Source organism: Clarias gariepinus, chromosome 12, assembly GCF_024256425.1.
Source record: "Clarias gariepinus isolate MV-2021 ecotype Netherlands chromosome 12, CGAR_prim_01v2, whole genome shotgun sequence".
NCBI lineage: Eukaryota > Metazoa > Chordata > Actinopteri > Siluriformes > Clariidae > Clarias > Clarias gariepinus.
Window position 1 is genome coordinate 11,145,642 of NC_071111.1, and position 127,566 is coordinate 11,273,207.

General features: G+C 38.2%; 4 protein-coding genes across 4 annotated transcripts; all 4 read right to left on the minus strand.

The window, feature by feature from the left end:
* Nucleotides 1-903: 903 nt before the first annotated feature.
* On the minus strand, nucleotides 904-7,798 carry asb13a.1 (ankyrin repeat and SOCS box containing 13a, tandem duplicate 1). Its single transcript, XM_053508703.1, has 6 exons — nucleotides 7,722-7,798; nucleotides 3,952-4,139; nucleotides 3,696-3,852; nucleotides 3,371-3,505; nucleotides 2,028-2,219; nucleotides 904-1,903 (listed from the first exon to the last, which is right to left on the minus strand). The coding sequence occupies exons 1-6, from the start codon at nucleotides 7,759-7,761 to the stop codon at nucleotides 1,776-1,778; spliced, it is 840 nt and encodes a 279-aa protein (XP_053364678.1). The 5' UTR covers nucleotides 7,762-7,798; the 3' UTR covers nucleotides 904-1,775.
* A 5,221-nt stretch (nucleotides 7,799-13,019) lies between these two features.
* gdi2 (GDP dissociation inhibitor 2) lies at nucleotides 13,020-30,382 on the minus strand. The gene is made up of 11 exons (XM_053508554.1): nucleotides 30,225-30,382; nucleotides 23,771-23,878; nucleotides 20,875-20,974; nucleotides 20,491-20,625; nucleotides 19,073-19,271; nucleotides 18,831-18,962; nucleotides 18,628-18,727; nucleotides 16,148-16,319; nucleotides 15,915-16,059; nucleotides 15,750-15,804; nucleotides 13,020-14,629 (listed from the first exon to the last, which is right to left on the minus strand). Exons 1-11 carry the CDS (start codon nucleotides 30,267-30,269, stop codon nucleotides 14,474-14,476), a joined length of 1,347 nt encoding a protein of 448 aa, XP_053364529.1. The 5' UTR covers nucleotides 30,270-30,382; the 3' UTR covers nucleotides 13,020-14,473.
* Nucleotides 30,383-33,681: 3,299 nt separating this feature from the next.
* Nucleotides 33,682-41,855, minus strand: ankrd16 (ankyrin repeat domain 16). The gene is made up of 7 exons (XM_053508099.1): nucleotides 41,373-41,855; nucleotides 39,299-39,519; nucleotides 37,954-37,996; nucleotides 35,614-35,722; nucleotides 35,353-35,514; nucleotides 35,143-35,221; nucleotides 33,682-34,018 (listed from the first exon to the last, which is right to left on the minus strand). The coding sequence occupies exons 1-7, from the start codon at nucleotides 41,708-41,710 to the stop codon at nucleotides 33,855-33,857; spliced, it is 1,116 nt and encodes a 371-aa protein (XP_053364074.1). The 5' UTR covers nucleotides 41,711-41,855; the 3' UTR covers nucleotides 33,682-33,854.
* Nucleotides 41,856-46,502: 4,647 nt separating this feature from the next.
* pcloa (piccolo presynaptic cytomatrix protein a) lies at nucleotides 46,503-112,224 on the minus strand. The gene is made up of 27 exons (XM_053509084.1): nucleotides 112,088-112,224; nucleotides 108,293-108,989; nucleotides 104,733-105,788; nucleotides 88,460-88,789; nucleotides 81,722-85,985; nucleotides 79,873-81,419; nucleotides 77,070-79,122; nucleotides 75,385-75,453; nucleotides 73,938-74,014; nucleotides 73,599-73,674; nucleotides 71,764-71,910; nucleotides 66,438-66,546; nucleotides 66,287-66,351; nucleotides 64,714-64,913; nucleotides 64,564-64,614; nucleotides 64,323-64,453; nucleotides 62,786-62,812; nucleotides 62,333-62,426; nucleotides 59,394-59,465; nucleotides 59,048-59,279; nucleotides 58,001-58,189; nucleotides 56,545-56,706; nucleotides 53,666-53,807; nucleotides 53,381-53,436; nucleotides 50,994-51,128; nucleotides 49,684-49,829; nucleotides 46,503-48,484 (listed from the first exon to the last, which is right to left on the minus strand). The coding sequence occupies exons 1-27, from the start codon at nucleotides 112,222-112,224 to the stop codon at nucleotides 48,341-48,343; spliced, it is 12,408 nt and encodes a 4,135-aa protein (XP_053365059.1). The 3' UTR covers nucleotides 46,503-48,340.
* Between the last annotated feature and the right edge of the window lie 15,342 nt (nucleotides 112,225-127,566).

Genomic DNA, 127,566 nt, shown 5'->3' on the forward strand with positions numbered 1-127,566 from the left:
TAATGTATCTTACATGTACCACCATAAAATGACACATTTACTGGTAGATAACGCCTATTGTGTAGATCCATGTACATTCTCTGTATATAAAATGTGTATCAAATCGTAAAACATTTGCAAAACCTGGACAATTCATTTTTTGATGATTTCTATAAAACAGGGCATAACACACCCCTGGTTATTTATTTATTTTCAAGATAAGGTGATGTGAAGTAACCCCTATTTTTTTGAGTAACATATATACATGCAGACCTTGGGTTCTGGGGGGTCGAAAAGGCGTACCCCCAAAAAAATGGTTTTTCAGAAATATCTCCATAACCACAGCAGACAGCCAAATTCTGATTGCAGAATCTGACATATATATATATATATATATATATATATGACATATAGCAAGTGAGTTATCAAGGTAAAGAGGATTTCAAAAAGAGGCGTGGCACGTCTCGAAGCACTTTGAGGCCAAAAATTAAGATGGCTGCCATTTTTTAACGAGTGGGAGTTGGGACAAAAAAATTGGGGGTTTTTATTTTCATGGCAGTACCAACAATTGGTGAAAAAATCAGCAAAATCTGTGATCATGTGATGGAACCCACTGGTTGATTTGAGATGGAATCACCCATATATACACCACACATGAAGGGTCTCAGGATGCTTTACTGTTGGCATGACACAGGACTGATGGTAGCGTTATATATATATATATATATATATATAAAAAAATGTTTTAACAATAATTTATGTATTTCTGTGTTGAACCATAGCACATTATATCACATTAAAAGACAGAAATTGTAGTTAATGCAAACAGTCAAAGTATTTTTATTTAATATATAATAGTTTCTTTTAATGCAAACTTTAACAACTGTATATATTTACTTATTACACACATACACCTTATCATAAACACTAGAAATGTTAAATGCTTTACAAAAAACAAAAAACTTAACCCTTTTACTTTCAACCTGCATCACCACTATGTAAAGGTTTCACCAGTTCATTAAATTTTTTGTAATTAAAGTTCAAGTTAAAAAAAAAAAAAAGTTGTCTGGTTATTACTAATTTTCTGTCCATAAATCCTTTACTTGAGTAAAAGTGCAAATAGTACTCACCTCCAAAAATACTTAAGTATCCTTTAAGTCAGAGAAAAAGACTCGTGATTTCAAACACCTGCTACATGATTAAGGGTTTCATGGACGAAAGGCAAATCAGGTAATTACACACAATAGTCAGCAGGTGGCGCAGACAGGTTTCTGCTTAAAATACAACAGGCCACTGTGGTTGTAAAGGCATGCAGAAATGGATTGGAAAGTAGGAGATAGTACAGAAATTTGTATTATGTAAAAGTTATTGGTTAATACAATTTGAAATTTTCAAAGCATAAATGTGAATTCATTCATTTTCATGCTGTTTATTTTATGTAGTGTCACGGGAGCCTGAATCCTCTCAGAGAAAATAGGGCACAAGGCAGGGGACACCTTGACACATGGGGCATAAGCGTGTCTCTCACACACACACACACACTCATTCGGAAACCTGGCAATTTGGAATTTGCACCTATAGTGCCTGTCCTTGGACTGCAGGGGAACGATTTATATTCTGGATTTAAAGTATTCTGCACAATAAATAAAATGTTTATGCATAACATCAAACAGTCTGATTTATGCACCACAGGGAAATTGAAAATATCACTTGTAGTATATTATAGGGCAACCAGCAGCTCTCCATAATCTCCATTATTTTCACAGCAACACAATATATTTAGATAGCGTGCTGTATTATTTGTAACAGAGGTAGCTGATGATCCGTTGTGAGATGTCGAGTTTAGTGATGACCTGCAATGCTCTCGTGCCCAGAACATGCCTGAGTGCGATCCGACTCAGCTGCTGGAGAGACAGAGGACAACCTGCGGGGTACACACACGACCACAACAACAGTCCAGTGTTTTTTTTTTGTTTTTTTAAGTAATCTCTATTCACATCTGTAATTGGCATAATTAATTTTTTTTTTTTAATTTAATGTATTCTCACTCTCATAGTACTCTAGACAGATGTGAGATGGAGATCCAGGGGTGGTGTAGTTTATTGGTTTGCGTCCCATGTTGTCCCTGACATTAACATCTCCACCAAACTCCACCAGTAGTTCAATCAGGTCAATTAGACCCACTCTTGCTGCGTGGTGCAGAGCCGTCTCGTGGAACTTTGCAGCATTCACGCGGGCACCTTTAAAAATGTGTAATTTAAGGATTTTCTGTTAGAAAGGAATGTAAAGCAGGATTTAATATAGTTTATAAATCAGAAAAATACAGAATGATGATGTCATTGCTGTTACACCTCTACATGAGTTAAAGGATAAAACATAAGCTATGATTCAATATATATATTCAATATATTCAATATATATAGAATATCACTATATATAGAATATCACTATTCTTAATATAACCTTATAACAACATGCCTTATAACAACAACATTTTTCCTCTAATCGCAGTTGTAAGTTAGTTCTTGTTCATACTTCACATAAAATCTAGAAAAATAATTCCTTCACCTTTTCTGTCATGATGTCTCTCCTATGGCAGAAAACCAAAGCACTGGAGACTCCTTCCATAAATGTAAAATAAACATCTCTTTAAAGAAAACTTGTACCAACAGTCGACCGTTCATATATGAACAGTTAATCAGCTGTTTATTATTATCATAGATTTAGAGGTGGGAAGTAACTGAGTAAATTGAGTAAATGAGTATGTGTACTTTCCTTGAGGATATGTTTACTTTTACTCCGCTCAAAAGTACCGCAAGTATATTTACTTTTACTTAACTACATTTCTGAATGCCATTGTGTTACCTAACCACAAATTCGCCAAGTAATTGCATGACTTGCCTTTCCTTCGAGACACGCCTAATAACATAACAGGTGTTTGAAATCAGAAGCAGAGCCGGTTACAGACAAAGACAGCAGACAGGGAGGGAGGGATGACCGAGAGAAAGATTTTACTATGAAAAAGGCTAATACAAGCCTTGCAGTTTTGATACTTGAAAGTGGGTAATCCTTTCTAAAACTTTACTCAAGTACAGAAGTTGATAGAGGATTTTTACTTATACTTGAGTAATATTTGTTCATGGAAACCCTACTTTTACAGAATGTCTGTACTTTGCCCACATCTGGTTACTACAGAAACAATAAAATACAGAACAGCTGCATTAATATACACTAAATCTTATAGCCAGAATGCCTTTCAGAGCAGCTATTATAGAATATTAAGGCTCACCCTTACTTGATTAATCAGCATAAAGAATTTAAAATAAGTATGATAAATAATACCACATTCACCAAAGAGTCAGCAAGCAGTCCTCACCTTTTTACTTTTTACCTGCATTGAGCAGCTGTAATGCACACTCCAGATGTGCTTTAGCGCAGGCGGCGTGCAGCGGTGTCCCAAAGTGAATGTCGAAAGCCTCCAGGTGGGCTCCTTTTGATATGACCAACTTTACAACTTCTTGGTCACCTGCACCCACAAATCAAACATCTTTACAGTATATATTATAGTAGCGGGTTATAACTTTAGGTTCAGATCTCACCAATACACTGGTTAAAGCAGTGATTAAACACTCATCTAAATGGGTTAGGCGAAGGGCTAGCACTACACAATTAATCTCAATCCAATCAGCCCTCTCTTCTCCCTGTGCAAGTCTTACCACGTATGCAGGCTTCATGCAGAGGAGAGGCAGTGAGGGCTGTGAGGGAGGGGTTCACTGAAGCACCATGCTCCAGAAGCAGTCTCGCACTCTCCACGCTGCCTGCTGCACACGCGTGGCACAGAGGGGTGCTACCATGAATGCTCCGTACATCCACCTTGAATAAAACACACACAGGGACAGTGTTTTTAGTAAAGTTTAGTGAGAGAAAAAAATCATAACATGTTCACCTAAGACAGACGAGACACAACCTCACCTGTGCACCCGCAGTAAGAAGGACTCGAACACACTCTGGGTGATCCTGGATGCAAGCGTCATGCAGCGGAGTCATGTTATCTACTGTGGCTGAATTGACTGAAGCACCATTATCAACCAGAAGCTGGAGCTTCTCGACCTGTCCCAAGGACGCAGCCTCGTGCACTGGTGTCCGCTCAGACCAAAAACCTATAAGAAATTTTCAGGAGACGTCATAATACTTAAATGAATTTATTGCAAGTGGGTATCTTCGTATTCGAACTAACTAAGTGTAAGAAACAGTATAGATATATATATCGTCTCAGCGATGGAGACAAGACATAATTCTTACATCAGCCAGATAATTTTGTAATGTGACCAGCTGAGCCACAATAAAACAATAAAAAAAAAACATGCATTCAATGTGCCACATGTATAAATTATTGTTTAAATGTTTGCATTTAAACACTGCTCATCATGTTAATGTATTGACACCCACAAAGCTCCATAAAGATTCAAGACAGCTTAAAAGACTAACTGAACAATGAGAATGAAGCCTGAAGGCCGAATATTATTACAATATTACAAAAACAGCCCTCTGATTATACACTGCCATTTCTTTTGTCATAAGTAAATAATGAGTTTTATTGGTTTTCATTTGAGGACATAACCTCTGTTGTCCAACTAGGAACCATGGAGGCCAGTGGTAACCATTGTATTTATTTACATTTTTATGACCATGGTACTGTAGATATGTCAACATTCACATACGCTGTCAAACACTACGGGCAATTTGGGAACACCAATTAGCTTAATCTGCATGTCTTTGGAGTGTTAGAGGAACGCGGAGTACCCAAAGGAAACCCACCAAGCATGGGGGGAACATACAAACTCCATGCACACAGACCCCAAGGGGGAATCAAACCCTAACCCTGGAGGTACAAGGCGATAGTGCTAACCAATAAGCCACTGTGCCACCATTTTAGCGAGATAGATAGACAGAACCTCAAGCATTTCTGTACGTTGCTCTGGATAAGGGTATTTACTAAATATTGTAATCAAATAAAGTTTAAAGTTTACAGTAGATTAGAGTAGTACTTTAGTCAAATGTTATGCACTGAAGTTAACCAAGTCGAACTTAACCATAGTCAGTTGTCTTCTGTGAAAATTTCATAACACATTTTTCAGAATTTAAGGTGGTTTTCATTAACGACAAATTTCTTGAGTTAATGGTCACACAAATAATTTACGAATAAATCTATCTGTATCTAACTAAATAGATACAGATAAAATAAAGAGATGGACTTGCCATTGTAAATAAAGAGATGGACTTGCCATTGTGTTTCTTTACAATAGATTTTCTGGTACAGCGCTCTCATTATGGTCATCATTATCATCCATATCTTGAAGCTGCAGAGCAGCCCACTGGTATGATGATCTTTTTATAAAATACTGTGTAAGTTTTATGGCAGATGTCCCTCTGTGTTCTTTTTGGTCCGAAGGTGCTTTCGCCTTGGGACTCTTCTATTTCAAATCTTTCTTTTTTACTGTTGAATCATGAACACTGACCTTAACTGACCCCCTGCAGTTCTTCAGGTGTTGTTCTGGGTTCTTTTATAAGCCCCTGGATAAGTCGTCGTTCTGCTTTTGGAGTAAAGAAATTGGTTATTGATGAACCAAAAATTTGAATATTGGTTCACCATTGTCTTCTTCTTTGTCTTTCGTCTGTTCCCTTTTAGGGGTCGCCACAGCGAATCATCTGCCTCATCATCCAACCCTATTCTCTGCATCCTCTTCTCTTACATCAACTAACTTCATGTCCTCTCTCACTACATCCATAAATCTCCTATTTGGTCTTCCTCTAGACCTCCTGCCTGGCAGTTCCAGCCTCAGCATCCTTCTACTGATATATTCACAATCTCTCCTCTGAACATGTCCAAACCACCTCAACCTGGCCTCTCCGACTTTATCTCCAAAACATCTAACATGGGTTGTCCCTCTGATGAACCTATTCTCAATCCTATCCATCCTTGTCACTCCCAAAGAGAACCTCAACATCTTCAGCTCTGCCTCCTGTCTTTTCTTCAGTGCCACTGTCTCTAAGCCGTAGAGCATTGCTGGTCTCACCAAATTTACATTTGTGCCCTTATCCAGAGCTTCTTACATTTTTATCTTATTCTATATCTAAGCAGCTCGCAAGCCCAACAGGGACAACTTTGTGGTTGCAGGATTTACATTTTACATTACATTTAGGCATTTGGCAGACACTCTTATCCAGAGCGACTTACATTTTTATCTCATTACACATCTGAGCAGTTGAGGGTTAAGGGCCTTGCTTAAGGGCCCAACAGTGGCAACTTGGTGGTTGTGGGCTTTGAACCTGGGACCTTCCAAACCGCAGTCCAATGCCTTAACCACTGAGCTAAAGCTGTTCGCAACCCCTCCTGAGATTGTTCTTTAGATCGCAGCATGCTGCAAGGTCATTTAGTGTGTTTCACTTTGTCAGACAGGTTCTATTTAAGTGATTTCTTGATTGAACAGGTCTAGCAGTAATCAGGCCTGGGTGTGGAAGGTGTAATTTAACTTGGCTTTCCAAAAAATGTGGTTAATTACAATTATTATTGAAAGTATTTATCATTATTAATCATTAACTATTTCATCAGGGTAATTACATTTTTATCTTTTATATCTGCCCAGGCAGGTTTTTTTCCCTTAATAAATAAAAAATAATTATTATTTAAAAACTGCATTTTGCATTCACTTGGGTTATTTTTGTCTAATATTAAATCTTTAAATCTTTTATTTTTTTCTTTAAAGCCATGCATATATTCTCCTGTAATGTTATTTATTTATTAATTTTTAAGTTATATATGGAAATACTGAATAATTTTGTACATAATTATGCAGACATGATAAACATATATAACAAAATTGGTAGAGCATATAATATGTTGCCTAAGACTTTTGCTACACAGTACTGTGTGTGTATATATATAAATATATATATATATATATATGAGTATGTATCTATGTATGTATCTATGTATGGGAAAAAGTATTTGACCCCTTCCTGAATTTTATTTTTGGCATATTTGTCACACTTAAATGACTGAGATCATCAAACTAATTTGAATTTTAGTTTGATGATCTTCCTCTATTTTATTTACTAAATATTGTCCTTTCTCTTTCTTTCTCTGTGTCGAGGCTTTATGCTCAGTCATAAACAACGAACTTGTTTTTACACACAATCTTAATAAAGGGAACAGCCACCATCATGTTTTTTTATTTAACTTATTCACATATTTATTTTTATATTTAATGTGTACACTTTACATTTTCTAAAGACAATTTTACTGACCTATTTACCAAAACACAAATTTTATTGCTCAATGTGCCTAGCACAAATAAAGGAATGTAAAAGTCTCTCCCTCTCATGATATATACAGTACATACACTCATTGCTGTGAAAAAAAGTATTTGCCCCCTTCCTGAAGTTTATTTTTTGCATATTTGTCACACTTAAATGACTCATAAAAAGATCATAGATCATAAGATCATAAAACTAATTTTAACATTTTTTAAATTCTAATTTATATATATATATATATATATATTATAGAATAGATTTTTTTATATACAAAGTAGAGGAGGTCAGCACAGCTGCTGTAATGAAATATTTAATATTTTATGCAGGGCAGATAAACATAAAATGAAATAAGAAGTAAATAATTTGCAGTAAATGATTTGAGCAAACAAGGAAATTAATCGTTTTGACATTCACACCTCACTCACCGATTTCTCCGAAACACGTCCTCACTGGCGGTGAAGCCATGTTTATATCAGTGTGTTATTATTATTACTGAGGCTGACAGCAGCTGTGGTACAGTCCATCACCAGCTGAGTGGAACAGTCCGTACCTCAGCTAGCAATGTGCTAATAGCAGACCTCCTTTTTTTTTCACACACGCAGCTGTGTTTATGATTTAACCTTTATCATTAGACAGATAAAAAAGTATACTATATTTATGAAACTGGAGATTATAATTCAGGACAGACTTGTTAGTAATAATGAGAGTTGTATTTTCTCAATAAACTGACCCGCCAGCTTCTTTATGCGCTCTTACTGTACAGTATTACTGATTTTTTTGGTTATATCATAATAAAAGTCTGCTGCAACTCAATGTGTGAATATTAAATGCACAGTTTTTCTGTATTTGTTTTAGATTTTAAAATGTAGACACTGTCAGGAAAAAGGGTCTTTCATATGTAGAGTATATATTTCACTAAGTCACCACCTGGATTTAACTAAGCTAATAGCTAGGAGTGTTTCTTAACAATTAGCTTAGCATAATTACCGCAGTAATTGACCTGGATCATCTGATAACAGGTTATCTAACTCCAACTAAAGCTTAAACTTTAGCTTAAATAGCCATGTCAGAAGACATATCCTGCGGTGAAGGCAAAGAAGTTGCTTTCCCCGCATCAAGCAAAGAAAACAACTAAGAAAAAATTGCTAAAACTACTACTGTACATTATGTAAAATTGGGACCTGCCTATTAAAACCTGGAAGGTCAAAAAGTCATACACTCTAATAATTCTTTGGACCACCTTTTTAATCCATGTAATAAGCGTATACAATGTCACATCAGTTATTTTCATTCGGAGTCGGAATACTTTCTCTCCGAGGTCCTGTATTATGATGGAGGAGTTGCATAATTGTGAAAATGATGTCTCATGAACCACTATTTCACAATTTATCCCCAATAAAATCACTGATTTAAAAAAAAAAAAAAATCTTGGAATATGTCCATGCCATGAGGAAAGAAAAAAAATCATGGGAAAACCTGTATGTTTAAGTCATTCAGGTCGTCAGCCTACCTCATTTTTTGGACACAATGTCGCTGAACCTAGACCTGACCAACTGAAACTGCCTCCAGGGGCGTGTACGGTAGTCAATAGGCTTAATAATCACTCTGTAGTAAAGCTGGACCTATCAGACCACCTGACTGTTTTCCAAACCTCCACTATCCATTCTTTAATGATATACAGCTGTTTAGTCGCAATTCCTTGAAATCTCTTCATATTGTATATGTGGATATGCTCTTACTTTCACTATTAAATACAACTGTGAACTACTGTATAATGTTGTTTTAACATTTAATTGCACCAAGCCTCTCATTCAGGATGTACACTCACCTAAAGGATTATTAGGAACACCTGTTCAATTTCTCATTAATGCAATTGTCTAATCAACCAATCACATGGCAGTTGCTTCAATGCATTTAGGGGTGTGGTCCTGGTCAAGACAATCTCCAGAACTCCAAACTGAATGTCAGAATGGGAAAGAAAGGTGATTTAAGCAATTTTGAGCGTGGCATGGTTGTTGGTGCCAGACGGGCCGGTCTGAGTATTTCACAATCTGCTCAGTTACTGGGATTTTCACGCACAACCATTTCTAGGGTTTACAAAGAATGGTGTGAAAAGGGAAAAATATCCAGTATGTGGCAGTCCTGTGGGCGAAAATGCCTTGTTGATGCTAGAGGTCAGAGGAGAATGGGCCGACTGATTCAAGCTGATAGAAGAGCAACTTTGACAACACGCACAACCTTGCGGATGGGCTACAACAGCAGAAGACCCCACCGGGTACCACTCATCTCCATTACAAATAGGAAAAAGAGGCTACAATTTGCCCAAGTTCACCAAAATCGACAGTTGAAGACTGGAAAAATGTTGCCTGGTCTGATGAGTCTCGATTTCTGTTGAGACATTCAAATGGTAGAGTCAGAATTTGGCGTAAACAAAATGAGAACATGGATCCTTCATGCCTTGTTACCACTGTGCAGGCTGGTGGTGGTGTAATGGTGTGGGGGATGTTTTCTTGGCACACTTTAGGCCCCTTAGTGTCAATTGGGCATCGTTTAAATGCCACGGGCTACCTGAGCACTGTTTCTGACCATGTCCATCCCTTTATGACCACCATGTACCCATCCTCTGATGGCTACTTTCAGCAGGATAATGCACCATGTCACAAAGCTCGAATCATTTCAAATTGGTTTCTTGAACATGACAATGAGTTCACTGTACTAAAATGGCCCCCACAGTCACCAGATCTCAACCCAATAGAGCATCTTTGGGATGTGGTGGAACGGGATTGTCGTGCCCTGCATGTGCATCCCACAAATCTCCATCAACTGCAAGATGCTATCCTATCAATATGGGCCAACATTTCTAAAGAATGCCTTCAGCACCTTGTTGAAACAATGCCACGTAGAATTAAGGCAGTTCTGAAGGCGAAAGGGGGTCAAACACCGTATTAGTATGGTGTTCCTAATAATCCTTTAGGTGAGTGTATAATGTTTTAACATTTGATCTTCCATTACTCATTGAGGATGTCTTTCTGACCACATTTCTTCTTTGAAGATGATGGTTCAACACTATTCTTCCAGGTTTTAATGTGTTTACAGTCCGTAACCAAGTTTTATTAGTTTCAGCAATCTTCTTAGTTGTTTTCTAAAAAGAAAATGTAACATCTTTGCTACAACCACAGGATACGTCTTCAACAATGTTGTTTAAGAAATGAAAAACTATTACTACATAAATTAGAGTTACACAAGGAAGGCTCTCACCCAGTAGCTTAGTTAAAATCCAGGCGTTGATTTTGTATTTATTTTTTGGCTAGGATTTGTATATGAGGGTAAAGAGCCCGTAAACATAGGAAAGTGTCCTTCACAAACTAATGTAATGAAATATGAATAATGTATAAACCACAGAAAAGCACTTTTGCCTGTACCAGCCAACAATATTTATCTTAATTTGATTTAAGTTAATCATCAAAGTACTTAATAGGTATTCTAAATTCATCTATACAGGCAACAAATGCTTAAAACATTTTCCCATGAGTCATGTATTATAGACAACATTTTAGTTCATATTCCCACGACAGAGTTACTAAAACAAACAAATTGAGCTATATTAAGACATGGTGTGGCAAGATTAGAGTGGAAAAACCTGATTGCCCTGCCTTGACCTCAATGCACATTTTTGGGATGAACTGGAACACCCTTAGTGCCTGCTCTCACAAATGCCTTTGTGGCTGAATGATTAGACATCATAGCCTCATTCCAAAATCTAGTGGATGGTTTACTCAGAAGAGTGGAGGTTACACCACCACCAAAGGGGAATAAATCTGTAACTTAAGGGCATATAGTGTACTTTATTGTCCGGGATGAGATTTGAATGGTTGATTTTATATATATATATATATATATACATATATACATATACACACAGTGGTGTGAAAAACTATTTGCCCCCTTCCTGATTTCTTATTCTTTTACATGTTTGTCACACTTAAATGTTTCTGCTCATCAAAAACCGTTAACTATTAGTCAAAGATAACATAATTGAACACAAAATGCAGTTTTTAAATGAAGGTTTACGTTATTAAGAAAGAAAAAAAAAACCTCAATCTACATGGCCCTGTGGGAAAAAGTGATTGCCCCCCTTGTTAAAAAAATAACTTAACTGTGGTTTATCACACCTGAGTTCAATTTCTGTAGTCACCCCCAGGCCTGATTACTGCCACACCTGTTTCAATCAAGAAATCACTTAAATAGGAGCTACCTGACACAGAGAAGTAGACCAAAAGCACCTCAAAAGCTAAACATCATTTCAAGATCCAAAGAAATTCAGGAACAAATGAGAAAAGTAATTGAGATCTATCAGTCTGGTAAAAGTTATAAAGCCATTTCTAAAGCTTTTGGACTCCAGCGAACCACAGTGAGAGCCATTATCCACAAATGGCAAAAACATGGAACAGTGGTAAAATTTCCCAGGAGTGGCCGGCCGACCAAAATTACCCCAAGAGCGCAGAGACAACTCATCCGAGAGGCCACAAAAGACCCCAGGACAACATCTAAAGAACTGCAGGCCTCACTTGCCTCAATTAAGGTCAGTGTTCACGAGTCCACCATAAGAAAGAGACTGGGCAAAAACGGCCTGCATGGCAGATTTCCAAGGCGCAAACCACTTTTAAGCAAAAAGAACATTAAGGCTCGTCTCAATTTTGCTAAAACATCTCAATGATTGCCAAGACTTTGGGGAAAATACCTTGTGGACCGACGAGACAAAAGTTGAACTTTTTGGAAGGTGCGTGTCCCGTTACATCTGGCGTAAAAGTAACACAGCATTTCAGAAAAAGAACATCATACCAACAGTAAAATATGGTGGTGAGAGTGTGATGGTCAGGAGTTGTTTTCTGCTTCAGGACCTGGAAGGCTTGCTGTGATAGATGGAACCATGAATTCTACTGTCTACCAAAAAATCCTGAAGAAGAATGTCCGGCCATCTGTTCGTCAACTCAAGCTGAAGCGATCTTGGGTGCTGCAGCAGGACAATGACCCAAAACACACCAGCAAATCCACCTCTGAATGGCTGAAGAAAAACAAAATGAAGACTTTGAGGGGCCTATTCAAAGTCCCGACCTGAATCCTATTGAGATCTTGTGGCATGACCTTAAAAAGGCGGTTCATGCTAGAAAACCCTCAAATAAAGCTGAATTACAACAATTCTGCAAAGATGAGTGGGCCAAAATTCCTCCAGAGCGCTGTAAAAGACTCGTTGCAAGTTATCGCAAATGCTTGATTGCAGTTATTGCTGCTAAGGGTGGCCCAACCAGTTATTAGGTTCAGGGGGCAATTACTTTTTCACACAGGGCCATGTAGGTTTGGATTTTTTTCCCCCTAAATAATAAAAACCATCATTTAAAAACTGCATTTTGTGTTTACTTGTGTTATCTTTGACTAATAGTTAAATGTGTTTGATGATCAGAAACATTTTGTGTGACAAACATGCAAAAGAATAAGAAATCAGGAAGGGGGCAAATAGTTTTTCACACCACTGTGTATATATATATATATATATATATATATATTTTAGATTCAGTATTGAAATGATGTAAATTTTTTAATACTGACAAGGTTTAAACAGTATTATGATTCCCTCGGATGATACAAGACTGAACTGTAATGTTGATTTTTAGACTTGTAATGATTTTTTTTGTAATGCGTCCCATTCTGAAGAAAAACACAAATCACGGTTTCATTGGTTTTTACTTGACGTTTTTACTTTAGCAGTACAGAAATTATTTGAGCCCCATCTGCTCAGCACAGTTCTTCCGTTCATTAAAACACTGACGACATTTTGCACAGGGCCCCTGCCATGTCAATACTGCAGTAGACATTTGGTCCTTTCTAAAGCGAGAGATATAAAGGAGAACTAGGCCACGTTTTGTGTGTTTTCAAGAGCTTCTTCTCTCGGCTGCTAAAATAAGAGCACAGTGTTCGAGCAGCTTCATAGACTAATGTTAAAGAAAAGTCTGACATTTTCACCAAAAGAACATTTTGTGTACACTTTAGTGTTTTAAAAATTACCTTCAAAAGGCTTCTACGAGTTGTAGAAATAAATGACTCAGATATACTGCTTTTTAAAGCTCCAACAAAGAGCAAATGTTACCTCTTCTAAAAACCCTCTTGGCACTACTTAATTGCTCATTTTCAACCTGGAGGCAGTTACAGACCCTAGAGGCTTTTTGAAGGTAATAATTGCCACACAAAATAAAATGTGCAAAAAATGTGTCACGTTCAGAAAGTACAGAGCTATTCAATAAGTATCTTTTCTATTAACATATGACAAACGCATGACTGGTGGCCCAAGAATCACACACTGCCTCTCAACAGAGATGTAAAGTCAAAAGCTGCACCCCCCCAAACTCCTGTCCCTATTATCAGTTATGCCAACCACTTCATTTGTATTATGCGAATATACATAACCCTCATTCGTATAAATGTTTATATAATCATTGACAGGTTAAGCACTACTAAAGAAAGATATATACGAATTTTGTGTTCTAGACACACTCCTTACATTTGCAAAGCAAGGTTTGGACATATTGCTAGCTACAACTAGCTAGTACAAGCACCAATCTGTAAGAAAATACAATAAATGTCATGTAGTTGGCATTAAAAGCTATTAATTGCAGCTTAAAATCAAGCAAACTTTTGACACCTCTGTTTGAGAGGCCATCTGTAAGGTTTTGTACATAGTCATAATAAAAAAATACTTCTGCTTTTTTGTTTTTAATTCACTGTGTGACTTGTGCCTTTACATCACTTGAGTACATCTGGTGATTTGGCATCTTCGGACTAAATGCCCTTCCTGTGTGAATGATCAGACAGGGTGAAAACACAATGATGGCAACTGAATTACAGGACGTCAACCAACAATCAGTGCAATATGTCTCATAACCTGATTATACAAAGCAGACCACCTGACCCATCTCCCCCTTTAAATGCTAAATCTGTAACTGTATACATGAAATTCCTTTATGGAAAGAAAACAGGAAAAAGAAAAAAAAAAAAAAAAAAACTTCTCATTTGTGATAATCAGCTAGCCCATTTTGGTTATCTTTTTTTATTTTCTTTTTTTCCTTAAAGATTATCATCTTCTGAATATCTGATATTCAACAATGTTAAGAGCTCAGTTAAATTACTGGTCGCCCCCATCGCCAAAGATGTCATTCTTCTTGCGCTCCATCTCGGCAAAGTCAAAGTCTGTGCCAGTCATTCGCTTGTAGATGTCCTTGATGTCATCGCAGGTGGTCTCGAAGTGGGTCGTGGCATCGTAGGAGCGAGAGATGAAGATCTGGGATTCAAGAAAGGTCATACAGAGCTCATTAAAGGTCCCGTATTTTACTATTTCTATAACAGGTTGCAGCAGGTAATTGAACTACTACCAAACTCTGCACCTGGCAGAGCCGAGCATAGCTGGGTAATAAGCCTCGGGAAAGCGTTTTCTTATGAGGTCACATCAGGGAGAAAATCTTGTTGGCTTGTTTTAACCTCCGGCAAAACAAAAATGGCTAAAGAATGTTTTTTTCCCCCCAATTGATATGAAGAGGTGAAGTGGGGGGGGAAACAAAACTGTGACAGCAGATCTAGGACTGTGGGTTCCAAATACAAACCAGTTTAACTTCTGTAACAGAGCCTGTCCTGTGGCTTGTCCAAACATAGGCATTTATGCAATGCATTAATTTTTTTATTTTTTATTTTATTTTTATTTTTTTTAAACTCAGGGCAGCTCATACGAATAGATAGAGATAGGCTACATGACAATACAGTGGATATTACGCGCATAATTCATTCCGGAAGCGGGCTTATATTTCAAAACTCTTGTAAACCAAATTAAATTTTTCGAAAAGAAATAATGGAAACTCAAACTATTTGTTCCACAGCCCAAAAAAATAAATACATAAAAATAATTAATACAAAATATAAAGTAAAAATAAAAAATTAACCTGCACTTTTAACTTAAAAAAAAAAGTAAAAGTAAAAATAAATCCTGAAAGATAAGTGTTATGTTTGTGCACACAGGCACTGTGTGCACGCGTGTGTGAATTTAATGTAAGGAGCCCCTACCCCTCTCCCCCTTCTCATCCTACACAGTTACCCTTCCTTCACTCTTTTCCCAGGATGCGCGCACACAATGCAAACGCAGTTTTATCGGAAAAATAAACAAAAAATCTGCTCATTTACGTGTCCAATCAAGTAATTTCAATGTTAAACATTAAAAGATAACTGCTGCTGCCATTCAGTTATGTAGGTTGCTCGTTCCATCTTTTCTAGAAAAGGAACTTTATGTAACTGAATGTTTATCAATTTAAGTCAAATGCCCCTGCTCTATTGTATGCTCCAGACTTTTAACAAAGACTAAATCGCCATACAGTAATTAACTACAAGGCCACACCAACAACCAACATACTAACCTGACTATCATTTCCCAAGTCGGTTGGAGCATAGAGATCACCGATGCTCACAAATCTGTGGAAGATCAAACGGGAGAAACAAAAACAATGAGCATATTCCCTCCATATCATATTGTAATTTCAGGATATTATAACACACAAGTAAAAAAAAAACATAACACCTACTTTTGCTCAATAGGCTCAAGCAGGTCCAAAGCTGGTTTAATTTCCTTCTCAGGGTCATTAGTCTCCACAGTGGTGCTGGCGATGGCTATGTATTTACCCTGCGCTGCCACGTTGTGTGCATACGAGATCATGCACACATAGATATCTAAAAAGAAAAAAGCAAAACACTGTCATAATTCGATTCTCAAAACGAAACTACTGAGTGCATGAACTGCACTTCCTGTGTGTCTCACCGTGCTTCCTGTTGACCTGGTTCTGAGGGATGATGATCTGGCAAGAGTTGGAGTCTGAGGTGTTCTTAATCGGGTGGCTTAAGATGCAGATGACTCTGATCACCTTGCCGACGACCTTGGCCCGATCCATAATGTAGCTGGGGTCGCAAATCAGCTGTTTACAGCGAGCAATCTGAACATGCAAAAATGAATTAAACATGTACATCATCTTTATGGCAAGTATTTTTGAGTGATATAGCATAGATAATACATTGTTAAAAATCGTTCATCTTGCACACGACAAATAAAAGTTGTCAGACACAAAACAAATGCTACACACTGGCAACAAGTCAATGATCATGTGGATATGCATGAGCATTAGGGATGGAAATCACCAGGAACCAGCCCATACGATATCACAATTAGATTTTGTATTGTGATTCTATTAGCATCACGATTTTTGTAAAGGTGCTGATCGAATAAAATTTTTTTTAGATTTTCTTACAATAGTTGACAAATAAAGCAAATGATTTGCAAACACATATGAACAAGCAAAGCAACCATATTAAGTTTTTTTTTTTCCCACTGACAGTGTGTCAGAGAAATGCTCTCTAATTCAGGACCAATCCGATTAACCACATGAATGTGGTATGGCAGCAGTGCAATCTCTGAACAAAAGAGCCTTCAGCGTGTAGTTAAAAAAAAAAAAATAAATCACCCAACACGCATTGCTGTTCAGCATTGTTCAGCTTTAAACCATCAAGGACATCTCTTTCAAATGTTGCCTATAAAGGGTAAAGGGGCATCATCAGGGACATCTCACACCCTAACCCATCTAAAAAGCACTCCCGGGGCCTTCACTATTACACAGATGAGCAAGGAAACAGCTTTCCCATCTCAAGAGTCAATCTGCAGAAACCCTCAGTGATCCTACAGCTCTCAAATTGATGTTTGTGAAATCTATGGACGATAGTCGGAGTGCAAATACGTATATGTTCGCAAGTTTATCTCTTTTCCGTCCTTTTTTTGTATTTATGATTTACTGTACAGTACTGTCTTGGATTATATCAACCGTCTGCACTGATTTCATGCCTTATAATGTCACTTTTGAAAGCCATGCCTACTTTACCTCACTGTCTCACATCCTGCACTACACACTCAATGCTACTTTCGTCACTGGTTAGATACTAATTGCATTCTGTTTGGCATTGTACTGAATTTTATCTGAACTTCCAACAGCACTGGTCAATGAAAGTCCACATAAAATGAACAGAGAGTGAGACCAGTGACGACTTGTCTACTAAGCTGAATAAGGGGTTGTATAAACAAATTGTGCAGATGTTTACTAGACACAGTGAAAAACACAGACAAGGCAGATGGTGAAGAAGGTTCAAATTCTGTTGGTTAACGATTATAATGTAAGACTATGCTGGAAATCAACTTATTCATTTTCTTTTGCTGTACTGGAATCCCATCACTTTTATTTCACATTGTATATAGTGTAGATGTATAAAAGTTTTTTTTTTTTTTTACTCCTGCACCCAACTGCTTCACTTAATAAAATGCCTCCTGTGGTTATTTTAAATCATCTTTAAAGCTGCATAAGTAAGATTTAAATCAAATCCTTGCACTGTGCAATAGTAACCATCAAGATAATCGCTATTACTACTTATTATTTATGGCAGCTGATTGATTTGGTTTAACTACCGGGTTTTATAAACATGGGAAAACTTCCCACAAGCTGCTGTAGATGAAGCTCCTACATTAAGGCTACTGCTACAAGTCAGGGAGATGCGCGTTTCCTCCCCACAGCCCGCATCTTTTCAAATTGCTCTCTCAAACACCATTGGGGGCAGAGTAACACACTGGCGCTATCCGCTCCTTCCGCTTGCACGAGCTCACAGACACCCCTGATTGGCTGTAGATGTGAGCGCGCCAAGTTCCTCTCAATCCACGCCGCTAAGAGAGCTCGGCCAATCAGCTCTCTCTAGGCCCCCTGGCTGCGAGAGACCACAACAGCACCTTGGAATTGAACTAGAGATTAAAATCAATTTCAATTTAATAATTTTTTAATTATAAAGCGATTTTAACAGTGGTCATTGTCACAATGCAGCTTTCCAGAATAAAAGAAATTTACAGAAATGAGTTTTGAAAAAAGTGTGAGGAAAGGTGTAAATCATATCTATGAGCAATCTGAGGGCGATTGTGGCAAGGAAAAACTCCCTGAGATGACAATAGGGAGAACCCTTGAGATGAGGAACCAGACTCAACAGGGAACCCATCCTCATTTGACTTTGAATCAAGTTTTTGAGTTAAGCTGCCAGTTTATCTAAATGAAAATATTGTAAGACTGACTGTATAACACTTTTAATTAATACACAGTATTTGAATGTTGCACTGAGTAATTTATTCTCTCTATTCACCGTGTAGCCTAAAAAAACACACTGAAACCTGGAAATGTCATTTGCAGCCCTTGCTAACTAAATGAATGAATTGCTCACCTCTCCCTCAGATTTAACACCCACTATTTTGCCATTCTCTACAATGATCTCTTCAATTGGCTTGTTGAGCATGTAGGTTCCTCCATAAATGGCACTTAATCTGTAAAACACAACCACCTTAAACATGTACAGCAGGGTCAAAAAATACTTATGTTAAAGCATTATACTAATATTCCTGTGTGAATGACAGAAGAAAGGCTGACCTGGCAAAGCCCTGAGGCAGTTCTCCCAGACCATACAGTGGGTAAAGGTAGGGGCTCTTCCCATATCTCGCCAAGGACTCGCTGTACAATTTAATCCTATTTATTGAGTCTAGGCAAGGCTGATCCAGATAACTAGAGAGGTAAAGAGGAACAGAGAATTATCAAACACACACACACAAAAAAAAAAAAAAAAAAAAAAATGCCCAGCTTCCTGTTATCCACGGATTGCAAAGACAACTCACTCGTCTGTGCGGTAGAGTGCAATGGCATGACCTGTGAAGTCAATGACATCCTGGCCCAAGTCAAACTTCTTGTAAACCTCACGCATGGTGGTCTTGTTGGGATCCACACCCTCCATAGTTTTGGGATCGTTCTCATCGAAGTTGGCTATGAAAACCAGGAACTTCCTGAAGCGTCTCTTCTCAAACAGTCCCATCAGGCCTAGAGGAAAGTAGTGTAGAGAAATGAGTGAGACTGAAAAGTAGAGCAACACCTGTCTATTAGCAGTGTAGGAGGAACTGCAGTGCACAATATGATTATAACCACAATGCACCATCCCATGCTCCAAAATAAGGAAGTAACACCAAAATTTAAAAGTTTCAGTAATCAGATTCAAGAAATCCCTGCATTTATCTAGAAAACATTTGAATGTGTAAAGCAGAATTCAAGTAACAGATTTTCTGCTTCGATAATGCTTCAGAATAAACCAATATCAAATTTGATTCTTGTTAGGGTTTTCGGATATACAATATATTTTAAGAAATGTGCATGTTTCTTAAATTATGTGCAAGTCCTTTAAAACATCATAAGATTCCTTAAACTACTAATATTTGACACTAAATGATTTTAAGTTACATTAAGTGTACATTTTACTACAAAGTGGACTGTAAAATTACAGATGCTGAGTATGAAGACGGCGATCTCACATCCTATAACTCACTCGATGTTCGCTCTACATTCCCCAAAACTGAAGTAAATAATGTAACCAGCTAAAGTCATAGCTTTGCTTCGATCCCCTTATGATCTGTTTTTATCATAATTTTTAATTATCCAATCTTATCGCTAGCTTTGTGTCTATGAAACCATAAATACCACAGAGGTGTTGCATGACCTAATGCGCCCAGCAGAGGAACAAATAAATGGGCTTTTCTCATTCTCTGATGATTCAGTGCAGTAGAAAGATGTTTGACCCGTTCTCATATTGTGGAAATAATCTGCTTGCTTTTTGTCTGTTCTGCATCCACACTCTTTTTGTTTTATCTCAAATGAAATTTGCTCATTATGTTTATATAGTTAGATCATAACCTTAATTGTGTGAGCGCCAAAGACAAATTCCAGAGACATAAGTGTCAGTGTGTCGGCATGGCAACATCCTGTCATGTGACTGCATTCACTCAAAACTCTTTGACTGGATGCATCACCATTGTACAGCAATGCCTTTAAATCTTCTTCACCACACCTGCGCCACACACGACGTAAATCTAGCTGTAGTTTTTGTGTCTGGTCCTAAACATTGTGCATTTTAAATAAATGCAAACAAGCCTAGTCCTAACCTCAGGTTTTTTTGCCATTGTGACAGTTCATATTTTTTTAATTGTTCGTGTACCATCAACAAACGGGATTCTGTCACCAATATCATAAAACTACAGATCTCACTTACTGGAGGCCAGAGCCTCAGTCTCGGTGGAGGGCACTTTGTAGATGCTGCCCTTCTTGTAGACGAAGCTGCCCTCGATCACTTTGAAGTCCAGGTAACGCGTCACCTGTGTGATCAGCAGCATGCGCACAAGCTGACCTAAAAACACACAGACACAAAACAGAATGACTTACACCATGACATTATAAAAAAAAAAAAAAAATAAATAAAAAAAAATACGTGATTACAAAACATTCCCGCCAGCACTTGGATATTAGTATGATCCCGTCTCTGAGGTGTGAATGATCAGTGAGCTGGCAGAAGTGTTATATTACAACCGATTGCTAGGCAACAGTCTCAGCAGAGTTACTGAAACAGCTTGCAGCGTTTGACACAGATTTTTCTTACCGTTTGCCATGAGGAACTTCGGGATGAGGTCCACGTTCCAGTCACGACCTTTTCCCATCGTTTCGGGAGGAGCACCGGGCAAGCTGAAGCGCTTATACAGCTAATAAAAGGAGAAGAGCATTTATAAAACACTGCTTCAGTTTACATAATCAAATTGTGAAGCGAGTAAGAACTGCAGCATGAAATCAGAGCATGTTGTTGGAGTAAAAAATAATCAACTACACGGTGGTGCAATGTGGACCAATGCAAAATGGTGGCTAGGAACGATTGCTCCCACTCCTCTGGCACAATTGCATATATATATATATATATATATATATATATACATACACACACACACAGTGAGGTCAATAAGTATTTGATCACCCTGTGATTTCGCAAGTTTTTTTTACTTAGAAATCATGGAGGGGTCTATAATTTTCAGCATAGGTGCATTTTCACTGTGAGAGACAGAATCTTAAAAGAAAAATCCGGAAATCACATTGTTTGGTTTTTAAACAATTTATTTGTGAATTACTGTGTCAAATAAGTATTTGATCACTTGATTATCAGCCAGATTTCTAACCCTTAAAGACCTGTTATTTTGCTTTTAAATATTCCAGCTACACTCTGCTCATAATTCTAAATTAGCAGCACCGGTTTAAGTTTGTTAGCTGTCATGAAGACACCTGTGCACCCCACAATCAGCCAAAGTCTAAGTAGCTACATGGGCAAAACCAAAGAGCTGTCAAAAGACACAAGAGACAAAATTGTAGACCTTCACAAAGCTGAAAAGGGCTACGGGGCAATTGCCAAGCAGCTTGGTGAAAAAAGAACAACAGTTGGAGCAATTGTCAGAAAATGAAAGAGGCTAATGATGACTGTCAATGTCCCTCGGACTGCGGCCCCACAGCAGATCTCTCCTCGTGGGGAATCAGCCCAGAACTACACGAGAGGAGCTGGTCAATGCCGTGAAGAGAGCTGGGACCATCGTTTTCAAGGCTACTATCTTAATAATACACTAAGACGTCATGCTTTAAAATCTTGCATCGCACGGAAGGTTCCCCTGCTTAAGTCAACCCATGTCCAGGACCATCTGAAGTTTGCCAGAGACCACCTGGATGATCCAGAGGAGTCATGGGAATGTATGCATGTATATATACATACATACACACTCACCTAAAGGATTATTAGGAACACCATACTAATACGGTGTTTGACCCCCTTTCGCCTTTAGAACTGCCTTAATTCTATGTGGCATTGATTCAACAAGGTGCTGAAAGAATTCTTTTGCAATGTTGGCCCATAATGATAGGACAGCATCTTGCAGTTGATGGAGATTTATGGGATGCACACAATGCCCAATTGGCAATAAGGGGACTAAAGTGTGCCAAGAAAACATCCCCCACACCATTACACCAGCACCACCAGCCTGCACAGTGGTAACAAGGCATGATGGATCCATGTTCTCATTCTGTTTACGCCAAATTCTGACTCTACCTTTTGAATGTCTCAACAGAAATCGAGACTCATTAGACCAGGCAACATTTTTCCAGTCTTCAACTGTCGAATTTTGGTGAGCTCGTGCAAATTGTAGCCTCTTTTTCCTATTTGTAGTGGAGATGAGTGGTACCCGGTGGGGTCTTCTGCTGTTGTAGCCCATCCGCCTCAAGGTTGTGCGTGTTGTGGCTTCACAAATGCTTTGCTGCATACCTCGGTTGTAACGAGTGGTTATTTCAGTCAAAGTTGCTCTTCTATCAGCTTGAATCAGTCGGCCCATTCTCCTCTGACCTCTAGCATCAACAAGGCATTTTCACCCACAGGACCGCCGCATACTGGATGTTTTTCCCTTTTTACACCATTCTTTGTAAACCCTAAAAATGGTGCCATGCCACGCTCAAAATTGCTTAAATCACCTTTCTTTCCCATTCTGACATTCAGTTTGGAGTTCAGAAGATTGTCTTAACCAGGACCACACCCCTAAATTCATTGAAGCAACTGCCATGTGATTGGTTGATTAGATAATTGCATTAATGAGAAATTGAACAGGTGTTTCTAACAATCCTTTAGGTGAGTATATATATATATATATATATGAGTATCCTTTACAGCTGGTAGCCGCATGCCCCTACCATTAAACATAAGAAAAGAAGAAGAGAACAAGGAAGCCAACATTTGCACAATGCCTCAGATTTCAGAAAATGTCAAGGGCAATGCTCTCATGTTTCTTCCTATTTTATCAGCTATGGCTGTGCAGGTCAGAGGATGAGATCGGCGCAGGCTACATGCACACATAGATTTCGGGCGGCACTGATGATGTCAGGCTTTCATGTTTGATAAGATCTGGGCATGTTCCAAAGCAAAAGCTTGGAACGTTTGTGTCCTCACTGATCAAAATGAACCAGACTTTGGGGTCAGGTGTTTTATGAAACGATCCTTGGGTCCGAATGTTAAAATCCCCTAAATAAGGGCCTGCCGTTAAGGTATTCCTTGTATGCCCCAGCAGTATGTCAACAACAACATTTATTTATACACTGTATGCATATATAGCTATTATGGAACACCTATAAGACAAATTAGTTCCTGTTATCACAAAACTATTAAAAAATATCTCTCCCTTAAAGCCTCTATTTTCTCTCCCAAAGTTATAAAGACTTTGGCTAAATCGTTTCTCTGAAAACAACTGGAAATCATCAATCAACAACTGGAATAACACTTTTCCTTCATATCGCGAGACGTTCTTTGATCTCTGATTAAAATTTTTAAAAGAAAAAGCAAATGGCAAAAATCGGTATTTTGCAGTCAAGCACAATATCATCAGAAACAGGGGATAAAATTAAATCCAGACAGTTTTTCGGGATGCTGCGTTGCTTAATTGTATGACTTCTTAAATGAAAATCACTGATAAAAGACTTACATCCTCCAAAGGGGTGATGGATGCGCTATCTCCCCCGTAGTAAGAGTTTCTGTCCATGTGCAGGACCTTCTTTCCCTTCACAGACATGATCCCGGACAGGATGCATTCCTGTGAGTAACACAAAACCCAGGCACAGCATGTTTACACACACAAACTCTTGTAAACAGAAAGATCAGCATATTCTTTAAAAGCAGGCATTCTTTACTCCTGAACAGGTATTAGTGTATGTTGACGATGAGCTGTGACCAGGCTGCTACAGATAATGTATGAAAACTGTGCGAGTTCTTAACCTGTCTTGTGTGACCTTGCAGGAGATGATGAACCAAACATGGTAGATCCTATTAAACCTTTTGCACTGGCATTCAGGCATGTGCACACTTTCACGCACGCACGCAGCATAATGTCTGCACAGGGCATCCTTAAACAGATCTCAGGGTCTTAAATTTCAGCTGGGAAATCTGAGAAAGAAACACAAGGTCTATTGCACAGCAGTTCTTGTACTGGTACGATGCGTAAGCTGGGACTTATAGAGTTTTATATTAACTATTATAAGATCTTTTTTTTTCTAAATACAGTGTGTTTAAACTTTGTACCATTACCACGCCTGAGTATTTTCAGATTTAAGAATTCCTGGTACAAATTAAAAGTTAATATAAAATAATCTGTGTGGGCCAGAGCCTGTGAATTTTTTTATTTTTTTAAATAATTCATACAATTTGTTCTTATGACCTACAGCACTTCAAGTACTGAGCATAAACAGAAGATATCAAACAAGCACACCATACTTGCTCAGTCTATAATGCGATTAACTTTAGTTATAGAGATCATGTGATGAAGTGGACTTTACACAGAGCTTGCGTTATGTCCCATCCACAACTCGGAGCTTGCGTTATGTCCCATCCACAACTCGGAGCTTGCGTTATGTCCCATCCACCACCCGGAGCTTGCGTTATGTCCCATCCACCACCCGGAGCTTGCGTTATGTCCCATCCACAACTCGGAGCTTGCGTTATGTCATATCCACAATTTGGAGCTTGCGTTATGTCCCATCCACAACTCGGCATGCTAAACTATGCCATACCTGCTTTCTAACATTTATTAAGCTGTTTTCTGATAAACTGCTGACATGCAAACAAAAGCCAGAAAAAGGAAGTGAGCCATCTGAATCGCGCTTAGCACTCAGAGTGCTGAAGTTTTACACATGCTAAAACATTGTTTTCTAAATGTGAAGTGGCTAAATTCGATAATTTCTTCTAAAAACAGAAAAGCACTGCTGCGTGCCATCAGAGAAAAAGCAGGCAAAAGTTTCACTCTTGAACAGTAATGCGTGTTGTTCTTGGGTTCACTCCCTACCAGAATATCCCAAGCGCTATCCTATGACTACAGGCCCACAACTGAACATTTGAAAAACAGCCACACCCTTGAACACACCACCAGCCTCCACTGCCACAAGCCCTCGTTTGTAACCACTCTCTCCATTTTATGCTCTCACTTCCTACAAATGCAATGCAGCCGCAATGAAAAAGCTTCACATTGAAAACAAATGCCGGGTTATTGTTTCAGTTCAGACTGGTAAAGGCCAAAGCGGTGTCTAACTTTAGTCTATGTTGAGCGTTTGCACTTTGAAAAAAATGACATGCACTTGTGCACTTTACTTTCAAGATAATAAACAAATTATGTCGAAGGAATCCCAGCTACGCTATGTATTGAAAATATATGGATATGTAGATATTTTTTAAAGCCACAGATTTTTTTTCCCAGTTATAAACATCCCTCTTTATTTTTATTAAAATGGAGTTTTTTGAACATTAGCTAAAAAAAACAACCCTAAAAGCATTGTATATAATTAAGTTTACATATAAACCCTGACAATGGTGGATTGTTATAGCCACCACTAGGTGCAAAACAGAAGCATGCAGGTATTTAAAAATGTTTTTGTTTGTTTTCTAACACGACTTTGAAGTACTATGTTTCAGCATGTTATTTTTGTTTAGTGAAAATATAATTTAAGATATTATTACATGCAATCGGTTATGTAATATGCAATTTAAGACACACTCCAGATCAAAGTCATTGATAAGATACATGCAACTTAAAGCTATGTCTTTCAACTGATCCTATCTTTGTGCGAGTTAAGATTTTCCCCTAAAAGTCCAGTCAAGCCAAGTGTACACGCATTTAAACAGAGCCTGGGTTATAATCAGAGAGCCTAAATAAAAAAAGAATTTTTTAAAAGGCTTTGATCCTAAAGTGGTACAACATTTACTGTAATTTGTTTTTAATTATATCTAATTCTGGGTCTGGAAAATAAGGTTCCAGGTGTTAATAAGGATAATAAAGTTCCAGGATGTTTAGTGATGCTGAAGTCTCCTTCTGAAAAATGCCAAATAAACAGTTCCCCATGAGCTCCATCAACAATTAAACACTTGAAAAATATCTGTTTATATCGAGTGTGTCTTATAGAAGTGTCCAAGTTGTTACTATAGATATTACAGATGGTAATCATCAGGAACCACCTGATTACCTAGATTTGAATTAAGATTTTATAAAAATCGCAATTTTATCAATTTCCTGAGTCAATTTTTTTCTTTAGATTTTGTTACAGTTCTAAGTAAACTTCACGAATAATTTGCTTGTACCACACAGGATGCTGTGCTGCCTGCCAACGGGTAAAAATTACCTGATTTTTTACCTCCTTAAAGTCAAACATATATACATAAAAAAATCTTTAAAAGAATAAAAAGAATAAAAATTGCTTCTGGTCGCTGTGATAGAGATTCTAATAAAGCATAATGAACTAAAGGTATTCAAACAGTGACGAACAAAAGAAACAAATCAAAATCTGGTCACATCATAATCCTAGACCTGGATATGTCGTGTGTACAAAAACAGAAAAGTTCTGCATTCGGCAGTCAGAAGTTTTAGATAAGTTAAATGTTAACAAAATGACAGTAAAAAAAATAATAAAACTCAGCTGACTGCATGCAACACACAGAGAGTGAGTCAGTCACGTGAAAGAGTGATGCTGTGTCAGGTAAACTGACATTTCGACTCCTTTTTGATGTTGCTGGGCCACTGGCTGCCTGCTGAGACTCAGATACTCGCCTGTCAGTCAATCCCAAATGTCAGCACGCTGTCATGGCGTCTCGATTTAGCAATACTGCTGTTTTTTTGCTCTGTTCGTTTTTTGTTAATTTCTTTCTGAGCAGCACAACTCTCAGAGTTTTCTTTTCAGCAACGCCCCCTTAGTTCATCCCACTCATTGAAGTTATAGACAACTGGCATTCTGTTCTGCACTGTGATGTGACAAATAAGTGATTCCACGTTACTCATTAATAAATTAATATGACAGCGCAGTCGGAGTTTTGTTAGAGAAGAGAGAAAGAACAGGGAGGATACAAAAAAAGGACTAACTACACTAAAACTTTGGGCTAGCACAAAATGCTTAGAATGAAAATAAATATAACAAAAATAATAATGACAGCAGTACAAAATGCTCCTGTAATTAAGAAGGCACAAATTTAGGTGGCAAACTTTATTTAGTAAACTCTAATAAAATATATAATTCATTTGTGATGAGTAAATAATCTGGCTCAATGCCTGCGAACAACAAATTCTCTTTTGCAGAACTAATAACAGATCACACTTTCATTTCCTCGCCATTACACTGCCGTGTCTATTTCTGAGTACTACTGAGACTTTTACACAGAGCACCTACAGCAAACGCTTCACCCTCTGATTCCCAACTTCCTCTTTCCTGTTCAGTTGTGCTAAACGTATAAGGCATGCTGGCATTTTAATGTTTCCTGACTACCATGCAGGTTTTTTTTTTTTTTTTTTACCTCAAAATCCTAGATCGCACGACTGTAACATGAAACCAACGAACGAGACGTCTACTTTATCACATCTGCATGACAAGACTTTTCCTGCAGTTATTACATAAAATTGTAAAACAATTTTAGTTTGTCGGATGGCTTGATCACAAGCACGAGATGCTGAGCCTATGTGATGCAAAGGATGATAACAGTCTAAAGCGCTGGATTGTTATCAGATCAAATTTGACACATTTCTTAGAGGAGACACAATATGAAGCCAGCAGAGCTTTACAAGCAGAAGAGATGTATTTAAAGATATATTTGTGCAGTTTGGGTAATTATTTGCCTCACGTCATTCTTACTGTACTAGTGATACTATATAGATATTAAATAGGGCTGCAGAATATTAATTAAAGTAACTTACATTTTTTTCCCTCTCTCTCATTATACAACTGAGCAGTTAAGGGCCTTGCTCAGGGGCCCAACAGTAGCAACTTAGTTGTGGTGCTGTGGTTTAACCCTGAAACCTTCTGATCAGTCCTCTGATGCCTTAACTACATAAAAAGCATCCTTTGACAAATATTTTTTATGTAATTAATTAAGCACCTATTTTAAATTAGGCATCAACCATTTGCCAAAAAAAAGGATGCAACTTCAACAATATCATATCATATATATATGAGGACAGTGTAGAGGTGGTGGAGCAGTGTGGTCTCTGTGAACTTTCACATGGATTGCTGTCTTTCTCATGTGTTTGCAGGTTCCCCAGATTTCCTCTATGTTTTCTGGTTTCCCAACTTACAGACACACTGGTAGATGAAAGACAATGAATTCATGGTGTATTCCTAACTCACACCCAGTGTTCCCAGAATACCTAACTTATCCTTAGTAAAGGACGATTTCAACCTATATAAGTAGTCTTTAATAAACCAAGTTATATCTATATCAGTTGAAAATATATAAAGACGGAAATAAGGGTAAGGTCATATACGTTTTGACTAATTCACAAACACAACTACATGAACTGTGATCATGAAGTAGAACTGTATGCACTGGGGAAGGGGAAAAACAAAAAAAACTTGTTATGAATCGTGATTCCTTAGTGTGGTGATTTATGCATGGCCACACTGATTCAATAAATGAATTAGAAAACTGATTTAAAAAATGATAATTTTTAAATTAATAATAGAGATTAACCAGTCGATCGGTCAGTGACCAGAATTGGGTGTTTTTCAGTTTTATCGGGCCAATCAGCCTCAAATATAATTTGAACCGTGAACAGAAGCATCGTGTGACGCAACAGAAACACATTTTCCATGGTGTCACGTTACGAAAGATAATGCGCATTAAACGGCTTCAATCTGCCGTTTTCTCCAAACTCTGTGAGCAAATTAGTCTCAAACCAAATTATTACAAACGCTCACACCAGTAGCAAACTACCAAATGCGCAAGTTAGTCACCCAAATTTGTTTACAAATATAATTATGGCGAATGACATAGAAACATGTGCTGCTCAGTTAAACGCCAATCACTTGTATTTAAAGTCATTTTTGTACTGTTTGAATGCAGCTCTTGGTTTTTAAGTGAAAAAAACCCGATCTTATAAAGAAGAGGCTACATTGAATTAATCAGAATTTTTTTTAAGGCTTGAAATTGTGACAAAATCGAGTCAAAAGCGTGATATCGAATCGGGATATTTATAAACTCGCGATACTTATAGAATCGCAATTTAATCGAGGTTTAGTGATGATATCGTATCGGGAGGTGACCGTTGATTCCCAGCCCTAACGCACTGTATGAGGAGGGCGCGGTGTTTTATAAACGTTTGTCAAAGAATTAATTAGCTCAGGCATTAAGCACTGTTTTGACATTATTATACAAAAGACAAAAAGGAAGCCAATCTCCTCCTTATGGAAAGGACCTCTTATTAAATTTAAAAAAGTGATAAAAACGCTGAGGCGAAGAGAAGGCTAGCTAACGCTGCTAACACACAGACACTTCACATCCGCATACGCTCGTGCGCTTTCTCCCCCCCTCACACAATCAGATATAATTATGTTCACCTAAATATCTTAATTTAAAAACGTATTGTGTTTTGTTTCTTATTTCCTTTCACGGCTAAATATTGTCCTGCTTGCTGGGAAAGAGATTAAGGTTATTAGTTAAGAGGGAATCTAGACAGCTAGTCGTAGTTAATAACTAGCCAGTGCGCTAATTCATCTAAATTAGCAGTTAAATATCCTAAAGTTTGGGATATAAGTTGTTATAATACAAATATGACAAGCAAAGACAAAGCCACAATGCGGTTGGGTGAATAAAAAGAAGTTAGCTAGCAGCAGAAAGCTAACCATACGTTTGGCGCTACTAAGCAACGCGAAGTCGGAGAAGCAACAAAAAAAATCCTACACCGCAATCCGTTAAATTTTGTAAAACATCAATGCACTTAAATGACGGTACAGTTTTATCCTAGTGCACCGAGAGTGTGGTGAGAATACAGCTGTATGGAGTTATACTGAAGCTAGCTAAACTAGCCGGCTAAGCAGCTAGCTGGTCAGGCTTCGGCTCTCTTTACGAGCAATAAATCAAATCTAGAAAAAAATGGATTAAATGTGTTAACTTTGATCATATCGAGTATATACCGTAAGTCCAGTTCCCAAAACGATTACGTCGTATTCTTCATTCATTTTGCTTCACGAGTTTAATCCGCTTTTCTTCTGTTTCAGGCCTGAAGAAGAAAATGGAGATCAGCGGCAAAGCTGGAAATGAAAGAAGCGCTGGAACGTCAAACAGGCTGGACAGACGAACTGGGAGGGGCCTGTGAGCATATGGGCGGGACTGACTGTAAATGGGAGGAGTCAGATGATAAAGATGTGAAAGCAGATGTGGCGAACGTTATGCTGCCTGAAACATGGGTCAGTGATGGTGTGAGGAGGCATCTCCATGGAGGAACACACAGAGCTCTGACTGCCATTAGGTTTAGGAATTAAATCCTTGGTATCATTGTCAGACCCTACGCTGGTGCGCTGGGTTTTGGGCTCCTCCTGGTGCATGAGGCAGTGCCCGGCCTCATGTGGCGAGAGTATCCAGGCAGTTCCTGGAGGATGAAGAAACTGATACCATTGACTTACTCACCCTGACATGCGGCATAGTGGCTTAGTGATTAGCACCGTCGTTTTGCACCTCCAGGGTCAGTGTTCGATTCCCGCCTCCGGTCTGTGTGCATGGAGTTTGCATGTTCTCCCTGTACTTGGTGGGTTTCCTAACAAAGTCCAAATCTCATTATTGCCCATAGTGTGTGAATGAGCATGAGTGCATACAGTATATCTAAATATATATATATATATGTGTGTGTGTGTGCCCTATGATAGATTAGCACTCCCTCCAAGCCTGTGCCCTAAGTCTTCTGGGATAGGCCTTCCACCCCTGCAACCCTGTATACAGGATAAAGTATTAGAGGTGTTTAGTGAGTTAGTTAGTGACTACTTGCCCCCACACTAACCTTACCTAAATCCACACGGACATCTCTGGGACATTATGTTTGGGTCCATCCGCCAGCTTGCACTTCATACTGTCCAGGAGCTTAGCGATGCCCTGGTCCAGATCTGGGAGGAGATACCCCAGGACACCATCCCCCTTCTCATGAGCCATGCATACAGGCATGTGGGGGCGAACTAATGAGTACTGTACCATTTTGAGTTGTTGCAGAGAAATTTCAGTAAAAAGTTTTATGATTTTCAGGGTGTCTTTGAATTCAGCTCTCTGTAGGTTGATAATTTTCATTTCCATCAAACGATGTGGCATTCTTTCATTCTTAACACATTGCCTAGTCAATATCAGTATAGATCTCCAGAAGATTTTCTCAATGAGATCTGATGTGTTACTTAAATGTTTTTGAGATGTGTATTTACCTCAGGCTCAGGCTCTTAGAGTCCTAATGTTGTGTATCTTGTAAATGTTCCTTGCTGTTTTTGTTTAAGACACGATAACAATTGACCTTGATCACTGTCTTCAAACAGGAAAAAGTTTGGCAAAAGAGTCTCATATGAGGATCATATAAGTACAAGGGTGAGTCAAAAATTATCTGTACTTTGACTGTAGAATTCATTTTAATTCATTTTTTGATAAAAATGCACTTTTTAATACATTTTGTCCATCTGTCAACAAGCTTTTGAATTGCCTTATTAAATATGTTTTGGACTAAGCTGTGAATCACGAATGCACTGCCGTCTCCACTTCTTTATCAGACATGAATATTTGGTCTCGCAGGGCTGCTTTCGGGGAACCAAACAGGTGAAAGTCTGATGGAGCGAGATCAGGACTATGGGGAGGATGCTTTAAAACCTTAAAACAAAGTTTTTGCAGAGTGTCGACAGTGTGAACAGAGGTGTGCAGACATGCATCATTATGCAAGATCACCACACCATTGGACAGCAGTCCATTGTCTTTAATCCGAAGTTTAGGCTTCAGCTCTTTATTAATCATCTCACTGCAACAAGCACTGCTGAATGCTGAAACTGTAAGCTTCAATTTTCCAGATGTTAATTTCCAGTATTAATGTAACCGAAGTGCGGACACTGTAGATACATTGTTAATGGGAGAAAATGTGATCTTATGAGGCGGAGAATGTATTCACAATAAATTGTAATAAATGTATAATACTGTGCAAAAGTTTTATGCACATAAAAATCACTTCTGTACTGTAAGGATGTCTTTAAAAAGTTTCTACATAAAAAAAAATACTATAAAAAGCAGTAAACAAGAATGAATGAAACAATATAATTAAAAAAAAAACTGTCAGTAACTGGTTTAGTGCTTAAGTGACAAGCAAAGTTGAATATAATCTCAGGTACAATTTGTGCAGTTTCATAAGGAAATCAGCTGCTGGATTTTACTGAACATCCTGCAGAACCAGCCACACTCTTTACCCACACACGCTACTTTTCTGCTAGTAGGCAACAGTTTTAAAGATGCCCTTTATGATGTTTATGCACTTTGCATACATTTGCATAAATTCCAGGCGCATACAATGTTGTGAGTCATGCACATTTCAATAGAAAAAAAATAACTTTTAAATATCTGCATCATATTTATTTCTTACCTTTATACTATTTTCCATAAAGCATTTTAGGTCTAATTTTATGCATACACGAAAATCATAGAGGACCAACATACTGATTATCCAAACATAATATAATGTTTTATAGTTTTCAATAGTTTCTGTGATAGATTGGCACCCTGTCCAGGATGTACCCTGTCTCGTGCCCTACTGTAAGTCTTCTGGGATAGGCTCCAGGTCCCTGTGTCCCAAATACAGTACAGGATAAAGCGGTATAGAAGATGAGTGAGTGAGTTACCAGAGTAAAATACAAGCAAGTAAAGAGTAAACATTATTAAACATAGTGCTGTAGTTTTCTTAATTCTGATTGGTCAGAAGGTGTTGATTAATTTTCTGTAACAGCAGTCCTGACAGTTAACCTAATCTGCATGTCTTTGGACTGTGGAGGAAAACAGTGTACCTGAAGAAAGCCCACCAAGCACAGTGAGGACATGCAAACTCCATCCATACAGAAGTGAGACAGGAACCGAACCCTCGACCCTGGATGTGCGAGGTTGTGCGAAACCAATAGATTTTTTTTTTTTAACACAGGCTTTATAAAATAACAAGCTGAATTCTTTTGTCTTACTAGGTTCACCATGGAATCCATGGAAGCTACATGTCAAACAAACCAAAGCACAAAGCAACTGTTATTTTCCTTTAGTAGAAAAACGTACGATGTTATTCTTTCATTAACATCGACCATTTCATTTCTCCAATTAGTTTTTAGAAAATCCTGGTTTATTAACAGATTCTTTAGGTGATTAGTTGAAGCCTTACTTCACAGTAACTTGCACAGGTTTTTGCAAGTCCTGTATTCTATGTCTCATGCAGTTTGTTTCAGAGACTATCTAATGTACCTTAATTTTAAATGATTCATAAGAGGCCTCTGGCCTTGCTGCACCTTCTTACAGTGCTTTTAATCAAAATGGTCTGCTATTTGGCTGATCAAATCTATGAATGCAGAAAAAACAACAAACATATGAATTATAAATAGTATCTATGACTATATTTTATTCATATTTTATTCAGCATTATCTTCCTCTGAAAGAGCTCCTTTAAAAATGATTTTCCACCAAACTCCAAACAAAAAGTGCTTCATTCATTTTAAATGCATTTGTACAGAATTTCTGTAGAATTATAATACAATACAATTAATCTGCATAGATTTTTTTTAAGGTTCTGGCTCCACCGGTGTCTCAAACACTCTGGTTATGTCTGGTTTCTTGGCATGTTGTCTAGCTGTAGTGCCCGTGCTGTCCGCTGTATCTGTGAGTCCGAGCTGCAACAGAGTCCGAGCTGTGATCGCATGCTGGCCGATGCACGCCATGTGTAAAGCTGGGAATTAGAGAAAAGAATGATTTAAAGTCCACCTTTAACCAGTTTGTATTAGCTGGTGTAAAAACATGTCTTGCAAACATTGGTTGTCGGACCTATTTGCAAAACCATATAAAATATTGTGACATTCAACAGGGTTTTTTAAGCCAAGCTCCTAATAATCCCATTTTTACCATCTTAGTTCCTTGTAATTTCCTCAATAAACAGCAGCACTCAAGTGCCAGTGACTATAATTTACTTCAGTTTACTTACTCACTCATCGTCTATACTGCTTTATCCTGTGTACAGGGTTGCGGGGGGGCTGAAGCCTATCCAAGAAGACTTAGCACATGTTACGGGGTACACCCTGGACAGACTCACGCACTCATTTACACACTATGGGCAATTTGGGATTGCCAATCACCCTAATCTGCATGTCTTTGAACTGTAGGAGGAAACCGGAGTACACGGAAGAAACCCACTAAGCACAGGGGAGAACATGCAAACTCCATGCATGGAATCGAACCTAGGAGGAATCGAACCTGGAGGTGCAAGATAACAGTGCTTACCACTACACCACCGTGTCACCGTGAGTTATACATACTAGATGATTGTTCATTTACTAATAACCACAAAGAAAAATGCATTTATTTCTTTTGTCCTGGCTTAAATCTTTTATCATAAAAAAAATAGTAGTTCCATGAAAGAGCAATGTCAAAAAGTCTTACAGAATGACTGAACTGAAACATAGCAGTATTGATGTGCTATTAGCTGGTACTCTACTATAATCTGCAATATTTCATCTTGACGCATAAAGGGTTAAAACCAGCAAGCCATGTCTACTATTTTTTTTTTAATGCTCACTTTTTTTTTCAGCCTCACTTTTGAAAAGAGGAGAAAAAAAGAATCAGAAGAAAGAATATTGGCAAATCAACAATGAATTCATTGGAGAAAAGTAAACTAAACAGAAGAAGAAAAAGAGAAAAATTTAACAGTGGGGAGAGAAAAGCTGACAAATTTCTAACCAGACATAAATTCCTACACGTACAATTTGGTGTGCTTAAAAATTAATGCAATGTAAAATGAATCAAACGAATTGTAAAAATTCAATGTTACCAAACAGTCTGGGCATAAAAGCTTCTCACCTGACCGTCCTTTCTTATCCCTTGCGTGAAGATCAGCACCTAACTGCAGCAGGGTTTTTATGGTGTCCGTGTGTCCTTCCTGAAAGTTCCAACAGAAGAGTAAATTTTCCAAAAGCATTTACCATAAACACTACCATTAGAGACTGTTGAGATTTCCATTTTATATGTAGATTTGTCTAATCTTTTAGAAACTGTTCAAAATGACTTGACCTTGGCAGCATAATGAAGAGCTGTAAGCTCCATCGCTGTAGCTCGTATATTCGCATCGATGCCAAGCTCGTGTACGAGGAATCGCAGTGCCTCTTCTTGGGCTGTTACAGAGGCCTGGTGTAGTGGCTGCGTTCCCAGAATATCTACTGCATTTGGACAAGCCTGGTAAAAATAAAAAATGAAAAATACACACACACACATTTAACGTTGGTTTTATTTATTAATTGAACCTATTTATTAATTGGTTACAGTATCTTATACCTGATGTTTCTCCAGCAGCAGTTTGGCTACACACAGATGTCCATTTCTCACTGCGTCCATAAATGGTGTAACTCCACAGCTGTCTCTTTCATCAGGCTTATAATCACATCTGGATGAAACAAAAGAAATCTGTCAGGCTTTTCACTGCTGTTTTCCAACACAATAAAAGGAAATACAAATCTATTACGGATACACAAGATTCATCATTCAACAAGATTAAAGGTGGCCCTGAGAGTAGATTTGTTTTGTTTTTTTTCCTTTTGGAAGGAGTCTTCACTGTTAGTGCTGGTGTTAATAATAATAATAATAATAATAATAAAAATAATAATAAACAAGAAAGTCTTCAAGAGAAATGGCTTTACTCTGTGTATTTTCTCTGCAGCATACCAAACTGCAATATAATTTTCAATATGAAGTTCGAGAGAAATAAAAGAGAGGCAGACTATTTATAGCTGTTACAACATAAGTGATGATACAACTTTAAATAAAAATCTCTCCCAGGAGACTTAGGGCACGAGGTAGGGTACACCCTGGACAGGGTGCCAATCCATCGCAGGGCACACACACATACACACACTCACACTACAGACAGTTTAGGAATGCCAATTAGCCTAACCTGCATATCCTTGGACAGTGGGGAAAAAAACTTAGTACATGGAGGAAACCCACCAAGCATGGGGAGAACATGCAAACTCCATGCACACAGAGATGGGAATCGAGCCTGGCTGGATTTTAAGCCTTGAAACTCATGAAGATCAAAGATCCAGTATCTCAAAATATTATAATATTTCAGTTTTAGTCTGAATAAATTACTATTATTAAAGTTCAAATATGGTATATCTCTTGGTCTAGTTCAGATTCAAGAACTTGGAAGAGCTTCAATGAGTGGAGTGAGGCTGAAGTCAGGCCTGACCATGATATTACAAAGTAAATCCTTCAGTGTTGATTTAACAATTCCAGAGTTCATTTGAGGCAAACCGGATCTATACTGTAAAATACTGTATTGTGGTAATTTAACACTATAGGTGGTAAGTCAATCCTGGGGACTTCGCTGTGTACTGTGTTTAATGGGCCAGCCAACTCACCTGACCCGATCACTGTAGGGAATCTATGGGATATTGTCAAGAGGAGGATTAGAAACACCTGATCCAATAATACAGACGAGCTAAAGGCTGCTATTAAAGCATCCTGGCCTTCAATAATGGCCCTACAATAATGCCTTAACACTGCACAGGGCGATCGTCTCCATGTCATGCTGCACTGATGGGCCAGGAAGATCGTGAAGGACCTCAGCCATCCCAACAATGGACTGTTCTCTCTGTTGCGGTCTGGGAAGCGATTCCGCTCCTTGAAGGCCAACACAGAGAGACTGAGGAGGAGCTTCTTCCCACAGGAGATAAGGTCTCTCAACCACAACACAACACAGGACTAATACCAACTTTTTAACATCCAACATTGACTGGGCATTCATGGCCACTATGGACACATTCATGCACACTTGCAATACATATTTATATTTTTATTTCTGGACCATTGCACAAGACACTTTAATAAGTCACTTTTTATGCATATTTGCACACCCCCAGTCATTTCTAAACGTTTACAAATTTCTATTTTTTCGTCTAGATTTCTATATTTTGCTATATTTTTATTATGTCCTTATTTGTACAGTATATTTTACTAGTTTAATTTATTTTCCATCGTATTTCTCTTCTCTTTATTCAGATTTATTTCTTATGCATAAGCTTTTATTTTTTTAAGGTCACTGGCTGTCGTATAAGCATTTCACTGCAGATCGTACTGTGTATGACTGTGTATGTGACAAATAAAATTTGAATTTGATTCGTGCTATAGGAGCCCTGACTAAGTAACAAGTACATAAATAATTATACTTTCATAATTTCTGTATTGTAAATCCTTTTTTGATTGATCTTAGGAAATATTCTAATATTTTAAGATTCTTTTTTTCCATAAACTGTAAGCTGTAATGTTCAAATTTAAAACAAAAACAGCTTGAAATATTTTATTTTATGTGTAATGAATCTAGAATATACTGTATGAGTTTCACTTTTTAAAAATAAATTACAAAAAAACTTTTACACAATGTTCTAAAGTAGTAACACAGAGTAATTACTATCAAAATGTTTTAGTAATTAGAAATAATCATGTTTTTAATAATTCTGTAAAATACGATGCAGAAATAAATCCACAACTTGGTGGTGTGGCATGAGTTGCAAGAAGTAGACTTACAGGTATCATGTTCTCAATACGTAGCATAACACTATACGATTATTTGTACGTACTGTATTATGACGTCTTTATCACAATATCACCACTGACCTCTCAAGAAGAATCTTGACAACATCCAGACAGCCATGCATAGCTAAAACACAAGAAAGAAAAACAAAACACGCAAGACACAAGAAACACAAGAAAGATTAAGGAAGCTGAATTTATTATTCAACCGTTAAACAGTGCTAGTGGTTTTCACTTTGATTAAACACCTCATTTTATCTGGATATCTCATTTTAGCCTGGAGCCCATCACAGGAGACTTAGGGCACGAGGTACGGGTTGAACCCTGGACGGGGCGCCAATCCATTGCAAGGCACACACGTACACACATACACACACTCATCCACACACTAGAGACAATTTGGGAGCCTAATCTGCATGTTTTTGGAATGTGTGAGGAACCTTACCAAACAGGGGGAGAACATGCAAACTCCTTGCACAGACCCGAGACGGGAAACGAACCCGCACCTAAAGGTGCGAGGCTACTGTGCCATCTATGTGAACATTTTACTTAAGAGTATCCATTCATTATAATAGTGTATGGAGTTACATGGCACATATGGTAACTCTTTATTACCAGTGGAATAAACCAACATAAACACAAAAAGTTTCTCAATAGCATTGGCTGACATGGAGACTGAAAGTTGTGGAGAACGAGCAGATAAATATGCATTGTCTGCACCTGCCTATTATTATTTTTTTCCTCATTAACATGGTACTATTTGCAGAACCTGACAAAACTTTTATAAGGGTTTATTCCAATAAGCACTGGCTGACATGGAGACTATGAGTCATGGAGATTGAGCAGATAATAAGCGATTGTCTCCACCTGCCTATTCATTGTCCATGTTTTTTTTTTCTCTCATTAGCATGACTCCAATGAGGAACAGGGGTGACATTAGGCCGTTATGGCACTTTGCTGACCGAGCTCGGTTCTCCTGTGTCAGACAAACCTAAATGAGACAAACTACGTAGGTATGTGGCACAGATGGCAATCCAGGGTTTTAAAAGGTTAAATATACAGCAGTGAGCAACTCCTTTGTATAAAATGCTGTGCAGTGTCTAGATGCCACTTATAGAATACTGATATTAAAAGTCTGTTGTATTACACATACAATTTAGGATTTGTTGCATGGTGATAATTTTAGAAATGACAATCATTTACCATTTAAATAACACCCAGCTTCTTATTTAGAAATAATTCTTCATGTTTAGGTCTGATGCCATGGTGTCACATGTATCCTGTATTTTTTATTATTTCATTACTGTATATTGTAATCATAAGAGTTATTTATAATTTCTGACACTGTAATGTACAGGTCTAATTATCTACAAGAGTGCATTATTTGCTGCCTGCATGTAAAACACACACACACACACTACTGTTATACCAGCGGTATGTAGAGGAGTCCGACGTGTCTTGCTCTCTGTCCTCCAGACTTCCGGCCTGGTGTGCAGAAGGTGCGATATCACGGAAGGATCGCCTTCTCGGCATGCAATGTGGAACGAGTTCCAGCCGTCTTTATTCTGCAGAGACAAGTCGGCACCATGGTCCAGAAGCACTTTGATAACTTCAAGGTTATGGCGTGTGCAGGCCATCATAAGAGGAGTCCTAGAAAGCATTAAAAAAAATCTGATGTTTGTGTTATACAATAAGTCTGTGCACAAAGGTGTTTTCTTTCCTTTATACAATAACAATTTGGCCGCAATTATAATTTCTATTTATTAAGCAATGACACAGTTTCAAGTCCAACCAGGACTTTTGATTGTGCGGAATAACGAAAACTATTAAATGAGTAAACTTTCCTTTAGGACTGTAGAGGGACAGTTTTATTTAGGACTGTAGGACTTTTATGCAGTGAGCTCTGAACTTTTAACACATTGGCCGGGATTGTCATTCGCAGACGTATGGCCTCCTTTAAAATGTTTACAGTACAGTATTCAAATGTTTGACTGCGGCTAAGAGTCTTATCAGCATACTGTGCTTGAAGTCTTCTGTAAATGTAATTCGGGTTTTACGTCTTCATTCATGACAAATTTCAACGCAAGTCCCAATTTTACAGCAGTTTTATAGTAAACAGGCAACAAAACAAGTTCATGTTATTGCTTACTGTACATATGTTACTCAGCTATAAACCTTAAATAATTTTAAAAAGCAGCTTGTAACAACCGTGAGAAAATAGGAAGCATTCAAGGAGTGCTCTATACTGAAGACATCCATGTGAAGGAAAACTTAATGACTGTCACTAAGCACTGATGTTGTTGACGTTAATAAATCCTAAAGAAAGTCTTTAATGAAAATTTGACCATATAACTTATTATATTTTGCCAAACAGTACCTTTTAAATTAGATTACTATTAGACTATATTGTGTGTACAAATAGACGAAAGAAGTACATTGTATGGACAAATGTATTTGGCCAAACCTTTTAATTATTGAATTCACCTTATGCCAAGTGAAGGGCAATCTTATCGCTTCAGCATACCACGACATCTTGGACAATGCTATGCTTCCAACTTTGTGGCAACAGTTTGAGGAAGGTCCTTTTCTATTCCAACATGACTGTGTCTCAGTGCACAAAGCAAGGACTATAAAGACATGAACTGCAAAGAGTGGTTTGGAGTGGAGGAATTGATGGGCCCGCACAGAGCCCTGGCCTCAACTCCATCGGGCACCTTCGGGATGAACTGAAATGGAGGTTTTGAGCCAGGCCTTCTCGTCCAACATCAGTCACTGATCTCATAAATGCTCTACAGAATGAATGGCCATGAATTCCCACAGAAACTCCCAAATCATGTGGACAGCCTTCCAAGAAGACTATATCTCCTGCGAGTGAAGAATATATCTTTAGTGCTGTCAGAGCTGCAAAAGGCGGACCAGCTCCATATCAAAGTACTGTATATGTATTTGGATACAATGTCACTGCAGGGTTTGGTCAATTACCTTTGTCCAGGTAGTGTACTGTATATTAATATAACGATGTGATTTACAAGAGCACAACTCTCTAACAGCTGTTAGAGAAAATAATGAACACTTCCCTAATTCAGATATGACAACTCTACAACACTATGATTAAACAAGTGCTAAGGTTGTTTCTGCTGTTTCTGATGATCTGCGAAAAAACTAAAAATATTATTATGGAAATGAGTCGGTTCTTTTCCGACATGAGTCGGTTCTTTTCAATAAGACATACATTAGTATACATTTATTAGTAGCTGTATGCGATCGATGTAAAAATCTTTCCAAATTTGTTGCCACAGTTAATTACATGAGACACTGACAATCATAGTAGTGTAATTTTTGTCCAGTTTAAAACGACCGTTTGGGAGTCGATTCTTATCAGCGAACCGAACATACTTATTCGACTCACTGAAAATAGCGAGAATTCCCATCACCAGTGAACAAAAAGCGACGAAAATAAACGGTCTAATCAACGTTAAAAACTACTATAACTTTTAACTTACCAGTCTGCCTTCTTCAGACAGTCAATTTTTGCACCTCTCTCGATAAGATAGCGAACACATTGCTCATGACTCATGGAAGAAGCTTCGTGTAAAGCGCGCTTGTAGTCGTTATTGTAAAGCTCGACGTCCATATTCAGGTCCTCAACAAAATACTTCACGACGTCTAAATGTCCATGTCGTGCAGCGTAATGTAACAGAGTGTCTCCAGATTTCCCCAAATGTGCATTTAAAATTATCTGTTTGATTTCGCTCGTCGCCTCTATTTGCTTTTTAATCTTACACAAATGTCCATCCTGGGTCAGCTTGATTAAGAGTTTACACACGCTTTCATCCGCCATTTTAAAACTAAAGTGTTAACACAAACGTGCAGCTGTGGTTATAATCCATACAAACATATAAGACACACTAGTTTTTCTCTTATGGGTATTATAAGTTTAATATTTTATGTTGTTATATGTGAAGGCAGCAGCAACCACCACACGGTGGAGTGACAATAGCAGGAGAATTCTTTTCAAAGTAAAACAATATGGCTTACTCTTCTCTATGCTAACATGCTAAGTAGTTACAAGACGCCTGTAGTGACACATTAATTTCTTTTTTAATTTTTTTTTCTAAACAATAACACACACTGCTAGTCAAAAGTACGGACTCCTTTTTTTTTTGTTTATTATTATTTTTTTCATTTATTTTTTAAAATCGTATACTAATACTGAAGACATCCAAACTATGAAAGAAGAGATATTGAATTATGTAGTAAATAAAAAAGTGTTAAACAGTCCAGAATGTTTTATATTTTAGATTGTCCAAGTTACATTGGCTTAGTGGTTAGCACTGTCACTTTCATCTTCAGTGTCTGGGTTCGATTCCCACCTCAGATCTGTTTGCATGTTCTCCCCATGATTGGTGGTTTTCATCTGAGTATTCCAGTTTCCTCCCACAGTCCAAAGACATGGAGATCAGGCTCATTGGCCTTCACAAATTGCCTGTAGTATGTAAATGTTTGTGTGTGTGCCCTGCGATGGATTGGCACCAGGTTGTACCCCACCTTGTGCCCTAACTCTCTTGGTATAGGCTCCAGGATAAATTGTAACCAGGATAAAACCTGGCTATAGCTGATGAGATTGTCCTAAGTAGCTACTTGTATCTTTGTTGGCACACTGGCATTCTCTCATCAGATTCACAAGGTAATCACCTTGAATGGCGTTCAATTCACAGCTGTGTCTAGTCAAGAGTTTATTTGTGACATTTCTTGCCTCCTTAATGTGCTTTAGACTAGCAGTTGTCTAAATTTCTGCAGCAGAAGGATGGGTATTACTTTAAGTAATGAAGGTCAGTCAAGTCAAAACATTTCAACAACTTTGAACGCATCCCCAAGTGCAGTCGCCAAAACCATCAAATTGGTTACTATCAAATAAGAACCATTCTAGAAAAGAAAACAAGAGCTACTTCTGCTGCAGAGGATAAGTTTATTAGAATTACCAGCCTCAGAAACTGCTGATTTAACCTCTGCATCTCAGATTAGAGTCCACATAAATTATTCTCTGAGTTCAATCGGCAGACATATTTCAACATTGACTGAAAGGAGACTGTGTGAGTCAGTCCTTCATGGTTGAATTGTGCCAAAGAAATATTACTTCAGAAGAACAACAAGCAGAAAAGCTTTCGATCAGTGGCAAACTGCCCTTAGTTCTGATGAGTCCAAATGTAAGATTTTTGGTTCTACTGTAACTGCTATGCCTGTGATAGACGTAGAAAGGGTGCCACATAGGGTTGACTGAGAGGATGACAAGAATGTCATAAACGCAAAAGACTAAAGCTGTCATAAAAGCAAAAGACTAAAAAATTGAATATAAAAAACATATTCTGTTTATTAAACATGCTTTTGTTGAATACATAGTTTCACATTTGTTATGTTATAATTTCACTGTCTTCAGTATTAACATGCATTAAGAAGCTTTTTAAAAAGGAATTCAACTTTAGGAGCTCCTGAAGACATCAATTGTAAAACACTGCCATTTTAAGTCTATTTAACCTGAGATGCAGTGTTATTAACATTGTTATTAACTTTAAATACTAGAAAACTATGTGTATATCTATGTGTTTATAAACACAACACTTAGGAAAATACATTGGAATATCGTCTCCTATTTCATTCCTTTTTATCCTTTTTCTTCTAAACTAAAAGTTTAATTCTGGTCAGGTGTTGGTGGATCGACAGACTTTCCCAAGAACACTGGATGTGAACCAGGAACAACTCGAATCATATGCCAGTCTACTGCAGGGCAACAAGCAAACACACATTCACATCCAGGAACAACCTACGCGTATATCAGCATGTTTTCAGGAGGAGTGAGGAATTCAGAGAACTTGAAGGAAAATGCAAACAGACATAAGAGAGCACAGGGAGCTTAATTCTGTTCTCCATAAATATTATTAACTTAATACACACTGTTTGCTTGTTGGGAACACTAATCATTTTTATCTATCTATTCATCTACCTGTCAGACAGTAATTCATAGACTATCTATCTATCTATCTATCTATCTATCTATCTATCTATCTATCTATCTATCTATCTATCTACAGTATAACAAAATCAGTAGAATTTAAACGTGTTTCAAAGAAGACTCAATCTCTTTGAGAATTTTACATATATCATTTAATATTTAGTCTATTTAGGGCAACAGCCTTTTGTACAGCACAATTTGCATAATTTTTCAATACCGTTTGTGTACAACCACAAAAACCATGACATTAGATTTTTTTTGTTTGTTTTTCAGTTTACATTGAGTGGAAAACCAGACAGATTATACAAGCATATCTTTGTACAGTCAGCATACATCTTTAGATAATAATCTTAGTTATTTCCCCCCATAGTCGCATTGTCTTTCTTTTTGTAGAGCAGAATCTGGACACAAAAATAATATGAACAAATCACCAACAAAACATGCAACATCCAAAGTGAGTACATCACGGGTGTCCTGATACTACCAGTGTGAACAGGGTCAAGTGTTTCAACACAGTTTGTCTGTGTCTGTTGTGCAGGTTGGGTCAGCTTGGTCATAGGCAAGCGTGGAGATTATCTTCCCACTTAAAACATGTTTTCAAGAGCATCAAAAGAGTCTTGCTCACTCCGCTGCTTGCTTTCATACATGCTTTATACTGAACTGGAAAATTAACAAAAGATCCTAAGTGTATAAAAGAAAGCTTGTTTTTTTATTTACAGGATAAGAAATACTCCTTTTTTAAATATGCTAGTGATGAAGTGGGGAAAACATGCACTGACTCTTTAAAGGAGAAGCTATGATAACATATGGATATTATTATTTGGATAGAGAAAACATATGCATGGACTATTGTTCATAGGAGCCGTTGGTGCATAATGTGTTTGTACATGACCGTTATAAAAATATTTCATACATGACATGGCGGATAAACTTTAAGCTAACTGACATGATTATGTTTAAATGTGAAAGCGGCTCACAAGACCTTTGTAAACACACGGTGTACATCACCAACCCCACACTACATGTCGATATTTATGTAAATGTATGTTCATGGGATCTTTCTTGGAAACTAAATCTTAGATGAAATGTAAAGGTGTGATGTTGTGTTATTTTTTTCTGTTAGTGCGGCATAACATAAAATAATTCTTATAGCAGTAAGATTTTAAATAATCAGCCATTAAATAAAAAAATAAAATAAACCAAAAGAGCGTACATAAAAGCATAGAAAAATATAAAAAGAGTTCTTATTCATAATGCTTTCTCTGACACATAAATAGTTGATATAACAGATGCATTGAGGTTGCATAGAACTGCTTACATCTTGTGGATATGGCCAAAGTATGGCACAGATTAAAAGTTCCTTGTAACCAGGCGTCCATATTCGTATTCCTGGACCAAATGAACTTATGAGTCTGGTTTTGATATATCCAGGGTAATGACTATAATGACTATGGCATCCACTAATCAAGACTGTGAATGTTGAAGTAGTTAAAAAAAATTAATGAAAAATTAAATTCATTTGAAAAAAAACAACAAAAAAACTGGCACATTATGTAAGTGCACACTTTCGCATTTAAAATATGGCAACGTAAGAAATTAATAAAGACACTGAGTATAACTGGTTTAATATTCAGTAAACAAAACTGACCCAGTCCTTATTTTAACATATGCCAAGTTGACCCTTTCAGTAAATATTATTTTCTGAACAATATAATATTAGGCTCATTATTTAAATGTGTTGGATGATATTTAAACAATACTATATTTTATTATTAGAAGCAAGACAGCTTTATATTCCTGAACTTTCCATTTACCACTCATTTTATTTTAATTGTTATTTAAAATATAGTAAAATATATTGTTATTTACCAATCAAATATATAACATTTGCTTGAAACAAATTCAATATGGCCAAAACAGACTAAAATGCTAATGAGCCAATATTAAATCTAACTTCTAATAATGATGGATTGTGTGTGTGTGTGTGTATAAATATACATATATAAACATATATACTGTGTGTGTATATATATATATATATATATATATATATATATACTACCGTTCAAAAGTTTTAGAACACTTGCAAATTTTTTTGTTTTTGTTTAGTGATTTATTTTCTACATTCTACAACAATACTGGGGATTTTAAAACTATAAAATAACACATATGGGATTAGGTAATTACATTACAATAAGGAAAACAACAGTTATTTTAAGACACAGAGGTCAGCCTTTCTGTAATAGTTCTTGCAAGAACAGTATTGTCAAGTGCATTTGCAAAATCCGTCAAGCACCATAATGAAACTGGCTCTCATGAAGGCCGTCCCAGGAGGGCGAGACCAAAACCTACCTCTGCTGCAGACGAGAAGTTCATTTAGAGTTATCAGCCTAAAAAATGACCAATTAACAGCACCTCAGATTAGAGGCGTTATAAAGTCTTTACAGAGCAGAAGTAGCAGACATCTCAATATCAACTGTTCAAAGGAGATGAATGCATTTGGACGCCTTCAGCATTCCTTTACAATGTAGAAAGAAATAAAAATCAGGAACCATCATGGAGTTAGAAAGTGTTCTAAAACTTTTAAACAGTAGTGTATATGATATATAATTTTTTATTTATTTATTTATTTATTTTAATTGGGGTGTTCAAGTCAAACTGGGACTTTTGATGAAATGAAACTTCTTGAGAAAGTTGAGAAAGTCAATTTGTGAATGACAATCTCGCTAAGGTGGCTTGGAGCACACTGCAGTAGTTCTAGTAAACATTCAGTGAGTGGAGAACCTGATCCTTAAAAAAATCGATGGGTAACATGAGAAAGACATGTCACAATCATTGACGAACACCACTTGAACATTACAGGAACTCGGATGGGCGATAGCTCCACATCACCAGTACAATTCTGACCTCATTCCAAACCATTTCCACATGTTTGGGCTAATGAAGGAGTGCCTGGGCGTATACTGAGAAGACTTTCTACCTTGATGGTCTAACCTTTTTTTTAATCAAAAGTCCTGGTTTGATTAAATGGCACTAGTATATATATTTATATATATATATATATATACATATATGCGCGCACACACACACCCATCAGCCAAACCTAAACACGGTACCTAAGCTATACATTTTTATTATATTTTAAAATAGCTCACTGTATTTAGTCTGGGAATTTTGATTAAGTGACAATTTAGGGAACTGGGGGTAACAAGAATAGACATGGCAACACACGACTGGGAAAATCGCCTACCTGCCATCTCTAAATAACCTTACACTATGGAACATTACATTCAAGACATGCTAGAGACAAAGTGCAAAAACGTCTATGAGAATAATGCTGGACTTCACAATTTTTGCCTGAACTTTTTTTTAGCCTGCTATGGCAACATTCACCTTTAGAAATAACGAGAGGAGTCTGATTCACTGTGTAAGTTTATGACATAAGTGAAGCAAAAAATTCTTCTCCGGTAGATAATAATCCAGACATAAAACCAGACCAAACCCCCCCCTTATTTTACAGAATTGTTCATTTTTAAAAGGGTGGTCTACCTCAATCGAATTTAGATCGAACTGAATGTCACAAAGGCGTTGGTGTCGCGCAAGCAAATATGAGTAGATACCAGCCAAATGTATTTCCACAACACCACGTAAATCAGATTTCAGCTATTTATATCTATAAAATATCTCAAAATATAGCTTAAATCCACTAATATGATCTCTTCTTTCCACACATTATAACATCTGAGAAAGAAAGTGAGAGCGAGAAGAGGAGAGAGAGAAAGAACAGTGAGAATGGGTTTCTAATAATGACTCTAAATCTATCATACAAAAATAATATGATAATAGTTTTCATCTACCTTCTGCAAACAATCATAAATTAAATCCATCTGAGAGTGATACTTAAAGTGTACTGATACATACTTTCTCTATGTGTGGCGCTCCACAACCTGAACTTGGCAGTGAGATGTCCAAAAAATGCAATGTGCGAAGAATGAACGTGACATATTCATTATCATCCCTTTTTTTTTTGTAGCCCAGGATAATTTATCTTGATACAAATGTGCACAACACACACACACACACACACACACACACACACTGGTGAGTGAGCCTTGTGGCAGATTTTGCTTGTATATGTGTGTGTGTGTACAGATGTATGGAAATCAGCTCTACACTTACACAACCTTTAATCCTAGTTTTCTCTATTTAAGGCTAACCTTTAACGCCATGCGCGTCAGTGTAAATGCAGGAAACACTTACGTAAGCAGGACACTTCCTGCTCGCTGTTCCACACCTCACACCAGTGCAGATTAACGTAATCTCTCAAACACATGGGATTGAGATTTGTAGTAGGTTAACGTCTCTGCCTCACCCTGTGTGAGTCTGTGTCCCTTTGTGTGTGTGTGTGTGTGTGTGAGAGAGAGTGTGTGTGTGAAACTACAGTGCTTCATCCTGCTTTCTCTAGGATTGGATCTGAGCTGTGGTGGCTAGCAGCTTGTGCCAGCTGACCACTCGTTTCCGCAGGTCCACCTTGTCCAGCCACACGTAGGCCTCACCGATCAGAGTCTTCTTTACAAACTTGCCCCCATTTGATACCAAGAAGAGCTGTATGTAGAAAAAAAGGCAGAGAAAGGCAACCGATAAGACCCTTGTGTTCTGTTCATTGCTATAGTGATCGATAGCCAGGTAGATACAGCATTCCCCTGGAACCACATTTCAATTGACTAATCATTGTAATCTGATGTCATCTGCGTCTTAACTTAAATGTTTCACCCAAATGCACCAACCAGTAAATCCATTAATCTATGCACCTTGCAGGAAATGAGTCAGTCAATTCACTCTCCATATGTTTTTTCCTCTTCTGGGAGGCATGGAGGTTATCCCAGGGGATTCAGGGCACTAGGGATATGGGATGGGATATACCCTGGACGGCATGCCAATCCATCACAGGGCACATTCACAGCCTAATCTTTATGTCTTACGAATGTGGAAGGAAATCAGAGTCCTTGGAAAAAACCCACCAAGCATGAGCTTTGAACCCTGGAGGTGCGAGGCTGCAATGCTAACCACTATGCCCATGTGCCACCCTTTAAATTATCCTTAATTGTAATAATTATCAAGAATATTTATGGAAACGACAAACTAGAGCTCTTCACATGCTTAGAAGTCATTCTGGATATGTGTGTGAGGTTGTGTGCATGTGAAATTAGAGACGTCAGGATATTAGATAGCAATGCTTAACATTAAAATTCCCTTAACTGACCTTATTGAAGAGATAAGGTTATATAAACAAGACTACTGCATCAGGAGAGGAATCTATACTTTGATGCAAAAAATCCATAACAATATATAATGTATATTAGTCAACCAAGTAATTTAAAACATTACCAAAGGTTTATTAAAGCTGAAATTGATTTTTGTAAATATTGACGAAATAGAACCATAGAATAAAGGATAAAAAAAATCCCATTGTTTCATATTAATGAACATCTGAAATAAAAATAAGCTTTCAGATTTTGCTCCTTGGATCATTTGAAGAAACACGTTTCCATAGTGCAAAATAAAATTCTGAGTAATACTTTCAACTAGGTCATTTTGACCTGAATAACATGAGTCTGGGAGCAGCTGGTCGTAATAAAACCCCTGTGGTCCCCTAAAGTGCTTCAATTTAGCAACGTACTGTACCTGGAGTGGAAACTTAATTTGCTGACTCGCGGCCAATCTAGGCACTTAAAAGTGTTCTCGTCTCTCCTGCACTTAATGAATGCGAGGACGCTGTTGACTCAGTGTGTACAGTACTTCACCTGAATGGAATGTCCAGTGGGGTTCATGCAGAAACGGAAGGTTTCGTTAAAGGATGGCTCGCGGTCGTGGCGGCACACGCGGGTTTTCTTCTTGATGATCCTCTTCTGAGTGGCTATGTTTACCACATAGAGCTTCACGTACATGTCTGTTCAAAAACACAATAAGTGAGAGAATGAGGAATGGATGGAAAATCGGAACTTTGTAAATAAATCAACACTTTAAATACACTACTAGTCAAAAGTTTGGACACACTTTCGAATTCCATGGTCTTCGTTGATTTTTGTTTCTTTCTACAGTACATTGTAAAACAACGCTAAAGGCATCAAAATATTGAATAATCTCCTTGATATTGAGATGTGTCTGCTACATATCAGCTCTAAAGCCTTGATACCGGCTCTAATCTCAGGTGATATTAATTGGTGATTTCTGGTAAGAGGTAAGAAGGTCTTCATGAGAGCCAGTTCTGTCATGGTGCTTGATGGGTTTTGTAAATGCACTCGACAATATTGTTCTTGCAAGAACTGTTCCAGAACACCTGACTTTTGTGTCTTAAAATAACAACTGACTGTTACTGTTGTTGTTGTTGCTGCTTAATTACCTAATGACATATAATGCTGTTTTTTTTTGCAAATTCGTCACACTTAAATGATTCAGATAAAAGTAATTACAAAGTGCAGTTTTTAAATGTTGATTTTATTTATTAAGAAAAAAAAAGCCTTCCAAACCTACCTGGATGTATATGAAAAAGTAACTGCCTCCTAAACCTAATAACTGCTTGTGCAACCCTTGGCAGCAACAACTGCAATCAAGTGTTAGGTACCTGGCAATGAGACTTTCACATCGTTGTGGAGGAACTTTGGCCGACTCTTCTATGCACAGTTGTTTTAATTGCGGCACATTGGAAGGTTTTCGGATTTAAGTCCGAAATGTAGTTCTTTAAAATATATGCAATGTGTAAAAAAAACAGGCCACCCACGGCGACCCTGTATACGGGATAAAGCGGTATAGACAATGAGTGAGTGAGTAAGAGACAAATACTTTTCACATCACTGTATGTGTTGTTTTATAGTGTAGGAAAAAAAACAAAACTGTGTTGTTGTAGAATGTAGAAAATAAATCACTAAACGGGGCATTTAATTAGAAGGTGAGTCCAAACTTTCGACTGGTTATGTGTACTGTATATTTTTAACTTGTGCAAAACCTGAAATAGAAAACTTCATTTTCTCTACAATGATTGGTGTGAAAATGAAGTGCTGCAATAACATACGTTTAACAATCTGCCCACTGTTAATCACAATAATCACGATACCTGGCAGGTGGTCAGGAGTCTTAAATTTGTACGTGATGTTTCTGCACTGAAGGATTTCCAGTACTAGGTTCTCTCCCTCTGTCTTCATCTCCTTCTTCAGAGCGATCTTTATCTCCCCCATGACCTGGGTTTTACCTAAACACACACACACACACACACACACACACACACACACACAATATCATTATACTGTACACGTACTGTACATGAAAACAATAGTGAATGTGTGTACGTGCTCTGGTATGAAAAAAGGGATACAAAGTCTTAAAAGCTATTATTTATGAGCTATTTTTATTCATTTATTTTATTTATTTATGAGTTATTGTATCACAGCTAAGTCACGAGATAATCTACCAATTAAAACCTCTAACCAAATGGACAGTAGGGGTAAAATGAATATATCTGTCACAGCAAAAAATCTTAACATCTTAAGAAGTGAAATATACTTGAATCTAAGTCAAACCTATTTATAATCTTTTAAAATAAAATTAAACCCATCAAATATTACAATAAATAAGATTATTAAGCTTATTTCGGGGCAAACATTACTAAAATTGCAAGTGAAAAATGTGCTACTGTTCTTCTTGTTCTACTGGCAGATAATTTTACTAGTTTTTGGAAATTTTGTATTGTAAAGAGACAAAATTATTTGCCAGTAGAACTCACTCACACACACACCCTATACTGCTATACTGCTTTATCCTGTATACAGGGTCGTGGGGGGCCTGGAGCCTATCCTGGAAGACTTAGAGCATGAGGCGGGTGCACCATGGATGGGGGGTGCCAGTCCATCGTAGGGCGGACACACACATACACACACTCATTCAAACACTATGAGCAAACGGAGGAAAGCCACCAAGCACGGGAGAACATGCAAACTCCATGCACACAGACACGGAGCCGGGAACCATACCCGGAACCTGGAGGTGCAAGGTGACAGTACTATTTACTAAGCCACTGTGCCACCACCATTTGCCTAATGCCAATTAATGTTAATAAATAAATAAAAAAAAAAATAAAATAAAAAAAAATAATAATATATATATATATATATATATAATAGCCACCTTTGCATTGCCTATTGCATTGTAACATTGCCTATATCACTAAGCCGGGTCAGAGCACAGTGCTCTTATACATGGTTACATAATTTACACAATGTTTTAAATCCCCAGCAACACAGTTGCACCCACCAGCAGAACACACACTCCGGTATCAATGTCACTGCTGAGCCGAAAATGATCTAAGATAATAACAGTCGCATCTTAGCTTAGTGGTGGCTGCTTTTCACTAGCACGGCTGATAAATGGTGTGTGGCAACAGATGGGTTACAGTCAATAAATCGTAGACCTAGAAGGGAGTTGTACCTGATAAAAGGGCCACAGAGTACACATGCTATCTTTGCGTCTGTTTGTTTTAGCCTGAATAGAATCGACACCATGGTTGCATTGTGTGAAAATGCTTGAATAATTCAGCACCTCAAATGTCATCAATGTTCTGATGAAAATAGACAGTGTGTCTGCATGTTTACACCCACACAACCCACCTACCTCTTGTTCACACTCAGTTTTATTTAATGTACAGGTCGTGGATATGTGGGTGTACATAGAGGATCCAAGTAAACATATACAGTTTGGATTTAGTAGACGGGTCTTAGTTAAATTTTTAATACCTGCTTTCAAATAATAAGATCAATCATTCCATGCCTGTTTGCTATAAGCTTAATTGAATTAAATAATAATACAATGTCTTGGGTTATCCTTATTTAAGCACCGAATCCATAACCATTCATTTATTCATCTTCCATGATCCTTTGGAGAGTGGGGTCGTTTCGATGTTCCCAATGTCTCATGTTACCAGGGTCCTAAGTTGCCTTGGTCTATATAGCACATAATGGAAACCAAAAAAATATGTTCCCCAGCTCGCTATTTGCTTAATAGCTCTTGGGCTGGAATTACGTGTAAACCTTAAGTAAGAGTTATTTGTAATTTATGTTCCTTTTTTAAATATTTGTTGAAATATGTTCTAGGGACATCCAAAACCAAATAAAATGATCATTATTTGTGTTGTGTTCAAATAGTTTTAAAGCCTCGACCAAATAAAATAAACTGGATAATATTCATGAAATATTTTATCTTAAAATGTGTCACATCTATCTCGAACAGAATAAGAGGGTCAATGAGTATTAACAGGAAAAATAGACAAGAAAAGATAAGAACATAAGACATAAGAACAAGACTCAAAGTGGGAATCAAACCTGGAGGTACTGCACAAGGCGACAGGGCCAAGCATTAAGCCACCGTGCTGCTGCTGTAATTTATAATAAGTTTAAAAAGAATTTGTTTGTGTTTTAACACACACAAACCTACAAATACACATGCGCTTACCCTCTCCGTCTCCATGTATTGACTTTACAACATCAGTGCCATTTGGAATCTTTCCGCTATGAAAAAAATACAAGAATGAAAATTATTTTGATACAAAAATTAAATCAGAAGAATTGGATTAAAACAATAACCTCTTAATATTTATATGATCACGTTTTAAACACAAACAGTACATCTCGTCCATCACAGTACACATATTCATGTTTTGTACATTACTGCAGTATATTCTATGCACTACTGTTTGAAATTAGAATAGCATAAAAAAAAAGAAAACTGAAAACGTACAATCTTGGAACCTGGAAGATAGCGCTGTCCACTCCGTTAGTCTCCGTTTCCTCTTCCAATAGGCTGAAGGCACTGCCACTCAAACCGCTGTCCAATGAAGCTGCAGTAACAGGAGCATCAGCAGATCTATGGCTGCGGGACGCTGTTTCGAAATGTGAGTTAATCTATTATCCTGTCTTGTAGAATAGAGAACTACCTCTGGCCTAAAGACTTCATTACCCAACAAGAACGATGTTAAAACAGGTACAGAACAGAAAATAAGCATGGTCTGTAAGCTTCTCCACACATGCTCCTGACATCTACAGTACTGCGCAAAGATCATGAATGAAGGAAAAGCGGCTAAATAAAGAGCAGTAAAGAGTAACAACTGCACAAATTATTATTACGAGGGTGGTTCAAGTCAAACTGGGACTAGTGATGAAATTTATTTTGAATTAATGCGAAAACCTTGATGAATTCATGCACAGTGGGGTGATGAGACTTTTAGCTGCAGTATAACATTTGAATGGTGAAGGCCGTACGTCTGTGAATGACGATCACGGCTGAGGTGGCTCAGAGCCCACTACAGTCATTTCTGTGAACATTCAGCGAGTGAATCGCCTGATCTTTGAAAATCGACAGATAACTTGTACCGACTAGCGGAAGAGACGCATCTGTCTGTGGGAACTGTACACACAATCATTGACCAACACCACTTGCAAATGACAGGAACTTGGCTGGGGGTTATTTCCACATTCCCCCATGAAGTCCTGACCACGCTCCAAGCCGTTTACACATGTTTGGGCCATTAAAGGAGTTCCTGGGAGGCCGGCGTTTTAAGTACAAGTTACTTTAAACACGGCGATAAGTGCATTAAAGTAGCTGGGTATTATATAGAAAAATAAAGGTAGTCTTATGACTGTATTCAAACCAAAAGGCCTGGTTTGACTTAAACACCCCTTGTATATTAGGTAGACCCTAATTTAGTTTTTAAGTTCACAGTAACATTTAATACTTTGGCAAACTACTGCTTGTGAATTTAGGAAGTAATAACATTAAATATTTAAAATTGATATTAAATAAAGACATTTGCCCAGTACTGTATAGTACAGTATACTGTAGTACATGCAGATTGAGCAACCTAACAGCCACAGACATGTGCACACACAAACACGTGTGAAGTACACTACTGCTAAAATGTAAAGTATAGCTCTATTCACTTCCAAATTCATCCTGCTACTTCTATCAGCAGTCACATCATTGATTAAACACCAGGTTAAACACCAGTGACCCAGTTCTACTGAAAGCCATACAGTACATGCTTATGCCAACAGCGCCAACATCATGTTTAAGAGATTAAGTGCTATGTTTTAGAACATGAGCCCTTTCTTTGCTCCCTCACACTCTTCTCTTCACATTATTCATATAAAGGTTAAATATCTTTGTTAAGAACCTGAAACTGAATGTCACGTCTTGATTGCTTCATTTCAATCTATGGTGTTTGTGTACAGAAGCAAAGATACAAAAATTGTGAAAAGTCTTTGTCCAAATACTTATGGACCCAACTGTATATTAAAATATATTTTTTGTATTTAATGGCACAAATACATAAACTAATTAGTCTCATTTTAACTTCTATACCGCTCTGTCTTGTATACAGGGTTTCAGGAGACTGGGACACACCCAGGACATGGTGCCAATCCATCGCAGGGAAAACACACATACTGTACGTCTACACTCACATTCCCGGACTATGGGCAATTTGAGAATATCCTAATCTGCATGTCTTCGGACTGTGGGAGGAAACCGGAGTTTTCATGGGAAACCCACCAAGCACGGGGAGAACATGCAAACGGACCCGAAGCGGGACTCGAACCAAGCCCCTGGAGGTTCAAGGCAACAGTGCTAACCACCACACCACCGTGCTCCCTTAATCTAATTAGTTGAATATCGAAAATACTTTTTTTAATCTGGGTAATCGTTTACAAGTAATTATTGGTTTTTTTAGAGTATATCATTGAATATTGAATAAGAAATTTTACACTTGAACAGTGTTTACACATCTAGCTTCTTTCTTTCCTTCTCTCCCCTGTACATAGTAAGTCAACTAAATCTAAAAAAACATAGAACACATTAGAGTGCATTAATTGCACTACTGTCAGAGCTTCGGTTACAGAAAATGATTTAACACCTACAGCAGAGTATTTATCCATATGACAAAATACTTTAGCAGTGGTGTACATACACACATTCATAACGCACTACAGACCACGTGTAAGCGACATTTAAGTCATCATCTACTGACATAAAACTCTGAAGAACACATATATACAAAGCAGACTGCACAGAACAGCAGCAGAAACATTTACACACAGAAGAAATCATTCATTAGTAAGTGTATTAGCTACTTGTGTGTATCCTATATAATCACGTTAGGCTAATTCTGGCGTGATGTGTTTAATCTATTTAAATTGTTGTTAATTGTTGTTCATCTTGTTTGGGGGAAAATGTGAATTTTAATTTCCTTATTACGTTTACAGAGCTGTTGTGCCTTGCTGTTGAGTGATGAGTGATGGTGTGGAGTGAAATGCATGATTTCGGTCTTGACACATAATTCATGCACACAGCCTTCTCTAAGCATACTCCTCAACACCGGCTCCAAGTGCTTCGCTAACACCAGGGATGAATAAAAATGACCCATATAGTAAGCGGAGCTGCTGGGTCATGTGACCCAGCTAGTGCAATTTTATTCATCTGGTTTCAGTGAGGCGTGTTGATGGAATGTAGAAGAAGGCCGAGACTTGTTGCATGAATTATCTGTGGAGTGTCTAGCTCTCTTCATCTCTCTGTAGATGTGCGTTAGTAACCCAGCATCCTCTTTCTCGTTCTCTCTCTCTCACCTCTATCCGGCTGAGGCCTTTCTTCAGACATGGCTTTGCGGAGGGTCGGGTGACGGCCTTCAGTGATCTCATTGCCCGTTGTGTTGGACAGGGCTCTCTGTATGGTGAGCACACCTGCTACGCTGTGCCTGTGTTGCCTCAGGGAGAGGCTGCCAGTTTGGACTGGGTAAGGTTGAGGGGTGAGGTCACGTAGAAAAAAACAAAAAAGAAAGAAAAAAGAAAAAAAGAAAAGAAACCCAAAATATTGGAGGAAAAGGGACGAGGAAGGGATTCAAGGGAAGTTAGGAAAAGGGCAACGAGATGGAGACTCAGAGTATAAACTCTGTACAACATTGAAACCACTAGCTTTTTACTGTACTTTAAAAAGTCACATGCAGCCACAGTGTGTGCCGTCCCTTGCTGAGGTGGCAGGTAGGGGGCGTAGCGCGTCCACTGAGGTGCATCGTGGGCCGGCAGTAGTTATAGGGAGCGTAGGAGGCGGATAGAGAAGATAGGAAGGGTGGTTGCGGAGCAGAGGCCACATGCACAGCCGGCTTGTCGGTGCAAAGAACAGCAGTAAAAGCTGGGTCAATTGGGACATGACCAGTTGGGACAATGAAAAGGAAAGGACTGGAAAATGGAGGAGTCAGCGGAAGTCTGGGAGCAGCTGGCAGCAAAGAAAACTCCCTTATTGCTGGCGAGGAGGGTCCCATTGCATCTCTGGCTAAACCTAACTGGATAATAATAGGGCTGAACCCAGCTATTTTTGCATCTTAGTTACTGCAGCAATCAGCTCTGCTCATGCAGGCAAATGATTATGCCCCAAAATGCTTACCAGGAGTCAGGGGACTCGACAAACTGGGTCAGATAGTCTGGAAGTGATTGACAGTCGGAAGACGAGGTAGTTCGAAACCTGCAGCTTGTTGCATTTGCTAACTAGCGAGCATTGATGTGCCTTAGTGTTATTATTGATTGATTTATTTCTAATAAAATTAAAATGTTTTTTTTTTTTTTTATGTATTTGTTATTTAATTTTGTGCTTCAGCTTTAATGGACACATTATTTATTTTACTCCTAGTTAAGACTAAAGTTAAGATACACCATTGCTTATCAGGTTGATGATATGTTATTTTTGTGGAAATGATGTAAAAAAAAAAATAAAGGAGCACCAAAGCTTTAAACAGGTATTCATTAAGTGAACTGGCTTTAGTGCAAGTGTGTATGTGTGCAGAGTAGAGCTGTGTCTCCAACACACAGGGCAAGAACATATAAGAGAGGAAGCGGTGAGGTGAACAGACTGTGACCACATGGGGACCAGAACAAGGGAGAGAGAGAATCCCAAAATAATATGTATATACATATATTAAAAAAAAAAGAGCGGGCAGCAAAAAAAAAAACTAAAAACAAAAGGAACAGAAGGAAGAGCAGATGAGTGTGAAGGCAGCCATGCTGTGGGGGCTTTATTTGCGTCGTTTACTTGGTTGGAGGCGATGCTGTTCGCTGGCAGCGTCAGCTGTTGCCATGGTGTCGTCAGGGTGTGCCCGGGATGCGCCACTTTTGCCGTGAGCGCGCGGGGTTCCATGGGAGCGGGCTTGGCCCTCGGAGGGAGACGGCTTCGACGTGCTGGGGCTACTGTGAGATTTCTCAATAGTGGGAACCTGTGTGTCTAAAACAACCAGAATATACGATGCTGAACTTCCTGTTTTCTGCTTTCCTCCATTCGCCTGAAGAATTGCTGAGTTTGAGCTACAATTTATCATGTTATTTATTTAATACTGTTTATCGAAGTTTCATTTTATTTAACGTTAACGTGATGCTTTAAAGTTCAGTTACATTAGTAGCGTTTATTTCTTTGGCCAAACCCGGTCTCACTGTGTATGGGAAGACTAAGAAGGAGAGCCTGTAGAGAGTGTAGTGGTATTATGAGCTATACGCATGCACAGTGAAATCCACAATGTTGAATTTACCCCACAGTGCTCACGTGCACGTAGACGTATTTAAACACTACAGGTTGGTAACTGTGGGATCAGCGATTTTTCATTAAAATAATAATCCATCAGTAAAAATCTTCATTCAGATGTGTGTTTTTCTTTGTTCTAAGAATAAAAGCACGAGCAGTTAAATCTTAGACTTGGATTATTTGGAAGAGTCCCTGTTCTAAAGGCGTCATTTTATTTAATAAGCACGTTAATCAGGACAGGCGCCAGTTAGTTTCTTTAGAAAATTAGAAAAGGTCCACGCCCTTTGCATTAGTGTTCATATTGTCTTATAAAGTCACTGCGTCCGTCTTTATTTCAGCACTGTGGATTTACTGTGCATATGAAAAGAGTATGGAGCCAAAGCTATGACGAATGAGTCATATAGGCTGGACACACATTGAAAGAGGAATGGCGGGACAGAGGACAGGGACAGGAGAATAGCAAGGACAGTAAAATAGAAAGTTCAAGTCTCTCTTCAAGTGGGAAGGATGAAGAGGAACATTAAAGGAATCCAGGGTTAAAAATGAATACTGTGCAGAAATTACCCTTGGCAGGATCAGGGAAGATGCCATGGCTGCGACTCTTGATGACAGAGGATTTAGGTGAGTCCTGATTGCTGTGCCCAGATGTTTTGGGTGAGTGTCCGCTGGACACTTTGGGCGAGCGTCCCTGACCTGAGTGTGAGCGCCGGTGGTGCTCCCCTTCACACTGCTCCTTAAGCGGAAGCCAGCGTGGCATGTTATCCAGCTGAGCAGTGTTGGACAGGTCTATCAGCACCTAGAGCATGTAAACACAACCTGGTTACATGGTGCTGGGGTTGGCATTGTGTCTATACGTGTGCGTGTGTATGTATGTGTGTGTATATATACAATAAAATGGTTGATTTCCCACCTCTCCCAGGAAGTCATTGGATGAGCTCTTGTCATAGTCCCATACACTGACCTCTAATGTCTTCTTCCTCAGCTAAATACATACATACACATAGAACAGAGAACATCACCTTTATCTACTGAACAGCTTTATCTTATTAGGGTAAATATGTTTAAAAGTTTAATACATGCAGAGGTGTAATACAACACCACCATATGGTGTCTGTTTAGTCTGTATATGTGGCTGAATTTAAACTCAGCATGGCTGTGGACTAAACCAGATCCTCTATCCATTATGCCTTGTAGGCCCTGAAACAAACAGTCAGAGGTAGGAATGCCAACAAAGTCAGCACGGTCTGTGAGTTCTGTCAGTTCCTCAACCTCAGCTACAAGTCTACGTTCACATTATTATCATAATTCAGATTTTTTTGGTCAGATTGGATTTGGTATGTCATGAGAGTTTTTTTTATCTGACTCTAATGTGGATGGATCTGTGGTCTGAGAGGGCATGCATGCATACATGGGTACGTCTTTGCTGGCACTGTGTGGGTCAAAACACATCACATTTGTGTGGTCGCTTATTTATTTCAAGCAGGCATGCTATTGTACATAGCAAAAAATAAAAATGTGCCTGGGATTTTCTCTGGAGGACGGCAAGCAACTGTATTTGTTGAGGACCGAGCTATATTTAGCAGTTATAGCACTTATTGCTAGCAGTGCTATGAAATCCCCATGCTACCGGTGCTGACTGATGGAGTCAGTGCTCTGCGCATGCACAAAGGCAAAAAAGTCACATGACTTCCGATCTGATCGTTCTCTTTCAAGTCACATGACTATGTATCCAATCTGGGACCATATATGAAAGTGATTGAGATTTAATCTGAAAAACATCAGATTTTTAGGGTAAAAAATAGAGTCACTATTCAGGCTGGTGATGTGAACGTGGCCTAAAATTGGTCTCCATTAGAAATATAAATAGCCCATTGAAAGCCCCATGATCCAGTTACTAAAGAGAAATGAATGAACACTCTAAACGTATATTAATGAAAAATATTTTATAATTATTTCTCTGATGAAAGAGGTTCATGTCCAACTGCCTGCGCACTCACACCCTCATTAAAAAATATATAAAAAAGGAAATAAATTACTATTGACCCATTTGTTGCATCACAATCCTGATGCACACCTTTAGTATCATCCTGACACCCTGTCAATAAATATATAATAACTATATAAAACATATAAAAAATGATCCAAACGACTAGCAATAAAAGGTGAAAAATCCAGATGGTTTTGTTGCAAAAGTCAGTTCTACACACTTCCCTTCCTTCTGTTCTCTCTCAATTAATACCTCTTTGCCTCGCCTCAGCAATCCAGCAGCACTAAATCAGTCAGGGCTGTCATTACTTGCCTCCAAAAGCTAAGGAGACTGAAAAGAGCTTTTTTGGCTTAATTAAGCTAAAGCACTTCTGGGAGCCTGGAGTCTGGTCCCTGTTCACACCAAAGCCTGCGATTCTCTCTGAAGAGCTCTCTTCTAATTGAGACCTCACTATCGTGGTGGGCTACAGATTTTTTGAAAGCTCACATAATGTGACTGCCTCAGTTTTAAAGTCGGTTTTAGTGCCTTGGGCCTTTTTTCCCCTTTCAAATTCATTGAGGAGATACCTTAGATTAAATCGTTCTGCCTCGTTACATTTTCAAACTCTAAAGCTTATTATACAATAAATATATAAAGGACACGCTCACATTTCACATTATTAGGCTTAAATGGTAGGAGGAAGGAGTGGACGTATTGCTGTTACAATGGATTACATAGTTAACATCATTTATTATCATGTTATGCAAACAAACCCTGGACTTCAGCATTAATGGAACATACAGTATATAATAGTTACAATGCAAGTTCACTAATGCTGTAATGCATAATAATGCAGTCTGGTACAGTATTTTACTGCACTACTGATTAATATGGAGCTTGCAATACATAAGGAATAACACACATTTAACAACAGTTAGTTTCGACTGAGTAATCCGATTGGACGAGAGACATTGTACTAGTGATGATATAGAGCATAACAGCACTGTGATATTTAACCATACAGTATGTATCACTCCATGTCTTAGATGATCAAGGGCACTGCGTAGTGGGTTGAACAATACACTTTTTTTTTATTTTATTTTAAGCTATTTGCGATTCAACCATGAAACCTGTGAAGTTAGATGATATTCTAAAGAGGAATTAGTGGAAATATCTCATAAATTCTCGTCAATTTCTTAGGACTGAATTTAAGAAGCTAAAACTACCTTATTCCGTTATTACACTAAATGTCGGTCACTAACTCTATCGGTTTCCAGCTACGCCAGATGTGTTTAGTTAGTTCTCCCAGTCGAGAAAGGATATGTTTTAGAGAAGCAAAATAACTTATAACATAAAGAAACAAATCATAATCTGTATAAAAGCAATATCACCCAAAGTTGTGCTGTTGTACTGAATATCAGCTCGGCTGTGATATCGGTCATAGATATCATAGCCATACTGATGGGAAAATTGTAATTGTAATTTATTAATTAAAGAAATGTTATGCTTTTTAAAAAAAATCCATTTAATGGTTTATAACAGTGTAGGACTTTGTCACTTTGTTTCTAACAGCCATAAACAACTGGTCCCGCACCTCAGCTTGTCATTTTAAAGTAAAACAGAAAATGTGAACTCGTCTGTTCTGTGACACGAATCCTACTGACTACTTCAAAGCACTGACACTGGAAACTTATTTCATGAATAATAAATAAATGTCTCCTTATGATAAACATTAATATTAAATACAGCAATGTATTATTAATGCAATATAATTTTAGAAATACATTGATAATGTGCACATTGATAAACACATAAAAAAAAATTAAGCTAGGACTGTATACAGGGTTTTTTTTCTGAGAATTTCAAGACAGTGGATGGTTCACCTGTTCCAGATGGATGTTCTTGTAGATGACAGTTTGATTCCACTCAGGGTTCAAGCTCTTCTGGACATGTTTGGATCTTCTTTTGCTCTCGGCGCTGCAATCAGATTACACACCACAAGGGGTCACTCCAGGGTACAAATCGACTACCAAAACAGCCATGTACATTTACTTCTGGAGTGTAACACCTCACATCACTGGACAATGAGTTGCACATGGCCCAAGGCACAGAATAGGCCTACAGCGACCTATACTTTTATAATGACATTTATGAAGTATGAAAAACAGCAGAAGTCTAGTGACCTTTAAAAGCAATGAACACGTATAATAAAGAAAGCAACTTAAGGCTAAAAAACAAACCAAAGACACTTTATTGAGCCATTCAGATGTGCTGTATCTATAGTGCTATGAAACTGAGAAAGAAATCTGATGGTACTGTAGGACGGAAAAACATACCTGGCATTCTGCACAACCATGACCTGACTGTAGGGATCCAGCATGCAGCAGAAACAGACAACAATCCATAAGGCGTGTGTTGCTGTGTGACAATGTGTGTGTGTGTGTGTGTTTGTATAAGCCAGAAAGAAAAGCAGAGAAAATAAATGAGCGAAACACTATAGCTAGCATGGTCCATGCAACTACTGCAGTTACATTTCTGAAATTGAATGCATGTGTGTAAGTGTGTATAAGTGTGTGTGTTGGTGCACTGATGCTTATGCAGGAGCCCATGCGTTCATGCCCAAGTGGAGCATAGCAATAGCATTGCTGTAGTCTGCAGGCTCAGTACAGGTAGGGCTGTGATAGCTGGTAATAGGCCTAACACAAGCATACAACACAATACCAGACGCACAACTACACAATCACTGAGGACAGAGGAATTCTCAAGTTACATATAAAACAAACAGACATATTGATTTTTCTATAATAGTTCTCTCTCTCTCTCTCTCTCTCACTCTCTCTCACACACACACACACATAAATATACACACGCACATTGATTACATCATAATGTACTAGGCTTTTTTAACGTTCTTTTGCTGATTTAGTGCTAATTGTAATTGTATACAAGAATCCCATTAGCTGTTAAGCGCAGTTTTTTTTTTTATAGTTTTAAGTGTAAACAATTTTTATATTAAACTGAGGAAAATGAAAAAATAATTAAAACTAATTTAGACATTAAAAAACTGATTTTAAATAATATACTTTATATGTAAGTATTAAGTAAGGGGTAAAACATTATGGGACGTGCCGGTATAGAAAAAAAAATCAACAATAAAGAGGATGTAACCCTGACCCTGAATTGGTTAACAATTAAATTTTGTTATTTATAAAAAATTCATTATATGTGATTTATTATTTTTATTAATTTATTAATTTATTTTTACAATTTATCTATTCTTGTTGTATTTAATGTTTTAGAATGTTTACAAAACAAGTTTCTATTCTTATTTTAAGTCATAGCAGATACATAAACAGTCAATTAAGAAAAAAATCCTGGAAGTTAGGAAGAGAAATAAATATGCAGCAAATGCTATATTACTGTAAAAATTTAATTAATAAACGCGTACAGATGAACCCGTTTGTGGATGTAAGTTATAGTATAACAGGCAGGTAAACTAAAGTATCACCATTTTCATTATAATTCTTATCAGTCTCTGAATAGCTATTGAACTCACCTCTCCTGTTTGTTATATTCACCCCTCCATAACCCAAATGCTGACACTGCTGATACACAATAAATGTTTTATTTATTTTTTATTTTTTGGCTTGCTTTGTTTTGTTGTCTTGTTGTTCCCTCAGGTCATTTTGAATATTTTGAAACCATAGATTGTACAGCAATCTGTAAAACACCTCAGTCTTATGATTTAAAGCCATAGTACGACGCACTAAACAATACGAGCTCAAACCTTTATGCACATTTAACCTTTACACAGCAAATCATTTCTGAACCCTTTAATGCTGTGAAACAAATAGTCTTTACACTTTAACTTACCCTCTCCCAGGCAGCAGGTAGACTTTAACGAAGGGGTCGGAGTAGCCGTTGTTGTCCCGCGGTGCCAGGTTCCGCGCTTGGAGAACGTGAACGATGAGGTTTCCCAGCTGCTTGTCATAATTGATTTGAAGCTACAAAAGCAGATCAGATCAGATGTGGGACAAAGCACAGTACAATCTGGACACAGGGTTTAAAATCAAAGAAGCAAATGAATAGGATAATACTACAATCAAAGCTTCACCTGGATCTCTCCTGTGATCGGGTGAGACGGGGTCTTTGCAGCATCTGAGCTCTGGTCAAAAGATATAAAGTAGTTGTGTAACATTTTCCTTCGCTTTTAGCGTTTATTTAAGCAGACTGTACATGCCTGACTGTGTGTGTGTATAAGCACCTTGCTGTGGCGTTTCTTGCTAACAGAAGGTGACGCTGGCTGCCCGGGGCTTGGCACAGAACTGGAAGCTCCTGAAGCCGAGGATTTGTCCAGAGCGGTCAGAGAGGAGGCTGTAGAGCTCGGCGCCTGCTGCTGAGACACCTTTTGCAGCTCTGCAGCTAGTTGCTTGGGGTCAACACCTGGAGAGCGTGGCGGCCGTTCTACACAGAGCATGGACAGAGCTCAGTAAAAATAAATAAATAAATAAATAAATAAATAAATCATATATACGGTACATATTGTACATGTCCATTGTTTTCTAAGGAACTGATTCGGAACTGATGACCCAAAAACAGTTTCTACCCAAGTCTCCCCTGCCCATACGTAACATTTAATACTCTCCTACACCCGTATACTATAAAGATTTATAGTTTAATTCCACTATTTTATATCACCCAGAAAAAGAATGCATTCCCTTAGAGTGCTCTAAAGGTTTCTTTCCTCATGTCATCTCAAGAGTTTTAACTTAATTCTGTCCTCACATTATGGATCTAAGTGTTGTGACAATGTCTGTTGTTACAAATCAAGTATAATGGATATTTGAGCAAGAAATCTTTCACATTTTCTTGTCCTGAAAATATGTAAATAACAAAAAACAAACAAAAAAAAACTGGCAGTAACATACTGTATAATAGAAGTATATAAAGATGGTTTTTTTCCCCCTGCATTAATATCGATTATAAATTCCTTCCAGAAGGACAACATCTCTGCAGCAATCCACCAATCAGGCCCATATGGTAGGCGGGCTGCTGTCTGGCCACTCCTCCATATAGGCCTGATTGGTGGATTGCTGCAGAGATGGTTGTCCTTATGAAAGGTTCTCCTCTCTCCACAGAGGACCTCTGGAGCTCTGACAGAGTGACCATCGTATTCTTGGTCACCTCCCTGTCTAAAGCTCTTCTCCCCCGATCGCTCAGTTTAGATGGCTGGCCATCTTCAGGAAGAGTCCTGGTGGTTTGAACTTCTTCTCTGTCTTGGAGGTCTACAGACAATTCCTTTGACTTCATGCTTGGTTTGTGCTCTGACATGAACTGTCAACTGTGGGACCTTATATAGACAGGTGTGTGCCTTTCCAAATCATGTCCAATCAACTGAATATACCACAAGTGGACTCCAGTTAAGCTGCAGAAACATCTCGAGGATGATCGGGGAAACAGGATGCGCCTGAGCTCAATTTCGCAAACGCTGTGAAAACTTATGTACATGTGTTTTCTCATTCTTACAGAATTCTCCAGAATTCTAATTCTCCTTTTGCTTTTTATATACTTCATGTAAGCCTGGTGTTCACTGTATGTTCAGTGTATCTAACCTGATTCCATTCCTTATTTCTGATTACGGATTGATCGTGTTGAACTTTGCCTGCTTGTTTTTTTTTTTTTTAAGTTTTTTCTTTCTCCATGGACACTAATGACAAAATTTGGATTTGCCGTAATATAATGAAACTTACCTTGTATCGGGTCTTTCAGCAAACAATGAATAAACAGTAGTTTGTACAGACAGTGAAAATCTTCACAGATGAGCACATTTTAAATACCTGCTTTGGTTTGCTCATGAAGGTCTAAGTGGGAGCCCTCTGAATCTGACAGCATGTTCACATCCCTAGAACATAAATACACGAGATGAGAAAATCCTGACAGATTAAACAATAACAGAAAATTGATATTTAAAAAGACTCTGGTACTTACAGTCTGACGCAGAGCTCTGCTTCGGCACATTGCTGACTGACCAGTGCCTGAACCTCCTCGTAGGTTTTACTAGACAAAGAGATCCCATTCCACTCCAGGACCTGCATTCCTACACAAAAAATGCATGCAATTAGTGATACATAAATTCACAATTCTTAAAAGAAGCCACACCACATCCCTTCTTGTGAAAAAAAACCCCCTATGATGCCACACACACACACACACACACACAAACACTAAGGTCTAGAAAAACAAATCAGTGCAGGTCACAGCAACCTCAAACTCAAACGTAGGCTCCAACCCGGAGCACTTACACAGGTGAAAACGAGTCTTGAGGTAGGCCAGGTAGGCCCTCTTTCTACGCCGCAGTGCTCCCACCCTGCGGTATAGCGTCGGCATGCCTGCGGGGTCAGTGCATGACGTAGTTAATGCTCACAGACTTAACATGTGCGTCCACTCAAAGCTGCGGAATATTAACTTAATGTCCTGATCACACCTCTTTAGCACTAGCGTTTGCTGCTTAAGCCTTAGTGTTTAGCATCGAGTCAGTGCGCTGTTGTATCCATGCCGACCACACGCACCTCCAACACTCACACACAGCGCTGAAACATTTGACATTTGCTACATGGGTGGAATGTGATACACTGGGAAGGAGCTCACGCAGCGTAGAGGCAAATGTTACGGCAAAAGGTTAGATTTCATCTCTGCTTTTAGGCATGAATCTACGAGTGAATTTATTACAGTTCATTTCTGGTGGTTCTGAAAAACATGCATAATTCCAGGATGTGGGTTACTGATCAGATGGTTAGGGGTTCGAGCCCCAGCACTGGCAAGTTGCCACTGTTGAGCCCTTGACCCTATCTGCTTCAGGGGGTGCTCTGACCCCAGCTTCCTAACGGAGATAGGCAAAATAATTTATTTTACTGAGCTGTAAGGTACATGTGACAAGTAATTGAATTATTATTATTATTCAGCCATAAATCTAGTCTTTGGATGATTTTGGAAACAAACAAACAAAACCAAAAAAAAAAAAACTTATAAACAAACAAGGAAAAAATCATCTAGTGTACCTAAAGTTTTTAGTTTTTTGTCATTACTAAATCCATCCACAATATCCAAAAATTATATTTCAATAAAATGCTCTGTTATATACTTCATGAATGCAGGTCATTTGGAAACCTGGAAACTGAGATTTTTGGTTCTGGAAAACAGGTTTAAATAGACATGTTGTGATTTCTTGTGTTCCCAGTGTAGTAGAGCTGAAGATCATTTTACACAGGCTCGGGCTGGGCTCGGGACTTGCTCGGGCTTGTGCGGTAAATAAGTGGTCATGTGATGCGTTTCGATTAGAAAGATGGATGTTGAGGAGGTGAAACGAAGGGTAAGTCTGAGGTGTGGGAAAGTTTTGGCCATGTCCATAATGAGAATAATGAGCCAGTGGGTTATGTAAAATGCAAAAAATGCAACATTCTGTTAAAGTACGACAGCAAAACAACAGGAAATTCCTCGCTAATAAGGCATGTTGATCATATAGGCTATAGTAAAGGTTATCAATAAATGATGTTAAAACATGTATAATTGACTCATTCTTGGCAAAAGCTGTGTGTGTGCGCACATTTGAATAATGTCGGTCTGTAAATGGGTTCGGGCTTTTAAAGAGCTGTCAATCAAAATGTACTTGAAACAGGTGCAGATGATGACAGATGTTTAGGCAGGTGATTAGTATACTGGTGACGCTAAATGCTGAGTGGTTGGAACAGACGAGAGGGGAAATGAGGTTGCTGCTGAGGTTGTTACATAAACAACCAATTCATAAATAATATCATTCGGTACTTTGTAGACAGTCACTGCAAAACATTTGTTCCTATTTCTATAATTTAATCTACATCATATGATGTATTTTAATATAAAGAAATGCAGGGCGGCTCAAGACGTTTGCACAGTACTGTATATTATAATGGCACATAAATTTGTCAAACAAGCTTTTAATTATGTATTTATTTAGGGTTATATTGTATGATAAGAATGAGAAGTAAGGGGAACTTCAAACATCAATCAAAGATAATGTAATGGCTGTGAAAAGTTGAGTACAGCTTTAACATAAAATAAAAATTTTCTTTTATTCATCTATACAATGATTGACGTGATGACAAGAAAAAAAAGCCAGCTGTTTGCACAGGTCTCATAAAAAAAAGCTCAAACACAGATAGAGACACAGATAAAGCGCTTTTCCTCTCTCCTTCTACAAGATGCATTTACAGCATGCAGCACAATGGACAAAGCCAAAGCAGTCCTAATTTACAGTTCCCCTGAGTGCAATCTTGTGCCAGGAGAAAGGCACATCATTAGTATTCCCTGTCAGCTACAACTGTGATCAATACAGGTTGCAAAATTTACAGCGAATAAAACAGCCCACAAGAGGTATTTCCAGGGTGAGAACATTTCCAAAATAATGATTATACCATAAATTTTTACCGTCTTCTAAAAAGTCCTGGATGGCCAGGTAGCTGTGGTGGTGCTACTGACTTCTGTGAACGGCAATCAAAGCTGAGCTAGGGTAGTAAAGTTTAATGACTGGAATCAAATTCAAGCTCCATGAAATGATATTTAACTATTCAGTCTGATAAATCATGGTAACAGACAACTCTTAGAGCTTTGCATGTTCTGTGTATGCTTATAGCTCATTTCATTTCAAAATGTACATTCTTATTCATGATCTTTTCCAAGTTACTCTGTAAACCTCATTACATGCTCCTTTATATACTGCTTTCCCCTGATAACGCATTTCTGCCAGCCATCTGTGTTGTGACATGGTGGTATAGAAGGACATTATTTGTGGTTGTAGTCATCCATAATATGACAAGAAGGGTCTTACACAGTAAAGAGAAAAAATAGCATTACTTATGTAATTAGAATTCTCTCAGAGAGCTTCTATCTTACAAAAACAGTACTAGTATAAAGTATAAAGGTTTTAGTTTTTTCCTTCCTCAGGGAAGCTCTGAGAAGTATTTACAAAGCTTCTTAGAATTCTCTCAGAGAGCTCCTATCTTAGTGTAAAAACTCCTAGCTGGGAGTCCTAGACTAAAAGTGATTTAGGAAACTTCTCAGAGCAACTCTGAGTATGGAATGTGCAAAAACCTTTATCTTAGTGAGGGGGTGTGGTTGACCCCGTTGCTAGGGATGACGCAGCAATTCAATGACTGTGATTGTTAAATAAAAAATAACCTTTGACCTCTGCAAAGGTCTTGAAAATATAATACATGATGATAGAAAAGACAGTAAAGTCATAATGTTTGTACTGTATATGAAGAAATTACAAGCTACTTTATGCAAAGTTTCTCTTATAGGCTAAATATCTTAAAATTAATTAAAACAGCCAAATGTTGAAAATGTGTCCTTTTGAAGCCAACAATTTCCATTCCAATGCAGTATTTACTATATTTAAGTTCTTACATTTATTTACCAAACTGATTTTATTTCTTGTGTTCCATTTTAAATTTAACTAATAAAAGTGGAGCAAAATGGCTCAGCTTTACCAATTTACATGATTGCAGGTCTGTTTAGGTTGCACTTTTAGATGGTATGTAGCCAACGATCCTAGGGAAATGGAAGGAATTTAAAATTAAGAGAACCAAATTGGACAGAAGAGCAGTGTTTACTTTTAGCTTTACGCTCAGTGTTAAGGAAAATATTTCCTCTTTTCGCCATTTTGTCCTCAACTCTTAACATTTTTTACTATAAGTTTTTAGGACTTAGATGTTTTGTGAATCATTTTTATCTTTACTAAGATTTAATCTTAAATTTAAGGGAAAATTCTAAGAAAATGACATAATTCTAAGAATTTTTGTAGAATTTCACCACTAGGAGCAACTTTTAGGCTTAAGTAACTTTGTGAATATGGACTCTGGCCTCCACAGTCAACAGGATTAAGCCCATCTGAAAAGGGTACGGATGAACTTACCATGTAAAGATCCTGATCTAATGGCTCTCCTGAAACATTATAGCCGAGATGCTTTTAAAATCAGGCTTGAAAACATATATTTCACTCATCTTATTTATTTGTAGAAGTTCTGGAATGCAGAGTGAAGGAAAAGTAGTGTACAAGTGGTTGGCATTTGTGGCAAATCCTTCAAGACTGTTTGAAAAACTCATTTCAGATGATTACCTGATGGAGCTGCTTGAAAGAATGCCAAGAAAGATCAAGCAAAGCTGTTGTCTAAATGCAATTTCGAAGAATAAAAAAATACAAGAGGGTTTTGATTTGATTTATTTTTTGTCACAGATAAGTTTTTTTTATTTTTTTTTATAGCTGTGACAGTTTCAGTGTTGTTATAAAACATACTGACAATAAATAACCAAACCCTATGGCTGGGCACGTCCAGTCTTTTGACAAGTAGTGCACACTCTGACTACAGCACTCATCTTTATTCACTTACTTATCTCTAAGGGTGTTTTCACATTAGGGCACCAGGATCGTTTCTAAGAACACTTGACCATGAAGTCTGATTCATTTTGAGTAGTGAGAACACAATCGTTCCATGCTTGGGAACCGTGAGAATCAGATATGGAAGTCAATCGTATCCGAAAATGGATATGATGTGGGAAGCCTGGAGCCTATCCATACCCTAGGGGTACAGTATGAATGGTACATCTGTATGGAGTGGCATTCTATTGGCACATACTCACTTAGACACTACAATTTGAAAATTGAGACGAAGCATTGAGAGAACATGCAAACTCCACGAACACGAACCCAAGGCAGAACTCGAACCTTCTACCCTGGAGGTGTGAAGCCACAGTGCTAACCACTTCCCCTTCATCTAAACTAAACATTCTAAACTAAGTAACTTCAAGGTAGAACAAGGAACTACAACATTCAACGAAGCTAAATTCACATTTACAAGTAATACAATAAGGCTTTTCCTTTTGGATGTCAAAACAATAGGGTTCTTCATGCATAAAAGAAACATCTGTCCGTCTCTGAAACCCACAGTAATGCTGGGAAAACACATGCCATTGCATAAAACTACAGACTCGACTGCATATTCCTAGCTTCATCTATCTTTATACTTCTCCACTTTACGAATGAGTCATTCCTGCTGCCTGAAGGTGACGAATCGCCATGCAGATACGGATCTATTTATTTCTTTCACCAGGCCTCCTCATTCAAACCTTACGTCAAACCATGTTTAATGTCAGAAGGCTGATCTTTTCTGTGAAGGTCGGAGATTTTCAGCAGGTTTAGAATACAGCTTTTAAACTTCAAGATCAATGAAACAAACTGAAAAAGCATTCTAAAAAAAGCACCTCTCCTTTAAAGCCTTACCTTCCACAATCTTTCCAGACTGTTCTGCCGCTCCTCCAGGTAAGACTTTGGCCACGTATGCGCCGATCTCCCCATCACTGCCTGGAACCTCTTTACCTCCGATTATACGGATGCCCAGTCCGTTGCCTGCAGGCCCATTGCAAAGACCTTAAATTAAAAGGCATCCCATTTTGACTTTCAGTAGACTAAGTTGATTAATAGCATGTTACAAGTCGCATGCAAATTAAGTAAATATATTTACAATTTGTTTAGCATTTTTTAGTTCCTGAACTCTACCATAATCACAATTATAAAAACGATTGAATGAACCGAGCCAGTTGCGCATACGACTGGGAGCCATTCAAGACTTAGAATAAATTAGGGATACGTGGGGTTCAATGTCTATTTACATGCCTTTTCAAAATGTTTTGATTGTTTTTATACGGAAAAAATTACGATCATGAGGTTGGACGTTGGTAATATCGATAACATTTTTTAGGTGGCTGGAACAGATTATATGCATTATCACTATTTCCTATAAAAAATGTGTTTTACAATACAAAATTTTGCCCTAAATTCGTATATCAATATACCATATTTATATACCATTAATATATATAATTCTGAGGATAATCTGACGTGTATTACATGCAATTTTGACTATCTAGTCTATCTAATCTATCTAGTTCCAATATATACAGTAGGCATAAATACTGTACCAACACTCTCAACACCTCACCATTAAAGAAAGTAACAAAAGTACGAAAGACTTTAATTATTTCGTGCAGTGCATTAGGCCTATTCAGATGTAATAATTTTCACATATTTATAGTTAGCTTATTATATTTTAAATTGTTAATTAACGTACATATACATACTTTGTCTTTGTTTTCCTTTTATAAATACATTATATAATACATAGAATTTAAAATATAATAAAAGATGTTTTTTGTTTTATTTCTTTCCAATTTTGCATGTAATATATACCAGGGGTGTTCAAGTCAAACCGGGACTTGTAAATGAAGGCGCAAAAGACTTCAAGCACAGTACGGTGAATGATGGAAAGGTTTTGAAGAAGACCATGTATCTGTGAATGATAATCTTGCCCGAGGTGGCTTGGAAAACTACCTTGATGGTGTCCAAGCACTAGTGAAATGCTGGGATAAGTGCATTAATGTAGCAGGGGATTATATAGAGAAATACATTCATGTATAAAAGTTATCCCCCCCCCTTTTCAATTTTACATGTTTTTGTGTAAAAACATATTAAAAATCATCTTATTATAGTCAATCTTAATATTAGGCAATATTTTATTTTAAAAAAACTAAGCCAAAATAAAAAAACAACAACAACATGTGGACAACAGCTAGGTAATGCTAATCATTAGCTCCTGATTAATTGATCATCAGCAGGTGAGCAGACCTCTATAAAAGCAGAGGATTTGGCATTTTGCTGGTCTGGAGCATTCAGGTGTGTTAACACAAAGCCAAGAGGGGAAGACATAAACAATAGTTGTAGAGAAGCAATTGTTGTTCAGTATTCTTCATTTTTTTCACAAGTGGAGAGCATTTGTTACAATTGTCAATCTTCCCAGGAGTGAAATAAATAATGGCTTGGTGAAAACAGTATAGTCCCTCAGAGGTTGTATTTATTGTATAAGACCCGCTATAATCATATTTTTATGTTTAAACACAAAAAACATATAACTTAGAAGTACTAACTTTTGAACATGAATGTAAATGTAGTTTTGACTGTCATAACTGTGTTGTTATTCTGCACAATCAAAGTCCCAGTTTGTCTTGAATGCCCCTCATAAAGTGAGTGATATTTAGACAGTTCTGATATTAGACGTTTACCTGACACACTGCGGTCTTTAGGATCCCTTTGTAGTTTTATTCTTGCGTGGGAAAATGGATACGGCTGGGACTTCATCTGCATCATATCATACAAGTACAGGCAGTTTCACATAGACACCTAGCTTCTACGAGAGACTATGTAAGGAATTGAAAACTGCATTTACATTTTCTGCTCATTGCTGCAGCAGATGAACAAATAGTCACTCTAAATATGTTCTCTCGAAAGGTTATATTCTCTTAATGTGTCTGTTCCATTTAGTATACACTAGGACTGTGATACAAGCAGATGTACTGTACAATTGTGTATAATGTGGGAATGAATAGATAGTCTTTCTTCACCTGTCTTCTGTCCAGGCCCTGTCCGTCCTCTCGTGGCTTGTCAAACCAGTCAGTCTCCTCCCGACGGAGATGGTAAGCTTCAGAAAAATCAAGATATAATCAACCCTATTAAAAACTGCTCACCTGTTAATTAATCAGAAACCTAGCCATTCTTTCCAGTCATAGGGATAAGAAATAAACACTGAAGACTGGTGCACTGTACAGCGTTTCAGGTCAAGGTACTGTTGTTCTTATATTTTCCAAACATGCACACAAAGAATATCGTGCAGTAGGGAATAGCCATGGTTTTTATACCAGTAAAAGCTATCGTCAGCAAATTTCCAAATAAGGACATGTCTTTGTCTGCTCATTGATATGAAAGAGATAATGGTAGTAACATCAGAGCTATACTGAAAACATTTTCTTTCTTCTTTTCCTGTACCCTTTATGATGTAATCAAAAAAATTCATTGTACCCTAATTTCGTAAACACTGCCCACCCAAAAAATAAAAATAAAGAATAAAGCTTTTGTATTTAAATAAGCAAATAATTCTATTTAATTACAGAAGATTTGTGGTCATGAATGAGGTGCTTCATAAAAGTCTAATTATTGGCTTGCATCACGCAAAGTAAACAACTAAGGAAATTGCTGATGTTACTGATATTGGGAACAGAATCAAAATACAGTATCAACTTTGTGCAAATGTGGTCGGAAGAATCCTGAATGACTCTGGGGACCGTTGGAACTAAAAGATGTGTGGCTTATTACCTAATGAGGCTTATCAAGAAATAAAAAAGGAGAGGTAGGCAGTGTATAAAGAAGCTGAAATGTTTTTTCATTGGAGGACACAATATATTGTATGAGTTATATGCTTGAGTTGGCTGTATCATGGCGTAAACAGACACCTATAGATAGATTTTATTGATTTTAACTGAAATGTAGTTAAAAAAAAGATAACAGAGATGTGTTTAAGTACCAACCTGATCCTTCTGAACTTTCATAATCCAATGTACCATGATATGAAAATGAAGACTATTCATGAATTTAAGTCTATTTTTTATAATTTGCTATGTGCAATATATGTAATGAAGTTAAAAATGTGCAATGCATTAACCTAATCAATGAATTTCTCACATGTAAGTCACAAACAGATTAACCATTATACTGTTGGCACTGTAGACTATTGATAAAAATTGCTTTATGTTGAGTTTGTGAAGCATGCAACAAAAACGCATTGATCCAGTACTGCATTTACTGTATTAATGTGTGCTTATCATACTCCCTATATGTTGTTGTCATGGAAATGAATTTTTAGTCAATACAGTGGACCATGGGCTTATGGGTGATTGGGAGTTTGATGGTCATGGTACAGTGGGTGGGCTTAAAATTGGGTGTTAGAGGGCAGGAAAATGGTGGGTGTTAGAAGGAAGGGATGGGGGGCTGAAAGCTAAGGTTGTCATACTCTACCGTCTGTGACATTTTCATGTGTGTTGCCTGGATCATCTCTGTTCAGACCCACCAGGGATTCACTTAGTGCTGTAACCAAGGCAAATGCATTTACTTCCATATGGAACATATGATGCGTTCATCATATGGTATTAATGTGTGGAGACCACAAAAATGAAATAAAACAAAACTAAATGTGCATTGTGTTTAAACAATAATAACTTACAAATAATGCAATTATTTGTGTAGTATACTGTGCAAATGCTGTCATTTACTTTTTATACATCAATAAATAATGTATATGAAAACAAGTAATTATCCATAGCATAAATATAAGAAAAGCATACAGTAGCATGCAGCAGTGTGTAGATCCTCATGCAAGGAAGCAAGCAAGTTTATTTAAAAAATATAAGGAAAATACATGCAATTCATTCATATATTATTGTAAGAACACAAAACATGCAAACAATTGAAAGATTAAAGATAACTTAGATCATTTAAACAAAAAAAAAAACAATAAAAATCAGTCAGAGGGCTTTTGTTTAATGTTAGCACATATCAATCTATATTTTTAAATATTAAGAAATTGAAAATGAATTAGAAAGTCAAATCTAATAATTTAATAAAACAGGCACAACTGTTCAATCCAAACATATAGCTAACATTAACAAACTTTAAGTACAGTAAATAAAAAAGTGAATGTCCTAATAGATTTGATTTGTTCCCTTATATGTATTTTATGACACAGTCATTTAGTATTACATTTAAAATGAATTTTTAAATAGTCACCATCATATTTTTATATACATTATATTTCTCCAAATTGGATGTAAGTTCCGATGGCTTCTTACTGGAACTCATTTTGACACTGATTTTAATTATAGTCAATTGGAAACATCTTGGTGGCAACCCTGAGCCGTGGAATTTAGAAAGATGTTAGCTAGTAGCAAGTTATTAATTAATAGCTACAGTAAGCACAATCATCAAATCTATCAACATAATGCAGTTGCAGAAGAAAGAGAAAAAAAATATGTAGAAATCTGCTTCATAATTTTACATATTTATGGTGCAGTCTTTATACACATTTTTTAAATAGTTGATCGCGTATTATAGGATATAATTTTACATAATTTACCAATAAAAGTATAAGCCATCTGGCTTTGTGATGTTTTTGTCTGGTGGTTTACTGGAATTTCTTAATTGACTGACTTTTTATTAGTTTATATAATAATAATAATACATAATACATTAATTTTTTGCAAGTTGTTGTGCATTATATAATGTATTATATTATATAATGTGTAAGTATTATGTAAACAGCTATCTATATAAACAATTGTAAATATGTATGTAAATATCCTAAAGAGGATGATGGGAATATCTTCAATATCATATATTGAATGTCAATAGCATAATAACTCAATATAAACCAAATGTAAAACCAAAAAAAAAAAAAATGCCAGCAGGCATATTTAATATAAAGCATTCATGTATACAACCAGACAAAAATAATGAATGAATAAAAACAGAAAGCAAGGCTGCTGACAATTATATACTATTATTGCAACACAGTCAACTGATTAATGAAGGTTCATTTATATAGATACTTAAATAATATTCATAAAAAGAAAGACCAGATGACAGCCACATTAAATTGAAGCAAATGGGAAGGATCTGGTATCCTAGCAGAAGGAGATAAAAATTACCTTCGCTATCAGACATTGTGCCCTGAAGGTCATCTATGAGCATATAGCTGCGTCCTCTAGTAGGGTCCTCCCTGAGGTGCTGCTGCTGAGGATCTTGAAGAGAGAGACATGACCCAAACTGGTCACGGGAGTCGGCGGATATAGGCGGGAGCGGACCTGCAGATGCCCGTGCCATACCCATCGGCTGACCCACCGGACTCAGTGGGCTCTCTTCCTCAGAGTTTTGTGCCACGATTGGAATTCGCCCACGCCCAGCCTGACCAATAGGCAAGCTGGTAGGCTTTGTCCTACCTGATGGCGCCTGATAGGCAGAAGTCTCTGAGGAAGCGTCACCCTCTGATTTGAGCCTCAAGGAGGAGCTAGAGATGTCCCTTTTGATAGAAAGATCAAGTCCATACATAGAAGTAGGCCTTGAGGAAGGCCGAGAGCGGCTCCCGCTTGGATAAGAAGAGTCCTCCCCTAGCGTTGATCTCACCCCAGAGCTCAAGTTGAGACTCTGGGCTAAGTTAAGTGAACCAGCCAAATTGACGCCAAGAGTTGAGCCCAGGTACTTCTGCTGTTCTGCAATGTTCTTACGAAGCCCAAATGTAATCTCATCCTGCAATAATCTGCTTGATCTTGTTGAGGCACCACTAGATCCCAAGTAGCTGCTATAATCTGTGTCTAAACCTCTACTGTCCTGGATGGCATATTTTCCAATGTTGCTCATACTTTTGTGTTTTTGGTAAAGCATAGATGTTGGAAGCTGTTTGGCTGCCTGCTTCTCCAAGGTTAATCTACTTATGCTATACTTCTCTGTCTTAGGGAAAGCCCTATAGCCTCCACTAGTTACACCTGAGCTAGGAGTATAGTGATGTGAGAGGCTAGCCAACTGTTCTAAGCTCTCAGTCCCTCCTGTGCTTCTTCTAAACTCCTGCTTCAGTTGCTGCTTCAGAAGTTTCAACTCATATGGCTCTTCCATTGGGTCTTCATCGTCTTGACTCTTTCCATAGGAATGAAGTCTAGAGGAGCTGCCAAGGTAATCAGTGCCAACATCTGCTGCTGTGCGTCTTAGTAGGCGCTCTGCTTTTGCCAATTCCCTCTCAGCAATTCCATAACTGGTGGATGAAAGACCGGGTGTGCTCTTGGTAAGCTCTGTTGCATCTTCTAGGAGCAGATAGCTTCTTGGTGCTTGGTGATCCAAGTCAGCATAGAAAGAATCTGCAGACACATTTGACATAGGACTTCCTGCCATGCTGCCCCCACGGTCTTCCAGGCCATGCAGATCAAGATGATTGCCATACTTCCCTCCCAGATAGGATGAATTTTCATAATTGGTGGACACTTTGGTGGCATCTAGTTCCGACAGAAGTGCAGCTTGTTGCCTTGCCTTTTGCTGTAGTAGCAGCATCTGGTGGTAGCTCTGCTGCTGTGAAGCAGTGAGAGAGGGAACAGAAGAGTAGATGCTTTGGGACTGGTATGGTGGTTGTGTCTGGTACAGGGACTGCTGATATTGTGGGTAATGATACTGGGAGTACTTGCCATACTCATATTTAGTCTGTGGGGGAACAAACTCATCTAGCTCTGATTGTGGAGCAGTGTGGGGTCTTTCGAGTCCAAGTCCACTCACTTCCTCTATATCATCACTTCTTCTTGTTTCACGGATATTGCTCACTTCACTGTCAGACATGTAGTCACGATCTTCTGCAACACTTTGCAAGTAAGCCCTTTCCCTCTTCTCCCTTTCCTTAAGTAATGCATCTTTCCTTCTATTGATGCCCATCTCCAGATAGCGCAATTTAGCATCAATCTCTTTCTCTTCCTCATCCAATTCGGCCTGTTTCTTACGAAGTTTAGAGGATTCCCGTTCTACCAAATCCAGTTCGCGGTCAATATCCTGCAAGATTTTTGCCCTTGCCATGTTGGAGCTTCGACAAAGGCGGCGACGGGCAGAGGCAGTGCTGTACGCTGGTTGACCAGCATTGGTGGCCTCCTCTTCAGAAGGTGGGTTAGGAAGGGTCCGCTTCACTTTCTTTTGTGTACCAGTTGGTGTGCTACTTGGAGATCCTTTACCCTGCCAAAGGAAAAAAGAATACAATATTACATAATATATATGTAATATTATTGTTACATAATACAGTATATGTGTAACAATGTTAATATTTTCTTCATATTACAAGCAAAACAATAAAGCAATGATTTTACTCAATCAGTGTTGATCGATGAAACGCAAAATTTTTCGGTGCCTGTATAACATTAAATACATTAGGTGATGTGTTTGACAACACACTAAGATAATATAAGGTTTATACGACTAAACTGATCTTGAACACAATAAGATACAGATAAATTGATGCAAATATATGCTTATTTCTGTTTGATAAAGTGTTCTATTTAAATTTACATTAAACATTACTTACAGTTTAGTAGCAGTACTGTACAGTTTAAGATACTATAAGAAAATGCTCTAAAATCTATATGTACTCTAGACAGCTATTGTTTGGCTGCAACAGTCAGTTTTTTCATAAACTAAAAAGGAAAGGAGCAAGCTAACAAAAACAGAAGTCATGTAGTTTTAAGAGGCAAATGAGACAACTGGTTTATATATTGGTTATTATAATTTTAGAATGAATTGATGAACTCTAAATTAAATCGACAGCACCATCAACAATTAATCTACTAACTGATAAACATGTGTGTTCTGTTCTGTAAGATTAGCGTGATAAGTAATAGAAACTATACTATGAAAATAGATCCTTGAGCATTTTATTTTTTATTTGAAGGACAAACTTCATATATGTCACATGTATGAAAGTGTACTTACAGAGTAACCCTCAGAAAATTGGAAGTTAGCTGCTCGCTCTTCTGAAGTAGGGCTCATAGGTTTTGGGTCAGACAGTGACCGCTGCATGACTTTTGCTCTTGGACTACCAGGAACCACTTTGGATGGGTCTGCAGAACATATTTTCTGTGGGCTGGTATCACCACTAGATTTTTCATAGGAAACAAATTCTAGTGATTTACTGGGGGACATACAGGGAGATATTGGTGAATAAAGGACTTTAGGGGATTTGGGAGGAACAGGAGAAACCTGTAGACTGGAAGTATCTGTTTTGAGATGTGGTGACTGAGTTATTTCTAAGGGGGTAGGGCGTCTCTTAGGAGAAGTTGTTCTATCAGAATTAGGAAAATCAACTCTGGTGTCGGTCTGTACAGTATGTCCTCTAAGCGTCCCAGTGGAATCTGTTTGTACAGAAATCTCTGTAAGTGCCTGCACAGAAACTCCACAGTTGTCAGCTGTACTGTATTTACTACCTCGTGGCTTGCTACGTCTGCTACGACTGGGAACTTCCCACTCATCCTGGTCTTCATCATCTGTTTGTACACAACTATCTACACTTTTCTTCACATTCTTCTTTTTCCTTCCTGCAGAGTAGGCTTTCTCAGTATCATCTTCTTCATCTGTCTGACAACCACTGTCCATTTTTTTATCTGTCCCCACAATATGACCAAGAGTCTGCTCTTGGATTTCACCTGGATACATTTGTCTGTACTTTTGCTCCTCTAGTTGCTGTCTCAGCTGCTCTTGGAGCCTCTGAATCTGTTCCAACTGCTCCTGTTGCTGAGCATATGTCTCTTTTTGCATCATAAGGTGAGCTTGCCTCTCTTCCTCTTGTTGACACAGGATCTGCTGCTTCATGACCTGGAGCTCCTCTAGTTCTTTTTGAACTAGAAGTTGCTCCTGCTCCCGAAATCGCTGAATCTCTTGCCTCTCCCATTCTAGTTCCTCAGCAAGGCGTTGCTGTTTTATCTTTTCTAGCTCAAGAAGCTCTCGTTCCATCTGATACTTTTCATCACCTGGAATCATGGGTGAGGAGAGAGCTTCTAGTGATGCTGCAATTGCCTCAAGTGAGGCATCGGTGTAGTCAAGTGATGCTCCTGTGGTTACTGTTGGCGCTATCTCTGTTCGATCACTGGAGAAAATATCCTTAGAAACACTGATTTCCAGGTTCAAAGGCATGTCATCCTGCTCCTCTGCTGTAGTCACAGCAACAGTGGAAAGGAAACTGTGTGATCTAGTGAGAGGTTGATTTTGCAGATTTGATAATGATGGCATTGTGTCACTAGTATGCATGCCTGGCAAGGAGTTGTATGTTGTACTGAAAATAGAACCAGGTTGGGTAGTTATGGCATATGTAGAAGGAACTGGTGCTGCTACAGATGAGTACACCACTCCATTTGAGGACCTCAGGACACTAGAACTTCCAAAGTGAGTTCCAATAGCAGCTGTTATTCTGGCTTGTGAGTACTGTGGGATTGTAACTCCAGTAAATGCCCCAGAAGCTTTGCTTGAGTAGTCCACAGCTTCACCTGTTAAAAATTCATATTGTATATGAGCTTAGCTTATGTTTACACCAAGTTTCCGTAAAGACAGAAAGCCAAGCCATGCCCAAAATATTTAAAATGCAAAATGTGTTTTGAAAGATTTAAGAAAATGCAAATCATATAGAGTAGCATGCAATATAAAAATGAAAATACAAGCATGCAAATTCCAACAAATAAAAACATAAAATGAAGAACGTTCTAAAATGCAGGAAAAGAGTCTCAGATGGGAATGAGTAAAGGTAACTCAAAATGGCATCTCTGAGAAAGATCTGCAAGATCGCACTGACCTGCTATAGACATTTTTCCCGATGTAAGATCTACAGCACCCTCCATTTCCCCATTGTAGTCATACCTATTTTTACTCTTGTACAAGAAGAGGCCAGCCTCTGCCAAGTTTGTGTCAGACATGGAAGGCTTTATTCCACCAAGACCTCTCATGCCATAGGGAGAGCGATCATACTGGTAATGGTCATCTCTGTAGCCAAAACGATCCTCTGGCAATGGAGCTGAGGGTTGCTGAGTGGCACAGCTACCAGCAAATGGAAGCTTGTATACTACATCACAACACACTGCCCGTCTTCCTGCTGTTAGGTCTACTGGTTTGCCATCATCCTCTGTAATCACTGTTGTAACCATCTCTGAAGAGGACCCATCTACGGATACCATAGTCTGTACTGGCTTACCAGTCGTGAGGTCAACTGCACCAGATACACAAGTTTCCAACTGAGGTGGAATACTTGTACTAACACCAAGCGTAGGAGATGTTGTAACTGGAACAGAATGTAATTTGCCTAAAGTTGTGGAGAGATTGATTGGCTTTTCAGGCTGGGAATCAATAGGACGATAAATAATTTGGGAAACTGGTTCAAAGGATCTAGCTGTTGTTAGTTGTAGAGGCATTGAAGTCGCCTGAGAAAGATTATTGTTGGGATATGCTATAGTAGCTGTACAAGTGAGGATTGTCATGCTGTCTGTTACAACAGAAACTGATGAAGTATCAGTGCTCAAATTCATTACAGATGACTGGACTGCAGTTTGTTGCCGACCATCAACCAGGAAGGATTGCCGTTGTGACTCTGGTGACGACAGATCAATACCTTTCATACATATCTCTGCATCTGCTTTTGGAGCACGCAGATCAACAATCACTCCAGAATGATAAGCATGCCCATTATGTACAGCTACTGGTTGGGATTTTAAATCTGGCATCCCAAGGGCTCTTGTAGTTGGAGTTGAGGGAGGTGTTTTTCCATGCACAACAGAGACTGTTGTTCTTTGGACTTCAGTAGTTACTACATGGACATCATTTGGAATTACTACTGAGGGCTGTGAAGCTGAAACTGCCTCAATTACATGATTCATGCTTAAAATAACCTTTTCATTTTCACATATTTCTTGCCTTTCTATGGATTCTGTTATTTTGGTGAAAGCTAATGGTACCCTAGTTTGTGGCTGTGGTGGCAGTTGTATTTGTGGTTGTGACTGAAAATCAAAATGTACATGAGACTGTTTGCTAGGTGTTGAGGGATCTGAACTTGCTTGGGCTTGGGTTATCACACCTTCTATGGGTGAACCAGGCTGGGAAGGCAGAGTGATAACAACATAAGTATCGTATAAGGACTTCCCAAACCTAGGAGATGTAGGGGTTTTTATTGGTGATGTAGGCCCTGTTTTAATATCAGATGCAGGACTTAAGTTCAATGCACCATCTTCAGTGCTTGTTGGGAGAATGATTGGTCTTATTGGAGAATAAATAGAAGAAAGTGGTTGGGCACTTGACATAGGTTTTGGAGCTATGGGTGGCTTGACTGGCTCTCCTGGTCTGTGGCTGAATGTCAGTCCTGCAGGGATTGTGGATGGCTTTGGAGGGACAGGAGGAGGAACATGCGGCTTATAACTTGGTGCCATTGGTTGTCTTATCTGTGCATTTGGACCTGTAGTTGGCAAACCAGCTGTAGCTGTTCTTTGTGGAACCTGAGGTGGAATCTTTTTAGGATAAATAGCAGGCTTAGGTAGAGTAGGTGGTGGTAAGGGAGGGGGAGCAGGAATGTCATTTTTTTCCTGAGATGCACCTCTACGTAGAACAGCTGGCTTGGGAGGGACAGGTGGGGCAGTTGATATTACAGTAGGTACTGTTGGAGTATATTGTGGTACAGTGGGTAAAGGTGCTGTAACTGGGACAGAAGGTCTAGAAACTACACTAGAAATCTGAGTAGGTAATGCATCAATGTGACTCAATGCTGAAGGCTTTGACAAATCAACAACACCAGACTGGTCTGTTGTTTCAGCCATGGCTGCCTGCGATGGCACTGGCTGTGATATTGAGTCTGCCCTTGATGAAATTGAATCCATAACATGCTCTGAAGCTGGCATGGAACCTGAAGGATCAATTGTTCTTTCCTGAGATAACTTGACAGCAAATGATGTTGGCTCAGTCACTGCAGCATGTGTAGAAGATGATGTAAAATCTGGAACTGTTTCATCATCCTGATTTTGATCTACAATGCTCTCCTCACCAGATTCCTCTTCACCTGAGGAACATTGAGTGACTGTCAGATCTGGTATAGAGAGAATTCTTCTTTGAATAAAAGTCTCTGTTTCTTCAGATGTAGTGACCTCAATTTCCTTTGTTCTATCTGTCAAATCAGGAATTGTTTGTGTTGGGCTGATGCCTGGAGTCAGGACACCTCTCTGCTTTTTCATAAGTTCCTCATAGGCTTCCTCTGCATTTAACAATGGTTTTCCACCCTTACCAAACTGGCCAGAAATGGTTTTACAGATAGTGTCTTGTCTTGTGCCAGATGTGTCTCTGGAGCATGAAAAGACACCATTATCAGCTGTATCTGTTGTGTGAAATTCATTCATTGTGTTATCTTTTTTCATGTGTTGCTCTTTAAGCAACATATCTTTCTTTATCTGCATCATGTCCTCATAGACTTCATCGGGTGATCTCAGTTTTCTTGCTTTTTCTGGTACAGAAATCGCATCTTTCTCTACATGTGTGTCTTCAACCAGTGACTCATAGGCATAATCTTCAATTAGCATGCCGCCATAAAGGGACTCTTTTCCAGGTGGAATATCCTCTATTGTTGGAGATTTTGTTTTGAGCATTATGTCCTCATAAGCATCATATGAAGGATGTGAAGGATGTGAGGCTTGTTTTTCTGTGGTTTCCCTGGTGTGCTTAGTTGTATATTGTTCATCTGTTGGAGAATATAAAGAGACAGATGTTGGGAGATGATATACTTTTTGAACAGCAGCAATCTTCTCTGGAAGAATCTCAAAACCTTCTGGCTCAGATTCCATGCTTGGAGAGAAATCTGAACAGGAAGATCTACGGAATTCCTCCATCTCTGCTTCCTGCCGCTGCTCCTCTGTTGGAGATGCGTCCTCGATTGGAGAAAGGTTGCTCGGTGGAGTCTTTGGACGTTCTCGCCTTCTCTGTGCTCGTATTTCCTCTTTGTCTTTCTTTGATTTCTTACTAGAATTCTTTTGCTTCTCTTGTTCTTTTAGGAGCTCTTCTTCCTCACGTAGCTCTTCTTCTTCAGATGAATCTTCAATTGTGGGTAGCATTTGACCAGGCTGCCGGTGCTTGGCTTTCCTGTGCTGTTTGCCCTCACCACTGCTCTTAATATGGCTTGAGCTGCTGCTGTCACTGTCTTCATCAAGAGAAGATAGTGAGGTTGGAGATGTGCCTGGAGTAAAACTGGATGCATGTAAGCTTGAGGAGCCTTCCCCCCGAGACCTGTCATCAGGGGAATCTGTAAGGCTCTCAGGTTCACCATCATCTGAAGCCTGACGAACAGTGGCCACAGTGTTGAGTTCGATTGTTTTGAAATGGCGAATGCCAGCACCATTTTCTTCAAAGGGCTGCTCCCTTTTACTAAGTTCCTCAATTTTAGCCACAGAAATTATACTTTTGCAATCTAGCTCATCCTCAGGATTAATACTACTGTTTTTAACAAGACTCCTTCCCTTGCTTAACTCATTTCTCTTGATGTCCTTGTTTACATCTTCTTCTGGTATTTTATTTTCCTCATAACTTTTTTTTCCTTTACTAAGGTTTCCCTCAACAGATGGTGACACATCCTCACGATCACTTATTGCCAAACTTTCTTTCTCTGCTGACCCTGCACTATAACTTCCTACATAATTAATTTCATCTACTTTATTTTCTCTCTCAATAAGAGGTGAAGGTTCTCCCTCACTGCTTTCCTCCAGAAAATCTTGTTTAAGCTCTGTTGGGACAAGCAGCTTTTTCTTCTCTTTTTTAGGGACAGTATCGGTCTTTTCTTCTTTGGCATTGTCTTCCTCTGAAGTGAGTTCTGGAGACTCCTCTGGCGACACCTCCAGTTGGCACCTGGTCTTGACTGACTCACTTGATTGATCTTTAGAGGGTGCTGTCTGAAATTCAAGTATTGGAAGAACAGTACTCTCTAACTTGGCCAAATCTGAAAGACTTGGAGCACTGTTTTCTTGACTGACTTTGTCTTCGTTATTGGGTTCCTTTAAAAGCTGTTCTTCCACGACCGTTGCAGCATGTTCTTTCTTCTGCAAGAGAAAGGAAATGTACAAATTACACTGAAAATCAGAATACAGAATGATGATAGAGTAAGTCTAACTTGTAATAACATTTTACCTCTACCAATATTTGCTCCCTATAGAGTTACCTGTCCCAACTTTTTAGGTTTTATCAATGGCTTTGTTCCATCTTGATTTTTCACTTGAGTGCCTAGAGATTGTACTTCTCCAGGTGATTTGTCTTTGTCTTGTTTACTAACTACAGGATACGGAAGGCTGGGTTTTACTACAGGTTCTAAGGCACAGAACACACTGTAACTATTCGATTGAATGTTTGGGATTTCTTTATTAGATTGTGAGTCAGGTTTAAGTTTCTGTTTACCACTAACAATTTCATTTCCTTTATCAGGCACTGGGGGGAAAAAATCAAACTTTTGTGCTAAAAGTAGAGACTGCTCATTTGACTTGATTTGGATTGTTAATTGTGCGTCATCCTTTACATTAGCTGCAGGAGATGGAGGTTCGGGTGTTCTCTGGTCTGACAAAACAACCTGCATAGTGGAATGTTCTGAAATATTTCTTGGGGCTGTATCTAAGGATTGTTTAATTTTACTGACATCAGCCACTGAATTTTCTCTACTCTTAGGAAACTCTTCCACTTCATATAGTGAATCATTCATTTTTACTGCACACTCATTTTCAGCCTTCACACCATCAGTGTTGTATTTCACTGTTCTTTCATTCAAAACATTTTGCACTTTCTTAGATTCAGTAAGAGAAGAAGATGACGTCTCTGATCTTATGTCGTTGTGCTCCAGCTTATCACATTTCTCTACTTTCTCAGAGTGCTGCTTGTCATCTACATTTTCAATTCCGGGGACAGTTTCTTTTGAGGACTCCTCCACTTGATGTAAATTCCCTGAAAACATATGCTCATTTTTGGACATCTGAGAGGATAGACAAACCTCATCTTTTCTGGATATTATTTTCTTATCAAGCGCAATATTTTCTAGTTTAAAAACTGTGTGTTTTGATGTATAATGATAATTGTTTTTGGATGACTGCAGTTCGATTGTGTCTTCCATTTCCACATTTTGTAGAATGTTTTCCTTTTTAGTATTGTCAATTACACTTATCCTATTTCCTGCTGAAAACTTTCCAAGCTCATCTTCTGCAGTAGGGCTAGTCAGATTTTGATTAGTTGTTTTTTCTGTTCCTATATTTTCTAGTCTATTTTCGATCGTCTCTTCATTTTCTTTAGCAATAAATTCAAAAGCTACTTTAGGTATAAGGCATTCACTTGCTTGAGTTTGGTCTCTTTCTCTGGCCTTACTGTCATTAGCACCTATATTAGCAAACGTTGATGTTTCATGAGCATTCTTATCAGAGAACGTGCAGAATGTGCCGGTTGCTGAGTTTAGACATGTATTATGATGTGATATTTCATCTAAAATGTCATGTTTTGTTGTTAGTTCGGATTTTGTCGGTTCATTCAGGGTTGGGAAAGCAGGGCTGGCACATTCTGGTGTTTCAGCAGAAGGAGCTTGAGCCTCTTGTGTGCGCTTTTGTACGACTCCTTGTGCTTTTGACTCTTGTTCAACTTTGGATTTTCTTCCTGACTGTTTCTCTTCTGCCTGTTCCAAATATATTCCTTCGACTTTATTAATAACAGTGTCCGCCCTAACTGAATATACAAATGAAGTTTCAGAGGAAGACATAATCCCTGTTTTTATTTCTACCTCATTCCCAATCTCTACAAATTCCTCTTTTGTTATGTCCGGGTGTGCTGAAGTGTGATATGAGCTGGTGTAATTATGTGGTTTCACGTCTGAATCATTGTTAGATATCATTTCATTTTTAACGCCATTTTTGCCCCAAACTACCTGATGTGTTTCGGGAGTGAAAGACCCTTCCAGAGTTTTGGATGAAATATGACCTATATTAATAACAGTTTCCTTTTCTGTTATCATAATCGGACTGGAAAATAAATCTACATTGGCATGACTGTTATTATCTGGTATACTTTCTAAACATGTCTGCATGTTGGTTGGTGAAACTAGTTCAGGAGAACATTCCTTGGCTGGGTTGGTTGGTGAAACCACCTTAGCACCACGATCACATGCCTGATCACTCTTGCCTTCATTTATCGTTACTTGTAATCTCCCTAGTTGTCTGATCTCTGCCTTGTAATCAACTACTGTGGCCTTGCTGGAGATTTTATGAGTACTGTCATGTGTTTTTGCAATATTAGCATTGTTCAAAGTTGAATCCCTCTGTATTGGTTCATGCTGCTTAGACTCACTACCCCCTCTATTTTTGTTCTGAGCTTTAGGCTCGGTTTGCTCTACTATCGCACACTGCCTGGCATCTGTCTCCTTAGCATCTGCTACATCCCTTAGGATAATGTCAGGAGCACTGATGCTTTGCTCAGGTGGAATGCATTTCACTGTTGTGTTTTCATATGCAGTGTCAAGTGTTTGCTTTTTGATTGGCTCAGGTACTACCTGTGTGCTCTCTACTACTGCCAGTTCCTTGTCTTGTTTCACTGCAGCTGAATCTACTACACGCTTAGCATCAGCTGTGACTGAGTCATGCTCGGACATGTCAACTGGTGCCTGAGTTACACTAGGGGTCCGAGTGAGAGCTTTGGTTGGGGAAGCAGTGACGACAAAAGCAGGGGGTGAAGAGGTGGTAGAGACAACTCTGGCTGGGGAAGGAGGAGGGGTAGGTTGGGATTTAGCTGGCATCTTTGAAGGGGAAGGAGAAGGTGGCAAATCCCCAAGTTGTCCAGAGAGAGCCCTCTGGGTCTGGCAGTTCAGGCATAGCCACTCTTTCTGTAAGACAATAAACAAATGACCAAATATGAGTATTATGGCTGATAAAATTATCATGAAGCACTAAATAAGCAACAGATTACTCACTCACTCACTCACTCACTCACTTATCTATACCGCTTTATTTTGTATTCAGGGTCGCGTGGGACCTGGAGCCTATCCCAGGAGACTTAGGGCATGAAGCAGGGTACACCCTGGACAGGGTGCCAGTCCATCACAGGGCACACACTATGGGGAATCTGGGAACCTGCATATCTTTGGACTATGGGATGAAACCCACCAAGCACAGGGAGAACATGCAAACTCCATGCACACAGAGACAGGAATCGAGCCTGGCCGGGAATCGAACCCGGACCCTGAAGGTGCAAGGTGACAGAGCTAACCACTGAAACTATTACAATACATTATTAAATATTCTTTCATGCAATTTTGAGTAATTACAAGTGCTTCAGAATTTAGAGATTTCGCTGACCAACGTTTTAATTTACACAACTTTCTGCTCAACAACAGATTAACAGGTAAACAATTGCGTTAAAGCCAAGACATTAAATAAAGTCCTTTTCATACTTTTAAAGCTTTTTACAGTGGTTTTACAGCTTAAGACAGTGTCCCGATGAAATAATATAAAAAATATCACATTACAGTCATTATGGAATTTCTAATTTTTATAATCTTTAAGTTCGCTACTAAAATGCTTGGGAATTTTTACTTAATGGTTTTCAGTATTTTATTGTATTTCATGTCTTTATACAATTTAGAAAAAAATAAAGAATAGACAACATTTTAACAGGTTACATTCTACAAATTCCTTAAAACGTCTTCCAATCAGAATTTTTTACTTATATTTATAAAGGATATTATCTATAATATATTACAAAATAAAAGCATAGTCATGGCATAATTTATCGTGATAGCAGTATTAGCGGTAAAGTTTTCAAGGTAAACTGGGAATTTCACGTGAATGAAGGAGTAAAACCCAATTGCCAGTTACAGCGGACTGCAAGCACAGTACGGTGTTGAGAGTCTTAGTTGCAGGAAAACATTTGAATGGTGCAAACGCTTTTAAAAGGCCATACGTCTGGGGATGACGGCAACGGTGGCTCAAAGCAAACTGCATCTGTCCTATAAACATTCAGTGAAAGGAATTCCTCAGAAGCCAGTTTTTCAAGCAAGCAGACCGATCATGGCTCCGGCATACTGAGAAAACGTTTTATCTTGATGTTATCCAAGCACTAGCGAAACACTTGGATAAGTGCATTAGTGGAGCAGAGGATTATATAGAGAAATAAAGGTAGTTTTAATTCTCACAACCATGCTTTGTGATTCTGTAGAATCAAAAGTCCCGGTTTTGACTTTTTCCCTTCTGCCATGACATCTACCACATATTGCACTTGTAAACTACCACAGCGGACAGCTGATTGTTCTGGGGAGGTCTTACAGCATAATGACTTAATGCCTGTATTTAGAGACGATTAATCCTGTCAGCAAACAGACCGCAGACTCAATGAAAGAGCTACTTGTCTATACAATACAGGATGTTTTCAGCTTGCCTGAATCTTCATTTCACATTGGAGCAATGCATTTCAGTGCAGCATAATTAACACGAACCTGTAACAAAAGACCATTTCATAATAACAATTTACTTCTCACGACACCCTTGACATTTCAGGAATATTTTCATGACATGCAAGTCACTCTGCTTGTGACTGCTAGAAACAGCAGCAACAAAAAATATTATATTTAGAGTCCACACAGAACCATTCTGCCATGAAGCACCTCACTCCAGTGGCTTACGTAAATCCTGAGAGTTTACTTTCTCGCATTTGATTGCTGAAAAGATGAGCTGTGCTATGCTCAGCATCCCTGTTATTCTCCACTGGTTTAGCTGTAGGGCTAAATCCAGATCGAGGAGGCCTGGGATTCCTGTGTCACAGCAGGGGTACTGGCAGAAACCAGTATATCATCGAAAATGCAGAGGAATAAAGAGCTCAAGTAAGTACAGGAAACAATATGAATTAATCCAAATTGATGCAAAAATTTGATAATTTTTTTTATCTTTCTACTTCGTAGATTTAGTATTTAAAAAATACAGTAATGGAGTAAATAGCCTGGATGATTTTTTCCTTCTGAAATAGTAGCAATAGTGTTCTCTAGAAACTATAAGTGGATTCAAAGCTAATTAGCACTGATTGGATTGACTGGAATTGCTTGATTTGGTGTATGAGTGATTGTGTAGAGCAATGGGTTGGAGCCACATACCCTGCCTTGTGCCCTAAGATTCCTAGGATAGGCTCCAGTCTCCCTGCATATGCACATATGAATTGTGCTTTTACATAAAACTACGCAACAAAAGCCACAATAAGACTGAGTGCAAGAGTTTTTTGGGTACGAACAAATGCAAGGATGAATGTATTCACAATTGTACAATAAGAGCTGAAGAAACATGCTTGATGGTTGTTCATGGTGCGAACAAAAGCATTATGCTTTCACAGGACATGTCATTGCTTTGATTTGCTTAATAGAGGTATGTCAATCATTTTGGGCTTTTTCTTCAGCAGTTTAAGCTTTCACAATGGGAGGAGGCTGGCTTGTAAAGCCTATTGTCGTAATGTGGAGAAACAGAACATACTGTACAAGGCTGTTCAAGTCAAAACAGGACTTTTTTTATTGTGTATAATAACACAACTCAGTTATGAGAGTAACAGCTACTTTTATTTCTTTAAATAATCCCCTGCTACCCTAATGTGCTTAGCCCAGTGTTTCAGTATTGAGTATAGTGCTTCAATATCAATAAGGTAGAAAGTATTCTCAGTACACCAAAGCTATGTCCTGACTGCCTGCTTCACATCTGAAATGCTAGCCTCCCAGGAACTCCTTTAATGATTCAGGAATGCACTGTGTGAGGTCAGGAATGCGGTTAGCCATATGAGGTTGTGCATTGACCTGCAGAAACAGAAAGACCATTTTTTCCTGAGAGCACTACACTCGCTGACTGTTCTTGGGAACGGCTTCAGTGGGCTCTGAGTCATCGTCATTCACGGACGTACAGTACAGCATTCTTTAAAACGTTTTAACCATTTAAATGTTCTACTGCGCCTTAAAGTCTCATCACCGTACTGTGCTCAAAGTCTTCTGTAAACGTCAAATTGGTTTTACTCCATCAATCATAAGAAATTTCATCACAAATATGTATGATTGCTGATCCTAGCTGAAAAAGCTGCTCAGCCGACAGACGTCAAAAAGGGACCCCTGTCTGCCGCTGCGCCCAAAGACAGCTGGGAAGGGCCTGGTCCTGGCCCAAGTCAGCGGGAGGGGACGTCTTCAGGAGCGTGCAGAGGCACTTCCTTCAGTAGGCCACTCTGCCCCCCCCACCACCTAGTGCCATCCGTGTGCCTATATGCCAGCTGGGCACTGCCACCAGACCTAAATAACTCGCCTCGTGTCTGTGTGTCTGTGATACCACCCGTGTAAAAAGATCGAACTTGTTACACTCGTCATCTTCTATTTCACTTTATCCTGTATTTGGGTTCGCAGGGGACCTGGAGCCTATCCCAGTAGACTTAGGGCACGAGGCGGGGTACACCCTGGACAGGGTGCCAATCCATACTAGACACACACATACACACACTCACACACTCATTCACACATATGGGCAGTTTGGGAACGTCAGTTAACCTTACCCACATGGCTTTGGACTGTGGGAGGTAACCGGAGTACCCGAAGGAAACCCACCGAACACAGGGAGAACATGCAAACTCCATGCACACAGAGACGGGAATCAAGCCTGGCCGGGAATCAAACCCGGACCCTGGAGGCGATAGTGCTAAGCACTACACCACCATGCTGCCGAAACTATTACAATACATTATTAAATATTATTTCATGCAATTCTGAGTAATTACAAGTGCTTCAGAATTTAACCAAAATGAACAAAACTTATTTCAGATATCCAGATACCTAAAACTACTTTTTAAAATGATAGGGATTTCGCTGACTAACCTTTTAATTTACATAACTTGTAGATTATTGCCTAATATATTAAACAAGTCTATTAAATGACCCTTTGACACTAAAGCCATATTCGGACGGGACTAGTTTTCCAATGTGTTTTACATGTGTTGCACAAGACCACATGTCCAGGATGCGTGGATTCTACATCCATTATTGGTGTATTGAATACTGGCTCGCTAGAGATTACGGAGGTTCATGTTGACCAAAACACAAAAGAAAACGCGTTTTGGAAAATCACAGACATTCGCATTCGGACGAGATTAGATTTCTCAAAGGACCCCCGAGTTTGCTAAATAACAGTAGATAATTTGTTCTGGAAGTTTTACAGAGGTCGTGTGAGAAAAAGACAGACATGGCAGATTCAGACGGGATTAAAATCACAAACTACGTCTGTGAAACAGAAATTTCTCTAACGACCCCCTGTAAAACTAGTCTCGACCGAATAGGGCTTAAGACATAAATTCAAAAACCATCAATAATGACATAATTTACATTTAAGTCTTAGCTCAAAGGTCAAAGGTATCTTTGTTTACAAGAGGAATGCTGGATATGTTTTGTTTCCCGCATTAAGCACTAGGTGCACACTATATACAGTATGAGAAATCTCGGAAAATGTAAGCAAATAAAAAAAAAAAAAAGCACTTTAAATGTAATCGTTCAGAAAGTCTGCCATTTAAAGCAAACCTCTCAGGGGATTTTTCATTTTCAGTTACTGGATTTTGCTCTCTGAGCCGGACTCGACAGTCAATTTGAAATTAAATGGATAGAAAATAACATCCTAAGCTATTGAGCAGAAATATCAGAAGGACTGAATTCAGGGTGGCATCAATGTTATCTCAAAAGGAGCACATGGAGCAAACTGTTCATATCATGAAACAAAGGTGATGCTTGAACACAACATCAGCACAAGAAATGTGTGCGTTTGAATTTCTTAGGTGGTATTCATAGTTGTTCGACAGGGGTGGAGAGGGCGGATGTGTTCACTCCCGGGGAGCGCTTCCTGTCAAAAGATGAAATGGGAACGTGTGTGTGTGTGTGTGTGTGTGTGTGTGCCTGTGTGAAGTCTGGCAGTTATTGTGGGAATAGGAGCTAAATTTACCCTCTGCTCTGGCACTGTGGCTGGTTTCTCCTCACCACTGCTTTCACTATAGATCACAAGGCCTGTTTTCTGTAAGGAAATTTTTGAAAGCATGTGCTATAATATGCGTTTTTGCTTTTATAGTAACAACATACAGTACACAAGGACCTGTGTGCCAGATGCTTCACATCTACAAAATCTTATTGATATAAATAGTTTTCTGTGAGTTCTAGTGCCAGCTCTTTGTAACAGTGATGAAGCTGAAACCTAAAAGTTAATCACTTTTTGGATTGTTCTGTAAACATGTTTTTATTTCTTTGGCTAATTAACTTCCAAAAAGAGAAAATGAGGCTGATATCAGAGCTGCTATTACATGAGCGATGACATGGACTAACTTCTTTCACAGATGTTCCACAACATTAAACATAACTACAGTATAAACTGATGAAGTTAATTTAGCACACAATTTGGGACATGCACACGTGTTTAACCTTAACTTCACTTTACATCAGTCTGCTGTCAGGGTGATCGCTGATAACTATCCAATACCGACATGCCCCAAAGTGTATAATACTGTTAATAACAAACTCCTTCTCTTGAATGGTTATGTATCACAAGATACCCATTGTGTTACAGCTCACCTGCAAACTCAACACACACACATGAGAAAGAGAGAGAGAGAGAGAGAGAGAGAGAGAGAGAGAGAGAGAGATATTAAAGCCATTGTGTCAGGTTTCTTCCCCCAGGTGGCTGAGGCGGGTAAACAGGTGAAATGATGAACAGGTGTGAGAGGACAGTTCGGCTCCGTCGCGGCTTGTGTAAAATGAGCTTTTTTCTCATTTCATGTTCTGCATTAAGCTTTTAACTAGCATCACTCTTTTGTTTCATTTTTTTATTGAATCCAGATTACATACAGTAAATACATAATGCTTTAACTAAACCATTAACTAAAAAGCAGTATGTATCATGTATATGTAGTATAATTAGGATAAAAGTGAAATGGAAGTGTGTATCCATGTACAGTACACAGCATACACTGTACTGTACTTCATGAATACACCGATCTGCCATAACATTAATACCATAACATTAATACCCAAAACATTAAGCACTCCTTATGCCCCACCTCTGGTCCCTCGAGATGTGAGCTCTAGGGGTGTGCTGGGGTGTCTGGAACCAGGATGTTAGCAGTAGATCTTTTAGATTGCGGAGTGGAGCCTCCATAGTCTGGCACATTCCATAGATTCTCAGTCGGCTTGAGATCTGGGATGTTTGGAGACCGGGTCAACCACATTGACATCTTTGCCCTCTTTGACCTCATTGAACCTGGGATCTTCCGAACCGTAGTCCAATGCCTTAACCACTGAGCTACCCCCTGGCCCCCAACACTATCATGGACAGTGTTGATATTTTTTCATCAGTTTGGGCTGCACTAGTTTTTCTGTGGCATCAGATCGGACATCCTGGCCCTAAAACACCACGTTTCAATCGTCATATTATATCCTCTTATAGCAATGTTGTTGCTAACAAAACATATTTCAATTTAAATACATTCATAACAATGTTTCAGTTTTACGGAATATTCACAAAATAAACTAATGAAGCAGCTATAACAGCTATTAACATTAGTTTCCTCAGTAGTCTCTTTCTTTTTTTTCTCTCTTAAAGTAAATAAGACGATTGCAGCTTGACGTGTTACAGAAAAACTGCAAAGCTTTTAAATACTTTCCCATGTGGGAAAAAGTAAAGAACAGACAATTCTTGAAAAAAAAAAAGCTAAATAACGTCTCTTTAGAGAATATTTCACAATATCATCAACTGCACATCCTTATTAATTGACGGATTGACGTAGATATACAAGCTCCTGTAGAAAATAAATCAACAAATTCTGATCAATCAAATTTGAGATTTCAACAGTGCATTGGTCCTAGTTTTATTTAAAAATGCTAAGTGTTCAATTTAAACCTGTCAAACAGTATACTGTTATACAGTGCAGCTATCACAAAATCTGAAACGGAGATATAAAATACAAAGGGAAATAAAACCTGAGCAAATGGATGAAAAAAAAAGTGTATTGTAAAATATGGTTGTGGCTGGATTCATGATTTTGATATAATTGTGTGAAAACGTTTGCCCTAATGAACAAATTAAATAAATAAATAGGTTTTGTGCATGACAGCTTCAGTGTCAAGAGCTTATCTTTGCCAACCCTTCCATCTTCAAGTCCATCTTTTATATTTCTCCAGTCCCCCGCACTTTTCTCTTCACTTGTCACATCCGTTCCCCCTCCTGTCTTCCTCTCCTTATTATCAAACTGCAGTAGGTCTCAGTGAGGCAGCAACTTCCTGTTAGAATATGTTTGGCACCGCACTGATTTCCTGGTGGGAGTGTGTGTGTGTGTTGAGGCGAGCACGTGATGCTTGACTGGATGAATCACTGACAACTCTCTACAAGCAGAGATTTAGTAGATTTAAATCAATAATGCTATGGGTCTTTGATTTGGCTGAATTCACAGAATGGTACGATTAAAGAGATTGTATCCGTCTAAAATCTAAATTGAGGTGCATAAAAGTGCATTACGACAGATCTGGGTTGTTATAAATTTTCCTGCTTTGCACATTGACCGAGAAGTTTGTCATCTGGAACGCAAGTACAACTTGTTTCATGCAAAAATGCATTCTAAAGTTCAGCTGAGACTCATATGAAGGTTCTGAACTCAGTATCTTTCAAAGTTATAAAGGTCAATTTATCATCACTGTAACTCAAGATGCAGCATAACAAAAATTGAGAGAAATTCTCTCTTTCTCATGGGTACTCACACACACACACACCTAAAAATATGGCTGCTTTCAAAACATCAAACAATGGATGACACATGGTGGGCAGGAGTGTGTCAGGCCTCAGAGTGGCTCTCGAGCATAAACGAAACACATGGTCTCACTGACACATTGTATTTGCACATAATAAAAGCCCAGTGACACAAAGACATCCGGACTCCCAGAATGCCCTGTGGTCATTCATGCAGAGACACATGTACACACACCTGAAGAATGGCAGATACAATAAAACAGTACAGCGGTGTTATTAAGAATTGATACAGACCTTTTAAACATATTATTGTGTACTAAAAAAAAAAAAAAAGCTTGCGTCTAAACTCTCTGTTCTGATTGGTCAGGAAGTGTTAATTAAGTTTCCATAACAGAAGCTCTCTTGATATACAGTAAGTAGCCCAGTGGTCAATAAAATCAGAAGAATACCAAACCTCAAATTCTGCCTGTACACCACTTGGAAAAAAAAAGGATTAGCATCACCAAATGTACTGTGATATTAAAAATAAAAAAAAACTTTTTAAAAGCAGTATTTATAGTAGCTTTTATATTTTCTTGTACTGTATAATAGGTCTAAGATTGCATAGAACAAATCACTGACATAGGCTCAAGAAGGCAGCACTGAGAAGAGACATTTTAAGTGTGTGATGAAAAATTTAGGAGGTTTTTTTGTAGAGAAAGTGTGTATTTGTGATAATGGGGTCAGTTTGGAATAGGATCTATTTATACCGCAATGAATGACTTGAAAGCCGATTTTATTACGTTTTCATATATAAGGCATGAGATGGAGTTCAAAAGTAGGGCAGGTCTGTGAGAGAACCATGAACTTGTCAACACTGATGCCATTTTTGCTGAACGTCTTGGCCATTTTGATAAATTTAGACCATCCGCACATGACAAATATAGCACTAGTCACTATGAATGTATTGCGCAATCGGAACACACTAGCTGCACTGAATGCGCACGAAGGTACCAGTGGAAATGCAGATTTAGTTAGAGGAAAAGGAATGGGACTAAAACTGGAGACAGACAGACTGAACGGGCATAATTTGTTTACCAGACAGATGGGCAGATAGCCACGGCAATAGATATGGTGACTGGACAGTTACACAAAGCGATGTCCACAAATGTGTGTACACATTACATAAAGTTGCCAAAGAGACAGAAGGAGGAACTTGACTGTAGCTATGGGAACGAAGCTCACACATTCAGACAGACAGGACACCTCCCGAACAGCTCGGCACTCAAGCACAGAATCAGGGAGACAGAGAAATGTGGAATATCCACAGTTGTCGCATTTGTTATGCCTCCTGATGTGTTCCTTTCAGGCTTGGATCTACAATTTCAGTACAACTGTCCTTAATGAATATTTGCACAAACAGATGTCTCTCTGTTTGAGCAGGCGCTTCTACTTTACCAAAGAACATTGTGGTAGGATTGGATTATATAATGCTATGATATTAAAATGTGATATTTATACCAAAATGTTGTAGAATTGTTTATTCTGGCTTGTTGATTTTTAAAAAAAGTTTTCCATAAGAACCATTCCATAAGTTATTCTAGCTGTATATATAGTATGATGCAAAAGTGCTGAGCCAACCCTCATTTCACATATTTTCCTACCAAAGAGTCAGACTTTCTTGTATTTTTTATGGAGTAGTCTTGAGGAATAGTTCTCCAGGATTCCTGAGGGCCTTTTTGAAGTTCTCATTTTGAGTCCAGTCCTTGTACCTGAGCAGTTTCAGAGGAATGAGTTTTGTTTGTTAAGCCCCACAGTGACTTATGAATCATTCAAACATATAAAAAAATCTAACTTAAGGCATGAACCAGTGAGAAACAGGTGCAGATGGTGACAGATGATCAGGCTCATGATTAGTCTGCTGGTGATGCTGAATGATGGTTGGAACAGACGAGAGGGGAAGTGAGGTTGTTACACAACAAACCAATTTTAAAAATGTACCTTTTATCATTGATCTTTGTCACAATAAAAACATTTGTTCTCATTTCTTTAAGTTAATCCACATAATTAAATTAAATTAAAATAAATGTAATTTAATATGAAGAAATGAGGGGCGGTTTTTGCACGGTACTCTTATGCAAATAGTGTTTTGGCAGAGGTTAAAATTTGTTGAAGCAGAATGTGGCTCACAAAGCACTGAAATGAAAATGTTACAGTCTTATGCAAAAGTTTAGGCACCCCCCGATTAACAGATTTTGGCGATTTTTTTAATTAAAAAGATGTTAACACAGCCTCTCTTGGAAATGGAAAAACTGCACAATATTTTACTGCAAACATTGATTCATAGTTACTTTTTATGTCATGAATTGAACAAAGATAAAAAATAAAAACATTATTGTTAAACTATGCAAAAGTTTGGGCACCCCACATGTTCAGTACTGTCTTTAGTAACACCTCCTCTGGCAGATATCACAACTTGCAAACGCTTTTTATAGCTAGCTAAAAGTCTTTCAATTCTTGTACTTGGGATTTTTTTCCCATTCTTCCTTGCAAAAGGCTTCTAGTTCTGTAATATTCTTGAGTTGTCTTGCATGCACAGCTCTTTTAAGATCTACCCACACATTTTCAATGATGTTTAAATCATGGGACTGTGATGGCCGTTCCAAAACCTTCAGCCTGCGTCTCTTGAGGTATTCCATAGTGGATTTCGAGGTATGTTTAGGATCATTGTCCTGTTGTAGAAGCCCTTCTCTTTTCAACTTAGCTTTTTTACAGATGGTGTGATGTTTGTTTCCAGAATTTGCTGGTATTTAGTGGAATCCATTCTTTCCTCCACCCGTGCAATGTTTTCTGTGCCACTGGCTGCAACATGACCCCAAAGCATGATAGATCCACTGCCATGCTAATAGTTGGCAAGCTGTTCTTTTCATGAAATGCTGCGCCTTTTTTTTTTCCAAACATGCTTTTGCTGATTGTGGCCAAAGAGTTCTATTTTAACTTCATCAGTCCACAGCACTTATTTCCAAAACGTATCAGGCTTCTGTAGATGTTCTGTTGCATACTTCTGACGTTGGATTTTATGATCAAATTCAAATCAAAATCAAATTCAAATTCAAATTTTATTTATGACTGTGTATGTGACAAATAAAATTTGAATTTGAATTTAATTTTGATTTGAATTTGATGGGAATGCAGGTAAGGTTTTCTTCTGCTGACTCTTACATGAAGGTCTTGTGGAACGGTGCACCTCCACTCCTGAGTCTGCTAAATCTTCCTGCAGGTTTTTTGCAGTCAAATGGAGATTTTAATTTGTCTTTCTGACCAGCAAACGAGCAGGTCCCTCTGAGTGTTTTCTTCTTCCTCACCTCGACCTCCACAGTTCCAATCTCTTAATTGCATTTTTCACTGTGGAAACTGCAAGCTGACAACACTTTGATATCTTCTTGTAGCCTTCTCCTGCATTGTGGGCATCAATAACTTTCATTTTCAGAGTCTTACAGCGCTGCTTAGAGGAACCCTTGGTTGTCGAGTGTCCGCAAGTGTGTGCACAAGATTTGAAGAGTCAAAGTAATTGTAAAGCTTTGAAAATGGCATTCACTTATGACAGCTGTTGCCATGCATTAGATCTAACGATCTGATTAAGGTCTGAAACCTTGTAAAATAAATATGAGACTCTGGAACTCTTAGGGTGCCCAAACTTTTGCACAGTGGCATAATATTGTTTTTATTTTTTAATTTATACCATAAGAAGTAACTATGCATCAATGTTGGCTGAGAATATTGTGCTTTTTTTATTTTCAAGGGAGACTGTGTTAACATGTTTTCAATTTAAAAAATCACCAAAATCTGTAATCAAGGGGTGCCTAAACTTTTGCATAAGACTGTATATGTTGCAATATTTTGATTTAATGTGTATATTTGATTTAATATATACAGTGGTACCTCAGCATACAAATTTAATCAGTTACAGGCGAAAGATTGTATTGCGAAACAACTTTTCCCATAGGAAATAATGTAAATGCAGATAATCAGTTTCCAACACCATATTCATATTTGCATATAAAACAAATAACAATTATTGTTAAATATGTTAAATATGAAAAAATAGACATTAAACCTTACTTAACCCTAATTTATGATTCCTCTAGGCTTGACACCGGCTGCTTTAAAAGCGAAACTGAAAGTGGCTCCCCTTTGTGTTTTTAATCATACTTGCTAACATGTATGGGACGCTTGGTGCTATGTTATCACAAAATCTTTCACAAAATCAAAAAAAAACCAAAACCTTGCATTGCTTGGCTTTCCACTGACACAAACAAGCTATGCGCTGGTGTTATGAGCTGAAATGGCAAGGATTGCCCCCCATTATAAAATCGCTGCCGAAAAATCAAAGCTGCTGCGAATTTTCATTCAAACGTGTTAGCAAATGGTTGGCAAATTCAAATGGTTTACCTAACTATACACTTGGTTCTGTGAATACAATCGCGTTCAGTAACAGGATGGGATTACTTAGTTTATTTACTTAATAGTAGAAACAACAACCATGTTTGTTGAATTTATACTGCACCTATAAATGCACTCTAAACTCAACTGTGTTAAACCTGAAAATTATATCAAAAGTACCAAACTTGTCACTATTTTTTTCTTTTACAGCACAAATAAAAGAAAATATAATTTACCTGCGTATACCCCTGCTCGGTTCGGTTGCTTATATATGCCGATAATGCTTTGCATGCCGAGGCAAATTTCTTGCAAATTTTCAGTTCTTAAAACAAAGATTCATGAAGCTGTGCATCCTATGCCGAGGTACCATTGTACTTCTGATAGAATGTTGGCATTCAAAATATACAAAGTGCTGCAAATAAGATACATGAAAACATTTATTCTGTGACACTGGGTTGTCCCTAATATAAAACACAACTACATGGATAAAAATATGACCTATTGTTTTATATTTAAGAAACATAATGTGAGGTTATTGAAAAATAATCGACTTTGAGGTCAGCTCAGCTCAGCGAAACTGTAAATTCACACCATTACTTTGTTGATTCTTTTTTTCCATTTATTTTAATAGCAGAGATATCCAAAATTCAACAGGCTTAATCTATTCCTTGTGTCACACATCAGTCTAGCCAGCATGTGGAAAAATGCCGGCGTCCAACCCACAGCCTGTTTGACTCACTTCCTTAAATTGGGCTGATTCAGAACCTCAATTCGCTCTCAGACGGGTTGTTTTAGTTCACACCTGCTTCTGACAAACCACACAGAATGTGTAACTGTACCAGTATTTGATTCAGACTGACTAAACACTCCATATGCAAGAGCGCCCATAGAGAAGCAAGCTGCCCTGAGCAGGACTTATCGGTCCTACATTTGAAAAAGCAGAAATGCTTTATGAAGTAGCTAGCAAGATATGATGTAAAACTCTACTGCTTAGTTGTTGTCCTTGACTACAGTCAATAAGTGAAGTTAGTAATGACAGACCAGGTCATTGATAGTCAAAAATTAGGTTATGTTTTGTATTTTAACTTGTATTTAGGTAGCTGTACATACCATCTGAGTGTGGGCTGTTTAAACTATCTAGGTAAACATTTTGGCTCATTTTATGAGGGTGCACAAATATACTTGTGCGGCCCATTCAAGTATACTCTATGTGGGGAAAACACTGGTCAGAGCGCAGGGTCAGGCATTTTATATTATATATAGAAGTGAAAATTCTTTAGCATGAGAAACAAGAAGAAAATAGAAGAGATGCAACACATCAGGTGGCCTGATCCTGATTCCAAGCCAGGAGCAGATGGCTAACACACCCTAGGAGAGGGATCTAAGTCTTGATCCAGCTCTATGTGGGACTGCTGTGAAATCACCAAACCTCCAATGCATGGAAGCAGTGACACTTGATTTGCTTACTGACCACTAGTTGTTAGACTTTATTGTTTAAAAAGGAAAGGATAATCTACGCTAACTGAGTAAGTTTGTGTAAGTTTGGGTTAGAGATTTAAGCTTTGCACCATGAATCAGAAGGTTGCGTATTCAAATCCCATCACAAACAATTGCCAACTGGTTGGATCATTGAGCAAGACTGTTAACCTTTAGCTCAGCTGTAAAATGCACTCGATTATGTGGATAGTATGAGTGTAGAATAAGTAAGCAGGTATATAATTGAATGTAAATTTGTAAAAGTACAGTAGCTGGAAAAAACCAATTACTGTTTATCTGGAACTGACTAGCACTCAGTTCTAATGTGCTCTCCTGTTATGCAACGGCTGTCTGAACAGCGTTTCATAACTGACTACTATGGGGGACATGGCAGTGTTGCTATGCACTGTCGCCATGGAGGAGCAGCAGCAGTGAAGGCATGCATTTGGCACACGTTCCCTCCATCAAGGGGGCGAGGCACTAGAACGAGTCTGAATGGGCTATTAGGCTGCTCAGCCCTCCACGAGTACACAGCCAGTTCAGCTGAGGGAGCATCTCAAAACGCTAAGCCCAAAGCTAGAAGTAGACAAGCAGTTAAAACAGTGAGATATTAGTATAAATAGGTTGTTATCTCAGAATAAAAGCAATTCTTAGAATGTGCTTATTCTGTAATCAGATATATCAACAGAGAGGATAAACAGGAGAAAAGGAGCAAATGGGACAAAAGGTAAATCTTGTCATCTCCATATAAAAAGATTATGGTAAGATAAAGAAGGATTCCGCTCTCACAAAACCTACAATTTAAATCCTGTTAGCAAGAAAGGATTATATGCAAGCGCATACATAGACACATGTACATGCAAACACTAAAAAATACTGTATATCAATATACCAAAATAGGGAAAATGTATGTTTTTGGCTTGTGTGCACTCACAATAGTCCAACGATTTTCAGGAACATGATTTGACAACTCTAGGACAATATGCTAAGTGCCCAGTCCACACCATTGCCAATTATCCAATTTATCAAGCTGCTTTGCTTCAGGCGAAGCACATCACGACCAAATTCACATACACAATCAGTTCAGACAAGCACTCAGTGAGGGGCGGAGAGGATATTTCTAATATGATGACCAGTCTGTTCCTATAATTAGCAATGCTAAAACAAGAGTACATGCCGAAACTAAAAGCCAGCGATCTTGTAAGGGAACGTTCCAATCTTTTTATTTAAATGGGAGTGTACTTAAATTAACATTTAGCTTCACTCTCACCACAGACCTTCAACTACATTGTGTGTAAAGTCAAATGATGGCAGAAAGATCACACACAGTAAGATTTTTCCCCTTGGCCCACAGCTACACACAGAGCAGTGGAAGCAGTCACAAGAAATCAAGTAATATTGGCCATGTGAGGTATTGCAGGATGGCCATGCTTAACACTAATCTGATTAGTACACCTGAAATAGTTTAGCAGGATTACAAGACTGAGCAACAGGATTCTAAAAATCCCGGCACACACTACAGTAGCACAATAAACACCAGCCGAAGTGCCTTCATGTTGTAATGAAGAGTATAGCGAATAGGTGGAGCATCCTTAAAGGTATTATATGACCTTAAAAAATGGGAAGAAAAAGTTACCGCCTAAGTTATACTGTACACCTCACAGAATAATTTTAAGACAAGTTAATCTGTGTGATGAGGATTGAAACAAAACGTTGGTACTCATGAGTATTCTAATGGCAATGCTTATGTAACAGGGCTCAGCCTATGCATTGGTGCTATTGGTGCAGTGTAGTTGACTACCATCTGTTCGACATCTATACTCTTACAAAACATTTCCATCCATCCCCATAAGGTTTCTTTAATTTGTCCCTCCGGAGAAGCTGTTAAAGACTCTTCAACTTTCTGTTGCTCTGTCAAGTGTTTCCAATCAAAACCCCTTTAGAATACAAAGAACCAATAACTATGCAAAGAACCTCAGAGGAACCACTGGTCTAAAAGAGTACCTAATTCTTTATTTTTTGTCAGTCGTTGGCAAAATAAATGACCTAAAGTTTTGTCTAGTTGGTAGTCTTATGACCTCATGAGACATGTTACCAAACAGCTAGTATTTTTGGAATAGCATTTTTAATGAAGAATATACCACCTACCTCAGAGAGATGTGGCATGGGGTTAAAACCACAAAGGTTGCACACAGTTTTCTGGCACTCTGTACAGATGCTGTAATTGGACACATCTCCTGTTCCTATGTTCAGTTCTACTTTACAGAGTGGACAGTTGGATGTAGTCTGAGGATCTCTTGTTTTGGTAGCCTCTGAGGTGGGTTTATCTGCTATGGCCTTCCCGTCAGTGGACGCAGGCTTGGGAGAAGCAGCGTCTTTGGAATAGACTGGTGGGGTGTCTGGGGGAGATTCAGAATCTGGAGGTGAGCCAGGGGACGATTTTACTCCAGAGTCGATGGGAGAATCAGGCAATGACCCTGGAGGAGACTTTGGTTCTTCCCCAGTGATGAGGTTCGTGGCTGAGCTAAGGATTGAAGAACCAAATCCAAACATCTTTCCAGACACACCCTCAGTTGCCTGTGAAGTGGATACCGGTGGCTTGGGTGTTTCTGTCAGGCCACTAAACCCGCTAAAAAGCTTCCCAGTAATTGAGTCACCCGTTTGTGCTGCGATGCCATCTTGTGGTTTGGATGAGCTGCCAAAACCACTGAACAATTTTCCTGTAACTGACTCTGCAGGGGGTTTTGTCATGTCGGTCAATCCTCCAAGACCAAAGCCTCCAAAAAAGCCACTTCCATCCTGCTTCTGGGTGGTTTTTGCAGGAGAGGGTTGAGGACTACCCATTCCACCATGTTCAGGTTTCTGAAGTGAAGGTGGCTGCTGTCCACATTTTTGTCCAGGTTGAGCTTCCTCCACCCCTTTAGGGGGGTTCTGTTGTGCCCCTGAACCAGGAGTCTTCTGTTTTGGAGTTGTTGGAGGAGTGGCTCCTTTTCCTGTATCTGACATGGTTTGCTGCTTGGTCAGCATTGGAGGCTTCTTCCTTGGTTCATCCTTTGAGGGCAACCCAGTAGGTGGTTCCTTTCTCTGTGGGGATGGAGGGGCCGAGCCCTGCTTGGGAGGCTGTTTCATCATCGGAGGACCATGAGGTTCCATGCCGCCCATTGCCCGTTGCATTTGGCAGTTTAGACATAACCACTCTTTACCCTGAAAAAAAAACAAAAAACAGAACAGTGACAGATCAGGGCAACTGAAAAAGAGCTGAACACATCACTGCAGCCATAAGCCAATTTATGAACAGAGCTCGTTTAAATTTCCCTTCATTAAAATATAATGCACAAAAGATTGCATTTCCAATCAGAAGATTGAAGCTCATAAGACTAGGGGTCAGATATTCATAGAACTAATAGAATGTCATTCTAGACGAGGTACAATATAACAGTATAAATGTATTAACATTATCAAGATTATGATCGTATGGATTCAAAATGTCAGGTTATGTAACGTGTTATGTTTAATAGACCATTGTGCATACTAATATTCTAATAAAGAGAGCTGGAAAAGTATCTGCACTGCATGTCATGTGGCATCATGGCGTATGTGATTGGTTTCTTAGATGAAATTTCATTCCCATTTAAAAGCGGCTTAAAAATCTTACATCAGTTAAACATGAAACAACCTTACACAGTGTTTTATTATGTGTTATGTTGACTAATAGACATTGGAGTGATGCGTGTTATAATGCATTATAAGCTGCAGCTCAGATTATAACAGAGCTTCTGTTATTGCACACAAAATCATGATGACAGTGCTTCTTTGAACCGTTCTTACAATATATTATTTAACCTTAGGTGTAGGTAGTAATATATCTATAGTAATTCTTTACAAAGAATTATGCACCTACAGTAACGATACCACTACTACTACTAATAATAATAACAATATTGTTGTTGCTAATTGATAATAGAAAATAATAATAATAGATCTAGCCATTATCTATACTGCTTATCCTGTGCATGGTCCTGGAGCATATCCAAGGGAGCTTACAGCACAAGGCAGGTTGCCAACCCATGGCATGGCACGGGCATGCTCACACATTCAATCATACACTATATGCAGCTTGGAAACACCAATCAACCTACACCCCACCAAGCACAGGGAGGAAATGCAAACTCCATGTACAAAGACTAAAGGCGACCCCCCCTAACCATGGCAGTGTAATGCGACAAGGCTAACCACTAAGCCACTGTGCTACCGTACTACTACTGTTAATGATAATAATTCATACAAATCATATAGTCATTTATTTTATCCGGATTAGGTTTTGGAATAAATCTGTAATTTATCATGGGAAGACTGGTTGTTCATTTGCACCCAATGTTCTGATGATAAATTTCAGATTTACACCAAGCCTAATCTTGGTGGTTTTATAATGGTTTATATAAAGTGTTACTAACAGTTACTTTAGTTACTAACAATAAACCTATTGTTTATTTTTTTAATAGTGAAGTATACTCCCTGACCAAAACATGCCATTTTAAAAGGATCAAATAATTGCCATTTAAACAAATAAGAAAATTTAAAATTACTACCAGATTTCAGTTAACTGCCACTTTAGTAAAACCTAGAAGGATAGTGCTGAACCATTACCTTTGAGGAAGAAATGTGGTCAGATTTGGTGAAGTTGCATGTTTAAAAATAAAACATTTTAAAACAGTTATTTTTAGTAGTGAAAGTTAAAGCATGCACAATGCGATGAGAACACACAGGATTGGGACTAAACAGATGTGTGGATATAAGAAAACCAACATGTTAGTGTGGTTAATTGGGAAAAAAAGGCTTGGATATAGTAGGGAGCATACAGATCGGACTCTGGAGAAATGGACAGAGATCGTGTTCCGATGGGTCAAGATTGTCCCTATACCAGAGTGATGGGCTTGTCAGGATGAAGTAATGAAATGATCATCATGCATAGGCCACTGTACAAGCTTCTGGAAGAAGTGTTATGATCTGGAGTACTTCAGTTGGTCTAGGCTCAGCAACGTTATGTGGCAATAAAATCGTCAGTTGATGACCTGAATTTACTAAATAACCAAATTATCACAGTGATTTTTTTCCCTTTATGGTACAGGCATATTCCAGAATGCAAAATTTTAAAGAATGGCTCTGTGACTGATCATTTGATACAAAATAGAATAGCTACCATCATACATACAAAATATTCTTTGCTAAATAAATTCTTTAGAGGAATTTTTTAAGTTGCCATCCTAAACGTCCTGTAAGAATGATGTGATTCACCTTGGTAATCTTCACCTAGGGCCGATATGGCCAATTTCACCTCAGGCTAAAGAGGAATAATAATGACAATATTTCATATTATTATTTGTTTTGTTTTTTTATGAGAAAATGTTTTATATTTTCTTTAGCCTTAGTTACTCTGCGTTAATGCTTAACAAACTGTGAAACAATAAAATCAAAGATAAACCATTATTTTTATCATTATACAACATAGTGTTTTTCAAAATTTAGAAAACTTGTAAGTTCTTTTCATTGAATTAAACGTCTCAATGAACACATTCTTATTCAAGACACATTAAAAGAGACATTATCCTATTATCTCTGCTGTGTACTATACTGTTAATTATTTCCACCTTGGTGCCTCAGTGTAGTTATTCATTAAGGGTTATGTAAGTGGTATGGTGAAATCTTACCGCTGAATCAGGAGGACTAAATCCACACAGACTGCACACCTGTTGTTTGCATTGTGTGCAGGTGCTGTAGTTGGGTGGCTGGTCTTTGGCCTGCAAGTTCAGCTCAGTGGTTTTACACAGAGGACACAGCGGTCCACCAGGCTTTGCAGTCCCACCAGGCTTAGGTGCAGCCTTGGCTGGGCTTTGCTGTGTTGCACTAGGTTTGCCTGTTCCTCCTGTATCTGTTTTAGCAGGACCTTGCTGCTGAGGCACAGCATCTTTAGGTTTCGGTCCTTGCTGTTGAGGCCCAGTTCCAGGCCCAGGCCCAGCAGGCTTTCCTCCAGGCCCCTGTGGTGCAGCTGCTTGTCTCTGCCCTGGTGGTGCTTGTCCTTTGGTCGAACTCTGCTGTGGGCCAGTAGGTTTTGGTCCTTGTTTAGATGCATCCTCATCATCATCACCAAAAAGGCTGAATTTGGGAATGCTGGCAGATGAGACTGCTGAAGAAACCCCACTCAAAAAAGAGGAGGAAAACATGCCGGTGCGAGGCTGCTCAGGGTCTTTGGGCTCTTGCCGAAAACGGGACTCAAGTAGGCTGAGGGAGGAAGGACTGCGGCCTGGCTTCGGCTTGGGAGGTGGACCCTCTCCGAATGCGTCTACCGTTCGGCTCTTACTGAGGCCCCCAGCACCTCTTCCTCCAGATGTCTGGTGCTCTGAAGACCTGTAAACAAATAAGGAATTCATCTTTATTAGTAAGAACTGAGATTGGTATTTTATGCCACAGATTACACAACATAGCTAAAATCTTTAACACAACTTCAGGTCTAATGTGGATAAGTGATCCAGACTTGTTGATTACTGATGCCAGACCATGGGAGTCAAAACATCAACTCAGACACTGCATGACAAAGCAAAGGGACAGCTGCTGAATATACAAGCGTTGCTTGGTAAAAATATTTGATATTACCATCCAAACAAACAACAGCTTAAATCATCATCTAGCAATTACTTATATTTGACCTACTTTAAAGGCCTATTGCTCTCATGAACACATGCAGAATCTATCGTCCTTTTAAGCAGTTGTTAGAGCGTACAGCAAGTCTTGGCATTACCATTTCTACAGCAAATACATAGTACATGTATGGTGATGTGACACTGCCATAGAAACAGAAAATAACTAACTTAATAACATAATAACAATTGGATAAAAATAATCAGCAACACATCTACTGTGTAATTCCACATACCATCATTGATTTATTTTTCTTTAACAGCACAGCAGTTTGTGGTTTATTCCTTTCTCTTCATCCACCCCAATGTGTAACTCCATACATATATACATGGTATAAAAACCTTAGCACAAACATTGTACAAATCTCCTTAAACATGTGCCTGGTTGATATGCTCAGCAGTTGGATGGACTTAACTGTCACTTCTAATCAATACATATTACATTCTGATCAATATTTTATTCGGGCACAATAAGATGCACTTTTAATGCAGTTATATGCAATATTTAATCCACCAAGAATTATAGTGTGACCTAAATTTACATTGATCTTTGAAAAATACACTGCATGAAACTGTCTACTGTATGATACTAATGCTTTCTCACTTTGCCAGAAAACCACTCATGAGGCTTGCAGAAAAACATTATCTGTGAATAAAATATCACATTACATATAGCAATCTATAAATAGATACTTCATGCACAAGCGATATTAAGTCAGAGATGTGGGCACCTTAAATATCTGTATGTCCAATGGAATTTAGAGTATGGATGCTGGCTTAAAAAAATTGGTCGAACTGATTAGCAGTACTTTCTTATTCACTGCACTGCCATATTTGATTCTGTAAGCATGCCATGTTGAGTAACATGAGCATGTAAACACCACTGCAGATTTCTTAAAACATCAGACAGCTTGAAGATGTCAGTATTAAGTATATACCAATACAAAGAGTTATGGGTTTTTACCAAATACTATTTTTTTCCTTTGCACCTTTAGTGTACAAGTGTATATATTGTATCAATAATTACCAAACGAATAAAAGCATTATAGTTATTTCCTGATACCTAATCATGATACTTATACCTAAATATGACTGACTTCATATTGAGGTATAATTATATTTATTTCACTTGTATTTTTTTTCACTGAAAATAAGGAGCCTGAACCTCTTCCAGCATGACACTGCCTTTGTTTACAATGTGAGCTCTATTAGAATATGGTTTGCCAAGATTGGCTTGGAAGAACTTAAGTGTCCAGTACAGAGCCCTGAGTCCAACCCCACCTTCAACTCTTGGGGAGTGGTTGCAATGCTGAATACTGTATATACCAGACATCCTTGCCCCATCATCAGTGTGTGCTCTAAGGCTCTCGTTTCTGAAAGAGGCACAGATTTCCACAACCAGCCTCCAAAATTTAGCAAAAGGCTCTTGCAGGAAAGTGAAGACAATTACAAGTACAAGTACAATTACAAGAAGAGTGAAGATAATTACAAGTGCAGATTTGTCCATTTCTTTCTTGAGAGTGTAATTATTATTGAAAAGTGGTATTGGGACATTCTTGATTTAAAGGAGACCAACACCAAATTTCTGGAAATACAAATAGAGGACATGAATGTAGATACAACTAATTTACTGCACTAGCAACATTTCTTTGATAAGATCCTAAAACTGTACATGGCCACAAATTGAACTCCAACTGCGTTTTTCCCCCAGTACCCATCGTGTATGATTTTCAGCACCATGGAGAGCGAGCTTGGAGCCATCACAGGCTCCTCTCCATCATCGCTGCTTCCTTATAACCTTCGATCTCCTCCGCCTTCAGCTGTAACATTACACTATACATCCTTTAAGAGGGAGAAAGAGAAAGAGAGAGAGAGTGAGAGAAAAAGAGAGAGTGTGTGTGTGTGTGTGAGAGAGAGAGAGTAATGGCGCGTCACGGCATTCCTGCTCGCCGTGCTATATATAGTGTTCTTAACATGTACACCCCCCCCCCCTTTTTTTTCCTCTTCCTTGGAATAAAAACTATTTTAAAGACCAGCATCATTTCGGTATCGATCTTCCTATTTCACTTCTGGCTTTTTTTTCGCGGCAGTACAGTTTAAATATCCTGCTTTTGCATTAGGACGGTTTTGATTCGGACGCGTTCTCGTTTTGCGCCTTATTCCAAACCAGTAGTTTCCACAGGAGCCTATGACATCACCCAGCCAGCCCGTAAAGAAGGGGGTGTGTGCAAAACGAAGAAACCGAAGGCCAATCACTTACAGATCGACAAATAATACAGAGAGGACAATAACAAGGACCTCTGGAGAAAATAAAGAACTGGCAGGAGTAAGGAATTTTACCATTACATTTAATAATTTCCCCTTTTCTTCCTCTATTTCCTGCTATGTGATGAATTCAAGGAATCCAAAACAACGATAATAAATAAAGCCCATCAATCTTTAAAATGTGTATATATATTTTTTTGGGTTGTTGTTTTAGGTACTGTAGGAACCAGTGGCACTCCTTCCTTGCTCTGGCTTCTGTTTGAAGACAAGATGGTTGTGATCTAACGGCGTAAATTAGCCCTGAACGGATCATCAAAGCCAACCATGGACTCCTGGTGCACTGGACTATTAAGCTGATTGAGATTATGCATCGTAAATGGGTGTGTTTGCTCTGTCGTGAGGTGCCAACATGCAGCAAAGCAGAAATCTCTCACACATACACACACGCAGACACGCACGCTTGCGCGTAGTAGAGCTGCGCATCCATCCCTTGAACACCTAAAAAAGCTCTCTCTCTCTCTCCCGGAATAAACAACAACTCGCCTGGCCTGCGCCTCAGCCATGGTGCTGACGAGCCTCCTCCGCTCCTCCTCGCTCAGGCGGCTGAGCTCCGCCTCTGGTCCCGTCAGCTCCCCGGCAAGCGCGCCGTCGCCACCCTCCATACTCGCCTCGTTCCCCATGATCGAGCCCTAGTCACCTTCCTGGAGCTACCTTCCCGTTCAGAGACACGGATTCACAGGTCGGGAGAAGGCTCTAAGGTCGGGGTCCGCGGCTCTCCACGGCATGTTATACCGTCCTCGCTTTCCGAGATCTCGGGTCAGTAACGCGCATCTCTGTTTTTTTTCTTCTTCTACCGAACAAACCCCAGTCTCTGCGCGCGGCTCCGCTGGTCCTCAACTCCCTTCCACTGTAGTGCGCATGCGCAGAGCGTGACCGGCGCTGTTGAAGCAAAATTAAAGGAGACCGGCTGCGTTTATAACAAGCAGACCCCCCCCCCCCCCCCCTTCCATCTCATCCCATCCCAACACCCACCCCAGCCACCCAAAACAAGTCGCATACTGTAATCATCCAAAATACTGAGTGTCCAGAGTGAATAATTAACGCCATGATTAGCCTCCTTCCCACCTGGTGCTTTTCTTCATTATAGGGAATGATCAGTTTTAATTTACCTAAGTGCCTCATTAATTTGGCACTGCCACACCTTATTAAAACAAGGGAGTAAAACCTGGATAGGATAGAATGTAGTGTATTCATCAGTGAATTGCCTAACTCTGCATGTCTAACTTAATGGTCATGGTTATAAAATTCCCATTTTCATGGTTTATGTACTCAAAAGCATCAAGACTGAGCTTTAAATGTATACAGTAAATAATGCATTCAATTATGCATTTATTGAAATGGTGGCTGTCATCCACTGATTGGATGGTTGTGAGTTCAAATCCCACCGGCACAACAATCGAAAGGATACTCCCCACCCTGGAGATACATACATTGTGTACTTAAAGAGTCAGGTTGCCAGCTCAATCTCAGATTGTCAGTCACACACACACACACAATACAGGCAAATTGGGAACACCAAAAAGCCTAACCTGCATGAACTGTGGGACAGTACCTGGAGGAAACCCACAAAGCATGGCAAGAGCATGCAAACTCCATGCATGCAGACCTGAGGTAGGAATCAAACCCAGACCCTAGAGGTGCAAGGCAACATTGCTAACAACTATGCCACCGTGCTGCCTTGAGCAACACCAATAACCCTTAATTTCTCATTTATACTGTATCCTAGATATAATGTCTTTTAAATAAGCAAATGCACATTTACCTGAATGAACACATCCTAACTACAGTATTGCAGAGTATTCCCCAAGATGTAACTTGCACACACTTAGTCATCGGTCATAAGGTCTGGAGAGTGAGTCACCTCCCAACAGGTTAAATCATCAAAAAGCTGCAGAGATCATATGCTCGTGACTACACCTACTCACAGGCACTCAAATCCCACTCAGTATGCTCCAACAGTCCCTGATTCCATATGGACACATCCACAAAATAGTGAATGACTTGCAGGAGGCTAGACACCAAAGATTTTTTGGAGAGATAAGCTCGATAAATACTGTGGAGTCCTAATCTGTTTCCTTACGATTTCATTTGTATCGTCTTAATTCTCCTTGTCAGAACAGTTTACTTTTGTATTAACCTATAATCAATTTTTAATCCAGTGGATGCTACATGCTTAACTCCCACAAATTACAATTTAATTTAGCTTAAAATTTATTTGGGAACATCAGAGCAACCATACATTAATTTAAAACAGATAAAATGTTTAGCGACAACCAGACCTAACAGTGGATTTTCAGTGTCATGAATTTGTATGTTGAATCCCTAAATATAAACTTAATTATATTTCAAAATATTGCTAACATATTGCTGACATGTACTGTACGGCATATAGATTAATTATACCAAGTGCCTTAGTGCCAAGGCAGTGCCTTGGTGCCAAGGTTTTCTCTCACAGGTGCCCTGCCACTCTCAAAAGAGATTCAAGGGTTCTTTAAGGATTAGTTTGATAATTAAGGACACAAAGCATTAGAAATGGTTTGTATTTCTAGTAGGGAGACAAACTGCTTTTTAAAACATGAGAGGGACAACCAAAATACGGAACAGTTTACCTTCTACTTCGAAAGAATTAAAACAATAAGGAGAATTGTATAGTTTCTGCTACTGTATGCACTGAAGACTTTTGAGTTTTAAAGCAAAATATGAAAGTAACATGACAGATCAGAATTTTGACATTTATTTACTAATATTCACATCTAGCTGTACCATGTTCTAAGTTGTTTAAGACATTTTGTTTGAACCCACATATTTTTTTGAAGTATTATAAAATACTGGAACATGTCACTGACAGGTCTTTCATGTTGCCTCAGTGAGCCCTGATCCATCAACTGTTTAAACAATTAATAGCAAGCAGCATGAAGACAAGAGCTGTCTATCGAAGCAAAGCCAGCCATTTTGAAAGTGAAAAAAAGAGGAAGAAAATGGCACTGCACAAGCATTGGGCATCACCAATGCTACTATTGGGAACATCTTGAAAAAGAAAGATCTCCTCCCTTTGCCAATACAAGAAAAAGTAAGTCAGTGACATTACTAATAACCTGCACAGGGTAGGATTGAGGTTTATTACAATCCACCATTTGAAGAAGAGTTTAAGAGAAAAATCATGGTACATTTTCCAATATAGGTCATACCACCAGATGCAAACCACTTAGCAGTAGTAGACATGGACATAGATTCATAAAGAAACACAGATGAGCCACAACCTAGATTAACCACTACCAAAGTGATGAAGTGTACAGATGCCATTTTAAAGAAAAGAACATTCCATATAACTAGGAGAAGCCTCATCATAAAGCAAGACGCTTAAGACACCACCAACAAAAAAAAGGATGGGGAGCTTTAGACTAGCCAAGAAAATCCCCACCTAAGCCATCTTTCTGCAAAGATCAATGTCAGATCAATGTTGAGGTTTAGCATGGAAATTAAAACAGGCAGTTTGCCTAAACATGTCTAAACGCTGGGTAGCTAAGAGTGACTTCCTCACACAGAAAATGTTATGTCCTCAGTGAAGTTGGTGTAGAGTTACTTACAGCAGAAAAATGGACAAAAGCCTGATCAAAAGGATGTAATCAGAAAGAAAGGTCTGCAGCTAGACTGGAATCTTTAACCTTGGTCATCAGCTTTTAGATTTTTGGAAGTCAACAATATTTTAAATGTTAGAATTTCATTAGTGGTTGAAATACATATAAAGAAATGCTTATTTCAGTTTAGAAATGTTTGCCATTTTTAAGAAAAAGTAGAACTTTTATCATCAGGTAAGGTTTTTCCCAGGAGGATACATAATACAAAAAAATAGGACATCAGCATGATTTCAGAAAAAGCTTAGACTCTCTTTAAATTAACATGAATGCTCTGCACTGGAAAAGACCCACAGACATGATTAACTTTCTCAAGGTTGGGCGATTGTTTAGCTATAATAATGTAATTTCTCCACCCCCTTTTTTTACCTTCACTGCAGAAGAGATTGTGTCTATACAGGAGCACCAAACCTCAACACATCCTCAAGAAGCTTACCTCTCACTGACCACAGAACTGCAGACTACACTAATGGCTGCGGGATATTTTCTAACCAAGAGGTATTAGTACATACAGGCACTCAGTTGTAGTATACAATATCAAACCTGTGCACCTACAGATCAGCTACACTGTATTACAGTCTGCACAATCTCCCACTTAAAGTCAATTTATATATCTCACGATCCTTGGCCATAAAAGGACACTTTATATATGGTGTGTATTTCATTGTGCTTAGGTGTATGTGACAAAAAAGTCAGGTAACTGTAAACATGATGAGGTGTGTGTGTGTGCGTGTGTAGTTGTTGGTGACCATGTTTGTAGGCTGTGGTGTTTTCTGGGAGTTGGAGTATCTAACTGATTCTGGTGAGTCTGCGGCATAGTTACTGTATGAGTAACATACATTAACATTTATTAAGGAAAGATTACCTTTAATGGTAGTGTTCTGGGAAAAACATCTATTTGACAATTGACATAAAACTACATGAAAAAACAGCAAACATAAAGAATGCTTTTAGCCATTTTAATGTCAATTTGTCATAACACCTGAGATAAGCTGCGTTAACTGAAATAAGGTTGTGAGTTAAGGCCTGTAAGAAAACAAATCAGGTAAGCTATAGAATAAAGCATGACCCAGTGTGATCAACAATGGGTTGCCACAAGAAAAAAGGTTGTTTATGTTAATATTAGTTTTTTATGCCTTTTATACCATAGGAATTATGCCACAGTTTATTTATAGATATTATTTTAAACAGTGCATCTGGAAAGTTTTTCACATCGCTTATAAAACGCTGGAGCTCTTTCAGACTGACTATTAGTTTCTCGGTCACTTCCCTGAATAATGCTCTTCTCCCTCGATTGCTCAGTACGGCCGGGAGGCCTGCTCTAGGAAGAGTCCTGGTGGTTCCTAATTTCTTTCATTTACAGATGATGGAGGCCACTGTGCTCACCTGATCCTTTAATGCTTCTGTACCCTTTCACAGATCTGTGCCTTGACAAAATTCTGTCCAATCAACTGAATTTCTCTAATCTCAAGGATAATCATTGAAAAAAGGATGCACATGAGCTCAATTTCGAGTGTCATGGCAAATACTGTTAATACTTTTTTTTTCTCTTAAAAAAAAAAAATTTTTTTTAAACAAACTTCTTTAATGTTGCCATTATGGGGTATTGTTTTAGAATTTTGAAGAAAATAATCAATTTAATCTATTTTGGCTGTAAAATAACAAAATGTGGAAAAAGTGAAGCGTCGTGAATACTTTACAGATGCACTGTATACTTAATATAATTTATATAATTTGTTTATATGTTTATATTTGTTTATGCCACAACAATAATAAATAATGACACAACATTCATGGCTTTGTCCCTTTTTATTTCAATGTTGTTGAATATTTGGTAAGTAATGTAGTTCTTGTTATTTATTATACATTATATACATTATAGCATGTATAACAGTTATAATCTATAATGGTGATATTATATAATGTATAATGTATAATGTATAACTTGGACATGAGATTCCTTACGAAAATTTTTAATATCACCAGATAGGAAACTTCACATTTACAATTACACTCACTTTTTAATGTTTATGTAGAGCATGACCTACACAAGGATTTACTGTTACTGTTTTTACTGTTACTGTGTGTTTAATAGAGTATGTGAGCAGGACAATCACTTAACACCTGTGATATGCTTTGAAGCTGGTATTACTATCTAAGCTGCTTTTATAGAAACACATTTTTGAAAAATCAAAAGTTTGGTTTTGATGTTTCACAAGACATATAACATACGGTACGTCAAGCTGAATATTTTCATGAAGGATCATATTTTAACATAACAGCCATGTCTCTTGATAATCTATGGAGGCTTTATGACAGCTGACACCTTCTGGAATAAACTTTTTAATTATTTATGAAGTCATTTCAGTTGCCTTATATACAGTGGGTGTCATATAGTCCTGATTGGTTATTATCTATGCTAAATGTAACCTAAAATGCAGATAAACTTAAAATATAAAAGGTCATTAAAGAAGCTGTTAGGCCACAGCAGATTTATTTGAGAAACTTTAACCCAGACAACATACAGTGTTTCTAAGAATAATTTTTTTTTTCTCCAAAAGGATTTCATTTTCCCATGACGTATCATTGTTGCTGACGTGCAGACACATCCAATATCATCTGCGTGGTCAGCCGAGCATGAACATATGCCTTACAAACTTACGATGTCAGCTGTATCCCAATCACACAAATGTTAATCTCCTTTGACAGTGAAAGTAAAAAGTATCTCCATCCACTTCACTCATCAGTCGGATAACTGAGGACATTTTTCAAGCTCAAGGGTTGAGTTGTTCTTTCTGTGTCCGGGTTGAGAACATCCCACTGGCCCTCATCAGTGTTAGAGAGCAAGAATGACCTTAGCCCATCAGTTAAAGAGATCTAACCGTATTAACGTCAGGCTAAGCTGTCCATTAGCATTAACTGCTGTTAGCACCAGAAATACTATCACAGAAACTGCCCCATGGTTTTCTTTCTCTCTATCCTTCCCTCTTTTTTTTCGGGAGTAAGAGACAGACAGCTACTTCAAATAATAGTTAAGCAAATGGTGCAATACTGCAATGTAATGCTTTTTAATGTTCTCAACAGTGCACTTCTATGTTAGGTGATACAAAGGCAACCACAGTTACCGCAGACATGTGTGCCTGACATATTTGGTGTACTGTATATCGTGAGTGCATACAGCTGCAGTTCATGAGAAGTGTGTAACCGAAGCCTGACACCTGATCACACACACCATGACCTTCATTAAAGTTTGAATATGCACCTCTATAGCCTAAATATTGTGTGAAGTAGACAATTGAAAAGAAATTGTCTAATATTTACTCTTATGGATAAGTGTGGAACGAACACTAACGCAAACACACTAATGCTTAATATTCTCTTGAATTAAACAGTATCTTTGTTTCATGTTTCAGTGTGTCAACATTAATGCATAAATGCTTACAGCATGGACATAGATCAACACAATGACTCGCATACATCCATAAATCATGCACCCCAATCAAAAGTACAGGAAGTTAATTCTATCATATCACATACCTTCACAATGTTCTATGTGTCTTCCATATAGAGATATGTGTAAAGACAAGTTTCCATCAGGCTCTTTGGTCCCTGCACACCCCTCTTAACAGTTTCCACACTCGTGATTCCACCCTTAACGTCCCGCTCTGCTGATGATGACAATTGAAAATTGCCTGACTGAAATAGCCCCTTAAAGGGACAGTGAGACATGTGTCTCTTCTTCACTGTTGCAGTTCACCTTAGCAATAGGACACACCCCATTAAGAAGCCAGGCCTAATCTGCCTTCTTAAGATCCAACAGCCAATGAGAGAGTTAAAGGTAAAATGGACACACACACACACACACACACACACACACACACACACACACACACACACACACACACAAAGTATATGATCTTAATATGCAAAATATAAATATATAAATACAACAGGTATTGTGGACATGTTTAAAAACACTATAATTTTCCTTGTTCAAATTGTAAGGACAGCATTCTCAGCATCATTACATAATACTGCAGTGGTTTTGGTATTTGGAGTGATTTTGTTTTTACCCTTAGATCTAGAGGTTGTAAAAGAGTGGGTGGGTTACAGATGCTTGTCTGCAGCTCAGCTCTCATAATCTCATCATTTACAAAGACACTGAAACAGCCCATTAGGATGAGAAGTGTAAGAGAGTGAGTTTGAGGTATAAAAAAAACATACATTATTAGCTTCAAAGAACAGACACACTTTGGGGGAGCACTGAGATCTATATTACAAGGGTGAGTCAAAAATGATCCGCACTCTGGTTATATTAAAATGTTTGTTGGCCCCACTGTCTTATCAACGCTTTCCGTTCGAGGCCACTGTTTCCCCAGTGCGGGCGTGAATGTGTTACATCGGTTCATTTGTAATTGTATTGCTGCGCAGTGCAGTAATTAGTTTTTTGTGGTCTGAGAGTGTACCTGGTGACAAAACAACTAACAGAAGAGCATAAACAAAGGCGTTATATATCTGCAAACTAAATTTGGACTGATACTCTAAAGAAGGTGAAGGTTTATTAACTGGTGACGAGACATAGATTCATCACTACCTTGACCCTGAGAGTAAATGGCAAAGTATGAAACAGAAACATCCTCAATTGCTGACCAAGAAAAAAATTAATCAACAATCAGCTATAGAATTGATTATTACAGTTTTCTGGGATTATCAGGGGCCAGTATTAAAACATTATTAAGAAAAAGGTTTAACAATTAACAGGCTTGTTACAATGAGATGATTATTGAAGACTGAACTATAAATTAAACACAGAGAAATGCCAACCAAAGGGCATGGTGATCTTGATCACATCCGCACGCTTCTGCCCACCCTGCAAAAAAAATGGTTTTGATATGTTAAAGCATTCTCCTTAGTCCTGATCTTGCTTCATTGGAATTTTCACCTGTTTGGTCAAGTAGCCCTACGAGGAGGAAGATGCTCAGCCTAAAACATTATTTAACAAGGAAATACAAAAGCTTGTTGACAGATGGATGAATGACGATGGAAGATTATGTCAAAAAATGATTTATGATGGTATTTGCTTTTTCTAAAACATAATTAATTACATCCAGAGTGCAAATCAATTTTGACTCACCATTTTCCATTAAAATGGAAACAAAAACATGTGACCTTTAAAGAAAAAGGTAAGAAGTTCAGTAGTCCTTTACTCCCAGGAATTTTTGGTTTGACATTCTTTAAACCTTACAAACACTGGAACACCACTTGCAATAGCTTGTTTTTGAGATTTTTTTGATGAAATGATACGTTGTTGCTGATAAAATAAATATTGGCTACCAGACAGTGATGCTGAAAGAATGACCCCACCTTTGCAATGTTGCAAATATGACTTCATAACTTAATGTATTACTTAATTTGATCTCTTAGCTGAACTACATCCCCGTAATGCTTATTCTGCTGACAGTAGCATTTTTTACCTCTCTGTTCAGCAGATGCTTTAAGCTGAGGGCCTGAGCAAGACTCAAACCCCAGTCTCAACAGTAAGAGCTCTGACTGCTAACTATTGGTCCATGAAGGAACTTGCTGCTGTAATTGCACATATATTGCTTTGTGAAAAAAGTGCCACAAAATAATTTCTTCAAGTCCAAAAAAAAAAAAAAAAAAAAAAAACCCAGCTCAGGAAGCGGCTGAAAGTAAAAAAAAAAAAAACAAAAACCTTAATCTTTGGAATCTGTTCTGTGAAAGTGGGTGTTTTGCATGTTGGACATTGTGCAAACATCATAGAGTATTTCACTCTAGCATTATACAGTACATACTTACAGTAGTAAAGCTATATGGGATGCTGCAGTTAAGTGTCGCTTAAATCCTAAGTAAAATCATTCACTGATTTGTCACCTTTGTGTTTTTTTTCACACCCATATCGACACTTGGCCTTTTCCTGCTGCCATCACTAGCATGAGTGTGACTTGCTTTTGGGAACCAGAATAAACCTTAAAGTAATATTTTTAAAAGAAAATAAAAATATAAGATAATGCTACAGCACTCAAGACTCAAGTTTTGGATCACTTGCAAATTTCTTTGTTTTTGTTTAGTGATTTATTTTCTACATTCTACAACAAAACTGGGGAGTTCAAAACTGGGACATTTACCTATATGTATCCCACCGTGTCTCAGGTTTTATACAGTTGGTAATTACACTTACAGTAACGTCGGTCGACGGTATGGGTAAAGGTACCTATCAAAAACCACATTCAAAACCATTCATGGAAGCACTTTTAGCAAGACAACGCATGCGATAACGTTGAGTCATCTTAAACAACAACTTTTTTGCTTTATAATTGCTTTAAATCCGTTCCCAAATTTCCTCCCTGTTTTTTTTAAACACCTAAATGAAGCTACAAAGCTAACGAGCGTCTAACACAAGGCGAAATCCCAAATCCCTCTGAAATCCCTAACCAAGAACACTAATTAGTGTGCGGATAAAACGATTATACACCCTTCAAGAAAGCATTAGGTTTCCAGTTAGCGCTATTTGGAATTGAACCACAGAACCCGGAAGTTAACAGAGCTGATAGTGTTCCGAAGTTTTTTTTTATTTTTTTTATTATTATTATTTATTAAAGTATTCTAAAGTGTAATAAATCGAAATATAAACAGAAACCAAGATTTACAGGATAAGAAAACAATATTTACAGAACTGTCCACCACCTTCATGTTTTAGCCTTTTGGTATAAAGTACTGCACGTGCTCACAGTATAAGTAGAACTTATAGTAGTATTTATAAAGGTAAATAAGAATTTAATTACTTTAATCCCTGATAATCAAACTGTTAGATGCCAGCTCTGCCAGATGCGGTTATTACGTTTCCATAAGGAAAAGATTTCCATCTGTAAAGGAATATAACTGGTAAAATAAAGAAACAAATCATAATCTGTTGATAATAAATAATATTTATTAAACTGTTAAATAAAAGCATCATCACACTTGAGGTCATGCTGTTGTGCTGCATATCAGCATGGCTGTGATGTCTATGACTGCATTACAACTTTGAGTGTGATATTGCGTGAATATTAGCTAGCATTAGGTTTTTGTGAGTGTCTTCATACATTTCAGGAAACATATGAATTCACCATGTTTCCTTCTTTCTTTGTTCTCTGTGAGTGCTATACAGCAACACTTCATACGGTTTGTTTCCCTCTTTTTTGTTTCCCGGATTTCACCAGAAAACATTAAGGATGTAAATATCCCATTGCGCTGTTGGTTAATAAACTAGAGAACATTCAGACACCATCACATGTGTTTGTGTCTCTCCCATTCGGCAACTGTGTCCAAGTCTATTATCAAGCGTATTGAAGTTTGTCAGCCACATCAAGTAATTCTTATCTCAATTTGAACTGAACAGGTAGCTAAGTTGTTTGCCTACACTGAGATGTTAATACTGTATGCATGCAACGGTTTCTGGACCAAATAAGCACCCCAGTGAGCAACTGATGTCTGACTGGGACAGTATTTATCTATAGAACTGTGTAAATTCTGGGTAAAAATCCAGCCTACTTAAAAAGCCACCTAGCAGTTAGAATGCACTAGATCTGATTAAATTACACTTTTTTTTTTAAAGTTAAAATTTTAAAACCTTTAAATTGGTTCTGACAATTAATTTTGGCAAGGACAGTTGGAGACAAAAGGTAGGAAGTTAATGACCACATAGGACTTTCAATACTCTACCTAAAAATTTGAAGGAAATGGAATTAAAGCTTATTTGTACATTTAAAAACTGTAAGGACAGTGAAATAAAACAAAGAAAAGGGAATGTGTGGCTATAGCAGAAAAAGGGAAGATAGCTGTGTTGCGGATTGGGTGTAATATCCATTAAATTAGAGCAGTAGTAAGGTGCTGAGTCATCTTATGACACACACACACACACACACACACACACACACACACACACACAATTATGGGCAAAAGTTATACACTTACTGAGTCATTTAAAAGAAAACCTGTCTACCTGGTCATTAACACACGTATCAAGTCAGTCATCAGTGCTTTCAGCGCCATGCAGAAACAGATCAAATACTTTGGGTTAATGTTCACATTAGACATATGTGATCACAGGGACTGTGACAGTGGAATGGTTGTTAGTGCCAGGTATTTTCATATTTCATAAACTGCTGATCTTTTGGGATTTTCACACACAGGAGCTTGCATGAAATAGTGGGTCAACTGCAGGTCACCACACTCACACACACACTCACCATCGCACACCGGGGCCATTTTAGAGTCACTAATTTTTCTACTAGTATCTTTAGAATAAACCAACATGGATGAGGGAAAAATATGAAACTCCACGAACTCAAGCTCACAGATTCTGGAGCTGTGAGGTGTACACCACTTTGCCCCAGTTATGTGTCTGCTTTCTTGAATCCATCCATCAGGCCATCCTGCTATAACCCAGTACAGCGTTACTATGGTTACTTAGCATTTCTAAACACCTGGGGTCTAAAATTCCAATGTGTTTAACAAGCTTTTTTTTTTTTTTGAGTGACTGAATGTGAATCTGTGAGTGTGTGAGTGTGTGTGCTCACATTTTCCAGTTAGTCCATTATTTGGGCAGTGAATACTGTTAAAATAATGTCAGCAAAAAAACCCCAAAAAAACCATCATCTGCCCTGGTCAGCAATTATAATCCATTTGTACTTACTATAGCTGGAAGGAGAGAGAGAGAGATGGGGAGAGAAAATGAAGGTGAGAGAGAGAGAGAGAGAGAGAGAGAGCAGACTTGCTTTTCCCCCATGCTGACCTCAATTTACTTGTTTTCATAGTTCATCCCGTCAGTCAGAATCCTCTGGGGTGCAATGTGAGTCAGAGAGTCTGATGTGTCCTTTGATTCGTGAGTCTATATATTCATGGGTACATGACAACAACCATGACAGAGTCTGCATACTCATCACACATGTAGATAAGAGATATGGACAGGTTTATGGTGGGCTACAGACCCTCTCGTACACAAGAGCTGCATATTTTGAGCTAAAATCGCACATCTATTGCAAACACAACATGCCCAACAGCATATTAATAAAACATAATGGGAACTAATGTGTCACATTATTTGATGAATTTAGATTTTTTTTTCACCTGCAAATTTTATGTAATCAACTTGAAAATTATATAATATCACAGGCCAATATTTAAAACATTGTAATGTCATTAATGGTGGCACAGTGACTTAGTGGTTAGTTCTGTCGCCTTGCACCTCCATTCCTGCCTTGAGGTTCGATTCCCGCCTTGGGCCACTGAGCTACCACCATGGGCCAGGGGTAGCTCAGTGGCTAAGGCATTGGACTACGGTTCGAAAGATCTCAGGTTCAAACCCCACAACCACCAAGTTGGGCCCTAGAGCAAGGCCCTTAACTCTCAACTGCTCAGATGTATAGATAAAAATGTAAGTCGCTCTGGATATGAGCATATGCCTGGATGTAAATGTATTGATTTTGCACATCTGAATTGTAATATTTTAGTTTATTCTTCTTGTCTTAATTGTTAAAGCTATGCCAGATTGGATTAATGTAGACCAATAATGTTCCTGTCTTGGAACAGATTTTCTGGCTGTTAACTCAATATAGTAACATATTCAGGTCTTTTTTAAAATGACTCCATTGTATTTTGATTCTGATAAAAAAAAGCTTATGTATAGTTTTCACAGATCCAGAGCTGAACAGAACACACACACACACACACACACACACACACACACACACACACACACACACACATATATATATATATGTATGTGAAGCACTATTCCATATTCAAGTCATTGCCTACCACCTAGTGGTGAAGTCGCGTCATTGCATCATGGTCTATGAGACTTTCTTTCTTTCTTTCTTTCTTTCTTTCTTTCTTTAACAATAATAATTTATTATAATTATATTTATATTTTAAAGCATTTTCATAAATTATAAATCAAGAAAGATTTCATCTTTCTACTTTACAGTATGTAGATTTATGTAGATTTATGAAGTATGTTTACTTTACTAATGGAGATTTTCCCTGGAGTACCTGGGAAAGACTTAGCTCTACAATAAAACACTGAATTTGCTGATGGCTTTAAAAGAAAAAAAGAAAAAATAAAGTAATAAAATGTCCTCCAGGTATATTACCGTCTCTTGTAATATTTATACGAACCACTAGGTGGGAGTATATCCTAATTTTTTCTTTATTAGGCCTTTCCAATTTAGCTCAATGACTTCCTTTATTCTAGAATAAACGGCTTCTATTCAACTAAAGCAAGTCCTTGCTTTGAGACAAGTTTATTTAGTCTTAACTGGTTTCAGAGATTATGGCCCAAAAGGCTCCCTTTATATAGTGTAATGTGTATTACATGTGAAATGGCTTTTACATCATTTACAGTATACTGCATGCAAAGAGCATTTTGACCCAACTATATGCTTGACAGTTTATCCACTTAATACAATATCAGTCAAAAGGTTTTTGCAGATTTTAGATGCCGTCCGCATTGTTTTACAGTGTAGAAATAAATAAAAATGAGGAATGTCCGTAAAATTAGAGGGTGTGTCCACACTTTTGACAGGTACTGTATACATTTTAATGAACAGTATATTAGGAGCAAAAGTGAATACTGAATATCAGCATGACTTTGATGTTGGTAAGAGTCTCTTGTGTAAAGTTGTCATGATAAGTCCTGTTCTCTTTCTTGACTTTTCTTTCCATTTATGTGTTTGCTTGCGAGAGCATTTGTCTCACACCAATTTCTCACAATTTCTTGTTTCCTATATCACTAGTGACCGTGACATACTGCCACAGCTACCAGGAGGGCTGACACGCAACAAAATGCAACATGTTCCCAAGTCCTATTGATTGTTAATTGTGTGTCTTTATAGCACACATTGATTTATACGTTTCAGTTAAAAGTGCTTTCAGGGAAAATCAATTCCCTTCCTTTTTTTCCTCTATTTATTTTGAATCAAAATGCAGGTTTTACAAAAAATGTGCCAGTGTATTAAAACTGTAACTAATTGTTGTGTATATATTTAATGATTATTTTTTGTACTGAGTGTGTTACTGTTAAATGTGCATCAGTGCTTAGAGTAGCCGAATACAACACCCTTACTGTACATTTACAGACAAACACTGATATAATCTCAGCGACTCGGTCCCTCTGAACTTGATTAATGAGCTCACCCTGGTGGAGAGTGTTGATAGCCTGCTGTGGCAACATAGCAGCAGCCAGAATGTAATCCACCAATTTCATTAGAGACCTCTTGTGCGTGTTTAAATGTGCATTAAATTTATGACCTGATAAAATGACACACATGCTAGCTGTAAAAGCAAATGTGGTAGAGACACTGATGGTCTCACTGGTGGTCCAAGCTGATAAAACTCTGAGCGTAAAACCCATGATGCCATCCTGCCTGCGGTTCATTGATCTGATCTGCAGGCAAACGTAGGTTATATTAATAACACAGTGGCACAGTAGATCCTGTCTTTTAATTTAATACCCAACTGTAGCACAATATGTACAGTACAGAGGTTCTACAGGGTTCTATATACTTTAAGCATCATAGCCATGAAGTGTGAAGTGCTAACCAAGAAAAGATGGCGGGTTTGGCGGGCCAAACACCATTGCTTGAGTATGGGACAAACACTCAGATCTATTTTTCTGCCCTCACTTTTTACACTTTTGTCTGTAGTTATCACTAAGTATACTTCTGTAAATTATAATTTTTCTGTAATTTTTTTTTATTACTCCAAAAGCTTACTCAATGGCACAAGACTGGGCTTGTTAGCAATGCGAGGCTTAAACAGTATACATACATACTTGAATAAAAACATACATACTGCACATATTGTTAATACGCTGGTACCAAATGGTGCAGTAGTAATGTTGGGCTTGTTGACTGTAAACAATGAAAGATCTTTTAGTGCATTTCAACCAAAACACATAAGAACTGGTCAAGCTTACATTTTTTTTTGTAGGACATCTTAAAAAGAAAAAGACTTGAATCTTTTCCCCGAGTAAAGCTTGGGGAAGAGGAGAAAAACTTGAGAGAGTGGGGCAGAACACATGGTACAGTTTGTATGTATGTATGTTTCCACTGATGATGCTCCTATAGATCACATTGCAGTACATCTGATAGAGTGTGTAACCCGTATTGATGGTAACCCTGTTACTTACTGAATTTGCCAGTGTTTCATCTTTGATGGGTCCTCAATACTCTTTTTTTAATGATGTCCCTGGTGACCCCAGTATACTGGTATATTTGCAAGAAGCACAGTTTTATTGTTGGGTATATTCAATGTAGAACAATATGT

What these genes read in the sequence shown, in the direction of transcription:
- asb13a.1 (XM_053508703.1), bottom strand. Translation starts at nt 7,761, where the DNA reads ATGGCTTCACCGCCAGTGAGGACGTGTTTCGGAGAAATCG. An exon ending in GACGTGTTTCGGAGAAATCG is followed by an intron (nt 4,140 to 7,721) that starts GTGAGTGAGGTG and finishes AATTTCTTATAG; the next exon opens with GTTTTTGGTCTGAGCGGACA. An exon ending in GCATGAAGCCTGCATACGTG is followed by an intron (nt 3,506 to 3,695) that starts GTAAGACTTGCA and finishes TTGTGGGTGCAG; the next exon opens with GTGACCAAGAAGTTGTAAAG.
- gdi2 (XM_053508554.1), bottom strand. Translation starts at nt 30,269, where the DNA reads ATGAATGAAGAATACGACGTAATCGTTTTGGGAACTGGACTTACG. An exon ending in GTGTTAAATCTGAGGGAGAG is followed by an intron (nt 16,320 to 18,627) that starts GTGAGCAATTCA and finishes TTGCATGTTCAG; the next exon opens with ATTGCTCGCTGTAAACAGCT. An exon ending in CCAGGTCAACAGGAAGCACG is followed by an intron (nt 16,060 to 16,147) that starts GTGAGACACACA and finishes TTTTCTTTTTAG; the next exon opens with ATATCTATGTGTGCATGATC.
- ankrd16 (XM_053508099.1), bottom strand. Translation starts at nt 41,710, where the DNA reads ATGGCGGATGAAAGCGTGTGTAAACTCTTAATCAAGCTGACCCAGGAT. An exon ending in TGTCTGAAGAAGGCAGACTG is followed by an intron (nt 39,520 to 41,372) that starts GTAAGTTAAAAG and finishes AATGCTTTCTAG; the next exon opens with GACTCCTCTTATGATGGCCT. An exon ending in TGCTGCTGGAGAAACATCAG is followed by an intron (nt 35,515 to 35,613) that starts GTATAAGATACT and finishes TATTTTTACCAG; the next exon opens with GCTTGTCCAAATGCAGTAGA.
- pcloa (XM_053509084.1), bottom strand. Translation starts at nt 112,224, where the DNA reads ATGGGGAACGAGGCGAGTATGGAGGGTGGCGACGGCGCGCTTGCCGGG. An exon ending in CAGTAGTAGAGAGCACACAG is followed by an intron (nt 85,986 to 88,459) that starts GTAGTACCTGAG and finishes TTTCTCTTGCAG; the next exon opens with AAGAAAGAACATGCTGCAAC. An exon ending in TACCTGCTGCCTGGGAGAGG is followed by an intron (nt 62,813 to 64,322) that starts GTAAGTTAAAGT and finishes GGATCCCTACAG; the next exon opens with TCAGGTCATGGTTGTGCAGA.